The following is a 133,025-nucleotide window of genomic DNA, read 5'->3' as shown; positions in this document are numbered from 1 at the left end:
GTTTTGGGGGGAAACTGAGTGTTCCCCTTAACCCGCATTTGTTTGACTTTGCGCCTCGACTGCAAAGACTTCCTGTTTCTAATCCCACCCCTCACTATCAAATCAATTCAAATCAAATCAATTTTATTTGTATAGCCCAATATCACAAATTACAAATTTGCCACAGTGGGCTTAACAGCAACACAACATCCTGTCCTTATGATGTCCACTATGATGGACAGCTTCTTGCCCCACTTTCAACTTTAGCTCTAGATGTGAATGACTTTGCTGCCCAGCGTGGCTGGACAATGAGTTGTACGAAGTGGGTCATTTGAAGCACGTGGGGCGCTTTATCCCGGCTCGTGCGCTGCCATCCCGCTGTAGTTGACTTTGCATTATCAAATGAGGCTTCAGCACCGGTTCCTCCTCTACAGTAGTCACGCAGAGCGGCACGGTAATATAACATGTCACGTTGACAGGTGCTGAGTGAATTAAAAACATCCTCTCTGCTGAGAGGGAACCCCCGCCAGATGTACAACAACCTCTCCTTACATGCATGATCAAACATCTGGGTGGCGAGGGCTTTTCTCCTCTTCCCCACAGATACCACATTATACTGTTAGCGTTTTAATGCGAGAGACGTTCGTGCACAGTCTTGTGCAATTACCCTTCTATATTTAGCAGAATCCCGTCAGACACAGTTTGATAAGTGATTGCCTTTTGCGTTGGGTGAAATGCAGAGGAGCAGTGTGCACACACAGAGACCAACTCTCTGTCTCTTTTCCTCTCTTTTACACACATGCACGCCATTCATAAATGCTTAGCTCCTAATTATGGAGCTGAGCTGGCTGGAGATACTTCACAGAACACGTTATGAAGCTGGTATGTGTGAACTTCTGGACGTCAGCGTCAGAGGCCCTCTCCTCCGCAGTCACATGCACAGTTGCACCTTAACACACCCCTGGGCAAGTGGAGCATAACTCGGCGACCCTAAAGCGGGCTCATAAACATAACCGAGCCACTTAGATATTCATTTCAGAGTAAGTTTGTATGTGAAGATCTACTGCGTTTTATTTTTCTACATTACAGTCCAATTTCAAGCTTTGATGGCACCGCGGCCACCTAATTAGTGATTAGTAAACAGATGTACTGTTGTAAATGCATCTGTGAGGCTGATCATGTTTCAAGCGCCCGCGCGGGCTTCCTTGCTCAAAGAAGAAGCCTGAGCAAGATCACTTGGGCCACCGTAAGTCCGACAGTCGTTGGACATCTTCAGAATCTGAAGATCCTGGGGCTTAATGAGAGGACCACCTCACCACTCCAACAGATTGGGCTCTAATCAGCATGCTGCTTTTATAACCCCCTGTAGATTAACTGCAGCACAAACACCGGGTCTCCCTTTCCACTCAATGCAGAGTTTAGTGCAATCCATCCATCCACCAGAATCCCTGTAGCGTTTTCATTCAGCTTCTCAGGTTGCTCATAATGTGGTGTTATTTCAAATTGGCAGGCTAACTGAGGTTGGCAGCTCTATGTGCTGGACTAGATGCTGTGGAAGAGCGCCCTCATTTCGAAGGGGATTTCTTTACACTGAAAGGTCACAGTTAATTGAGACACAAATTTGATTGCATGATCTCATGGCTTTGGTGTAAATGTTCATTTACTGAAGACCAAAAAAAGATAAGTCCTAATAATTTGTGAGGACCGGGCCAAGTTGCTTTATAAATCATTTTAATAATCATTAGGGCTCGGGGAGAAGCCTGGGCTTATTATATCTCTGCAATCAGCGCTGCAGTTGGTCAGTCAGAGCTGGCAGCGGTTTTGGCCAGAGGCATCTTTCAGGGAAAGACATTAAATGAGTTTCCTCACCTGTCCTAATAGCTATCGATATATCCCACTTTGACAGATAAATGACATGGCATACTGGTTACATCTTGCAAAATAATTTTAAAAGATCAATTAATTAAATTAACGATTAATAATTAATTAAATTTAATAAATTAGAAAATAAAATGAATAATTTTGTTCTATAATTACTCTGTAAAAAGCAGAAAAAATGGGTCACTTTGTAAAAGTATCTAGCTAAAGATAATTATGTAAAACGCTGTTAATATGTGACTCCAAATAAAGAAAAAAAATGTCAATGAATAAATAAACATTTATACAGAAAATAATACCAAAATGAGGGAGGTTTAAAGCAAGAAGACTGTTAAATGTTCGCAAATGCGTAGCATTTTCATTTGACATAATTGAAATGTAAATGCAGTCACAGCCAGAGTTGGACATAATATTCTGAACGATTTTATTTTTCTTTTAATTCTTTTGCAATCCTAAGTTTTTATAATTTTTATTTACCTCAAAATAAATACATGTTTTGGCTCCTCAACCTAACTAGCTACTTTATTGGGTATACTTTTACACAACTTATCGCATCTGTCATGGATCTATCAAAATTGACTTCTATTTGGGCTCATTGAAGTCAAAAGAAGTCATCAGTGTCCTGATCAAGTGCTTCTGGGTCAAACCCAGTAAGCAAGCCAGAACCAAATACTCACTTCCCAGACAGCCATAAAGGCAGTTAGCATAGAGACAAGCTAGTCCAAAATTATGGGTCCAACTCTGAAACAGCAACAATAGAATAATAGAATTAACTCCTGCACTAACTTCATTTTACCAGCTGATTCATTCATTCATCGTGAGGATGCTTCTTCAGCCGAGGAACACCTCATTCTCCACATAGTCATCACAGAACACCACATTCTCCTCATAATCATCACAGAACACCTCATTCTTCTCATAATCATCACAGAAGGCCTCATTCTCCTCATAATCATCACAGAAGGCCTCATTCTCCTCACAGTCGTCACAGAACACCTCATTCTCCTCATAGTCAACACTGAACACCTCGTTCTCCTTGTAATCATCACAGAACGCCTCATTCTCCTCGTAATCATCACAGAAGGCCTCATTCTCCTCGTAGTCAACACAGAACACCTCATTCTCCTCATAATCATCACAGAACACCTCATTCTCCTCATAATCATCACAGAACACCTCATTCTCCTCATAATCATCACAGAACACCACATTCTCCTCATAGTCATCACAGAACATCTCATTCTCCTCATAGTCAACACAGAACACCTCATTCTCCTCATAGTTATCACAGAACACCTCATTCTCCTTGTAATCATCACAGAACGCCTCATTCTCCTCATAATCATCACAGAACATCACATTCTCCTCTTAATCATCACATAACACCTCATTCTCCTCGTAGTCAACACAGAACACCTCATTCTCCTCATAATAATCACAGAACACCACAATCTCCTCATAATCATCACAGAACACCTCATTCTCCTCATAGTCATCACAGAACACCTCATTCTCCTCATAGTAATCACAGAACACCTCATTCTCCTCATAGTCATCACAGAACACCTCAATCTCCTCACATTCATCATAGAACACCTCATTCTCCTCATAGTCATCACAGAACACCTCAATCTCCTCACATTCATCACAGAACACCACGTTCTCCTCATAATCATCACAGAACACCACATTCTCCTCACATTCATCATAGAACACCTCATTCTCCTCATAATCATCACAGAACACCTCATTCTCCTCACATTCATCACAGAACACCTCATTCTCCTCATAATCATCACAGAACACCTCATTGTCCTCATAGTCATCACTACATCGATGGAAAGAGGACAAACCCACATAGCTAAGTCATTGCACAATTATAAATCAATAGAAATACATACATTCAAAAAAACATTGCAGTGTAAAAAAGCAACTATGGGAGAGGAAAACCCAGAAGTGTGTGTGTGCACTCATCCCTGTTTATTTTCTTCTTGTCGTTCAGCTGCTCTCCACAGGTCTTCTTCATATGGCCTAACACAGTACATGGACACAGTCCTGAGTGGTAGTGGATCTCATGTCACAGTCAGTTGATTATGATTAATGAGTTCCTCCTCATGCTCTTTATGAGTTTCAGCAGAAGCTGGGCTGAGGGACGTTCACATGGAGCCAGATATCAATACATGTATCAATACAAATATCAATACATGGCGCTGACTGGGAGTTGACTCAGCAATGAAAAATAGATGGCACAGAAACAAAAATCTATTTCAAAACCTTCTTTTATCAACAAGGCCAGGAGGTAAAATCTATTTCAGGGGATACACCGTATGATATTGCTGCGGATCCAATATATCATATAACGGGCCCTCAATCTACCACCAGGGCTTTATTTTTACCTCTAAATCCTCACTTTCCCATTTGTGCTCGGAGCTCAACTCGTTGGCTGCTTTGACACAAACACATCCAGCTGTAGGTTGTGTTTTCTTGTCAATACTCAAACAATATGATGTATTTTTCTCTCCTTCTCCCTCTCTCAGCCTCCCTATTCTGCCCTCGACAATCCCTCTTTCGTTCTTTTTTTTTCTTCGTACACACCCAGTCAGCTATAGGCTTATCCCTCCCTGAAGAAGAGAGACAATAAAGGCTGATGGTGTCCCCGTCAACATTACAAACTACACATTTCCTCATCACTGATTACAGGTATACGGGCAACAACAAAAAAATCAACACACAAGCACACTCGTGCACACAGATACATGTGCATGTACACCCTGTGTCAACCAAATGCTATTACATACACACACACACACACACACACACATACATGTGCCATGTTTGAACAACCAGATGTAGGTGTTTGAATAAAGAATAAAGAATTTGATCATAAGGAATATATATATAAATATATATATATATATATACACACACACACACACACATATATGTATTCCTTGTGTTACTTATATTTTATGTGTGTATATATCATATATATACATACATACATATAGACACATATATATGGAACATAATGTGTGTGTGTGTGTATATATATATATATATATATATATATGTGTGTGTGTGTGTGTGTGTGTGTGTGTGTGTGTGTATGTATAAGGAATATAAGGAATAAAGAATTTGAATATAGGGGATTTGCCTGTAACCCATTTGAATGGAAAATCAGTTTTTGTTTGTGTTAAATATGCATTCTTAATAAGGATACGTGATTAACGTGTGCCTTCTCTGAAATCTTTATGGTCACATTTATACGTTTCCCACCGAATCTGAAATTCATGTGCTCTTTTCAGTTTTTTGCTTTACCATAAACGTAACTTTGATGCGATTAATAGAAATCTATCAAATTTGCAATAACAACACCGAGAGAGGGGAAATAAAAACCCAGACTGAGCCTCGGTATTTCAAAATGAATACTTCCAAATATGTGTTAATGCATAGATAATTGACTGGCTCCATTTCGTCCTGTCCACGTTGGGTAAGGCTAATTTGAACTTGAAGAATATGCTGCTTGTGGGGGGAGGGGAAACGTCCACTATATCAAATACGTCACTTATTACTAAGGCCAGATCCCAGCAAAGTTGTACCAGAATCCAGGAGCAATAGTTTGCAAATAGAAAAAAAAAGGAGGAATAGCTGAGCATCAGCGGATGAAGACGATGAAGTCTTTCACCTGGATGCGCTTATAACGCCTCTCCAAGCAGTGATGCGCCGACCAAAGCAACGAAATGTGATCAATTCATTTGATTTGGGGGTTTATGGTTTCCATCTCGCAACTAGAAATGTGCCTTTAAAAAGCTGATAAGGGAGTGTGCCGGGGATGAAAACACAATTCAAGCCTCGCCCTTCCTCCCCGGTCCATCAGAGGGTTCAGCCTTTTGACAAGCGTAAAACATCTCCATGCGGGACACAGGTGACCTCCATCATTCCTCGCGAGTCACTTTGCTCTCTGCCAGTAATCTCTCTAATGGAATAAGTAATGAAGGGGGGAAACGAGCCGGCGGAACTTACCATTCAAGATGCTATAGAAAAAGATAAAAGCCAATATCCACATGCCCCGCTTCGTTCAATCCCCCCAAGCTATGCTCTCTCGTCTTCCTCCGCACGCCTCGGCCGATGCCTCCCGGGATGCTTCTGTGTGCTTGGGGTAAGGTTCAACATTTGCCACTGTCTCTCAGAAACCCAAGTGTTGTGCTCGCTTTACCCTCTCGCTACTTCTCTCCGCCACCCTTCCCCTCTATCTCCCGCCTGTGCTTTGGAGCCTGTATGGGCGTCTGTGGTTGTGCTGGGCACAGCCGTGGCCAGACTCTCCTCTTTGCTCCGTGTTTTGACGCTTAATGTTCTCTGTTATTCAGAGGGATGCTGAGGGGGGGGGGGAGACCGGCGCTCGCGTGAAGCCCAGGTGTGTTGCTGAGTCAGAGCGCCGGAGTACTGGAATGAATCCTAAAAAGGACAGATTTCTTCTTTCTTTCTTTCTTCTTTTTTCTTTTATGGTTGAATTTAAACCCGAAATTTTTTTTTTTTTTTCCCGAAAACGGAGATCGGGGGGGGAAAAAACTTGAGTAACGAATCACGCTTAGGGATAATTTTTTTTTTTTAAAGAAAAAATAGATAAATAAAAACACAAGGAACTAAGATAAGGGAGAAAAGACAGGAGTGCTCGGTGGGAGAACAGATCCGGGCGACACGAGACGGAGGCTTTCTCCCCGCGAATCCAAACTCATATCTTCACACTTCCTCTGTCCGTCCAGCCGCACGTAACCGCGCGCATCTTCCCCTCTGCCGCTCTGATCGGATTCGTCCCCGCGCCAACCCACTCCACTGACTCTGAGCATTACAGAGAGTGACCCTCTCCCCTGCCCCTGCAGATGCTTTCATTCCTCATTGCCTTAAAGGAGCAGAGACGATTGTCAGTCCCGAGTTAAGGCGTTGCTGTAGGTGAGAGCGCGAGACGGGGAGCACGCCGAGGCTGCGTTTGCAATTGAAATGAGCGGCTCCCGCACGCGTCTGGAACCAAAGGGTACGGCTTTTACGCGCGGTGATGCATTGTGGCACAAACGGTAAACCCTGCCTGCGCACGCCTCACTCGTGCAGGCGCAATGGCAGAATAAAAGCCGGCCTGAACCCAGCTGCGGGTGTGTGGCGCATGAAAAGACTTCGCACACTTCGGAAACGCGTCACGGACGCAAAAGAAAGGAAAATTAAAAAAGATGTACGAGCAGATCCAGTGACACTTTGTGCACCATGCTGCGCTGCTGAGCGCAGAGTCCGATAATAACGGTTCTGTTTTTTCAAAGTTATAACACAAGGAAAACGAAAATTTTAATTTAAATTTTTTTTTGGTTAATTGCAGTCATCGAGGATTAAAAAAAAACCCGTTCACATCCCTGACACAGATAACGCACACACACGTACACACACCACACGCACACACACAGACTAGAGATGCCTCCCCCTCAACAACACGGTCTCGTCCTCAGCTCGTCAGCTACGGCGGCTTGGTCAGTGGCCCTACGCGTCAAACCATGACGCGTAGGGGTATATGGAAAGCCCGTCGTGCCCCAATATATGGGGTACCCCGTCACACTATGCCTCTATTTCACGCGATTTTATTAAAACGCCGTCTTTTATGCAGTTTTATCAGTTGCTTTTTCACTGCGCTCCCTGTGAGGGACATCAAAACGCCGTTTTTAGGCCTTAAAAAAACCCCACCAGGTACACCACGTCTTACGGCATTATTCGTAAGGTAATGAGCCCTTCCTCCTGGTTTGCATAGCCGGTAAGCTCAAAGTTTCTGTAACCAATCAGTGAAAAGTAAAGCAGGAACAAATGAATCAACGCATCCATGAATGGTGCCTGCCATCGTTAGGCTTCCACCTGTGTTGGCGATATGAGCTGTACCGTACTCAGATTCAGAGGATCCAATATTGATTTGTGTGAAAATATGATCCTTCATTGTCTTTTAGAATAACGCGTGTTAATCACTGCAGTGTAAATATAACTCTATCGACCCTGTACGTAACTGCAGTCCACTGACTTCCGGTTTCTACCGCAGCGGTCATACCAGTTTCCTGTTTGTCGGCGTGTGCTGTCGACGATGGCATACGACGCGTGCAAGATAAATGTCAACGACATGCACGGAATTGTCGACAAAACCTTCACCGGCACCTACCAGCAAACGGGTGAAACGTTTCTTTTTTCTTTTCAAAATATTTCTATTGAAGTTTTACCAAAAATGGACAGGGTTGGGCACATATATTCCACAATGCTACACGTCAATGTACAGAACAAGAACAACAAACAAAACCCTATGGCAGTGACAGCGGTAACAGTGATATAGTGAAACAGCCCTTCCCTCCTACCCCCCCACGCCCCCCCCACACCCCTGATTATCTGGAATAATTCTAAGGCACAATGTCTAGGAGAAAATAAGTAAATAATGTAGCTATTTCCATGGAGTCAGGTATTGTTTTTCATGTCAGGGGCCGAGTTTAAATGCACATCATGCTAATATTGTTTGGGTGTTACGAAAATATGTTAAAAAGGGTTCCCAGGTTTTATAAAAAATGTTCCTCTGAGCAACTGACTGAGAATCGCAGCATCTCTAATTTGAGACAGGACATTATGTCTCGAAGCCACTGACTAAGCGTGGGCGGGGCAGCATCCTTCCATTTGAGCAAAATTGCGCGTCTGGCCAAGAGCAAAGCGAAGGCCGCCATGCGGCACTCCGCAAATGTCAGATGAGAGTCATTTCCATCAGTAATGCCAAACAGAACAATAAGAAGGTCTGGGTCTAGATTTTGTTTTAAAATTTTAGACGGGGTATGAAAGATATCTTCCCAGACTTTGTGTAAGTGGGGGCACAGCCAGTAGATATGGTTCAAGGTAGCATCACTGTTTTTGCATTTGTCACAAGTGGGGAGATATCAGGGTAGATGCTAGATAATTTAACCTTGGACATGTGGGCCCTATGGACCACTTTCAATTGCACTAGGCAGTGTCTTGCACAGAATGCAGACTTGTGTATTGATGTGAGGATGGAATCCCATTGGTCATCAGATATATGTCCCACATTGTGTTCACAAGCCGTTTTAATCTTGTCCAGAGGTGGACATGTCAGCATGGAGATGTTTCTATACAATGCTGACAATGCACCCCTACATAGTGGGTTAAAGGAAAGAAATTTGTCAGCCGGGTTAGTGCCAGGTTCTGCAGGGAAGCAAGGTAAGATGGACTGCACATAAGGTCTGACCTGTAAATATCGAGAGAAATGTGTTTTTGGTAAGTTGTATTTCTCAGACAGTTGACTGAAAGGGATAAAACAGCTATCTTTGAACATGTCTTTAAACCATCTGATGCCTTTCCTGTGCCATTCCTGGAAAGTTGATTCGTGTCAAGATGGAATGAAAAGATGATTAGAAGCAATAGGGCTCAGTAGAGAAAAATCTCTGTAGACAAAGGACTTCCTAAACTGGGCTCACACTTTAAGGGTATGACACACAACCAGGTTGTCTATTGATTTTGTTAGGGAGTAGTTGAGCGGTGAGCCAAGGAGTGCTGGAAGCGAAATGTCCCGGCATGATCCCAACTACAGAAATGTCCAATCTGGGCTGTTGGGCTGAAGATAAAAGTGGGTCCAGCAAGCAAGACAACGAACGTTAGCAGCCCATTAATAGTGACGGAAATCAGGGAGCCCCATGCCCCCATCCCTTTTGAACCTCTGAAGTAAGGTCTTGCTTATTCGTGGCTTTTTATTTTGCTATATATATGAAGAAATAACCGAATCTAGTGAAACAAAAATGATTTTGCGATGAACACTGGTACACACTGAAATAAATATGTAAATTTTGGTAGTATATTCATTTTTATAGAGTTTATTCACCTGGCAAGGAACAATGTATGAGGGGACCACTGAAATAACGATGTTTTAACCTGATTTAATAGAGTCATGAAATTTTCTTTAAAACGATTTTTGAATTTCTGTGTGACTACTACTCCCATGTAAGTGAATTGTCTCTCTTCAATTTGAAATGGTAAGTCGTTGTAGTCTAGGTCAGTCGCGTCTCTGTTCATTGGGAACAGTTCTCTTTTGTGCATGTTTATCTTGTATTCCGATAATGATCCAAACTGTTTAAGCAGAGAGAGTGCTGCTGGTAGAGAGGTTGTTGGGTCTGAAACATATAGCAGAAGGTCATCTGCATATAATGATACTTTATGTTCCATACCCCCCCAAAAACCAGCGATGTTTCCATTGTTGCAAGCAAAGGGTTTGAGAAACTGTACTATTGGTTTGAACTGTTGCATTGGGAGATGCATATAATAATTTAATCCAAGTTATAAACGAATGTCCTAATTCAAAATTTTCCAGAACTGTAAATAAGCACCTCAACTCGACTCGAAAAGTTTCAAGTTGTACATATCAAGTTATGTCCACAATTATGACATAACTTGATATGTACAACTTGAAACTTTTCACCCGTTTGCTGGTAGGTGCAGGTGAAAGTTTTGTCGACAATTCTGTGCACGTCATTGACATTTATCCATGGTAAATCTTGCAGGCATTGCAAAAAATATGCCATTGTCAATAGCACACACCAACAAACAGGAAACTGGTATGACTGTTGCAGTAGAAACCGGAAGTCAGTGGACTACAGTTATGCACAGAGCTGATTGGGTTGTCTGTCACTTCAAGAGGTGGGGACTTAGGCAGAAGCTGGCCAATTGTCTTATTCATTGCAAGATGATTGTGAGTTGTAGTTTTCAGGATTCAGAGGATTAAATATTGATTTGCCTGAGAATATAACCTTCTTATCTCACCTTCTTTCAAAATGACTTATATTGATTGTTACTAAAGATACATACCAAAAGCCGAATTGCTGGTCTCACAGGTAACTGCTGATAGCCTGATGGTCTGAGAGGTAGCTCATTCCAGCATTGCAGCATCAAACCTTAACCCCACCACCTTCTAAATGTTCCTCGGTGTCAACATTACCGAGGACCTCATTTGGGATGAACACACCAGCCATGTGGTGAAAAAGGCACAGCAACGCCTCTTTCACCTCAGGCGACTGAAGAAGTTCAGCATGGGGTCCAGGATTCTACGGGCCTTCTACAGAGGCACAACTGAGAGCATCCTGACTGGATGCATCACCGCCTGGCATGGGAACTGTGCTGCCCACAACCGCAAAACACTGCAGAGGGTTGTGCAAATGGCCCAGGACATCAGTGGATGCAAGTTTCCCTCCATCCAGGACATATACAATAGACGTTGTGTCAGCAAAGCCCGTAGGATTATCAAGGACCCCAGCTACCCCAACTACGGACTGTTCCAGCTGCTACCGGCAGGTAAGCGGTACCGCAGCCTCAAAGCCTGGACCAGTAGGCTCCGAAACAGCGTTTTCCACCAAGCAACCGGGCTTTTGAACAAAGGACATTAAAAGACACTAAGCCTGGTGCCGGACTAATGGTACTGACCTGTGGTAAATCTTCAGCGGATTTTCAGTTTACACACACACACACACACACACACACACACACGTGTGCACACAGAGGTAGCTTGGCATGCACAGACACGCACGGATATGCAGACAACTACACACACACATGTGCACATTTATTGGGGCTGGGCATACACACACACACACACAGCACCTTACATACATCACACACTATTATTGTTGCTGCTTTTTTGTTCTATTTTGTTGTTGTTCAATTACTATTGTTGCTGCAGTATTGAGGAGCCAAAACTCAAGAATTTTACTCTCTTGTATTTTTATAATGAGACGTAACAAATAAAGAATCTTGAGTCTTGAATATGCCCCCTTGCAGCTCTTGAAACGTCGTTTATCTGTAGCTGTGATTCAAAGGATGCTATTGGCAGTGGTACCAATTGAATCATTTTCAGTATGTATCATGCTTTATCATGTGCAATATTACCTTTCCATTTTAGCTTACTTTCTTATTTTACTTATCTTATTCTTATTGTTATTCTATTACGCACTCCTTTTCTTACATTTACTCATTACACACTTTACATTTACTACCTGTTTTTGACACTTTTGTTGCAATTTTTGAACAATCTCTGGCACGAGAATTTCCTTGGGGATTAATACAGTTCTATCTTATCTTTATATTATGTTGACATTTCTAATCCACCTGTGCCTAGTTCACTACCCATTTTCTGCCAAATCCAGTGCCATTCTGCAGTAGGGGTTTGCCTACTCTCAATAATAACTCTATGTCCAAAATAAACACTAATCATGTATTTAATGCAACCTATTGCAAGAACTGCTACACCTTAATCTTACCCCCTGGCAGGCTACAGCTGTGGGTTCTCCAGTGGTACAAGGTAGTCTTCTGCCTTAACAATCCACAGCAATGAAACAGGAATTTATCGACATGAGAAATTGTCATATTAATCCAGCCCAAACTAGATACAACCATGTTAAACCTACACAACAAAGAAGGTTATTCAACTTATTCAGAATTGTATACAAAGTGGCTTCACAAATGCTTCAGTTTTTTTCTGCTTGCATTTCATCATATATTTCATCATTTCATCATATATTTCACACCAGTAACACATATTTGTAAATGGCCGACATAATCACTATAAAAACGTTTGTTGCACCTGGCTCACGGTATAGCAACATTATAATGGGAGGTCACATGTCAAAGAAATTTTAAGAATTACAAAGAAAAATAGAAAAATACACAAGTGTCTAGGGGCTTGGGGAAGGCTAAGCTGGGCCATAACAAGCCATTGGTCTAATGGATTAATGCAGCATTTGGTACAAATTGTATAAATCTGAAAGCAAGGTGTAATTGTGTAACTACCAAATAAAGTGATACATCTCAATATTGTCATAATGAGAAAGACAGGGCCTGCTTAGAAGGCAGCTGCAGATGGGATGAGGTTGAACACCGGTGAAGGTTGCATTGGAGGGAAATGGATCAGGATCATGTCAAACCTCAGCAAGAGATGGAACAATGAGAACTTGGTTTAACTTGTGCAAGTTCTCTGCAAAGGCACTGTTACAGCTGACAGTCTTGCCATGAACAACAGAGGTCTCCACTTCTTATTACCAAAACAATGGGTACAGTCATTGTTCAATTGCAGCGCCATCTGCGGGTGCCGTGGCAGTGCAGAGGAATTTCACATGTCTAACCAAACCCCTGTCCACAGATGGTGCAGAGAGGTGTAACCCCAACTGTGGTTGGTCCAGCAGATTCAAATGGCAAATGATGATTCAAAAGCAGATGGGCTGCATGGTGGCTGGAGAAGGCTGTAGAGCAACAGTTAAGAGACAGTCAACAATGAAGAATGACTACAACACTAAATGCTGTTTAAAGGACCAATGGGTCTACTACATTTGTACAATATTTTGTTTAAATTGTGTATTTCAGAAAACATTGGACTTGAGTAATATCTGAAAACAACAAATTGGAGTATTATTAGTTCCAAATGAGAAAGTCACTATGAAGCAGGGTGTGATAAGAAGGCAACTGCAGATGGAAGTGGAACGGCAGTGGGAATTGCAGCAGAGGCAAATGTGATGTGGCACATCAACTGAAGATGGAATCTTGGTGGTACTAAAGTTGTAGACTGTGGAGTGGCCAAGTGGAAGAAGGCTGCAGGGTGATAATGTTTAGAGATAACATACAAATGTAAATGTTTGACACAAAATGTTGACTAATTCATTCAACACTTACAATGGGGCCTGAGTACAGTGGTCAGGAGAGTAGAGTGAAAAATTCCAATTCTTATGGGTGTGCCATATCCCTGCAAGGAGGCAAAGGAGGGGTTGCTATATTGCCATCAACAAGCTGATTAGTAGTGCCCCGCAAGTCGCGTTCTAGTTATCATAAAAGAGATTCCCACTACTTCCAAAGCTGTGGCAGCACGGTGGCCCAGTGGTTAGCACTGTTGCCTCACAGCAAGAAGGTCCTGGGTTCAACCCTCAGGCTGTCCCAGGTCCTTTCTGTGTGGAGTTTGCATGTTCTCCCCATGTCTGCATGGGTTTCCTCCAGGTGCTCTGGTTTCCTCCCACCATCAAAAAGACATGTATGCCAGGGTTAATATTCCTGTCTGTGCCCCTGAGCAAAGTAATGGAAAGAAGAACTGGTGTTGGGACCTGGGTGCTGCAACTGCCCACTGATCCTATACAATAGGATGGGTTAAATGCAATTCATTGTTAAACTACAATTAGTTGTAAGAATACAAGGTCGAATAAAGTGGCTTTCTTTCATTCATTTCATTAAAAGTCTATGTAGAATGGAAAACTTCACTTTACGCTACGCTTCTCAACACTGTAATCTGGCCCCACCATTACTTTCATTTAGTAAATACTGAAGAATGAAACTGAATGCCTTATAGAGAAATTATAAGTGTAATGCAGTGTTTCCCAAACCTCTCCTGGAGTACCCCTTGTTCTGCATGTTTTAGGACAAGGGGTACCCCAGGACAGGCTTGGGAAATGCTGGTCTAATGGATAAATATAGCATTAAGTATTCTGGTTCAATTGGGCAATCAATTATGTGGTCAAGTCAAGTCTATTTTAGTTGTATAGCCCAATACCACAGATTACAAATTTGCCTCAGGGGGCTTTACAAAATCACAACAGCCTGTCCTTAGACCCTCGCATCGGACAAGGAACAACTCCCTAAAACAACCTTTAAGAGGGAGGATGAAATAGGATGAAACCTCAGGGAGAGCAACGGAGGAGAGACCTCTCTCCCAAGATGGACATATGTACCATGGAAGTTGTGTGTACAGAATCAAACACAATTTAGAGAATACAACACTGAAAGATGACAACAGAATTACAATGGAATTATAAGATATATGAAGAATATGATGAGGAAGACCCTAAGCGCTGTCCAGATTTGTCCACCGAAACAGCCTAACCGAAACAGTCTAAAACCTGAGCCATGTCACCATCACCATGTAGACCTGGCAGGAGGAAAGACTGCAAATGCACACTGGACAGACTTACATTGTATCACACTCAGGAGAAAAGACAGGAGAAGACATTCGGAGAAAGTGAAAAGACATCTAAGAGAAGAAAAAAAACAGGTGATATAGTCAATAATCTATACTCTATAATCTCATCGGTAGGACATGCTTGGTAAATTCATTGAGACAGAAACCAACCTGCCATGCAGTACAGGTCATGAAGTACTCTATTTAAAGGCAACTAATTTTAGGTTAAGGCATAAAGATACGTTTTAAGCTTGTATTTAAAGGACTTAACAAACTTTTATTGCCTGATGGTAGCATACAGGTTATTCCACAAGAACAGGGCCTGAAAGGAAAAGGCCCTGCCACAGCTGACTTCTTTTTAATTTTGGGTACAAACAGGAGCCCTGTATTTTGAGAGTGAAGAGCTTGAGATGGAATGTATGGTTTAAAGAGACTGCATATAATTTGGCCAAGAGGTGAAATATAAAGAGAGAAAAGTAGACAGCCAAGGAATGAGCCCTGAGGTATGCCATATTTAACATAAGAGAATTTCGACAAGAGTCTGCCTCTACAGTGAAAGGAGCCAAGATCTCTGGCAGCTGCTGGCCAAATGCGGCTACAGTGGATGGACCAATGTGCTGAGGGGCAAATATATCTGGGCCGACATTAATGGGACTGGCAGATAATGCTCTAAATTTAATGAGAAAATTACCTGACAGTGGATGTAGTTGGTAAGACAGTCAGATCAGAAACAGCTATCCCTTTACATAAAACCAAATCAAGGGTGTTACTACTGCAATGAGACGACTCTTGAATGAGTCAGATGATTCAAAATGTTGCAGCTAAAATTTTCGCAGTGCGCGATGCACAAAACAGGAAATAAAATAAAATAATTAATTGAATCATATCTAGCTATTTATCTATATATATATATATATATTATTTATATATATATATATATATATATATATATATATATATACATACACACACACACACACACACACGATTCTTATACAGCTGATTAATGTGCCTGCTATTAGGTTGTGTGTTTTTATCTGCCACCATTCTTTTCTGTCTACCTCTATTTTTTTAACAAGAAAATGACCATGTTTCATCTTTGATGAAAAGATGTATTACATAATCTAGTGGTTGCCATTCAGCTTGCTGAATTGTATATTTATCCTGTTGGAGCCTTTCCATCTCAAGTTTGGGCAGTACCTTACTTCTATTGCTGTTCGAGAATTTAGCCACTAGCTGCTTCTGAGTCAGTGTGGAAGTAGTTCTCCTACTGGTCCACAGTTCCCACAAACGCTTCATATTGCCACTCTTTCGAGGATGAGGATGTGCACATCCTGGATGGGGGGAACGCTGGTTTGAACGGAGAGTCAAAGAGACCATCTATGTTAAGAGGGAATGACCATCCCTGAACCGAGAGAGGGGAGCGGGGGGGGCTAAGAATAAATCTGTCACCATCTTACAATACTGTGATTGGAAACATTCCCAGCCCTCTGTGAATAGTACACATGGCCATCGAAACTCTAGTTAAGGGTCAAACCCATATTTGCACATCAAACTGGTCATTGGTTTCGATCGTTATGCATCTGTTGCCACCTTAAAATGTTGTGATTGCAACATTCACTAATCCTCTGTGAATAGTACACATGGCCTTTGAAACTCTAGTTAATGGTCACACCCATGTTTGCATTTGAAACTGGTCGTTGGTTTCGGTCGTTATGCAATGGGTAGGAATACCTGCAGTCAGTATAGACTGAAGATGTCACTTAGTTGAGTGATGAAACATATCTGTCAATAAATGTTGTATCCAGATGAACTGAGTCAACCTTCTTTGACTCTGGATCATTGCTACATAATATTAAAGGATGCCTATCACTCTGTCCCCCGTGCAGCCCTGGGTCTCTCTGATCATTGTCTGATTCAGCTTATCCCAACCTACAGGCAAGGCCTATGGTTAAAACTGTGAGGAAATGGACCAATGAGTCAAAACGGGAGCTACAGGCCTGCCGCAATTGATTTGAGTATTTCAAGGCTGCATCCACAGACCTGGAAAAACTTACTGACACGATGACATCTTACATCAGCTTTTGTGAGGACATGTGTGTACCCACCAAAACCTTCTGTACCTTTAACAACAATAAGTCCTGGTTCTCAGCTAAACTCAGGTAGCTTCGCCGTGCCAAAGAGGAAGCCTACAGGAGTGGAGATAGGATGTGGTATAGCAAAGCCAGAAATACACTCATAATGGAGATCAGAGTGGCAAAAAGGTGCTACTCTGAAAAGTTGAAAAACAGGTTTTCTGCCAGTGACCCATCATCAGTTTTGAGTGGTAAGAAAGACATTACCAACTACAGGAGACCATCCCCCCACACTGCAGGGAACCTTCAAGGCTGATGTTCTAAATGGGTTTTACTGGAGGTTTGAAAAGCAAGCTTTCACACCCCTCAACCTCTCCAGCCACAAGACAAAACCAACTGCACTCCCTGCCAGCCACTCTCCCCTCCCCACCGAACCCCCATCCACACTCAGGATTTGTGTTGAGGACGTGCACCAGCTCTTCCAGAGACAGAAGACCATGAAGGCACCAGGCCCGGATGGTGTGTCATCCTCCTGTCTTAGCGTCTGTGCTGACCAGCTGGCCCCCATTCTCACACTGGTCTTCAACAGATCACTGGAGCTGTATGAAGTCCCCTCCTGCTTCAAGAGCTCCACTATCATCCTGGTCCCCAAGAAACCCCATATCACGGGATTAAATTACTACAGGCCCATTGCCCTAACATCTGTGGCCATGAAATCCTTCGCAAGAGTGGTGTTGGCCCACCTGAAGGAAATCACAGGCCCCCTGCTCAATCCCCTGCAGTTTGCCTACCAAGCAAACAGGTCAGTGGAGGATGCAGTCAACATGGAATTGCACTACATCTTCCAACACCTTAATTCCCCAGGGACATATGCAAGGGTCCTGTTTATGGACTTCAGCTCAGCGTTCAACACCATCATCCCAGATATCCTCCAATCCAAACTCATCCAGCTCACTGTACCAGCCCCAATCTGCCATTGGATTAAAAACTTCCTGACAGACAGGAGGCAGCTGGTGAAGCTGGGGAAAATCACATCCAGCACCCAGACAATCAGCACTGACAAACCCCAGGGATGTGTGCTCTCCCCTCTACTCCTCTCCCTCTACACAAATGACTGCACCTCAGGTGACTGTTAAACTCCTGACGTTAGTGGATGACGCAACCAACATTGGCCTTATCCGGAAAGGTGACGGGTCTGCATATAGATGGGAGGTCGATGATCTGGGCCCTCTGGTGTAGCCATAACAACCTCGAGCTGAACACGTTCAAAAGAGTGGCAATAACAGTGGACTTCAGGACGAGTCCCCCAACACTGCCCTCCTCATCATACTCAACAGCACGATGTCTACAGTGAAAACCTACAGATTTCTGGGTTCCACAATCTCCCAGGATCTGAAGTGGGCATCCAAACACAATCATCAAAAAGGCCCAGCAGACTTTCTCCGCAAGCTCAAGAAGTTCAATCTGCCTCAGGAACTGTTGATTCAGTTCTACACTGTAATAATCCAGTTTGTCCTCTGCACATCCACCACTATCTGGTTTGGTTCGGCCACCAAACAGGACAGAGATAGACTACAATGGACAATTAGGTCTGCAGAGAAAATCACTGGTGCCAACCTGCCCTCCATTCAGGACTTATACACCTCCAGACTCAGGAAATGGGCAGGTAACATCACTGCAGACCCATCACACCCTGGTGACAGCCTGTTTCAACTCCCCCCCTCTAGTAGGCGGTACAGAGCACTGTACCCCAAAACAACCAGATATAAAAACAGTTCTTTCCGCGGGCTCTCATTCAAATGAATGCTTAACACGGTCAAATAAATCCAACCATTTTGTATGTGCTGTACTGTACATTGTACATATACTGGTATGCTCTGTGATATCCATCTACCCCAGGCATGTATGTAAGTAACCTGCTAACATTCATTTCAGCATCTCTGATATATATATATATATATATATATATATATATATATATATATATATATATATATATATATATATATATATATATATATATATTACATATTCTCTGTACCATTGCACCTTATCACCTCTTATTTTGCCTGTATATTCAATCCTTGTGTATATAGCTGAAGATTGTTGTGCTGTAGTGTTCCATGTTAAGTACACCGAGAGAGCCACGAAACCAGAGCCAAATTTCATGTATGTGCAAACCTACATGGCCAATAAACATGATTCTGATGTTACTTGTTTGTTATATTTTGGGGGAAAGATAAATCATCCAAAGTCTTACATTTCAAATCCATATAAAGTCCCTCCCCACTCAGATTATGAATACTGCTATAGTGATTTCCAGAGAAGCTAGCAGTTTAGTATGGGGGTGGTGAGTGGAACAGAGTGCAGTTCATTTTCACCCCCCAGCATGATGCCTAAACAGCAGTGAATAGATGTGACAATGAAGCCCCCTGGGCCACTGCATACAGTCTTTCCCATGTTGTGTGTGTGTGTGTGTGTGTGTGTGTGTGTGTGTGTGTGTGTGTGTGTGTGTGTGTGTGTGTGTGTGTGTGTTTTTAGAAGGGGGTAGGGGGACAACACTGGAACCAATATGATATAATTCATGAACACTGCACAGTCAAGGTCATGACTTCTCAAGACTGTAATGCTTTACTGGTATTATCTTATTTTGGGGTATCGTCTTGTCAGTTCCATCACGGATATTAAAGTAATGATGACTTTATGGTAGCTGTGGTGGGGGAAGTATTGTTTTATTGATTCTACAGTGGGATAATTACAATTTTGGTGAATAACTGTTAATTAAGATCACCAAATGGTATATCTATATTGGGTAAGTAATGTGATGTATAAGGTGGTGCATAACTGCTTCGTCAGATATAATATAATAATAATATACTATATAAATATATAATTATATAAAATATATAAATATATATACATATTATATATAATTGATTATATTATATATTATCGATAATATATAATAATATATATATAATAATAATAATGTTGCATGATTCCCAAATCATGGGTGAGATACTATGTTTTTTTTTTGTTTTGTTTTTTTGCATAACACGTAACTGCTGTTTGGCACAGAATATTGACGAGACTTGAACTATTTCAAAAGTTATCATTTTGAGTACCAATAAATGCTAAATCATGTGCTCACTCTGATTCTTTTGTCTGATTTCCAAAGAGCGTTGCAGCTTTCTCTGACTGTGATTTATTTTTTAACTCTTGATGATACGGGGAGCCATGGTCAATCTTTTCCAGTCACGTCTCAATTTCTAGGGAGCACCTTCCTCCCTGCAGGGCTCTCACACATATATATATATATGCACACAGTCCCTTCTCCCTCCTCATCCTCTCCCCACGCTGCCCCTGGCCTGTGCAGACAGGCGGGGGTCCCTCAGGATGGGGCCTCTCATTTTGACAGCTCCTGAGAGACCTCATGTCTTTTCAACCTAAAAAAGAGACTGGCTAGTAATCAGCAAAAGCAAAATGTCAGCCTGCTCCTAAATCAACCAAAGCAGGACCAAGTTACCTTGTACTGTTCAACACATCAGGAATCAGGAACCATTTATTGTCGTTTCTTTCATGTACTTGTGTACACAAAGGAAACAAAATTCCGTTTCCCCAGCCCACAGAAGTGCGACACAAAAGACAAAAACACACATCCCAAATTTCCCAAATATAACACCACCAAAACATACAAAAACAGAGAGAATAACAAAAAAAAACCCCAAAAAACCTCACAAACAGTTAACAAAACAGTCCACTCGGTGCAACACAGTTCAAAAAATTCCACTGTCCAGAGAGCGAACGCCAGCCAGGATGACTGTCAGAACTGCTGGTCTGCATGTCTGCATGGGCTAGCAGTTAGCTTAGCCTGCCCCGCTTCCACGTCCTGTCAGACAGCCCTTGGTGTTTCCTCCTCGGGCGCAGCTCCGGCAGGGCCATGGTCCCTGGACCCACTGGACACAGCAGACCAGGCTCCCCCAGCCAATCCAACGCCAGCTCTCCCAGCCAGACACCTTCGACACACCTCCCCGCACTCCACACGATGACACTAAAACACAGTTGAGGCTAGGCGAGGCTGCCGCTAGACCACCCTCGGTGTTATCGGAACTGCTGGTCTGCATGGGCTAGCAGTTAGCTTAGCCTGCCCCGCTTCCGCGTCCTGTCAGACTCCCCTTGGTGTTACCTCTGGGTGCAGCTCTGATCAGGGCCGTGGTCCCTGGGCCCACAGGACGCGGCAGACCAAGCTCTCCCAGCCGATCCAGTGCCAGCTCTCCCAGCCATCAAATGAAGACACAAACTGCAGATGTGAACATAGACACTGCATGGACGGTACTGGGTGAGGCTGCCACAAATGTAAGTTTGCACCGCCATCTTCCCACACCGCTACTGGGTGAGGACGCTGCAAACGTGAAATCGCACCACCATCTTCCCACATTAACTTGGAATAGAAACATCCTCGGTACCAGAATAATGATGCCCTTTGCTTGCTGAGACAGTGATGTTGATGAGAGACAAGCTGCACTTTTGGCTCCTCAGTATGTACAGTATGTATATAAACTCATAGGACAAGAGTGGTGCGAGTCTTCAACACAGTCCAGACACTTTACTTCTCACCTTCTGCTGGTCGTAATGGATTTCAAAAGACACTTGGCTCACTCAGCATGCGCGCTCTCTAATTTAGGGCTACAAAATGAGAGGTGAGGGCACTTTAACTTGGGAATGCGCCAACTGTTTAACGGACAGAAAGATTTATTAAGTGAATGTGTCACAAAAGCTAATAAAGATATGAAGCACGATATCTGTTCCTCTATGGGTCAGTAGGGTCAGGGCAAGACATTTGGTTTCCACTAAAACGCTGTCCCTGACAAGAAACATATGCACTTATGACGCTGGAAGACACTCTGGCTAAAAGCAGCCGCTTAAATGTCATCAGCATCCCGAATCGACTTCACATCATCAGAAATTCAACAGTGCTTGTGTTGATTTACATCCGATTTCCAGACATTTCTGCCAAGTGTACATCACATCCATTCTGGAGAATCAACAAAAGAACACTCCCTAGCAACCTGCCATCTTCTCCTCCCCCTCTCTCCCTCCCCTCCCCTCTCTCGCTCTCATTTCATGATATGAAGCCAACACCATAGTCTACAGAAGCCAGCTTCCCATTGGTTGGCCCTAAGGCACAGGGGAGTGCATCTGTAGCCAACCTTGATGCACCAAACAGGAAGACTGAAGGGGATGGAGTGGAAGGAGAGTGGCACAGAAGGGAGTAAGAAAAAAAGAGGACAGAAAAAAAAATGAAAGCGAGAAGAAGGACTTGCAAAAATAAGAATCGAGAATAGTAGGGTGAGAGAGAAGTTGAAGAGAGGAGGAATGAAGGACACCCTGAGAGTGAAAGCAGCAGTAGATGGGCAGGTTTGGAAATTTACTCTTTAGCTGCACGTAAACACACACACACACACACACATATATATATATATATATATATATATATATATATATATATATATATATATATATATATATATATATATATATATATACCTGCTCTTCCTCTCCTACAAGCTCTTCTTGAAAAGTGAAATGATCAATACGGCCAGAGTCTATTGTACCCCAACACAAACAATATCATTAAACACATATAATCAAACACACAGTTATCATTTCTCACCACTACCATCATCATCCTCGGTCATCATCATCATCACATGTGACAGTAACGCCATGATGACACTGTTACAACTATGAAATTAAACAAACACTGGCCTTCCAGCGACACCTGTGCGTTGGTTAATTGAAACACAAATATGGGCCGCTTGTTAACAAATGAACGCTGCAGACGCGAAGCGGGACTGTTGTAACAAGAGGGTGGAATATCTGACTTTGCAGCTTCACAACTTAATCCAACACAGGGTCACAGTGTTGCCTAGTAACAATGGCACACTACTGACCTTATCTATTCTGTCATAAAAATGTATGAGGAAGCCCCCCCTCCCACCTCACCCCATCCCATCGCTTCTCGTGTTTGTTCAGTCTTTCCTACCACCATACCATCAACCTTACAGCCACTTGCCGATCTCCGAGTGCAATCTCCAGCATCCAGCTAGGGGGCAAGAGCCCGCTGTGCTCTCTTAGCTCAGCAAACACAGCTCCAGGGTTGGCATTTTTCACCAAGGAGCTCACTTTCCTTTTATTACAGAGGGGGCAGGGAAACGTGCATCCAAATCAGCACCAGGAAAAACAAGATGCACCTGTTTGTGTGCACACATACACACACTGCTGCACTCTTATCCACGCATATATATGCACACAAGGATAGGCTAGCAGTGGGCAGGTGGTGGGAGGTTGTGAGGATGCAGATCCTATGCTATGAAACTCGTCGATAGACATACGCACACAGGAACACAGTCAAATCAGAGATTTGAATGAGTTCATGTGGGCATACCTGGGTTATTTAGCATGTAGGAACATATTTGGACACAGTCAAAGGAGACTAAATACCACCCTGCAAGATGAGTCACAAACAGTAGCCTCCATGACCACATGACAAGTCTGCTCTGCTTAGGGAGGAAGGAGAAAGAGATGGTAAACATTGGGGGGAAATTATTCATATTGTTTTAATAAAAAAAATAATAGGAATGATTGAGTTCATCTTTTTATTTTCCGGTGAGTGTTAGTTCTATACTTGTCAAAGCAATTCGATTGTGAAGCACATGGGATGCGTTTTATTTCTATCCAGTAGTCCAGTGTTTCCAAACCCCTATACTGCAGGTTTTCTTTTTAATCCTGTATAGGTAGACCTGCTTGTAGTTACTCAGTCAATCCTATTCTTCTTCTTCTTCTTTCAGCTTGTTCCCCTTTCCCCCAGGGGCCGCCACAGCGGATCTTTCCATCGGTACCCTGTGAGGGCACATCATAGCACCGATGGCGGTCATTGTTAACCCGGGCCTTGACTGATCCGGTATGGGCTTGTCAATCTGCATAATAATTTGGCAAAACTTTATGAAATTTTACTAAAATTGCTCAAATTTCACTCAATCAATCCTATTATAGCACTTAATTATGCCATGTGAGCCCAACCTGGCATAGTTAAGTCCTAAGAACAGGCAGGCCTACCTATGCAGGTTTACAAAGATAGGCAGGAGGGGGGGGTACTTGAAGACTGGGTCAGCCCTTGGAGCCAAGTTCAGCTTTTCTAATTGGCTATCATCTAAGAGATGCCAATCCTAATGAGAAAACAAATGCCAGGTGGTGAATCCTGAGTACCCTAGGCGTCACCAGAAAATGTTAACACCTAGACCACACATATATACATAAACACACACACATAGAGACACACACGCAAACACCTGTGCCACCTGCCTGCTCAAATACCACCTGCTTGCAATTAACACCATGGGGTCAAGTTTATCAAGATTTCCTTTGCGGGGGTCCGCGGTGGTGTAGCGGTCTAAGCATCAGGTTTGTGTGGATGCAGTTGCCCACTGGGGACCGGGGTTCGCTCCTCGGTCTCGTCAGATCCAACTATGGCCGGACTCGATGAAGCAGCAATAATTGGCAATGCTGTCTTCGGGAGGGGGGCGGAGTCGGCTTGTGTTAGTCACATGAATGCGTCTCTGTGTGTGTCAGAAAAAGCAGTGGTTCGGCCTGGAGTCGCCTTGTCAAGGAAGGGGCGAGGCATCTTCTTCGATACTGCCGGCCGGAGAGACGCAGTTGGCGAACGCATGCAGTACGAGGGTGGGTGTTTGAATTAAAATAGGGAGCAATTGGCCACTAAATTGGGAGAAAAAAGGGAAAAACCAGAAATAACTTTAAAAAAATATATTTCCTTTGCGAAGTTGAAGCAAAGGATCCTTGGAGCGCTGTCTTGTAATTGAAAGACAGGGGTATGATGTCAGCCATGGACAATGTGCCCATCTCTGTCAGAAGTGTCTGAGGAAAACACAAATGGATTTTGTCTCTTTACACGAGTCAGACTAAAAAGACAACCAAGACCAAATGCCTATTTGGGTCTCAATGTGAACAAGATATACAGTGGATGTAAAAATCTACACATCCTTGTAAAAATAGCAGGTTTTTGTGATGTAAAAAAAATGAAACCAAGATAAATCATGACAGAAATTTCTCCACCGGGGCGTCCAGGTGGCGTAACGGTCTGTTCTGTTGCCTACCAACATGGGGATCGCTGGATCGAGTCCCCATGCTACCTCCAGCTTGGTCGGGCATCCCTACAGACACAACTGGCCGTGTCTGCGGGCAGGAAGCCAGATGTTGGTATGTGCCCTGGTCGCTTCACTAGCGCCTCCTCTGGTCGGTTGGGGCGCCTGTTCAGCGGGAAGGGGGAACTTGAGGGAATAGCATGATCCTTCCGTGTGCTACGTCCCCTGGTGAAACTCCTCACTGTCAGGTGAAAAGAAGTGGCTGGCGACTCCACATGTATTGGAGGAGGCATGTGGTAGCCTGCAGCCCTCCCCGGATCGGCAGAGGGGATGGCGACCGGGGTGGCTCGGGAGAGGGGGTAATTGGCCGGATACATCTGGGGAGAAAAGGGGGGGGGGATTTCTCCACCTTTAATGTGAAATTGTAATTTATAAATATAAAGCGAAAAATAATCAGAAAAAAAAATTTTGGCGGGGGGGGGGTAACCTGATCGTGTAAGTGTGCACATCATTTTATAATTGGGATGTGGCTGTGTTCAGAATGAACCAATCACAGTCAAACTCATGTTAAATAGTCATTATAACTTCCATCAATTAAAGTGGCTAATTAACCCCAAATAAAGTTCAGCTGTTCCTGTAGGAGTTACTTGATATCTTCTTGGTTGGATCCAACTGCAAAAGCCATGGTCCACAAAGAGCTTAATAATCTTAAAGAGAGACTGACATTCCCTTTCTGAACACATTTTTTAACATTGGGAGTTTGAATCATAACGGAAAATAGGTGTGGTTTTATGAATTCAAAGCTATTGGCTACTGTCTTAGCGTGGGTGGAGCTTGGTACCGTTCGTCACTTGCCGTAGAAACCACAGCATGGTGGTAGGCCTACGGCACAGCAGTGCAATACAACTTGGCGAATATGTTCGATGATACAAATAACTGTTAGATAGATAAGACAGACAGATAGATAGATAGATAGATAGATAGATAGATAGATAGATAGATAGATAGATAGATAGATAGATAGATAGATAGATAGATAGATAGATAGATAGATAGATAGATAGATAGATAGATAGATAGATAGATAGATAGATAGATAGATAGATAGCAATACGTCGTAGCAAGATCGATAATAAAGTCTCAACAAAATAGCACAAACTCAAGCCAAGTAGCTAGGAGGAGGGGGTGAAAGAACGGCTTCTCCATGGTTTTATAGCATCTCGCTATGGACACACCCTATATGCAAACTGACTGGTGTCTACGTATCCACCGGCACAATTCGTCATTGGACACCATCTACAGTCAATCACAGATCTCTCTCGAGTGGCCGCAGATGTGTTGTTTTGGCCACTGAATTTCTCCGTGGTCACATTTCAACGCGGAACATAGCCTATTAATTGGAATTTTCAGATTTTGATGTCAGTATCACTTTAAAAGGTATGGATCAGGGGAAGGGTACAATGGAACACAGTGAAGACAATCATCAACAAGTGGTGAAAATATGACACAACAGTTACATTACCAGGAACAGAACGCCCTCCAAAATTGATGAGACAACAAGGAGAAAACTGGTCAGGAAAATTGAAATTATAATGCCAATAGTGGTAATAAAAAAAAAATATCTGTGCAAGAAGATAGGTAGACACTGGAAGATGTATAGATACCTAGGTAATATGTTCATTTTTACTGTTTGTACTCTTCCTGGTAGGGAGAGTGGCAAGTGACTCCATCTCTGTAAGTTGGCCTTGACTGTGGCCGTGAGGGTAGTCAAGTTTTTTTCCCCCATAATGTGCGGATGGATCATGTGAATTGAATGCCCAGATATTTAAATCCCATTTTAGACAACCCAAAGAGTATACACGAAGATGGTATCTCTGTAGCCAATTGGTTGACAGGGAAACACTCACTTTTGTGGCTATTTAATTTGTATCCTGAAATCACACTGAAAGATATCAAAATGTAAACAATATGAGGAATACTAATTAAAGGGTCACTCACGTACAAAAGGAGATCGTTGGCATATAGCAAGACCCTATGCTCAATTCCCCACCTCTGAATCCCTTTCAGTCTTTTCTCCGCCTTCAGAGCGATCAATAACGATATCAAACAATAATGGAGAGAGTGGGCACCCTTTACGCATCCCACGGGAGAGTGGAAAGAACTCGGACCGCTGAGTATTCGTACATACTGCCGCATGAGGAGATGAATGAGTAGTTCGATCCAAAAGATGAGGCCAGTGCCAAAAGCAAACTGCCGTAGGGAAGAAAATAAATAAGCCCGTCCCCCCCTGTCAAAGGCCATCTCAGCGTCAAGGGACATAGCCAACTCTGGTTTGGTAGAAGATAGAGTATGAATGATACTGAAAAGCCTTCAAATATTTATAAAAGAGTGCCTCCCTTTTATAAATCCGGTCTGTTCCTCTGATATGATTGATTCTATGACTTATTCCAGTCACTGAGCGAAGATCCAATCCAAGACCTATTCAGCTTCCATTGGTCAGAGTTGAATAAATGCATCTCCATTATGTCTGCACTTGTGTTTTTAACATGTGTCAGAATTTTTGTATGTTTAACCGAGGAATTCAACCCACCAGTGTTTAGAGATGAGACTTACCATCTGCCTGCCACCAGCCACCACACCAGTCACGTCTGACATGATATAGCCATGACCTTAGAAGCGTCTGACCTGACTCAGGATGCAAGGAATAAAAACCAGCAGAAGACAATTTGGCAAAATGTAAGCAACATAATCAAAGTGGTATTTTTGAACAATCAAAAAAACAAAGGTCCTACTCCACACACAACCTCAAACAAAGAGGTCGTCCCCCACACACAACCCCAGCTTACCCATAACATTCCACCCCCACCTTCTGGGCCAACTGCCCGCAGGTTGTCAACCCCTTCCCCGTGTCCCACTCTCCTCTGGCCTTTGCCCCCCCCCCCAATACAACCCATAAACGCCAAAGACATTGGGGTGAGCTTCCCTTCCTGTGACGACTTTCCCAAGTGTCTCAGTATCCACCCTTCACAAACTATCACCCCCAAAAAATTATAAGAATACACAATTGAGAACAACATCAAGGTTGTACAATGTGTGACTTCTAGCATCAATGCCATTGAAAAATGAAATAAAAAGTAAAACAAAAACAAAAACAAAATCTATAGGTTAAATACATACATGCATATATACACACATACATAGACATAAGCATACACACACAAATGAAAGAAAAAAATAGATAAACAAATAAATCAATCAAGAAATAAATAAATGAGTAAACAAAACAAAATGCATAAGTATAGAAATTGGCCTTGTAGTCGGCCAGTGCTTTTGCATAAGAATAATGGAAAATAAAATCACATTGGAGATGTGCCGTAACCTAATTATATCAGATAAGCAGTGGCGTAGCTAGGATTGCGTTTTGGGGTGGGCCTGCAGACAATAGGGTGGTCCAAAGTTGACCCGATTTAAATAGACATTTGACTGCCAATGAATAAGAAGTTAGAAGCGCGTTACTTTGTAACGTAATTTACGTAAATTACTTTGCGCTTACATTTTCACTATTTTAACTGCCAAATAAAATAACATTTGACAAAAAAAACGTACAAGCTTAGTTATTACCTACCTATCTATCCAACTAGTTTGCTTAAGTATGCATGGGTTGTCGGACATGCTGTGCTAATTTGCACACAGTATTAATTTTCTGGTAAAAATAAACAAAAACCACACAAACCACAAGGTGTACAATGGTTCTAAAAATGATTTTATTGAAATTTTACACTGACTGACACTGAAAGAAACACAGTTGCTTTTTGACACGAGGCTGTGCGTGTATCCCCATTGTTTGTAAACATGGAAATGGGTCTGCCTCGGATAACCTAGCTGCATACCGAATATGCAGCTACCCACCATACAGTTAAACACACACACACACACACACACACACACACACACACACACACACACACACACACACACACACAGACACACACACACACACACAGCAGTAGCTACGAATATTTCAAGATAGCGGCGTCAAGTTCAACTGACTGCAGTTATACGAGCACACATGAAAAAATAAAAATAAAAATACAAACCATGAGTGACAGCAGGCTACACTATTGATACGCAACGCATAATATAAAAACTCCCCACCACATCTCACTAAATCATAGTGTGCCTGTTGGTTCAGTACAATTGACTGCAATTATATGAGGACACACGAACAGTAAAAATAAAAATAGAAAACCTTGAGTGACAGCCTACACTATTGATACACAACAATGCAGAATATAAAAGCTCCACACCACGTCTTGCTAAATCATACAATGTCTGTTGGATCAGTACAATCTAATCCAAAAAACAAAACAAAAAAATCACAGCAGCATAGCAAAAGAACGTTGCAGTGACTGGTGCGGCGGCCAATGCAAGCTCAAAACTAAATACCGGTACACTAAAACAAAACAGTGACTACAGAAATGAGGCCCAGAAATGTCTGGGGCCCGTGTAGGAGCTGCATGAAGCCCCGGGGCGTCTCGCCATGCTGAGGGAATGGCTATGGTTGTGTCACCAGCTGTGTGTGGCGGAGCTGACACCTTCCGTAGACGACTGGAGTGCCACCGAGTGCCATCGCTGAGGAGGTAAGTGGCTGGGCCCAGCTGACGGGTGACTTGGAGAGGAGAGGACCAGTATGAAGCCATTTTATTGTCCCTGTGGGGCCTGCGGACCCTGACCCAGTCTGACACATTGATGTCTGGCACCCTGGTTCGTTTTGACTGGTCAAACCGTTGCTTCATCCGCGTCTGCTGACGAGTGACTGAGGCTCTGACCCCAGAGGGAGGTGCCTGAGGTGTGGAGGGGCGGAGCCTGTCAAGGGGTATGCACAGTTCCCGGCCTAGCATGAGAGAGGCTGGGGAGACGCCTGTGGTCGAGTGCTGTGTGGCCCGATAGTGCAGCAGAGTGTGACGGATGGCCTGCGTGAAAGAGCACCCTTGGGCCATGTGTGCTCTGAGGCCGTTCTTCAGTGACTGGTGAAAACGTTCAACGCCGCCATTGGCCTGGGGGTGGTAGTACGCAGTGCGTATATGACGGATGCCCTTGCTTTCGAGATAAGCAGTGAACTCAGCAGAGACCAGCTGAGGGCTGTTGTCAGTGGTGATGGCCTTTGGGAGGCCCCAGCGAGAGAAAAGAGAGTCCAGGAAGTCGATGATGATCTGTGAGGTCACAGTGCCGGAAGTGGTGAGTTCAGGCCATTTTGAGTGTAGATCGTAGGCGACCACCATGAAGCGTTGGTGGTGGGGAACTCCATGGATCTCACCACAAATGTCCAACTGCAGGTGTTCCCAGGGCTGAGAGGGCCAGGCGAGAGGTTGCAGGGGTGGGGGAGCCTGGTGGCCAGTCTTGCCACTCACAAGGCAGGCAGAACAGTCCTTCACCAGAGCCTCAATATCTCTGTCTATCCCCGGCCACCACACCAGGTCTCGGCAGCGCTGTTTCAGTTTCACAATGCCCAGGTGGCCTTCATGCGCCGTATTCAAAACACGTGCACGGAGAGCAGCTGGGACCACTGTGCAAAACCCACGTGCCACGCAGGTGTCGTTCCAGCAGGAGAGCTCCTGTCTGACTCGGGCGAACGCAGCCAGCTCCTCTGGGACCTTGTGAGGTCAGCCGTTCTGGATGTAGGTGCGGAGCTGGGAGAGGACAGGGTCCTGTTCGGAGGCTGCCCTCAGCTCCTGCAGAGAGACAGTGGCCTGGAGGGGTGTGTGTAGCATTTGGACAATTTCCTTTTCCACACAATCAGTGTCCGTCTGTGGAGCTGGGGTGGAGACAGAGCGAGAGAGCAGGTCGGCGACAACATTGTCTCTACCTGGGGTGAACTGCAGGCTGAAGTTGTACTGGCGGAGGCGGTCAGACCAGCGGTGCAGCCTCAGGGGTTTGTGGCCTGTCCCAGATGTGGACAGCAGCGCTGTCAGGGCCTGGTGATCTGTCCTGAGGGTGAAGGAGCGGCCATAGAGGTAGAGGTGCCACCTTTCACAAGCCCAGATACAGGCTAACGCCTCACGCTCACCCACGGAGTACCGCTGCTCGGTCAGGTTGAGGGCACGGGAGGCGAAGGCAATGGGCTTCTCCACACCGTTCTGGGTTTGAGACAGCACGGCCCCTATCGCTGTGGCTGATGCGTCACAGGTCACAAAGGTGGAGCTGGAGATGTCGAAGTGAGCCAACACTGGTGGTGAAGTCAGTTGAGTCTTGAGATCACGCACAGCGTCACTGCATGCCTTTGACCACACCCATGGCTCGTCCTTACGCAGCAGCTGGCGCAGGGGGGCTGTGGTCACAGAGTACTGGGGAAGAAACCTCAGGTAGTAACTTGTCATACCCAGGAAGGAGGCGACCTGGGCGGCCGAGCTGGGCTCAGGGATGGCCTGAATGGCGTCCACGTTGGATTGTAGTGGAGTTACACTGCTCGCTGACAGCCGGAACCCCACGAAGTCGATGGCTGGCACAGAGAGGACACATTTCTCAGCATTGAGAGTTAGCTTGTGCTTGGACAGGGCTGCGAAGACCATGTTAAGGCGCTTGTCGTGGATTTCACTGGTGGGCCCGTGTACCACTATATCGTCCAGATAAATGGCCACGCCCAGTATGCCAGCCAGCACGGAGACCATGATTTTCTGGAAGCAGCTAGGGGCGGAGCTGAGACCAAAAGGCATCCTGGTGTAGCGAAACACTCCTGCATGTGTCACAAAGGCTGTGAGGTTTCGGCTGCTGGGGTGGAGGGGCACCTGTAAGTACCCCTGTCTGAGGTCGAGCTTGGAGAACACCTCAGAGCCATAGAATTGAGCAGTGAGTTCTTCTGAGGTGGGCAGTGGATACTTATCAGGGACCACTGCCTTATTTACTGCACGTAGATCGACGCAGACACACAGGCCCCCCGACTTCTTCTTAGCCACCACGAGGTGTGAGACCCAAGGTGACGCGTCCACCGGTTCAATGATGCCAGCTTCCAGCAGTTGTTGCAGCTCGGCGGAGACCCCATCACGGAGAGCCAACGGGATGCGGCGCAGTGGTTGGATGACAGATTTCCCAGCAGGGTTGAGGAGAGGTTGATGGGTGAAGGCGGAGAGGCAGCCCAGCCCCATAAACAGCGATGGCCACTTCTGCTGCCAAGGTGTGGCGACAGTCAGGATTGCTGCCCCCCTTGTGTCTAAGAGGGAGAGCCCCAGAGCGGAGAACAGGTCCAGGCCCATCAGGTTGACCCCACGGCGTGCCACATGAAAAACTGCATTGGGCACCAGCTTGGTTCCATAGCGGACAGTCACTTGGAGAGAGCCAACCAGATCGATTTTGGAGTCACCATACCCACAGAGGACAGCTGAGGGTGCGGACAGTGGCAGTGAACCGAAAAATTGACTGTAGGTATCAACATTCAGGAGAGACACACTTGCACCGGTGTCCAACAGCAGGGGGATGCACACATCATTAATGTTGACTGTGCATGATTTGAATGACACTGGCCCAGAGCTCACCTTGTGAATGATGGCGGTTGAAGACTGGGGGGTGTGGCCCTCTGACCCAGCCGGGGAAGATCGACTGACGTTGGCAAAGTGATTGTGCTTACCGCAGCTACGGCATGTCTGCCCACGGGCAGGGCAGTCCTGAGCCCTTGAAACATGAGACCGAGACCCACAGTTACCACAGGACTGTCGAGGGCGGGGCCGAGAACGCCGTCGTTGCAGTGGCAAGATGTCCCCAGTGGAGTCGGCGCCCGCCTCGCTCTGGTTGGGTTGCGTCCCGAGGGGCAGCCGTGAGTAGAGGGAGGAGTCGTTGGCAGCTTGACTGGAGGTGGCCACTTGCTGTGTATTTAGCATAGCAGCACACTCAGCTGCTACCTCAACCTGTAGTGCGATGGTAATTGCTCTGGACAGCAGCAGATCGTCTTTTTCCAGCAGGAGAGTCTCACGCACCTTTGCGTTGTTGGTGTGTTCGATTAGCTGGTCGCGAACCATCTCGTCCTGAAGCGCGCCAAACTTGCATGAGCTAGCTAGCCCTCGCAAATTAGCTACGTACTGCCGCACAGACTCACCAGGCAGTTGGTGTCGCTGACGGAATATAAATCGCCGAGGAGGGCACTCTGTGGAGCAGCGAAATGGGTGCTCATAAGTCCCACAGCTTCGACAAAGCTTGTGACGTTCCTCAGAGACCCGAGCACACGATGACCCTCTGCTCCCAAGCAGTGTAGCAACAGAGCCGTCTTCCTAGCCTGGCTCACGTCGTCGAGCCCTGAGGCGATGATGTAATTTTCAAAACTATGTAGCCAGCGAGTCCATGGTACCGGAGGCTCGCCAGGTAATGCCAGGAAGGGGGCAGGTGGTGGGAGGGAGATATCAGCCATCCTCGTCGCCAATATTGTATTTTTAAATCACGTCAGGACACAGCGCTGTCGCTCGACACAACCTCTCCGTGGCATTCTTTATTTAGACTGACACAGCATCAAAGGCAGACCCGATCAAACAACCCAGAGCCCGCAGGCATCACCAATCGATCCCAGCACAATAGAACAGCACCAAATCAAATGCAGCACTGTCGATGTGTGCATACATAACACTACCCTCAGCTACCTGTCATTTCAGATGCTGAGTAAAGACAGTCAGTCAGTTCTGCATCTTCAATCACAATTCCATAATGGGCACAGGGGAGCTGTATTGCTGCTGCACCTTGGCCAAATGTGTCTCTGCCAGGCAAAAGGGCAGCGGCAGCCTTCATGAGCCCATACGAGTCGTTGTGAAAGTGACAGTTGAGTTCGGCGATTTGTCTGTCTAAAATGTCATTCCAAAGCATCCTTAAATCAGAATCATTCTTTACAGTGCGTGACTGGCCGGCTGTTGACGTCACATGAGTATCCTCAAACCTAGTGGGCAGTTTTTGTTTGCGCGAATTGCTGAAATCCCAATATTCAATATCATTTTTAGCCATCAGATCTTCTGTCAGTTTAAGAACCTTGATAAAGTCATTCTTAGAGCTGTCCCTAAATGACATAAAAGACTCTTTAAGACCCTCAATTAAGTGAATGCAATCCGTGACTGACAAATTTGGCGATTGTAATCCTTTCGTAACGAAATCACTGCTTTCAAACAATTGAGCAAAAGTGACAAGAAGAAACACAAATTTCTTTGTCTGTGTCTGACGGAGAAGCGATTCAGCATCAACTTTGTTCTGACCTGCGCTTTCAGGGAATTCTGCCAGAGTCTCTAGTATGACGTCAAAGAGGGTCAACACTTTACTGACCGACCCAAACTTACAACTCCCATCTAGTGTCGATTGATCTTTCATGCTCCATGCATCGTCGCTCAGGATGTAACTGTTTTAGTACATCTAAAAGCCTTGCGTGTCGGTGGGACCCCGTCATGAAACCGTGCCATGTGTTAACAATCTCAAAAAAAGTGTCGACGCATGACCACACCTTCGAAACTGTGCAAAGCACAAGATTCAAACGATGAGAATTACAATGTACATATACTGTATGGGGGAATGTTTTTTTTTCAGGATGACGTGAACCCCTCCTTTGTTGCCAGCCATTACAGATGTCCCGCCAAAACTGAACCCCACAAAGAGAGCGGGGTCAAGTTCAAGAACAGCGAGCACCTGCAAAATCTTTTCGGAAATTCTATTTGCGGTCATATCAGCAGTTTCGACGAAACCAATGGCCCTCTCCTTTAGGAGTCCGTTGTGGAGGTACCTCATACTGCCATTTGTTTGTCATGTCTGCACTCGTCAGCCAAAATTGCATAGTAAGTGGTCGGATTCTCATGCATCTCCCGTTTGATTTTGGTTAGGAGCGGTGAAGCTGCAGCCTCAAGGAGCTCGCTCTGTATTTCGGGGCTCATCAATGTTCCATTCTTGGGCAACTGTTCCAGACGTGTTTTCATCTCACTATCATAATGACAGATTAATTTGCATATTTCGAGAGTGTCCTTGGTTTATCGCCTCTTGATCAACGCGATGCGCACGAAGGGCTATGTCCTGTTTTGCACACAAAAAAAGCACTATGTCAATTACAACCTTTATGTGCTCACGGTTTCTTTCAAGGAAGTCAGAGTTAACTGCCTATTGAGCCGATTTAAAATGTTGCCCCTCCCAGATGGATGGCTCTCCTTGAAAGCTGCTGCTTTGCTAACCGCAATAGCGTGTGTTTTGCTCATCTCGTGTTTTCAACAGATTGGGCTGAGATGCTTCCAGTCCTCTGAACGCGTCTTAATAAATGTCTCCTCGCCAGCCATCTCGGGGACATGCCGACAAACTTTGCAAAACACAGCGTCCCTAGTTATGGCATACTCCAGCCACTGAAACTCATACCATTTGCTATTAAAACTGCGGGACTTGCCTGCTATTAAGGTGGCTGGGAAAGTTTTTCATTTTGGTTGTGTAGCTGGTTCATTAATTGATGATAGGTCTTCCGGCGCTTCTTCTGACAAACCTGCGGTGTTTGCTGGGGCTGCTGGAGCAGAGGAGAAGGCACGGTAGCAGCACCTGCGGTAGTAACGTTAGCTTGCTCTGCTGGTGCTAGGCTGTAGTTGTCGAACAACGTTCATCGATGACGGCTTCGGATTTGGAATGCGAAGATTCTGTTAGTTGGGGTCGTTTGAATAAAGTGTTGTAGCGAATTCGGGGGACAACGCAACCACAGGAACTGCCGCGGCCGGGAAGCGAACCTGTATCGCCAGCACCGCAGGAGACATCATTAACCGCTCGACTAAAGGGTCAGACCCGAGTGTCTTCAGCGTGTCTTCTTATCCATGCACGTTACAGTATATAATGAAGTTGTTTTTTTTGCCATTGCTCCCCCCCCTTTTTTTTGGTTTTGGTTTCGCTAGCATTAGCTAGTAATGCATTACATTGCCATTTGCAAGCACAATTTTCGCGCCGGTCACATTGCATGCATGCTGCTCAGAGCGGCCACGTGGAGTGACGTCATGTCCGCTTTCCCAGTAACAGTAAACATGCCTTTTTGTTTGTTTGTGTTTGTTTGTTTTTACAACATTTTAGCTAAATGATATTATTGTTATTTTATTGAGTTACTGTTGACGGCTAAAGTCAGCCAATTTAATTTTAGATTTAACAAAAAAATGAAGCTTGCTGACTGGTCGGGTCAGCGTGTCAAATGGATAGCTACGCTCTATCTAAATAGGAATAAAGATTTACAAACTTCAGAGTAAGAAAATAGAGCAACAATAGTCCCGAGGCACACCTGGTGTCCACCAGTGGCGTAGCCAGGAAATTCATTTGGGGGGGGGGTGAGAAAATATACTAAACATCAACGTGTAACAGATTATAGCCTTTCAGGAGTGGTGAATGTGTGTTTGATGTTATGTGAAAGGATGACAGTAGGTGAAGGTGCAGTTACATGAGACAACAAGCAGCCATATCTGGAATTGGCAAGGTGGTTGGACAACTTTCTGTCATTTGATTAGTAAAGACTTGTTGTACTGTCAACCTGATCAATAACGTAACAAACGCAGAGGCAAAAAAACAACAACTCCCCTTTATGATAGTTCCATTGAAAACTCAATAGGTCTACACTAATAAGTTGTTTGCATATGACGTCACGAAGTACAGATGGGGGGGCAGGAAGTGATTTTCTACATAGGAAGCACTATCACAAACTTTCGAAATGCCTGTGTTTGGCGTCATTAACTGTTAAACCACAAGGTGTTTTTTTTAGTACCAAAAGTTGTTGTTCATGGGGGGGGGGGATGCAAGAAATTGACCGAAAACGCCGGGGAAAATGGCTTGCGAACCGTCGTCTGCGGTCAGGAGGAGCGGAGTCGGATAACGCGCGTGTGTGCAGTGACCACTTCGTCAAAAAAAATCACTCTTCATAACATAAGGATCATGTCCAACATATCTTACTTTATGTTTATACCTTTCTCTCATAATATCGTCTAAACTAGCACAGTTCGGGTAAACTAGCTCCATCTTGTCCATTCTGCTTTTCACTTCCTGCCCTCCATCTGAATCTCGCGCGTCATCAGAATCACGTGACTGCAAACAAGCTATAAAGAAAACAACATCCTACCTTATAACGCCAGGGCTAGCCTTCTTTTCCTACTGTAGGCGTCCAGTACCTCCTCTGCTGTCACCGTGATGTCCCTATGCTCTGAGAGCAAAGCCAGGCCGTTAAGGCGATTTTCAGTCATGGTGCTGCAACATTTGTCCTTTATTCTCCCCAGTCTTGGAAAAACGTCTCTCAGCGTGAGCAGTGTGTTGTGTTGCTAAGGGACCACTCGAAGACACACGTCTGTTAGCATACGCTTCTTTACTTGAACAACTCACGTCACACTCCTTCTCCCCTCTTACAGTCACTTACATCCTATCTTGTCCTCTAGCTCCCCCTACTGTCCTCCAACTGCATCAACTCAATACATCACACAGTGGTCACAGGGAGTGTTGCGAAAATTCGGAGAAGTTTGAATATAGTGGGATAGAAATGTTTACTGCAGGCATTTAATGTGTCAAGTGCATTTTGTGGCACAGGAGTTGCATTGGCCCATTTAGCCCTCCATGACTTGATTTCAGCCTGGACAATCAGGCTCAGATGATCTGTCACTTCGTCAGCATACAGCTGGTAAACTTTCTCAGCCAAACCCTCGTTCAGCGTGTTCACATTGCTTGGAAGTAAGAAGCTGAGATTACTGATTACTTCCCTGTGTTTTGTGAAACACTCCTTCATTTGGGATGTATAAAAGTCCAGTGGTCGAATAAAACGTTGCCAGCGATGGTGGATTTCACAGGCCCTCAAGGGGTCAGTGTCACTCGTATTGCCTCTCATCCGCAGTGGTCGGGAATGTATCTCATACTTGCACAGTAAAATCCTGAGTGTTAGTTTAACTTCCTGAGTGTTACTTTAACTCTGAGAGTGTACAAATGGACCCGAAAGGATCCATGTGTACACTCTCTGAGTTAACTTAACACTCAGGATTTGGTGCATGTCTCCTGGAAGATTTTCGCAAACTCTGTTTCTGAATTGGATCGCATTTCTTCAACCTGTCTGCCGACCTCGTCTGCAGCAGAGATGCAGCTCGCTAGGTCGCAGTTTTCTTTTTGAAGAAACTGGGATAGGTGGAATGTTTTAGCAAGCATCTTCTCACAGACATTCATTGTAAGCATGAATTCGGCTTTATCAATAGCACTGAAAAGCTGGTTAGCTTTAACAGACGCATCACCAGAGAATTTGTCACTAATCTTTATCAGGCTAGATCTCACTGGCTCATATAGCTCATTAAAAGTGAATATGGCTTCGTGATGCTCTACCCATCTTGTTTCACACAGGGAGGAGAGTCAGGCGTAAGCCGCTGTATTTCCTGTCTCAAGCAGGCGGATCGGAGAGCGGATTCATGAAACAAGTGGCAAATTTCAGATACAATGCTAAAGCAATTTCTCACTAACTGAACTGTACAGCATTTGTTCAACACCAGATTTAGACTTTGACTCGCACAGTGCACATACACAGCATGCTTATGCTTTTCTTTCAGTTTTGCATGTGACCTGTTAATACAGCCACTCATGGCAGAGGCCCCATCATAGTCCTGACCACGTAAGAATCGTATTTCAATGCCTGCTTTCGTGATCTGTCCATCAATAGAATTGGCAATGGCTTCTCCAGTCAACGCTTCTGTGTCTCCAAATGACAGAAAGTCCTCTCTGATTGCATATTTGCCATCATCATGCTCATCATGAACACCTCCAGAGATTTCTCCAGGAGAGATCCATTTATGAAGAGGAACTCTTCAAATCCAGAGAGGTAAATACCGCTCTGTCTGTCAAGGAGGCAATGGAGCGAGAAAAGAAGTCGACTGAATTGCAACAGGAGAGGATGAGGATGACAGAGGTGGAAAATCTCTTGAAAGCCATCCTGAACATAACTGTACACCTTCAGAGATCTCTCCAGGAGAGATCTATTTATGAAGAGGAAATCATCTGTCAGAATGAGACCCTCCAGACCAAGAGTCTTCTCAAATCCAAAGAGGCACAGGCTGCTCATTCTGCTAAGGAGGCCATGGAGAGAGAAAAGGAGTCGATCCTCCAAGACAAAGACAAGCTCCTGCAGGAGGTGGAGGCCCTAAAGAGATATGCTGTCCTAAAGAGAGCTGCTGCCTTGAAGGCAGAGAAGTTAAAAACTGCTGCCATGGAGAAAACAAAGGCTCTGGTGGAGCGGGTGGAGCACCTCACTGACGATGCCGAGCTTTGGGAGCAGAGCAAAAAAAAGATGGCTTCTGCCCTCCTCCAGGCAGAGGAGGCATTCAACAGACAACTCCAGCAGTGGCAGGAGGAGAAGCAGCATCTCCTTATTTATCAAAAGGAACTCCTCTGTCAGAATGAGAACCTCCAGAGCAAATGTCTCCTCAAATCCAAAGAGGCAAAGGCCGCTTGCTCTGCCAAGGAGGCCATGGAGCGAGAAAATGAGTCGATCCTCCTGGACAAAGACATGCTCCTGCAGCAGGTGGAGGCCCTGCAGAGATAATGCTGTCCTGCAGAGAGACGCGGCCCCAAAGGGGGAAACATCCTCTCCTGGTGAAGAGGAGATGGAGACCAAGGGAGAACATAAGGTCAAGTCCAAGAAGGGCCATGTCCAGCGCCTCTTTGGGAGGCTGAGGAGAATCTTTTGATGCTGTTGTTCCCCTTTGATGGAGACCTTTGGTGAAAGAGTCCTTCTATCTTCACACCTGCTAACCAATGGCCAACAACGGCTTAGCAAAATAAAAGTACCTGTCTCTGTCATGTTTCGTTGTGTTATTGTTATCAGTCATTTATGATACTTACAACTGAGGATACATTGACATTACAGAGAGATAAACATATCAAGTGTGTCTTGTATACTTGTATGTAACTTGTATGAAGTCTGTGTACATTCATATATACTTTGATTAAATATGTAGTCTACACTTATAATGTTACCGATGGAAATACCCACAAAACAAATGTAGTGGATGTGAGTATCTTCAGGATTGTAGCTTGGATGTTATTTTGTGGTGTTACTCAGCTGTTGTGTTCACTACTAAACGCCTTCCAGAGTATTTTAACACACGGACATTATTATTACTAACAACTCACTTTTTAAACAGTGTGAGTATTGAATGATTGTGTCCCCCGGTACGTATGGTGTAGGCAGAAATCACAGTGCGGGTGTAGGCAGAAATCACAGTGTGGGTGTAGGCAGAAATCACAGTGTGGGTGTAGGCAGAAATCACAATGTGGGTGGGCACAGAGAAAATCAGGTGGGCTCAGCCTGTCCAACACCAACCATAGTAAACAGGTTCATAAACGCATGTTAACCAAAACAGAGCTGAAACTACACTTTCCTGATGCACCATAGTTTAATCATACAAGCTACACACCATCACACTCATGTTACACACCAAGACCAACACTAACACATCTCATAGCCTGACACACACGAACGCACACACACAAACAAGTACACATACACACACATACACACACATATACACACACATACACACGAACACACACACAAACACACACACACACACACACACACAAATACACGAACACACACACATACACACAAACAAACACACAAACACACTAACAGAAAAAATACAGACACATACAAACACGCAAACACACTAATAGAAAAAAATACAGACACGCAAAAGCACACACAACCACAAACACACTAACAGACATAAATACAGACACACACACATAAACACAAACAAACACACAAACACGCACACACGCACACACACATACACACACAAATACACACACAACCACACACAAACGCACACACAAATACACACAAACACTCACAAACACACACAAACACGCACACATACAAACACACAAACACACACACAAAAACACACACATACACACACACAAACACACACAAATACACACTCACAAATACACACAAACACTCACAAACACACAAACACGCACACATACAAACACGCACACACACAAACATACACAAAAACACACACACACACATTCACACACAAACAAACATGTACACACAAACATGCACAAACACACACAAAAACACACACACACACATTCACACACAAACAAACACGCATACACAAACATACACAAACACACACACAAAACACAATACATACACACATAAACAAACAAACAAACACAAACATATACACACAGAAACAAACACACAAGCACATACACACACACACAAACACACACACATGAACACATGAACACACATATAAACAAAAAAGACACACAAACACACACATACAAACACACGTACAAACACACACTCAAACACACACACAAGCACACACAAGCACACACAAACACACAAACATACACAAACACACACACGCACACAAAAACACACAAACATACGCAAACACACACAAACATACACACAAACACACACACAAAATACAAATACACAAAAACATAAACACACAAACATACACACAACACATGAACACACACACAAACACACTAACAGACACAAATAGACACACAAACACACACATACAAACACATAACACAAACATACACATACACACAAACACCCACACTCAAACATACACACAAACAAACACAAATACATACACACATACACACTCACATAAACACACACATACAAGCACGCACACATACACACAAACACACACACACACAAACAAACATACAAACACGCACACATACACAAACACACACTTAAACACACACAAACACACACAAGCACACACAAGCACACATGCACACACAAACATACACAAACACACTCACACAAACACTTACACACACAAAAACACACAAACATACGCAAACACACACGAACACACTCACACAAACACACACTCACACAAACACACAAACACACACACACAAAATACAAATACACAAAAACATAAACACACAAACATACAAACAACACATGAACACACACACAAACAAACTAACAGACACAAATAGACACATAAACACACAAACACACACATACAAACACATAACACAAACATACACATACACACAAACACCCACACTCAAACATACGCACAAACACACACAAATACAGACACACAAACACACAAACACTCACATAAACACACACATACAAACACGCACACATACACACAAACACACACACACAAACAAACAAACATGCACACATACACAAACACACACTCAAACACACACACAAACACACTCACACGAACACACAAAAACACACAAATACACAAACAAAAAATACAGACACAAAAACAAACACACACAAACATAAACACACACAAACAAAACATACGCAAACACAAAAACACACACACAAACACACTAACAGACACAAATACAGACAAACACACACAAATACGCACACACAAATACAAACACACACAAACACACACACACAAACACACAAGCACACAGACACACAAGCAGACACACAAACACACACACAAACACACAAACAATCACACAAACACACACAAACACACACACAAAAGAAAATACATACACACAAACACGCACACGTACAAACACATACACAACCATACACAAACAAACACACACAAACATACACACATACACCCATACTCAAACATACACACAAACACACTTACAGACACAAATACAGACACACATAAACACACACACAAACACAAACATCCACGTAAGGTATATGGCACTGTAGGATTATTGAGGGGAAAACAAGCAACTTTGGGGGCGTCCGGGTGGCGTAGCAGTCTATTCCGTTGCCTACCTACACGGGGAAAGGCTGTAATAGCCTGTCGCTTAGACATAGCCTTGGATATATAATTGGCCGACACGACGCCTCGTTTGCATACGTCAGGGTTATATGGGGATGCTTGCTGTGTGACCTGGACACAAGATGGACACTGCAATAAAGAGTAGTCAAACGTGACATCATCTCCTGTCAATTTCCTATAAGACCACCGTAAGAGTGACTATCGCGAAACCACAAAGTATTACATGGTGTCAGAATAGCGGACTCATCGTCTACCATTCGAAATGGATTCCTCGGGCGTTCCAACACCGAGATTGGACTGGGACGCGACCAACGTACCGGAGTCGTGGAGAAGGTTCTAGTAACATATGCAGTTAATGTTCACTGGACCGTTGAAGGCAAACAGCAAGGGGGACAAGTGCAGCTACCTCCTTCTGTGGGTCGGAGACAAAGGACGGGATATTGTCAATACGTGGACACTGGCAGCGGACCAGGCAAAGGTACTGCAAAGGTACTGTAGCGAATTCGGGGGGCAACCACAGGAACCGCCGCGGCCAGGACGCGAACCCGTATCGCCCGCACCGCAGGAGGCATCGCTAACCGCTCGACTAAAGGGTCAGACCCGTCAGTCAGCGGCCAACGTGTCTTCTTATCCATACACGTTACAGTACTATGATAAATTCGAGGAGTATGTTATCCCGACAGCTAACCCAATCTTTGCTAGATATACATTTCAAGAGAGAATGCAAGGTGCTAGCAAATCATTTGAACAATTCGTGACAGACTTGAAACTGCTAGTCAAAGACAAAGCTAGCTATGCTAACGCAGACGCAAATGGCTAGGGCCCGAATTGTTTTCGCAACAAACTCACGTAAAGCCCCAGAGAAACTGCGGAGCTGTTGACGTTGTCATCTCTGAGGGCAGGAATACCGGTTTTAACTTAGGCCATTTTTCCAGTTTTCCTGCAATAGCAGCTAATTTAATTAACATAAATACCGTTTATACATTTATGAGAAAATGGTTTTGTTTTTGTTCTGTTTAGTATTCCAAGAGCAAAAACTAATTTAGCATTCAATATAAACCCTAAAATGCAATGTTTCTCAGTTTAGTTATGTCATTTCAAAAACATTATTATCATGTTAATGTGCAATTGTTACAGTGGACTCCTTTTTTTATGAAGAGGGCTTATAGCTTTTAAAGAACTCATTTGTCTGGTCAGAAAGGTCTCTGCTTTGCTCCATAGGAATAGGCTTTAATTTTATCAGGTATATACCTTTTTCTTTTCACTCTTATGTGCACATTTTAATGTGTATTTACGTTTTGTTTGATTTAAAATAAACTATAAAGTATCATTATTGCTGATGAAATAATGGCTACATTTAAGGCACATGCCAGTTCCAGTTTGTACCCTTATCTATCTTAGCATTGCCATTATATGAGCAAAGTTCATCGTCAAGAGCAGAATATTGTTCAGTAAAAAGTGTGTTGGGTTCTTAATTCATACCCTCCTTCATTGTTTTAATTTGACGGTGGTGCTTTCGTATGTTTTCCATTATGTCAGCAAAGTCAAAGCAGACAAATCATTCTTAATTCGAACATCATGCATCTGTAAGGAAGGTATGTATCCTTAACATCACATAAAAGAAATAAAGTCAGAAAAAAAACATAACTTGGAACGATCTGTAATAAATCAAGTGTGGAGAAAATATAATCATCTCCTTTCAGTAACAAACATTACATTGTCTTATTGGAAAAGGGAGTCACTTCCAAATTTAAGCACCTACTTAAAAGTCACAAAATACTGTGAAGATCTGTTGTCATTCCATGAATGCAGGTACAAATCTGGCACTTGAAGCATTACATGGCAGATTCTACTTTTTTCCCCACAGAAATAGCACATGTTAGATGTCATGTGGCACTGTTACAAGTGCAGTTTACTTATCAGTATTGGTAAACAGCTATAGAGCTCTACTTTCTTGGACATATAGTTATCAGTTCTAAAAGGTTCTGGGAGCGCAAACATAACTGCGGGTAAACATCATTTTCCATCAAAAATCAAAAATTGAAGGGAGGATCTGATCTCATCCCTCAAATACAGATACAACTCTAATGCTTGATAAGCATCAGCTGGAAGATGCAACTGTGACTCCACCATCGTGATGCTACAAATCTGTGTCACATGGCACCGGTGGTCGAAATGTGCCATAAGCCCGACACAGCTGTAGATCAGGTCTTTCCACTGGGAACAAGTAATCATCAACTCTGTATTGTTCTGGGAACATGTGCATGACCCTAGGACGACCTCTGGGCACTCTGCCATTCTTTGATGGTCTGATTACATGTGAATCCCACACATGGGCAGTCTCATCTAATTCTTCCTGGAATAATAGCAACAGGTAGGAAACATGTTAGCTGATACCATGGATAGAAGTGGGTATTTTCATAGACCTTATAGTTTTTCGTAGCAGAGGTTGGGAAAACATGCAAATGAGTAAGTAGGTTCCACTTCTGGTGTGAGAAGATTGTGGCGGGAATTGACATTTGCAGCGGCCTCACCCAGTACTGGTATGGGAAGATGGCAGCGCGAATTCATGTTTGTGGCGGCCTCACCCAGCACCGTCCATGCAGTGTCTTTTTCCACATCTGCGTCTAAGTTTGTCTTCATTTGATGGCAGGAAATGCTGGCGCTGGATCGGCTGGGAGAGCTTGGTCTGCTGCGTCCTGTGGGTCCAGGGACCACGGCCCCTGCCTGGAGCTGCGCCCGAGGAGAAAGCACCGAGGGTGGTCTGATAGGATGCAGAAGCGGGGCAGGCTAAGCTAACTGCTAGCCCATGCAGACCGGCAGTTCTGACAGTCATCCTGGCTGACGTTCGCTCCCATAGACAGTGATTTTTCTTTTTTTTATTTTTATTTTTATTTTGGTTAAATGTGTTCTTGAAGTTCTTGTAGTTTTCGGATATGTGTTTTGGTCTTTGTGTTACATTGCTTGGTGAAAAGATATTTCGATTCATTTCATGTACGGACGTGCATGAAATGAAATGACAAATAGTGTTCCTGATTCCTGAAATAGAAAGTTTGGTTTTGAAGTATGCGATACATACAACGCAATGTAAAAGACCACATTTACACCTAATTAACAAAATGCACCCCGGTTTGTGCTGCTTCATTTTGGTGTGATGAGCTACAATAGCATGGTGGCACAGTGGTTAGCGCGGTCACCTCACAGCAAGAAGGTCCTGGGTTCAAGCCCAGGGGTAGCCCAACCTTGGGAGTCGTCCTGGGTCGTCCTCTGTGTGGAGTTTGCATGTTCTCCCCGTGTCTGCGTGGGTTTCCTTCGGGGGCTCCGGTTTCCTCCCACAGTCCAAACACATGTAAGTCAGGTGAATCAGCCATGCTAAATTGTCTGGAGGTGTGTGTGTGTGTGTGTGTGTGTGTGTGTGTGTGTGTGTGTGTGTGTGTGTGTGTGTGTGTGGGCCCTGGGTGATGGCCTGGCGGCTTGTCCAGGGTGTCTCCCCGCCTGCCGCCCAGTGACTGCTAGGATAGGCTCCAGCATCCCCTCGACCCTGGGAGCAGGATAAGCGGTTCGGATAATGGATGGCTACAATAGTTAGGAAACATTGGAGATAGTTTTGGCATTGTTTGATTGCTTAGAATAATGACATTTAGGGGCTCTGGGTTATAATTTAATGACGGCGCAAAGACTAGTACAAGCATCTGACCTTGATGCGCTTGGCCTTTTGGTTTGGTATATTTTCATGCCCAGCGCAGTGCGCTTGGCACAGTAGCGGGAGGTGACCCGCAAAATATTGTAGTTCCAAGCAAACGAGGCAGCACAAAGTGAGGTGCATTTGGGTAATTTGGTGAAAATGTGGTCTTTTACATTGCGCTGAGAATAGAAGCCCATATATATCGCATATTATAAAACCACACCTTGTTGGTCTCTGCTTTGAGGAGTGCATCATTCCTTAAGTAAATATTTCATCTTTCCTTAAGAACTTAAGGAAAGATGAGCTCACCATGGTCCAGGGGTGCCTTCTGTGGGGCAACTGGGTGATTGTGCCCCCAAAATTGAGACCACAATTACTGAAAAAGCTGCATGTAGGGCACTCGGGAGTGGTTAAAATTAAAGCCATTGGTCTAGTTACATCTGGTGGCCGGCGATTGACGCTCAGCAGGCCAAATTGTGTCATTCATGTCAACACAACCAGAAGTCTCCCAGTCTCTCCCCACTGCACTCATGGCCATGGCCGGGGATGCCGTGGCAGAGAATACATGTGGATTTTGCTGCTCCTTTGAAGAGATATATGTTTCTGGTTTTGGAGGATGCCCACTCTAAGTGGCTGGAAGTGCAACTAATGGAAACCACTACAACCCCTAAGACCATTCAGGCTCTGAGGACTTTGTTCAGCCGTCATGGTTTGCCTGAAGTGTTAGTCGGTGATAATGATTCAGAATTCACGTCAAATAATTTTGTGGCTTTTCTCAAAGTGAATGGAACGAAATACATGGGTTCTGCACCCTTTCACCCACTCAAGCGTTCGTTGAAAGCTTCCAGGGGGTCGACCACAGTGCAATATAGACTGAATTTGTTCGTGCTCAGCTACAGAAATACTCCTCATGCGACAACTAATGAGTCTCCTGCCATGCTCTTCCTATGCCGCTTTGACTTCCTCAAACCAAGTGTGTTGCGGCTGTGGTGGATCAGATACAGGTAGACCAGCATGGTCGCAGCCAGGATCTCCATTCGCCAAGGAAAAGGCTTTGCAGTTAGGGACTCTGTGTTGATCTGTGATTATAAGCGGGGGGAGGAGAAGAGGATGCCGGGTGTGGTTGTGTCTCAGGCAGTGCCAGTGTCTTCCATCCATCCATCCATCCATTATCCAAGCCGCTTATCTGAAGTCGGGTCGTGGGATGCTGGAGCCTATTCCAGCAGTCATTGGGCTGCAGGTGGGGAGACACCCTGGACAGGCCGCCAGTCCATCAGAGGGCCGACACATTCACACCTAGGGACAATTTAGTACGGCCAGTTCACCTGACCTACATGTCTTTGGACTGTGGGAGGAAACCGGAGCACCCAGAGGAAACCCACGCAGACACGGGGAGAACATGCAAACTCCACACAGAGGACGACCTGGGATGACCCGTTTTGTTTGTTGTTTTTTAAAATGAATGGACCAAGACCTTTTCAAATTCACGCTGAAGCTTTTATTATCCCACATGCCAGACTCCGTGTTCATACCTCCCGACCTATAACCTGAGCACGTCACTAGCCTGCAACATAACATCTAGAATTCTGGGTAACGCAGTTCTTAACAAAGGCATATAACAACACATCTTCCCTTCTTTAAAAAAAAGCAAAACAAACAGTCTTTCCTTAAGCATGAACAGCATGAAAGAGCTTAAAATACAATAAATATGAATAACTTTTTTAACTTATCAGACACGTTCAATTAATCTGTCAGGTTTCTTAATAATCCTCCTCGGTCTGCTGCATGTTTCAGCAGATGTTTTGACCTCAGTACCTCCAGCATCTGTTTGGTTTCGGTAAACCAGAACAAACCTGTTGATTGCTGGCATGTCCCGCTGTGTCGTTAGAGGTGTTTTCAGAGGTGTCACTGTTTTGATTTGGCTCGTGTTTTGAGCAGACTTCGACGATTGCATCTGAATTTCTGTCCTCCCTCTGTCCTCACAGTGAATGACCGTGAAGCTACTTCTTGGCTAACAGTGGCTTTCGTACTCCATCCATCAGGATCCTCAATCCTGACTGTATCATTACTAGACAGTGACGGAAGCTGCTTGGCTGTCTTGTCATAAGATGACTTCTGCTCGCTTCATCTTTTGTTGCTGTAGCTTTTGTTCCAGTTTTGGATGTTTCTTCTGCTTTGAGTAGCTCGGCAGTGTGGTGCGCAGCTTTCGATTCATCAGCAACTCAGTAGGTGACAGTCCACACTCAAATGGTGATGCTCTGTAGCTGAATAGAGCGAGATAGGGATCAGCAGCTTTCTTCAGGGGCTGTTTGAGAATGTCGACACCTTTCTCAGCTTTTCCATTTGATTGTTCACATAGAGGACTAGATGTCACATGCTTGAAGTCATACTGTTCTGCAAATTTCTGCCACTCTGTGCTGTTGAAGCATGGTCCATTGTCACTCACCACTGTGTTTGGTATACCGTATTTGGCAAAAAATTGATTTTGTGTGTGTTATGACACAGGTTGATGATGTGTTTGACAGCAATGCCATTTCAGGAAAGTTTGAATAATAGTCAATGATCACTAGAAAGTCATTACCTTTGAGATGAAACAAGTCCATTCCTACTTTGTGCCATGGTGCTGTTGGCACATCTGCTACTATCATAGGCTCTTTGGTTTGCTTGTTTCTGTGTTGCTGACATGTCTCACACCTGCTTATCAGTCTCTCGGTGTCTTTATTAATTCCAGGCCAGAAGACTGTCTCTCTCACCCTCCTTTTGCACTTCTCGGCACCGAGATGACCTTCATGTAGTCTGTAGTATGTCCTGTCTCAATTCTTGTGGGATGATGATTCTGTTTTGCTTCAGCAACAGTCCATCAATAACATTCAATTCACCTCTGATGTTGTTGAACAGTGGACAGGAACCTGCAGACCATCCATTTTTTTATGTTGTCATTGAAACGTTGCAGCTCTGTGACTTTTTCTGTTTTCTCAGCTATTTGTCTGAACTTTGTGTCTGATACAGGAAGCACAGCAGATACCAAGTTCACATGACCTTGAACATCCTCCGTGGTTGTACTCACACTTTTCCCTGTGGGTGCTTGTGAGATTGTGTCGGCAAGTATCAGGTGCTTTCCTGTCGTGTAGATCAGCTCAAAGTCATATCTCTGCATTTTCATCATATGCTGATTAATTCTTGGTGACATCACATTCAGGTTCTTTTTGATGATGGCAACTAGTGGACGGTGGTCTGTCTCTACAGTGAAGGTGGGTATGCCATATATGTAGCCGTGGAACCTCTTTAGGCCAAACACTAACCCCAGGCATTCTTTTTCTATCTGAGCATATCGACACTCAGTCTCTGTCATGGACCTGGATGCATAGGGCACTGGTTTCCAATGCTCACCTTCAGCCTGTAAGAGTACTGCACCAATTCCATCCTTAGAGGCATCAGTCGATATTTTTAACCTCTTCGTCGGATCAAATAATGTCAGTGGCGTAAGTTTCACTTGAACATTGGGGGGGGGACATTTAGCGGGGGGGGGGTCAGGAGGTCCTCCCCCTGGAAATTTTGAGCATCACACATTTAATTTCCTGCATTCTGGTGAATTTGTATGCACCAATTTGCTCTTTTTCTACATCAATTTATTGTGGAAATGTCTTATTCATGTAAAAGAAAAACAACTTTCTATGTAATTCTCTCATCTTCCTCTCTTTTTTTGCACCAAAAAAGCACCAGATATCTTCTGTTACTTTCCTCTTGCTCATGTTGACTCTGTGAATGAAAGTAGTAGATGCATTTGAACTAATACAATACCCTTGGCACAAACTGGTTTATAGATGTACCTATTATGTTATCTGATGTGCCCGAAATTATCAGTTCAAGTTCATTTAAGCTAACATAAACGTCTAGGGGCTACTGTTAGCAAGCGTTAGCTAGCTAGCTAGCTAGTTCGTGAGGGGGTCTGAACTGATAACCCCAAACACAAGTTATAAACTAGATAAGGCTATAATTCATCCGGAAATACGTAAGAAAATCTAACTCAGAAACCCCAAAGGTAAGAAAAGGTGGTGTACTGGGCTAGACAAGCAAGCTGGTTAGCTACGTTACTTACACTTGCTTACACGATCATGCATGCTCCGGTCTCCTGGTTGTCAGGAGCAACTGCAAGACAGCTACGAGGTCGGCAATCCCAATGGCAAGGTTAAAATGGTATGGTCCAAACATAGGGGTGTATGAAATCGTTGGAAAACAATTATGAATGACATTTTAAGTAGTTCGACTGTCTGTGTTGTTATTTTACCTTTTTGGCGAGGGAGTTAACATTATCATTCATGATATTATATATATTTTTTGGGGGGACAAATTCACCTCTTCTAAATATTGAGGGGGACATGTCCCCCCTGACCCCCCATAAATTACGCCTGTAGTTGTGAGTGTCTCTTTGAGCTTCTGCCCCTCATGCTCATGTTTGGCTGTCCATTTGAACTCAGTGTCTTTGTGCAGGAGCTCATGAATGCAGGATGTTTTTGCAGAGAGGTTAGGAATGAATTTAGCTATAGACTTAACCATCCCTATGATGCGTAGCACATCTGTCTTGTCTGTGGGCCTTGGCATGTCTTGTATGGCATGGATTTTTTCTTGGTCAGGTTGGACACCTTGTGCAGACAGCTTGTCTCCAAGGAAAACAATTTCTTGTGCTCCAAACTGGCATTTGCTCTTGTTGAGTTTGAATCCATATTTTAGTACCCGCTCCAACACTTTTTTCAGTCTTTCGTTGTGTTCATGAAGTGTGGAGCCCCAGATGATGATGTCGTCCACATAGACTCTAACACCTTCCAGCCCCTCAATGATGTGCTCCATTGCTCTGTGAAATATTTCTGATGCTGAAATTATTCCAAAAGGCAGCCTGAGGTAACAATATCTGCTGAAAGGTGTATTAAAAGTACAGTATTTGGTGCTCTTTCATCCAATTTCAACTGCCAGAAGCCTTGTGATGCATCGAGCTTTGTGAAGATTCTGGCACCTGCCATCTCACTGGTGATTTCTTCATGCTTGGGTATCTGGTAGTGTTCACACTTGATGTTTTCATTTAGATCTTTCGGGTCCATATGTAGCACTGTAGATGTTGACAGTGGACTAGGACCAGTTCTAGGTTCGTAGGAGCAGTTTATAACTAGCATTGTGGCAGGAATGAGGAAAAACACATGAGACCAAGGCGAGTTTGATGTTTATTCCTCAACTCCAAAAAATCAACTGCAGCAGGAACAACCCTGCCCCGGCGAGCCTGGGAACGTAAACCACGCCCCCAGCTCACAGTCCTGCTGGGTGAGAGGCATAGCCCCTAGTGTCCGCCACACAGCCCCCCCCCCCCCCCGAACACCCAGAAGGGACTCCTGGAAAGAAACTTAGTGTCTCACTGGAGGCTTAAGCAGCCTGCCATAACGGCTGCGCCGTCCCTCAGCCGAAACAGTAGGTGAAACACAGTCCAAAGCCGGCTGAGAAGCAGAACGCTGAACCCGTGAAGACACTGCCGGGGGCCTGGAAGGAGGACGACCCCGACGGGGAACCTGGGCCGGAAACACAACTTCGCCTGCCACCCTGTGCGCCGGTTTAAGCCTATCAAGCGTGACACGCTCCCTACGCCCACCCATATCTAGCACAAAACCCTTAGGACCCGTCTCAAGAACCCGAAATGGGCCATCGTATGGGGGTTGGAGGGGTGAGCGGTGAGCATCATGCCGTACAAAAACAAAACGAGCCGACATGAGCTCCGCAGGCACGAACGACCGCGGAAAACAGTGGTGAACGGGGCCTGGAACCCGAGTGCTGTCGGACAAAAAAGGATAAACGGCCGGACGGGGTCGAGGAGCGGAACTCCCAGGCAAAAATTCCCCAGGGACGCGGAGTGGCTGACCGAGCACCAGCTCAGCGGGTGACGCGTCGAGGTCCTCCTTAGGAGCCGAACGCAACCCGAGCATAACCCAAGGTAAACGATCCACCCAGTTACCATCCGAGAGCGCAGCGCGCAGCGCTGCCTTGAGCGACCGGTGAAAACGTTCACACAACCCGTTAGCCTGAGCGTGATACGCGGTAGTGCGGTGTACCTGCACACCCAAGGATCGCGCAAGTGCCGACCAGAGCTCTGACACGAACTGGGGGCCCCTGTCTGAGGTGATATCTGACGGAGTGCCGAAACGGGCGACCCAGGAGGAAAGAAAAGCGCGTGCAACATCCGAGGATGTTGTGGAGGATAGAGGGACAGCCTCTGGCCACCTGGTGGTCCGATCTACCATTGTGAGCAGGTGCGTAAAACCCTGTGAAGAAGGTAGAGGGCCCACCAGGTCCACATGCACGTGGTCGAAACGTCTGGCCGGGATCGGAAACGGTTCGAGGGGCGATTTAGTGTGCTGGTGGACCTTAGCGCGCTGGCACGCTACACATGCAGCTGCCCACCCTTTGACGTCCTTGCGGAGGCCAGGCCAGACGAATTTGGAACCGACCAATTTCACCGATGCCCGAACTCCAGGGTGCGAGAGGGAGTGAATCGAATCGAAAACTCGACGGCGCCAGGCCACTGGAACAACGGGGCGGGGACGGCCGGTGGAGACATCGCAGAGGAGGGCAGGACTGCCTTCCTGCATCACAGCGTCCTCTAGCTTGAGACCGGTATGCGTTGACCTAAGCCTTAAGGGCAAGGACGTCCGGGTCACTGGGCTGGTCGGCAGCCATAGCGGAGAAATCCACACCGAGGTGCACAGGACACACAAGCACACGCGACAGACAATCAGCAACAGGGTTGGACTTCCCGGCCACATGCTGAATGTCCGTTGTGAACTCGGAGATCGCCGCTAGGTGGCGCTGTTGACGAGCAGACCACGGCTCAGTCACCTTGGACATGGCAAAAGTCAGCGGCTTATTATGATCCACATAAGCCGTGAATGGGCGACCCTCCAGCAGGAAGCGGAAATGCCGGGTTGCAAGGTGCAGTGCCAGCAACTCCCGGTCAAAAACGCTGTACTTGCGCTCGCTATCCTGCAGTTTGCGGCTAAAAAATGCGAGTGGCTGCTGTAATATTTGCTAGTAATATTTGATTTGCTAATGTCCCTTACGGCTTTCCGTAGCGCCACAACAAAGTCACGTGATGTACGTAACAACGTCAGTCGGAATCCGGTCGGTGAATAAACACCCAGCACGAGAGAAGTCGTCCTTGCTTTATTAATGTTATAAGTTAACATAGCCAGAGGGCACAGATCATTACATGGTGTCAGAGTAGCGGAGTTTAAATACCCAATATGGATTCGTACGGCGTTCCAGCTCCACGGATGGACTGGGAATCGGCGAACTTACCTGAAGCATGGAGACGATTTCGACAAACAACGGAGCTAATGTTCAAGGGCCCCCTGCGCGGGAAGAACGAAGAGGAGAAATGCAGCTACCTCCTGCTCTGGATAGGGGAAAAAGGGCGAGATGTGCACAACACTTGGACACTCAGCGGAGAACAAGCCAAGAAGCTAGAAACGTACTACGATAAGTACACTGAGTACATCACCCCCAAAGCAAACCCGATTTATGCCAGATATAAATTTCATGAAAAGATGCAGGGAGAGAGTGAATCCTTAGAACAATTTATAACTGAGCTAAAGCTCCTAGTCAAAGACTGTGGCTACCCAAATGCCGACGAGATGGTCAGGGACCGCATCGTGTTTGCCACCAACTCACCCAGAGTGAGAGAAAAGCTACTTAGCCAGGGAGCTGAGCTAACGCTAGAAAAGGCCATAGATGTAGCCCGCTCACACGAGCTAGCAAAGCAACAGCTAAAGTCTATGGGCCAGGGCAGCACACATGAAACGGTGCACGCAATAGGCAGAAAGACTTACAAACCGAACGCACCCAAAGCAGCTAACGCTAACTTCAGACAAAGGGAGGGTAACGTTAGCACCGCCGCTAGGGCGTGTAGCTATTGTGGAGGGCTACACGGCGCTAAAGCCACTTGCCCAGCTAAGGGTAAACAATGCATTAAATGCAAGAAGCTCAATCATTTTGCTAAAGTATGCAAGTCTAGCTCCCAGGGACAGACAAAGTACTACCGCGGCACAGTACATGCCGTCGGAGAGAACCCAGAAGAGTACACCACTGACAGAGAGCAGGAAGAACTGTACTTCGACAACATTACAGTGGAGAGCACCGCTGTGGGAGAACAGACAGAGCTGTACATAGACTGCATCTCAATAGAGAACAACGGAAAAAGCAACGAGCAGGCTTACGTAGAGGTTGGAATTGGCACACCTCCACAGAAGGTAAAGTTTAAACTAGACACTGGGGCACAGGCCAATACTATTCCCACCAACCTGTTCCAGGCGCTGTTCAAAAATGTGACACTGAAACCATCAATACACAGACTCACTGAATATGGAGGAGGCGCGCTGAGCGTGAAAGGCACATGCAAACTCAAATGTAAGTACAGAGACAATGCAATGATGCTGGACTTTTACGTCATTGACACAAACGCCCCACCAGTCATGGCAATGAAAACATGCCGTGACCTAAACTTGGTAAAAATAGTGATGGCTGTGAGCGAGGAAAACAATGTCACATCACAGAGCATAATGGATGAGTATGCAGATGTTTTCCAAGGAATAGGAGAGTTCCCAGGCGAGTGCACCTTCCGCGTCACACCAGATGCAACGCCGGTCGTCTGCCCGCCACGCAGAATCCCCATCGCCCTACGCAGCAAACTGAGGGACGAGCTTGACAGCATGGAGAAAGGCGGCATAATCTGTAAGGTAACAGAACCCACAGAATGGGTGAACGCACTCGTCATTGTTGAGAAGCCAAAGACAGGCAAACTTAGAGTGTGTTTAGACCCCAGAGCTCTTAACAAAGTGATACAACGACCTCACTACCCCCTCCCCACGCTGGAGGACGCCACCACAAAGCTTGCTGGAGCTGAGTACTTTAGCGTGTTAGACGCGCGGTCAGGCTATTGGGCCATCAAACTGAGCACTGAATCCTCAATGTTGACGACATTTAACACAGTGTTTGGCAGGTATCGTTTCCTCAGACTGCCATTCGGAATCGTGTCCGCTCAAGACGAGTTCCAGAGACGCGTGGATGAAACATATGAAGGATTGGACGGTGTGACGGCCATAGTGGACGACATACTAGTGTTCGGCAAGACTAAAGAGGAACATGACCAGCGTCTCAGAGCGATGCTGAAGCGCACAAGGGAGCGAGGGGTGCGGCTCAACCCCGACAAGTGTCACATATGCGTGTCCGAGGTAAGCTACTTCGGCCACACGCTCTCACACGAAGGCATCAAACCAGACCCACACAAGGTGAAGGCGGTCAAGGACATGCAACCCCCACAGAACAAAGCAGAGCTGGAGACAGTCCTCGGCATGATCAACTACCTCGCCAGATTTGCTCCACACCTCTCACAGATAAACTCACCCCTCAGACAGCTTCTGAAACAGGACAGTGAGTTTGTGTGGGATGCAGTCCACGACAAGGCGTTCCAAGAGATGAAGAATCTCATTACACAGCACCCAGGTCCAGTACTCTCATATTTCGACCCGCAGAAAGAGCTGCGACTCCAAGTGGATGCATCCAAAAGTGGCCTTGGGGCTGTCATGCTCCAAGATGGCAAACCAATTGCCTATGCGTCCAAGTCACTCAACAGCACTGAAGAAAACTACGCACAGATAGAGAAGGAGCTCTACGCTGTGGTCTTCGGCTGCAAGAGGTTCCACGAGTACATGTATGGACGAAAAGTAATTGTGGAGTCAGACCACAAGCCTCTGGAGGCAATACTAAAAAAGCCACTGGCAGCAGCACCACCCCGGCTGCAACGGATGATCCTGGCGCTCCAAAAATACGACATCCAAATCATCCACCGCCCCGGTAAGGACATACCGGTGGCCGACACACTGTCACGCAAGTCAATAGAACACCACGACAGTGACCTACAGGAAGGGATGGAGGCCCAAGTGCACACAGTCCTCAGCAACATCCCTGTGAGCGACACAAGACTCACAGAAATCAAGCAGGAAACAGCGCAAGATCCACAGCTCACCGCACTCAGACGAGCCACACTCACTGGCTGGCCAGACACAAAGAAAAAGTGCCCGCCCAGCATCCAGGAATACTGGAACCACAGAGCAGAAATCTCAGAAATGGACGGTATCCTGTTCAAAGGTGAGAGAATCATTGTCCCCCAAAAGCTTCGCAAGGACATGATACAGCGCATCCATGCCAGCCACCTTGGCGTGGAAAAAAGCAAATGCCGAGCAAGAGACTTACTGTTCTGGCCTGGCATGGGGAAACAGATCGAGGATGCGGTAGCAGACTGCAGCATATGCCAAGAACGGCGCAGCGCAAATGCAAAGGAACCAATGATGTCACACGCCATACCCGAGCGGCCGTGGCAAGTGATAGGCACAGACCTATTCACATGGAACTCACAGGACTTCATAGTCACTGTGGACTACTACTCCAGATTCTTCGAGCTAGAAAGACTTTACAGCTGCACCTCATCTGCCGTCATCATGAAGCTGAAAGCAGCAATGGCTCGACACGGAATCCCCGAGACTATCATCAGCGACAACGGTCCGTGCTACAGCTCTGGTGAGTTCCGCAACTTCTCACAGACATGGGGTTTCTCACACACCACCACAAGCCCCCACTACCCACAGAGCAACGGCCTCTCCGAGAAGACTGTCCAGACGGCCAAACGCATCCTGGACAAAGCCAAAGCTGAGAACAAAGACCCCTACATGAGCTTACTGGAGTATCGCAACACACCGGTGGACAACCTGAAATCACCGGCACAGCTACTGATGAGTCGGAGGCTGCGGTCCATTCTCCCATCAACAGCAAAACACCTGCAGCCACAGATCGCCAGTCAGGAGGATGTTCACAAAAGGAGAGAGGTATGTCAACAGCGCCAGCAGGCATACTACAACCGAACAGCCAAACCTCTGCCCCACCTGCCCGCAGGCACACCAATCCGCTTCCGGCAGGAGGATGGATCCTGGAGACCTGCAACTGTGGAAAGACCAGCGAACACAGACAGGAGCTACCACATCCAAACCAAAGAAGGTCAGATCTACCAACGCAACCGTCAACACCTGCGACAAAGCAGAGTGAACACTCACACTACGCACACACACACTTCACAGCAGACTGTTACCAGCGCTAACAACAACACACAAGCCCATCAGCAAGAGCATGCTGAACCTCCAGACACGAACAATCAGCGACAACCAGACACACAGCCTGGTTACACCACGAGGTCAGGTCGCACGATCAAACCAAGACAAATCCTTGACTTATGAATGTTAAAAAAAAGAGAGAATTTTACACCAACCTGTACTATACCTGCTATGTTTTGAAAAGAAATATTTACAGCGTTCACTTACCTTGTGTACCTACCTGCTGTTTGCAGTTACCAGTAATGAAATGAAAAAAAAAAGATGAAATGTTATTACGGTGTCACATTTAGACAGTGAAGGAAATGTTTTACACTACTTTGTTGCAGTCCAGTTATATAAGAGTTCCACTTTCATATTCTTTCTTATTAAGATTGTATTCGCTTATAAACGTGCTCAACGTGGTCTGTATCTCTGCAGAGAAAGCAGCACTTTTCAGAAAAAGGGAGATGTAATATTTGCTAGTAATATTTGATTTGCTAATGTCCCTTACGGCTTTCCGTAGCGCCACAACAAAGTCACGTGATGTACGTAACAACGTCAGTCGGAATCCGGTCGGTGAATAAACACCCAGCACGAGAGAAGTCGTCCTTGCTTTATTAATGTTATAAGTTAACATAGCCAGAGGGCACAGATCATTACAGCTGCCATGCATTCGCCACACGCTGTTCAACCACAGCCCCCACGGCTATGTCAGACGCATCGGTTGTTAAAGCTATGGACGCCGTGGGTGTGGGATGGGCGAGGAGGGCAGCGTTAGCCAGGGCGCACTTAGCTCCGTCAAAGGCCTGGACCTGTTCGGGAGTCCAGTCGACAGGGTCGTTAGCCTTCTTAAGCCGCAGGGCTTCGTAAAGTGGCTGAAGGAGGTGGGCAGCGCGAGGGAGGAAACGGTTATAGAAATTCACCATTCCCAAGAATTCCTGCAATGCCTTAACAGAGACCGGGCGGGGAAATTCCGCCACCGCTTGCACCTTAGAAGGCAACGGGACCGCGCCTTGCGGCGAAATGCGGTGACCCAAGAAGTCAATCACCGGCAGTCCAAACTGACACTTGGCCGGGTTGACTATCAGGCCGTGTTCGTCCAGACGACGGAAAACCTGTTTCAGGTGCGCCAGGTGCTCGTCAGCTGACGGACTGGCCACTAATATGTCGTCGAGATAAACGAACACGAAATCAAGGTCACGCAACACCGAGTCCATCAGCCTCTGAAAGGTTTGCGCTGCCCCCTTCAAGCCAAAAGGCATGCGCATGAATTCGAAAAGCCCAAACGGGGTGATCACTGCGGTCTTGGGCACGTCCTCTGCGCGCACGGGAACCTGAATATAGCCGCGCACCAGGTCCACCTTAGAGAAAATAGTGGTACCTGCCAGGCGTATGGAAAAGTCCTGTATGTGTGGGATGGGATAGCGGTCATTGGCGGTGACGTTGTTCAGGCGGCGAAAATCGCCGCAAGGCCGCCACGACCCATCCGCCTTGGGCACCATGTGAAGCGGCGAGGCCCACGGGCTGTTGGAACGCCTCACTATACCCAGACGCTCCATGATGGCAAACTCCTCTTTAGCTATAGCCAATTTTACCGCGTCGAGGCGCCGCGCGCGCGCAAAAACTGGCGGTCCCAGAGTGGGAATGAAATGTTCTACCCCGTGTTTAGTAACCGCGGTGGAAAAGGCAGGCGTAGTCACCGATGGAAAATCCGCCAGCAAGCGCTGAAAAACATCCCCTAATGCTAAAAAGTTAGCGTGTGTTAACGGCCCGGCTCCCCTTGTCTCGCACGGAACAGTGGCGAAAGACACAGCATCAATTAAACGGCGGTTTAAAACATCAACCAGCAGATCATTAGCACACAGAAAATCCGCGCCGATAATAGGAACAGTAATGGCGGCCACTACAAAGTCCCACTCAAAATGGCGCCCGTGGAAGCAAACAGTCACCAACCTTGTGCCAAACGTCGCAATGGACGAACCGTTAGCTGCACTCAACTGTGGGCCGCCGCCTTCGGCCGACCTGTCTGTCTTAGCAGGAGGGAGTAGGCTCTTTTGCGAGCCTGAGTCCACCAGAAACCGTCTTCCTGACATCGTGTCCTTAATGAAGAGCAGCTCACTACGTCCGCCAGCGCCCACAGCTGCTACTGAGCGCTGCCCTGGAGTTTCCCGCCGTCTCAAACGTGCACGGAGGGACGCAGCGCCTCGCCTTGCCGCCGAACCGCTGGTGGAAGAAACAGAGGCCTCTCCCGCGCCGTCTCCGGGCAGTCACTCCAGCCACCACTGCCGGGTCCGCGTCCTCCGACGTCGGCTGCAGAGGCTCCGATGCCACACTCTGCACAGAGAACCGTCTCGTAGCCAGCAGGACCCGATCGGCCTCCTCGGCCAAACCTCGGCAGTCACCAGCGGCCAGACACGGGGAGTTAGCCAAAGCCGCGCGCACAGGAGACGGGAGCTGGCGCAGGAAAACGTGCGGGAAAAGGAACCCACCTTCGTCTGAGCCTAGCAGCGACAGCATATTGTCCATGAGATCCACAGCCGTCCCGTCGCCCAAACCGGATAGGGAAAGGATTCTATCTGCCCTCTCTGCGGTAGATAGGCTGTACCTCCGGAGCAGAAGATGTTTGAGGGCGACGTATTTATCGTGTTGCGGAGGGGCGCGCAACAGCTGCATGGCCCGGCGTGTGGACTGCTGATCCAGCGCAGCGACGACCAGATAGTATCTGGAGTCGTCCGCGGAGATTCCACGCAGGTGGAACAGCGCCTCGACATGCTGGAACCACGAGGCCGGGTCGCTCTGCCAGAACTCTGGGAGCTTCACAGCCGCGGCGAGAACGGCCGGCTGTGAGAGTTGGGGCGGCGTGGCCGAAGTGGATTCACACACATCTTCTGCTCCAAACATGTTCAATTCGGGGTCACCAATGTGGCAGGAATGAGGAAAAACACATGAGACCAAGGCGAGTTTGATGTTTATTCCTCAACTCCAAAAAACCAACTGCAGCAGGAACAACCCTACCCCGGCGAACCACGCCCCCAGCTCACAGTCCTGCTGGGTGAGAGGCATAGCCCCTAGTGTCCGCCACAGCATCAAGTGATTGCAGACCACAGATCAGGGAATAAAGTTTGAACTGCCAGCTTGTTTTTATATAAAGAATTGTAAACATAGACAGAGAAACATACACAATTACACAATAAGAATGGATAAATTCCTTGAAACCTCTTGTTTTAAGATTCAACCCTTATTATACCACGATTTTGAGTTTCAGATATTTTAGATAGATGTTTTAGTTCTAATTCAGGATCCTTTTAATTATAGTTTGAAGTTATCTCTTGTTTGAGTTGACAAATTATGTTAATTTGTTTTATGTTCCATTTTGTTCTATTAGGCTTTTAAGTTTCAGTTCTAATTTCCATTAACCTAAGTTACTTAACCAGTAAATTAGAATGCCAAAAGTAACACACAATTGCATTACCCATGAACAGTACGATTGAGTAATAAACTCAGTCGATACAGCAACTAACAATACAATATCAGATCAACAATCAAAATCAATAATCAATGTAGGCTATAATCAGTCCTTTTTGGAAAGTCCGTTGTTGCTCCACTGAGTCCAACTGCGTTTTGCAGCAACAAACTGGAAATTTCAGTCCTACCACAATCCAGGTGCTCGAATCTGTAGGCTACAGTCCTGAGAATGAGCTGCCTGCAGCCGCAGACAGACCACATGGATCCAGCAGGTCTCCTATGGGTGGCTCGCCATCTTGTTTCCAGTTTGGGGTATGAAACACCAAGCACGATCTTCCCAATCCAAAAAAATACCTGGCCTGCATTATAACAGGCACATCACACATGCAAATATATTAGTTTACATATCAATAAAATAATCGAAAGAAAACAACAGAAGTACCAATTGACATAGTCCATCTACCAACCACTAAAACGTGACGCAGTTTAATCTCCTATGCTAGTGCACGATGCTACTACAGCCTGGCTGCATGTAGCTATCTGTGACGCAGGTCAATTTTCTGTGCTAATACACCAGGCTGCTGCAGCCTAACTGGAAGTAGCTAGCTTATCAATTCGGTTTGCACAAAAGAAAAATACAATCTGAATTCGGTTTACAAAAGAAAAACTTAGCTCCTCAATAATCTTTACACAAAATGTGACCTACAACATAAAACTGAGCTACCTATAGCTTTATCTAGCCTATGCACACAGACATTGAAAACGGAAAAGTTTGGCTAGTTAGCAACTGACTCACCAAGTCCTGGATGATACTCGGACACAATACAAAACCCAGGGTCCGCAGGATGATTAAACCAAACAAAATACTCAATTTGGATAAAGAAAGAAACAATTGTAGCTCACTGCTATTTCTAAGTAGAATCTTTTATCTTCAGCTCCCGTTCTAGTGGCTTCTCTCAAGCGTTTGCCTGGTGTTCTGAAACTTAGCTTGTTCTGGAACTTACGCCCTCTCGAGCAAGGCAGCTGATTGGCTAATCACCACTGCACGTGCTGCGTTTTAAGAAATAGCAATCTGAACCAACAATATGAATATGAATGTATTGATACCATGGATTACTTATCTGTTTACTATTTATTTGCAAAATTAATAATTATGATTATTTATTTATTTTTATTATGATTCAAGTTTAATTATATGTAGGTTATTTTAACCTGGGTTATCTTGACCTGGGTTACACATACATATTTTGATGTCACCGTTCTTTTTCTTTGCGCACACCATGGAGTTGACCCAATCTGTCAGTTCCTCAACCTTCTTTATCATACCAAGCATTGTCATCCTGTCCAGCTCTTTTTTTAGGCAATCTCTTAGTGGTGTTGGAACTCTTCGAGCAGCATGCACGACTGGCTGTGCATGTTCTTCCAGCTTGATTTTGTATGTGACTGACAATACACCATAACCCTTGAAAACTGCAAAGTTTTGTACAATGGAGTCAACAGAGTTACTTGGTGTGCTCACGGCTGTGTTGGCGCAGTACTCTTTTCACCAGCCCCAAATCTTCACAGACTTTATCACCCAGTTGTGACTCAAGACCTTCCGCAATAACAGAGAAGAGTAGGTGGTGTGTTTTATTTTTCACCTTTACTTTTAGCTTTAATGTGCCTAAACACTCGACTGGGCACATGAAGTCCATTGTAGTCTTTCAAGTTTAGGTGTTTTTCCTCTGTATTTTGGGCCTATCTTTCATTTCTTTTATGTCAGACATGCTGATCAGGTTTGCTTTTGCACCAGTGTCCAGTTTCATTGTGACTAAAGTCCCGTTTATTTGCAGATGTACTATCCATTTATCTTCTCTCACAGCATTAATTTCTTTCTCTGGCTCATTTTTACAGTTCACTATGCCAACAAAAATGTCTCCCTTAGATCAGTGTCATCCACAATGTTTACAGATTTTCCTTTATTCCCCTCTTTTCTTTTTGAGAAGCACCGTTTAGCAGAATCATTCTTTCCCTGGCAATAATAGCATTGCTTACCAAAGCCTGGACACTGTCTTGGCTTGTGCTGTGAACCGCAACGTTTGCAGCTTAACATCCCGCCGTCTGTCCACTGTGCAGGTCGGGTCTGTGTGCGTCTCCTTCCTTGGCTTGAGACCACACCAACAGCCGCGCAGTCACTCACGGTCGCTGTGCCCGCCGCCATCTCGCCGAACTTCCTCACATGCATTTGAGACAGCTCACTCGCCTGGCAGATCTTAATCCCCTAATGCTAAAAAGTTAGCGTGTGTTAACGGCCCGGCTCCCCTTGTCTCGCACGGAACAGTGGCGAAAGACACAGCATCAATTAAACGGCGGTTTAAAACATCAACCAGCAGATCATTAGCACACAGAAAATCCGCGCCGATAATAGGAACAGTAATGGCGGCCACTACAAAGTCCCACTCAAAATGGCGCCCGTGGAAGCAAACAGTCACCAACCTTGTGCCAAACGTCGCAATGGACGAACCGTTAGCTGCACTCAACTGTGGGCCGCCGCCTTCGGCCGACCTGTCTGTCTTAGCAGGAGGGAGTAGGCTCTTTTGCGAGCCTGAGTCCACCAGAAACCGTCTTCCTGACATCGTGTCCTTAATGAAGAGCAGCTCACTACGTCCGCCAGCGCCCACAGCTGCTACTGAGCGCTGCCCTGGAGTTTCCCGCCGTCTCAAACGTGCACGGAGGGACGCAGCGCCTCGCCTTGCCGCCGAACCCCTGGTGGAAGAAACAGAGGCCTCTCCCGCGCCGTCTCCGGGCAGTCACTCCAGCCACCACTGCCGGGTCCGCGTCCTCCGACGTCGGCTGCAGAGGCTCCGATGCCACACTCTGCACAGAGAACCGTCTCGTAGCCAGCAGGACCCGATCGGCCTCCTCGGCCAAACCTCGGCAGTCACCAGCGGCCAGACACGGGGAGTTAGCCAAAGCCGCGCGCACAGGAGACGGGAGCTGGCGCAGGAAAACGTGCGGGAAAAGGAACCCACCTTCGTCTGAGCCTAGCAGCGACAGCATATTGTCCATGAGATCCACAGCCGTCCCGTCGCCCAAACCGGATAGGGAAAGGATTCTATCTGCCCTCTCTGCGGTAGATAGGCTGTACCTCCGGAGCAGAAGATGTTTGAGGGCGACGTATTTATCGTGTTGCGGAGGGGCGCGCAACAGCTGCATGGCCCGGCGTGTGGACTGCTGATCCAGCGCAGCGACGACCAAATAGTATCTGGAGTCGTCCGCGGAGATTCCACGCAGGTGGAACAGCGCCTCGACATGCTGGAACCACGAGGCCGGGTCGCTCTGCCAGAACTCTGGGAGCTTCACAGCCGCGGCGAGAACGGCCGGCTGTGAGAGTTGGGGCGGCGTGGCCGAAGTGGATTCACACACATCTTCTGCTCCAAACATGTTCAATTCGGGGTCACCAATGTGGCAGGAATGAGGAAAAACACATGAGACCAAGGCGAGTTTGATGTTTATTCCTCAACTCCAAAAAACCAACTGCAGCAGGAACAACCCTACCCCGGCGAACCACGCCCCCAGCTCACAGTCCTGCTGGGTGAGAGGCATAGCCCCTAGTGTCAGATCTTAATAGCTCCTTCTAACGTTAGCTCCGTTTCCCCCAGTAACCTTTCTCTGACCTTTTTATCCTCCACTCCAAAACTATTTGGTCCCGAATCATGCAGTCTTTCAGTGTAGCAAAGTTGCATGGGCTTTTACCTTCAGGTCAGTCATAAAGCTATCAAAAGGCTCACGTTGTTGCTGCACACGTGAACGAAATACCTATCTCTCGTATGTTTCATGTTTTCTTTGGACAGCAAGGAGCATCAAATTTATCAAACACTACCGCGTTTCTCGTGGTCATCTTCATTTTCATACACCAAAGTATTGTAACGTGCATGGATAAGGAGAAACGTTGGTCCTTGACTAACGGGTCGGACCCCTTAGTCGACTGGTTAACGTTGTCGCTTGCGGTGTGGGAGCCACGGGTTCGCGTCGCGGACTGCCCCCTGAATTCACTACAGTACACTTCAATGGCGTGTGGGTCTGCTAATGTCAGCAGTAACGCTACCTTCCTAGTGTGGCGGGAGGGCTATGACGAAGAAAAGGATCAACGACGCCACCTGGGGAATTGCACCCCAACAAATACTATTTCTCTTTAAAACCAGAATTACGGATTTGGAGTTTAGCCAGGAGAACAGATTCGCAACTGAAGAAGGACAAAATCGTGGTTCAAAAATATAAATACTGTAACGTGCATGGATAAGTAGACACGCTGGCCGCTGGCTCGCGGGTCTGACCCTTTAGTCGAGTGGTTACCGATGCATCCTGCGCTTCCCAAATTCGCTACATTGGTGTCAGAAGTGGGATGGAGCGACCGTAAGGCCATCGGAAGCGTAGGCGCCCTGAGGCGTGAATGAGCTGATATGCTTAAGCGCGGGGACACGCTTCCCGAAGGAGTGGGGTAGTGTAACGTGCATGGATAAGAAGACACGCTGGCCGCTGGCACGCGGGCCCGACCCTTAAGTCGAGCGGTTAGCGATGCCTCCTGCGGTGCGGGCGCAACAGGTTCGCTTCCCGGCCGCGACAGTTCCTGTGGATGCGTTGACCCCCGAATTCGCTACAATACTTTGTTTAATTAATCAAAACAAAAAAGGATCGGAACTGGAGCTACTAAGGAAATCAAGAAAAAAACGATTAAAACCAACATGAAGCAACCAAATCTTTATTACAAATAATTTGTAAAAAGGATTTTTTAATACAATTAAGACAATTTAAAAGAAAAAGCCACTTTAAAATACCAAAAAATGCCCAACCTAGACAAATAATGGTAACCAAACTAGAAAGCTAGGCTGAGGCCAACTGTGGAAGGCAGACTAGCTGAGAAGTGCCCAGGGGTGCTACCAATACTCACCTTCCGTGCAGCACAGCAAACCTCACAGCAGATTGGTGAACTCTCCACACGTGTCCCGGTGCTCCTACTCACACTCACACGTGAAGGGACCTCACCACAAGTGCCTAGCCTCCCACAAGATGACACTCAGATCGCTGAGGGAAATAACTAACAAAGTAAACAAATAGGTCAACAAAAAAAACAAACTAAAGAAGGGCCAACCCAGTTAATAATCAAACTAAAGCAAACAAAAGAAACGAAGGCAAAACAGCAGCAGGTGAACCACCTCTAGCAGGGGACCTTGACACCAGGAAATACTACAGATAACCAGCACAACAGTAGCAACAAAAACTAAGGGCTCCACGCTAGACGCTCAGGAACTGCCGCACCAACTACCAGACACATGAGAGACCGAGGAAGAGAGAAGGCAACAAAAAAGGACTGCACAAGTGGTCACAGGTGGCTTAGATAACCTGGCCCTGATGAGGAGATTGGCTGAGGGAGGAGTCAGGCCTGGAGCTGCGTTCACAACCACTCAACCTACCAGTTTAGCATTCCCCACCACACTAGCATCCGGCTTTGTTTCCAATCCCATGGCCGCGATGTACAGTTGAAACTGCTGCTTGAAAGTGCGCCAGTTGCTGTCGACGTTCCTGATAAATTTCAAACTCTCCGGTGGTTTTAAGGAATCCATATCGCTCGTCACAATTTACACTTCACTGTAGTTTTACTCCTGGTACCATGTTTTGTTTGCTGTTTCCTTTTAAATTAATGGACCGAGACTTTTTTTCATATTCACGCTGAAGCTTTTATTATCCCACATGCCAGACTCCGTGTTCATACCTCCCGACCTGTAACCTGAGCACGTCACTAGCCTGCAACATAATGTAAACTACTAATAAGACACGTTAGCCCCTAGCTAACGGGTCTGACCCTTTAGCCGAGCGGTTAGTGATGTCGCCTTGTGGTGCAGTATCGAATCCCGCACCAGGCAAAAAAATAGCCGGTTACAATAACATGTAGGACTCTGGGTAACGCAGTTCCTAACAAAGGCATATAACGACACAACCCCCAAGGTTGGACAACTCCAGGGCTCGAACCTAGGAACTTATTGCTGTGAGGCAACAACGCTAACCACTGTGCCACCGTGCCGGTGTCTTATACGGTTGATATGGGCTCAGCGCTACACTAGAAACGCCACACAGACCAGATGCGAGCCTGTGACCCGGAAATGCTCGCGTCCAGAACCACCACAACTTGCCCAATTGGGTGAAACGGCTACTGTCCCCATCAAAGACCCGGTTACCATTCCCCCAGCGGATGAGCAGGATCCCCCCCCCCCCCAAAAAAATCACCCAAACGGAGGCAGCCAACCCAGGACCAACAGAATTATCAGTGGAGGCTGATGCTCCCCCAGGGACCGGCAGGAGGTGTCCTTCGCGGGTCATCAACCCCCCCCCCCCGACCACCTTACCTTTTAATGGACCGTTGGTAAGAGGCACTCGCCCCGCCAGTATAGTTTAGTAGGTCTTGTCTCTGTGGCGGGGACTGCAATCTAAATAAGTGGGGAGGAGTTGTGGTGTAGTTGTGGTGTAGGACGGCACGGTGGCGCAGTGGTTAGCGCTGTCACCTCACAGCAAGAAGGTCCTGGGTTCGAGTCCTGGGGTAGTCCACCCTTGGTGGGTCATCCAGGGTCGTCCTCTGTGTGGAGTTTGCATGTTGTCTACGTGGGTTTCCTCCCAAAGACACCTAAATTAGGTGAATCGGCCGTTTACTCAATTGTCCCTAAGTGTGTGTGTGTCTGTCTGTCTCTGTGAGAGAGATGGCCTGGCGGCCTGTCCAAGGTGTCTCCCCGCCTGCCACCCAATGACTGCTGAGATAGTCTCCAGCATCCCCGCGACCCTGAGAGCACTGGATAAGCGGTTCAGATAATGGATGGATGGAGTTGTGGTTTATTGGACTTGATGTTTGTTCTGGGCTAATTCCCCCGGCTGGCGCCGGAAGGCGACAGTGTTATTTTTTTATTGTGCTTTTCGTTGTATTCCGGTTCCTGGCTGCTATTTAAGTGTTCACTGTCAGCACGTTGAAACGTCGCTGCCGTCATTACATTGACGTTACGTTATGGTTGTACAGTAACATCAGTACTGTCACATAGTTAATGTAACAGGGGGATATTAAAATCAATTCAGTGCATAAAACAAGTGGTCGTGTAGCTTACTCGAATAATGCCCATGAAGCAGAATTGAATTAGACTTTTGTTCATAAATCCACTGTCGAACATGTCACGGTCCTTCCTTCGCATCAACCAAAGACAGATGTAGAATTCCATGGATTCCTTCCTTAGAAATCACCAACAACTCTCTATTCTCTGATTCGCTATGCTTGCGCCTTCAATGTAGCTGTGAATAACACAACCGTCATGGATATTGCAACGGAGAAAACGCTCATAATCTTTGACTTTTCCATACCCAGTCTCTCCACTACTTCCATGTTGTAACCCCCGACAATTTAGGGGTCACTGCTTTTTCTGAAAGCATTCAGCCAAATCATTTTCTCAAAAGCTGTACAGTAAAATAACTCCAAATTTCACATGGACATGGTCTGGGCAATCATCAACAGGAATCCATTGAAACTTAAAGCAAACCTCCCAAATAAAATAAAACATAATCGTTCAAATATGAGGAAACCTTAGGCCGAAGATCAATGATAGACTTTGTGGTCGTATCATCAGATCTGCAGCCGTATATTTTGGACACTCAGGTGAAGAGAGGAGCAGAGCTGTCAACTGATCACCACCTGGTGGTGAATTTCATCAGATGGCGGGAAAGGCTGCCGGACAGACCTGGCAAACCCAAACATGTAGTAAGGGTGAACTGTGAACGTCTGGCGGAGGCCCCTGTCTGTGAGGTCTTCAACTCTCACTTCCGGAAGAAGTTCTCGTGTATCCAGAGGGAGGCTGGGGACATAGAGTCTGAGTGGGCCATGTTCAAAGCCTCTATTGTAGATGCGGCAGGCCGGAGCTGTGGTCATAAGGTCACCGGTGCCTGTCGAGGCGGCAACCTAAGAACCTGCTGGTGGACACTGGTGGTGAGGGAAGCCGTCAGGCTAAAGGAGGAGGCCTTTCGGACTTGGTTGGCCCAAGGGTCTCCTGAAGCAGCAGACAGGTACTGGGAGGCCAGAAGAGCTGCTGCTTTGGTGGTCGTGGAAGCAAAAACTTGGGTGTGGGAGGAGTTCGGCGAGGCTATGGAGGAGGACTTTCGGTTGGCCTCAAGGAAGTTCTGGCAAACCATCCAGTGGCTCAGGAAGGGGAAGCAGGGCTTGACTCAGGCTGTGTTCAGCCAGGGAGGGGAACTGTTGACCCGGACTGGGGATGTTGTCAATCGGTGGAAAGAACACTTTGAGGAGTTCCTGAACCCAACTAACACGTCCTCAGTGGAGGAGGTAGAGTCTGAAGACTCAGGGGAAGCCCCACCCATATCCCCGGCAGACGTCTCTGAAGTAGTTAAAAAGCTCCTCGGTGACAAGGCACCGGGTGTGGATGAGATGTTGTGGTCTCACCCTCTCCGTCTCGGACTGCCTCCCCGGCATGCTCCGAGATCTCACCCTCTCCGTCTCGGACCGCCTCCCCGGCGTGCTCTGAGATGCCGGAGACATCCGAGTGCTCGATACGAGCGCTGCACCGCATCAGGTGTTCATCATCACATTCCAGCGCCAGGTGTCTCCAATCGCAATCAAGCACGCCAGCAGCAATCCGGCCACTCCTCGCTCCCCATAAGAAGCCTTCCAGAACGCCTCTCCGTGCTTCGACGTACTGAACCCTGCGACCCTCCTCCGTGACTCCCAGTGAATTCCCCGCTCCAAGCTCAAGCCTCAGCCTCATCTTCCCCGGACTTCACGTTACCCTTCCACAACCCTCTCCTCGGATTTCCTTAAGACCTGCTCTGGACCCGGATCGGACCCTGACTCACCCCTTTGGATCACGGACTGGACTTGCTAGCCAGGTGCACGCACATTATTCAACACCTCCTTGTCATTTATACCGCACCACACATAGGCTAAAAACACTCACACACAGTTATATATCTGTGAATGTTCTCATTCATCCAGGTCATGGTTATCCAAAGGAATTGAATCGAGTACCAAGTCCAGTTGCACTCGATTCAATTCCTTTGGATATACATAGTTATATACACAAACCGTTGGACACCACACATAGTTTATTCACACATCCCACTAACAGAACGTTTTTTTGCACCATACATTCCCCCCACTTTATTCCAGTTATTAATTTAGTGGCAGAATTTATTATCTCCCTTCCTTGTTATTATTCCCCTCCCCCAATAAAACCGCCTTTGGATTTTGAACTGTCATCCTGTGTCTGTCTGCCTTGGGTTTCGCCACAGGGGTCTGGTTCTGGTGCGCAAGCATAACATGAGATTTGCCCTGAGATGCAGAAGGCTCTGGACGTTATTGGGCTGTCTTGGTTGACATGACCCTTCAGTGTCGCGTGGAGGTCGGGGACAGTACCTGTGGAGTGGCAGACTGGTTCCCATATTCAAAAAGGGGGACCAAAGGGTGTGCTCCAATTATCGGGGCATCACATTGCTCAGCCTCCCAGGGAAAGTCTACTCTAGGGTGCTTGAAAGGAGGCTCCGACCGATTGTCGAACCTCGGATCCAGGAGGAACAATGAGGATTCCGTCATGGCCATGGAACAACAGACCAACTCTTTACCCTTGCGGAAGTGCTGAGGGGGCATGGGAGTTTGACCAGCCAGTCTACATGTGTTTCGTGGACTTGGAGAAGGCTTATGACCGTGTACCCCGGGGCACTCTGTGGGGGGTACTGCAGCAGTATGGGGTACCGAGGCAGTCACTACAAGCCATCCGGTCCTTGTATAACCAAAGTGAGAGCTGTGTTTGCATTCTTGGCACAAAGTCAAACACGTTTTCGGTGGGTGTCGGACTCCGCAAAGGTTGTCCCTTGTCCCCGATTCTGTTTGTGATATTCATGGACAGGATCTCAACGCATCTCTGCTCATCGCAAATGATGTAGTTTTGTTGGCTTCATCAGAACGCAACTTCCAGCACACACTGGGGCGGTTTGCAGCTGAGTGTGAAATGGCTGGGATGAGAGTCAGCACCTCCAAGTCTGAGGCCATGGTTCTCTACCGGAAAATGGTGGATTGCGCCCTCCGGGTTGGGGATGAGTTGTTGCCTCAAGTGAAGGAGTTCGATTATCGCGGGGTCTTGTTCACGAGTAAGGGTAGGATGGAGCGGGAGATTGACAGGTGGATTGGTGCAGCATCAGCAGTAATGCGGACGTTGTACCGGACCGTTGTGGTGAAGAAAAAGCTGAGCCGGAAGGCAAAGCTCTCAATTTACCAGTCAATCTTCGTTCCAACCCTCACCTATGGTCATAAGCTTTGGGTAGTGATCAAAAGGGTGAGATCGCGGATACACGCGGCTGAAATGAGTTTCCTCCGTAGGGTGTCTGGGTTCAGCCTTAGAGATAGAGTGAGGAGCTCGGACATCCGGAGGGAGCTTGGATTAGAGCTATTGCTCCTTCGCATCGAAAGGAGCCAGTTGAGATGGTTCGGGCATCTAATTAGGATGCCTCCTGGGCGCCTTCCTTTGGAGGTTTCCGGGGACGGCCAACTGGGAGGAGACCCCGGGATGACCCAGAACTCGCTGGAGGGACTACATGTCCAATCTGGCCTGGGAACGCCTTGGGATCCCTCAGAAGGAACTGGAGGGCATTGCTGGAGAGAAGGGCGTCTGGAGTTGCCTACTTAGCTTGCTGTCACCGCGACCTGACCCCGGAAAAGCGGCTGATGATGATGAATGAATGAATGAATGAATGAATGAATGAATGAATGAATGAATATGAGGAAATTATGTTTCTTATACTGTAATTTGGGCTGAATTTCCCTTTAATTTTCTCCGGAATTGTACATTAATTTAACTCACAATTTCACATGGTTATACTCAGTGTAATCCTGAACAGGATTCCACGGAAATTTTCAGCAGATCGCATGAGGATTTTTTATGACAGTTGAAATGTGAAACTTTTATAAATGTTATAATTAATCAATCAATCAAGTTGTGTTTTATATAGCGCTTTTCTAGCTGCAACATCTAATTTGAGCGGATTTTCCCTTTAATTTTCTAAAAAAAAACTGGACAGTGAAATAACTCCACATTTCTTAGGGGCATAGTCAGAGTGATTATGAACAGGATTCCATTGAAATTTCAGCAAACCTCTTCAGGATTTTTATGACAGCTGAAATATGAGAAAATTATGAATGGTGTAATGTAATTTGAGCTGCTTCCCCTTTAATTTTCTCAAAAACGAGACAATAAAGTAGCTCCAGGGTCGTCCTGAACAGGATTCCATTGAAAATTTCAGCAAACGTCTCAAAGAAAAAAAATATGAGGAAATTATGAATGGTATAATGTAATTTGGGCTGAATTTCCCTTTAATTTTCCATTATGGAAACGGATTTATCAAATAAGGATTTAGTTGGTGACGTCACATACAACTAGAATTCATTGTATCATATTTTGTAATATCATGTGAGAATTAATGTAATGTGGGTTTTTTTGTTTGTTTTGTTTTGTTTTTGGGGCCACTCCAGGCACCGATACCGGAAAGGTGGAAATAGACGCGCATCAAAGTTCAAGCGGCGGCTGGTGGTTTGACCCGGTTTTCGCAAACGACGGCTTACTTGACAGAGACTGCGCAGCTAGTATGGGTATAACAATAAAAACGAAAAGCAAATTGGCGGTTTTGGTTTTTGATTTAATTTCTATTCCAATTTCCGATCTGAAGACGAAAACGGGAAATGAATGTGTATTAAGTCGACACGAAAAATGGAAAAACGAAATAACTCGTTGTTCGTTTGTTTATCATGTCAAGCCAAACAAGCCGAACACAGGGCACTGAGACAGTGAATGGAAAGCGGGGAGAAATGGCCTCCGTGTGAACGTAGCATAAGTTTACCGTGTCCCAACAACGTAAAGGCCTAACGAATGACTGGGTTTGTCAAGCTGCAGAGGTAGACAAACGAAGCGCCGTTTATTAAGTGCTAGATTTTTTGGAGGGGGGGCGGTTCTGATGTTTACAATTAACGTACATAAACATTTTATCAACTTGCCATACTTATCTTTCTCGTCTTGGTTGATCGCATGAAGGCCATTTTTATTTCGATTTAATTCAATTTTTTTTTTGGTAAAACTATACACGGCGCTGTATACAACCGATACGACACGCCCACTGGCGGGCGGAAGCGGTCTCGCCGCTTCGAAGCTCTGCTCCATCGAAGGAACTTTATGATCAGCCCAAGTCATGGTCCCCCCCCCCCACCACCACCACCACCCGTGACCACAGAAGTTGAAAAGAATGTATGCGGCAGTGATGTCGTGAAAGTTCTCGTGGGTTTCTGTATGAAACAGTAGCTTTGTCTGTGCTGCTTTGGCAGACTGTGACGTATTGATCTCTTCCTTCTCTTCCCCCGATATCAGAGGGCAGATATGGAATTATCCTGCCTTTAAAATTACCCTCCCCCAAAAAATAGTTTCAATGTGATAAGGCAATTTGATCTTTTGAATTTTAAACGGTTTGTATAATTATTATTATTATTATTAAACGTTGGGGAAATGTGATTGAAAGCCTCTCGTCGGTAGAAACCCCCAACACCGTCTATACAAGGGGTTTAAACTATCGTAAGAAAATTGTAGCAGAATCGCTACATCAGTCAGTGGTTGGTGGCCGAGTTGGAAAATTGGGCTAATTGGTCATCCAAGACTGTTGGCAAGAACTTTATTTACCGGGGGGGGGGGGGGACTGCTGGTTTGTACGGTAGAGTTGCATGTGTTAAATAAACAAACGACGAAAAAAGAAGAAAAAAACCCCAGAAGCATTGATTTTGGACATTATTCATGCTTTGCTGGGTTTGGCTGTCACTTGGTCAGTGTTAAATGTTTCATTCCATATCAGATTTATTTCGAGGGCACCGCTTTTGCCAATAAAGGCATGAAGATAAAAGACTCCTCGAACACCACCTATTACCAAGCAAGAGGAGATGAAACCCCGGAGCAGCCTGGGATTATCAAGGCTCTGCCCATGTTTGTCTGCTGAGCTCCCGTGGCTGGAAACTGTGGGAAGTTGTCATGCTGGTATTAGTCACTTGGCGTCCAGGAAGTTGTTTCTCGGAGCCGAAGTGGGAGCAGCGAGGGCAGCAGCGATCGAACTCGTTATCTTTCGCAACAATGCCACCGCATTCCGCCTGCTCTTGGCACTGCTCAGGCAGGGCGTTCTTGATAGCGCTTGCCTCCTAATGTTTATCTATGATGGCGAAGTTGAAAAGTAAGGCGCAAACTTTGAGCCAGGAGCTGGACTGTCTCTCAGAGGTTTAACCTGCGCGTTGTTAGTCGTGAAAAGCAACGCTACCATGGCATACAGGACATTTGTGCTGCTCTGGGCTTGTGTTTTCAGCGTCTGCCTCGGGAGGTCCACATGTTACTTCGCAGTTCCACTGAAGATATACACGGGGAAGTTCAATTCTTCTGTGGATCTGGATTTGAGCCCCCTGAAACGAATACAAGCCTTTGGCGGAAATGTGCTCTCCTTGGCCTCTGATCCAGCTGGTATAGTCAACTTTCTGGACATGGTCAACAACTTGCAAGGCGACTCGGGAAGAGGCTACTACATGGAAATGTCACTCGGTACCCCCGGTCAAAAGGTATTGTAGCCTACATGTCATTCATTTGCATAACCTCTTTTTAAGTGAACATTTGCAGTTTTTTTATGTATTTTATAATAGCACGTTAAGGTTGGTGGATTTGCGAAGGCAGATATCTATAACATATTTATGAGTTACATTATATCCTTTACGTTTCATGCATTTTAGTTGGTCTGCTCCTCTCTTTGTTTCTGTTTGTTCCCTTGTTTGTTCGTTGGACTCAAATTTCAGATAGCCATATCTAATCTAGGGATAGAGTTGTTCAAAAAGCTTGCTGTAAATGAAGCAGTTTTGTCATTGTTAAAGGTGGCAGTTCAAATCCCAGGACCGACCTGGCACTCCTGCTTGGTCTGGATTGGACAACCAGGGGGTTGCTTATTTTAAAATCCTTGTAATAACTGCCGTGTCTACAGGCAGAAGCACCTCAGGCAAGTGCTGCTGAACTGGCACTGTGTTGTGTTGCAGTCTGGGCAATGTAGTCAACAAAAATGACAAATGTCCATTGTAACAAATGGATGTCAAGTCTAACCTAACTTAACTAACCTCTCTGTGCAAAGAAGGCCCATTTCCAAGTGATCCAGAGACTGGTGCTATTGAAGGACGCAAGGGGTTTCTTCACAAAGAAGTCTGATTTATACAAGATTTTCTTTGCTTGGCCAAATATCATTCAGAGGTGAAGATAAATGTAGAAGTTTAGTATGAATATTCAAGCCGCTATTTGAACATTATTCAGCAACCAATCAGAGCCAGGTATTTGAGTATTATGACAGAGTTGGGCTGCAGGGTGCAGCAGCTGGCCCAAGCTGATGTAAAAAGGCTGAACAGCCACTCACATGCACTCACATGATGCTGCCTGTGAGGACCACTGTTGCCTTTAATGGCTAGGCAGCTGACAAGGATTATGAGGCACTCAAGGAGGAAAGAACAAAAGTAAAACAAACCGGCATTAGCCCTGCTCCAAACACCACCATTTCTGCTGAGCGCCTCCTGGTGAAAAGAGGACGGTGTCTTTGTGATGACATCTGATCGTTTTATACTGCTGGTTATGTGGAATGCCTCACGAGAACATCTGAATGATTAGTATGCACTAAATGTAGCATAGGGGTTAGAGAACAGATCTTTGAATAAATTTACTCCGTTTTTAAACTAAATGAAGATTTTGGCCATGGTAAGCACTGATTAGTAATTTTAAGGCTAGGCCATATTTGGTTGTAGTGGGAAGGTGTTTCATTTGAAACAAGCTTGAAAACATAGATAAGTGGCGTCCGGGCAGCACAGCGGTCTATTCCGCTGCCTACCAACACGGGGATCGCTGATTTGAGTCCCCGTGTTACCTCCGGCTTGATTGGGCGTCCCTACAGACACAATTGGCTGTCTGCGGGTGGGATGCCAGATGTGGGTATAGTATGTGCTGGTCACTGCACTGGCTCCTCCTCTGGTTGGTCGGGGCGCCTGTTCGGGGTAGAGGGGGAACCGGGGGGACTAGCGTGATCCTCTCACGCGCTACGTCCCCCTGGTGAAACTCCTCACTGTCAGGTGAAAAGAAGCGGCTGGCGACTCCACATGTATCGGAGGAGACGTGGTAGTCTGCAGCCCTCCCCGGATCAGCAGAGGGGGTGGAGCAGAGACCAGGATGGCTCGGAAGAGTGGGGTAATTTGCCAGATACAATTGGGGAGAAAAAAGGGGGAGGGATCAAATTAATTAATTAAACAAAAACATAGGTACACTATTCTTAGATTTCTCATGTTGAAGACTTCAGAACTTTAAAGGCTCCCCTCAATTCCCCACTGTTGTTTGCATCTGAGGGGAAATTGTAACTGTCTTAACGCTAAATACCTGTTTGCCAGTACGCTGTCCTGAGGCTTTATTTATAAAATTGGCTCAAATGTAATTGCTGTGGTGGTGCCCCAATCCAAAATGATCAGCTATAAAAGGAAACCCCAATCAGTGTTTTGAATTGGCTCAATTTTCCTTGTGAACTATTAAAGGTTGTCAAGGTTTTATCTTTTATATCCATAATTACTGGACTCATTGTGATAAGGGAGAGGTAGATCATACAGAATGAGTAGCAGAAATGGTATAATCCTAAACCTTCAAAAACCAAATTTGACTCAAGCCACACTGTGGTGAGTGTCCTGTACTAACCTAAATAATTCCTGTATACTTTGCACACTTAAAGCAAATATAGCGAACATTTAATCCAAGCAGCAGTGCTCAGCCCACTTCAGAGTTATTGAGTTATATTCTCAATGTGTTGCTTAAAGATTATATGATCTCAAGGCCCTGGTGTGAAATGAGGCATTAAACAAATTAGCCACTAATTTCCACATCCACCAGCACATGGTGCAGCTAGGCTGAGGAGTCGGCTGGAGCACTTCACATCTGTTAATTGGTACAAAGAGGTGGCAGATGCACGCTGCCACAGCTGAGCCACTGCCAATTAGGCAGGAAAAGCTTAACTGCAGGTGACCAGACGGCAATGTTTTCTCAGTGACAGCAAGGCATTTGCCCGAGGCTCATCAGTCAAGCTATGGTGGAACAGTGTGATTAGAGACAAAGGAAGGTAAGGGCACAAGCAAATGCCCGTGGTTTCTCCCCAAGCAGCCAGCCCCACTGTAGTCCGGCCTGGCTAGTTTGGCCGGTTCTGGCCCTGTGTGGCGTGATGCCTTCTCAAAGGTAGCAGTGTGGTTTTAGGGCACACCCATAGTGCTGGGATCAGAGCCAGCTCAATGAAGAGGAAATGATAAGCCTGACTCCCATAGAGGGAGCGACTGAACAAGTGTATAACACAGGCTTGATGATTGTTCTCTTGACTCAACATGCTCCAGCTAAGAGATTATGCTAGGTGACAACAGGATGAGCTCTAGAGTAAGTAAACTATGTTGTCTGTTTATGACAGGAGAGGTGTAATAATCGCTGGGCTTTGATTACATCAGCTTGTGGGCTGGCTGAAGGGCTTTGAGGAGGTACATTGCCTCCCTTATGACTGGAATGGATGTCTAGTTTAGTTTCTGTATTTTCACATTGTTTCAGTCTTGGTCCTTTAAAGTTTTTTGTTTTGTTTTTTGGCATTTTCTGCCTTCATTTGACAGCAATGGTAGCGAGAGAGACAGGAAAGGCAGGGGAGAGAAAAGGGATGACATGCAGCAAAGGGCCCGGGCCGGATTTGAACCCAGGGCCCTGCGGTAAGGACTCAAGCCTTGTTTGGTGCCACTCTACCAGGTGAGCCACCGGGCTGCCCCAGTTTCAGTCTTGTTCTTGAGCATTTTAAATACTTGCACATACTTCTGTTTTTGTGCTTGGTTTAAAATCATATATTTCAACGGCCCGTGCTGTTGATTTTGCAGCTCTGTCTGCGAAACTCCTTCACTGTAAGTTACAGACATGGAAGATGGACATGCTTGCTGTGTCTGCTGCACTTACATCACCAAAGCATACAGTGAAGTGCAGCAAACAGACATATTTGAACTCAAAATAAATTGCACAGGCCGTCAAAATCGTTTCACCCCAGCGAAACACTTGACCTCACCGGTGGGACAGTGCAAACATTTGGGCACATGACTATACCTTTAATGATGCAATAACTGACTGAAAACGGGTAAAAGTGTCCTTTTGAGTTATTCTTTTTTGAATTTTTTTCCGACTTTTTCTCTCCAATTGTATCCGGCCAATTATCCCACTCTTCCAAGCCATCCTGGTCGCTGCTCCACTCTCTCTGCCGATCCGGGGAGGGTTGCAGACTACCACATGCCTCCTCAGATACATGTAGAGTCGCCAGCCGCTTCTTTTCACCTGACAGTGAGGAGTTTCACAAGGGGGACGTAGGGCATGGGAGGCTCACGCTACCCCCCCCCCCAAGTTCCCCCTACCCACCGAACAGGTGCCCTGACCGACCAGAGGAAGCGCTAGTGCAGCAACCAGGACACATACCCATATCCGGCTTCCCACCCGCAGACACGGCCAGTTGTGTCTGTAGGGATGTCCAACCAAGTTTGATTTATTCTTCATGCCCGTCTATGCTATGGTAAGCTTATGTGACCCCAGCTCAGATAAATGAAATGTTATGAAAAGATGGGGTTATATGGGGCTTGAGGACGTGGATGTTCATTCAATACGAGAGCTTGAGGAACTGCCGGGTGGCGACATCGGAAACATGTAGCAGGTAGCTAGGCGGCCCAGACAAACCAGTCATAGCTGTGGTGATGTCTGCGTGGCCCCAGTAGCCTTGACATGCTGATATAATTTCAGGAGGCCACTGTGGGCTACAACAGAGCCCAGAGAACTTGTTGCAGCCAACGAGGAGCCCTACGGTGTCGTTGAAGCAGAAAACCTGTAGAAAGTTGTGTGACCTGTGATCCCCCCCCCTCCAAAAAGAAAATACAGTGGTCTAATCTTTTTGGGGGGGGATCGTCTTCAAATCGGTATAATAGTAAATACAGGGGGTTAATTCAGCTGTTTGATAAGACAGACGCCGTGGTCTACACCGATCTACAGGCCAGTGGCCACTATTTCAAGGATGAGGATGAGCACATCCTTGATAGGGAGGAACGCTGGTTTGAACAGAGTCAAAAATGCCATCTATGTTAAGAGGGAATGACCATCCCTGAACGGGGGGGGGGGCGGCTATGAGTCCATCTGTCACCATCTTACAATGTTGTGATTGCAACTATTCCCCAATCCTCTGTGAATAGTACGCATGGCCATTGTAACTCTAATTAATCATCATGGCAATTTCCATATGAAACCAATCACTGGTTTCAGTTGTTAAGCAACTGTGCTGTTTACAAGGTTGGGGGTACCTGCAGTCAGCTGAGACTGACAAAATCACTTAGATGAGTGATGAAACGTTTCCCCCACTAAACATTGCATACAGATGAACTGATTCAACGTTCTGGGATAAGAGAGTTCATAGTATTTGACAGGTCTATGTATCTAAATAGTACAGCTTTCTGTTCCTTGTACAAAGTTCCTAACAAAGAATGCAGGAACACTACACTTTTTACCAATAGGGTTAGTCTTAGCTAAACAGGAAATTACAGTAAATAGCAATTATCAGTAAAATAATTCGTGTGGGAGGGAGAAGCAATCACCAGTAACAGTCAACCAACAATCAAGTATGTGTGTTAGGAGGCAATAAAACCCCAGACGCCGGGATATTTATATTCAGCATTTTTACTGCATAGGATGGCACGGTGGCCCAGTGGTTAGCACTGCTGCCTCACAGGAAGAAGGTCCTGGGTTCGAACCCCAGGTCCTTCCTGTATAGAGTTTGCATGTTCTCCCCGTGTCTGCGTGGGTTTCCTCCAGGTGCTCCAGTTTCCTCCCACCATCGAAAAGACATGCATGTTAGAGTTAATACTCCTGCCTGTGCCCCTGAGCAAGGAAGTGGAAAGAAGAACTGGAGTTGGTCCCCGGGAGCTGCAGCTGCCCACTGCTCCTATACAATAGAATGAGTTACATGCAGAAAACAAATTTCAATGTAACCTACAATGACAAAATAAATAAAGTGGCTTTACTGCATAAAGAATTCAAAGGCAACCACCTTACTCAAATTGTGTCCTGCCTCCCGGCATCGGCATGGCAAAACACAATGCACCCACCTCATGTGAGTAGGACCCGGTGTTGCAGGCCAGATTACCCCCCCCCCGCGCGCCCACCAAACTATACCCGGGTATAGTCTGGCCTAGCCTAAAATATACCCCTGGGTATAAAATAGCCTCAGATGATTTATACCCCAGGGTATAGTTTGAGCTAAACAGGACTATACCCCTCTAGTCCAGATTATACCCCACTACAAAGGTCCTTTAGATTGGTAGATCAAGGTTAGGAAGGTTCCTAGTGAACATATATGTGTTAAAAAGCAAGTTTTTGCTGTCATTTCTGATATTTTTAAGCTACAATATTTACTAGCTTAGCTAAAAGGGCTAAAAACAATTGCTAGTTAGCCAAAAGCTAATAGGCTAGGAAGGTGATAGAGATTTGAAAGTTTACATGTATGTCGTACACCTCCGTTTGATCATGCACCTCAATAATCACGGAACTGCACCACTAGGTGGCGTCACAGTGAATACTTTAATTTTATATTTTTAATAACAAGGCGGCACGGTGGCACAGTGGTTAGCGCGGTCGCCTCACAGCAAGAAGTTGCCCCGGGGTAGTCCAACCTTGGTGGGTCATCCTGGGTCGTCCTCTGGAGTTTGCGCGTTCTCCCCGTGTCTGCGTGGGTTTCCTTCGGGGGCTCCGATTTCCTCCCACAGTCCAAAGACATGTAGGTCACATAAATTGGCCGTACTAAATTGTCCCTAGGAATGAATGTGTGTGTGCGTGTGTGTGTGTCGGCCCTGTGATGGTCTGGTGGCCTGTCCAGGGTGTCTCCCCGCCTGCTGCCCAATGACTGCTGGAATAGGTTCCAGCATCCCCACGACCCTGAGAACATGATAAGCGGTTAAGATAATGGATGGATTTTTAATAACTATAGATGGGAATGGCCATGTGACAATTTGCCCCATAACTGTTATACGTGTAATTACATAATTACAATGATAAAATTTGTTTTTGTAGGAATAACAAACAGAAGGAAGAAAATAAAGAAGGAAGGAAGGACAAGGGGAAGTGTGAAGTTTTGGGTGCATACATGTGTATTATTCAATTTTATTAATTTTTTCTAAACAAAAATCCATCATGGGTGATAACTTGTACAACCAGATTTTGAACTTCTACACCAGCTCTGTCCGAAAGTAACCTCAGCATATCTATGACCTGAATCCTTCCAAGCGCGTGAATGCAAATCCTCAGTTTCGTCAAACAGCAAAGCCATTTTGTGCTGACGGTGGAACTCTCTTCCATGGAGATAAGGAGGCTCTTTTCAAAACCCGTGTGCCCAACATTCTGAAGGCCTGTCGTGACAATCCAGCTACATGATAGCACTTTGGCAAAGATAAAACCTTCAGTAAAATATCTCACCAATATTACTGGAGAGGCATGAAGAATGATGTACAAGAATATGTGAAGGCATGTCTGAAGTGTTTCGTCAGTAATCCCAAGGTCAGCAATGAAGCTCTGTCACTCAACTCCATACTTGTACCTGCCAAGATCTGGAGTCTGGTTGGGATTGACAATATCGGCCCTCTTCAAGAAACTACAAGTGATAACAAGTACATTGTTGCCATAACTGATCATTTCTCCAAGTGCTCTGAAGCTGCCGCTATCCCGGACAAGAGCGCAAAGTCAGTGGTAGTTCCTTTATTCTGTTGTATGTGGACTAGGCTGCATGGACACCCTTATCAGTGACCAGGGTCATGAGTTTATAAACAAAGTTACTGACTTGCTTATGGATTGTTTCCAGACAGATCACCGTATAGCCTCTGCATACCACCCACAGTCAAACAGCCAAAGGGAATGTGACAACAGGATACTCAAGGCTGCATTGCGTAAAATCTTCAGCGACTACGCCAATGATTGGGATAAGTACATTCCAGGCATTTTGTTTGCTTATCATACCATGCCTCAACAAAGTGCATGCCCTTCAAAGTGATGTACGGCCGCACTGCCAAGCTGCCCATTGACCTGAAGTCTGCCAACGAGCGTGATGAAGCATCACTTTCAGACTCAGCCAGCCCTGATGTTCTGCAGACACTTCACGCCATTCATAAAGACCTCTCTTCCACAGTCTCCAGCAACATTGCCAGTGCACAGTGTTGTCAGAAGGAGAATTATGATCGTCGCCATGAGAGCAACAAAGAGATTATTACAGGGTCCATAGACTATATCAAAAACAGTCAATGTATCCACAGGATGGGATACAAGCTGGAGCCTTGCTGGACTGGTCTATGTACTGTTGTTGAGTCACTCAGCAAAGGCCATGTCAAGCTAAAAAATGTAAAAACGACAAGATCCTAAGTAACACCTACCACTCCAGCAACCTCAAGATCTACACAAATGCCACATCATCATCAGATGTTCCCCCATGACCATGTGCACCTAACCATTCCTAACCACCCCTGTGATACCATAGAGCAGTGTTTCTCAACCCAGTCCTCAAGGACCCCCTAACCTGCAGATTTTCATTGTAATCCTGCATAGGTAGCTCTGCTTGTACTTACTCAACCAATCATCTCACAGCACTTAATTATGCAAGGTGTGCAAACTCTTGACATTCACTGCTGAATTACTACAAACCAGTACCTATTCAGGGTTGCAAAGAAAATCTGCAGGATAGGGGGTCCTTGAGGACTGGGTTGAGAAACACTGCCATAGAGGACATACCCCAGCAACCCAAGACACCAGTGGAGGAGCTAGACGAGATCAGTGACACAATGGAATACATTGTATTCATCTTGATAATTAGCATTAGCCTGGGTAATTAATTGGGTATACTCTGGCTTAGAAGAAATAACCTAGCCTAAATGATACCCCGGGGTATAAACTGGACTAGCCCAGAATATACCCGGGGTATAAAACAGGCTAGCCCACTTTAACCCCGGGTCTGAGTGGGGGGCGGGGTATAATCTGGCCAAGGGGGGGTACGAAATAGCCTAGTTTAAATAATACCTCGGGTATAAACTGGACTAGCCCATAATATACCTGGGATATAAAACAGGCTAGCCCACTTTAACCCTGGGTATAGTCTGGCCAGGGGTATATCTTGGGCTGTTACACCAGGGTTAAAGTGTAGGCACATGTAGGCACTCAAAACCTCATACTTCCCCTTGTCCTTTCTTCCTTCTTTATTTTCTTCCTTCTGTTTGTTATTGCTACAAAAACATATTTTATCATTGTAATTATTTAATGACACTATTGACATTATTTAATGACACTGGGGCAAATTGTCATATGGCCATTTCTAGCTATAGTTATTAAAAATATAAAATTAAAGTATTCACTGTAGCGCCACCTAGTGGTGCAGTTCAATGAGTATTGAGGTGCATGATCAAGCGGAGGTGTACTACATTCATGTAAACTTTCAAATCTCTATCACTTTCCTAGCCTATTAGCTTGTGGCTAACTTGCAACTGGTTTTAGCCCTTTTAGCTAAGCTAACACATAGTTTAACTTAAAAACATCAGAAATGACAGCAAAAACTTGCTTTTTAACATATATATGTTCACTGGGAACCTTCCTAACCTTGATCTACCAATCTGAAGGACATTTGTATACATTAACAGTGGGAGGGTACAATCTGGACTAGAGGGGTATAAACCCAGCCTATTTTATACCCCGGGGTATATTTTAGGCTAGGCCAGACTATACCCGGGTATAGTTTGGCGGGGGGAGGGGGGGTTAATCTGGCCTGCTACACCGGCTCCAGCCTGCAGAACGAGGCAGGGATACACATGCTGTATGTGGTGTGGCTAGTGGCTACACATTCGTGAGGTGAGGCTACATAAGTAGCCGCACCCCATCAATGTGTAGCCACGCCCCATACAGCAGGCTGCAGCTGGGTATACTTGCCTCGTGCCATGCCCATACGTAATTCCACACATTTACTGCACACCGCGCCCCTATCTTTCTTACGTTCCATTCGTGTAGCGGAAATGGAGGACTTTTGTTCAGTCATCTTCGTAAAACTGTTGTTGCATGAAAATATTGGCGTTTTTATTGGTACCTCTGGAAATTCTGATGTCTCGTAACCTAGAAATGAGAATGCCGTGTGTCTTTATGCATGCTCAATAATCCAGGTAAGAAAATCAAAGAAAGTTGAATTAGTTCAGTTGGAAACGTTAACTGACAAATGTTTCATCGCTCATCTAAGTGACTTCTATATTCTAAAACTGATTGCAGGTATCACCACCCTTATAAAACAATACAGTTGCATAACGACCGAAACCAACGATCAGTTTCATATGCAAATTGGCGTGAGCATTAACTAGAGTTACAATGGGCTCGTGTACTATTCACAGAGGATTTGGGAATGTTTGCAATCACAGCATTGTAAAATGGTGACAGATGTACTCTTAGTCCCAGCCCCCCAATTCAGGGATGGTCGTTCCCTCTTAACATAGATGGCCTCTTTGACTCCCCATGCAAACCAGCGTTCCTCCTTATCATAGATGTGCACATCCTCATCCTTGAAAGAGTGACCACTGGCCTGTATATGGTGTAGACTACGGAGTCCTGGCCTGACGTGTTGGCGCGCCTTTGTTGTGCCATCCTCTTGACCAGCGTCTGTTTGGTTTCCCCAATGTACAAGTCACGGCAATCTTCCTGGCATCTAACAGCATACACTATATTGCTCTGTTTGTGCAGGGGGACCCGATCCTTGGGGTGGACCAATTTCTGGTGCAGCGTGTTTTGGGGTTTGAAAGCAACTGAGCCACTGTGTTTGGAAAATATGCGTCTCAACTGTCTTGACACTCCCGCCACATAGACTCACCATTGGTTTATGCTTAGGAAGCTGTTGTCCTTCTCCTCTCTCCGATTGGCTGGTACACTGTTTGGGCATCTTCCTGGCTTTAACAAATGCCCAGTTAGGATAACCACACCTAACCAGAGCCTGTTTGATGTGGGATTTCTCCCCTTGCCCGGCCGCTGTGACGGTGGGGACATTGTCAGCTCGGTGGTACAGCGTCCTGATGACTCCTAGTTTGTGCTCCAGTGGATGATGAGAGTCAAACCTTAAGTACTGATCAGTATGTATTGGTTTACAGTAAACATCAACAATCAAATGTCCCCCCATCACCAAATTCAAGTTCACAGTCTAAGAAGGCTAACCTGTCATTTTTCACATCCTCCCTGGTGAACTTGATGTGGTTGTCCAGTTATTGTGGTCAGTGAAATGTGGTAGGCCTGAGATTTAATTTTAACCCAGGTGTCATCCACAAATCTTAACCAGTGGTTAGGTGGTGTCCCTGGCTAGGGCATCAGAGCCTCTTTTCCACTTCCTCCATATACAAGTTGGCCACTACAGATGTGACTGGGGAACCCATAGCACACCCATGCTTCTGCCTATAGTACTGCCCCCTGTAATATGAAGTACGTGGACTGAATGCACAGCTTCTGGAGCAGGCACACTTGATCATTGTTAAGGGTGGTCCTATTGCTAAGGGTGGAGTCGTCCTGTATTTTCATACGGACTACCTCCTCTGCTTCATCAACAGCAACACATGTGAAGAGACTTAACATCATAAGAGACCATTGTTTCATCCCCCTCCATAATGATGTCCTTCACCTTACCCACAAAATCCATAGTGTTCTGAATGTGATGTTCATTACTGCCTACCAACGGGTTAAGAATAGATGCCAGAAACTTAGAGATGTTACAGGTCACTGAGTTAATTTTATCATCGATTTGCTACCACAGAAACCCATGTGAAATTAACAACGGCACAATGCAGTCACTAACCCTGACATGTTGACACAAAATGACATTGGATTGCCACAAAATAGACTTTTTCAACATATTCTGCAGTGTAATACTGCACTCATGAATATATCGCTGACTTGTTGTGGTTCATGTTCCTGAAGAACGGATATCGCTTTAATAATTAAGCGGGTGTGGTTAAATCAGGTTTGCCTGTGGTGCTTGTTAGTTGTACTCAACTGACTACATGTACTATTTATGTACTACATTTTCCATCAGAATGAACTCAAGACACGAGTATATCAACCAGTTTTATTTCAGAATCCTGTAGCACGTTGGCATAATTTACGACAGAAACCACTGTGTGTGTCTTTGAGTGGATTCCCCATAGCGCTCTTCTTCTACCATCTCCAATATAGCAACATACCGGCACGGTTTTACTATGTGGGCGGCACGGTGGCACAGTGGTTAGCGTGGTCGCCTCACAGCAAGAAGGACCTGGGTTTGAGCCCCAGCGTAGTCCAACCTTGGGGGTCGTCCCGGGTCGTCCTCTGTGTGGAGTTTGCATGTTCTCCCCGTGTCTGCGTGGGTTTTCTGTGGGTACTCCGGTTTCCTCCCACAGTCCAAAGACATGCAGGTCAGGTTTGTGTGTGTGTGTGTTGGCCCTGTGTAATGGCCTGGCGGCCTGTCCAGGGTATCTCCCCGCCTGCCACCCAGTGACTGCTGGGATAGGCTCCAGCATCCCCGCAACCCTGAGAGCAGGATAAGCGGTTCGGATAATGGATGGATGGCTATAGTAAAACCTGTAAAACATATAATTACTATGGATTTGAGGGCATTCACCGAAAAGGCTTTATTCCATACACAACGGCTGATGTAAACACCAGTAATTTGGGTAATGTTTCATCATTTACAGTGTAAGTTTTCAGTATAACACATTTTCAATAGCACCGTTACTTACTGCTATAATATCTGTAAAATTAGCCTAAAACAACCCACCAAGGAATGCCCAGAGCAAACTGAACGCTGTGCTTGAGCCATTAGGAGTACCTGCATGGTTTGGGGTTCTTTTGAAAGATGATACTGAAGTTATTCCCCAACATTCACTCTAAGTGCTACTGGCATTGAGTAGTAGAAGTTTGAACACACTGAAGTAGGTTTTATTTCTGACTGATTTTTTTTTTTTTTTGCAAACTGATGCCTGCAGGTGTCTATAACTGGGACTTATTAGCTGGAAACCACAATGAGGCCACAGCATGAAGCCTTAGCATACTAGCCGTACCATAACAATACCACAGAAAACGAATATTTTGTCCATTTGGAGATTCCAAAGGACTCGTAGTAACCATGGGCACATATCTAGTATAAAAATGCTACTAGTCTTGAATGTTTGAACGTACAGTCACAATTTTGGGATCTAATGAGAGGTGACACTGACATACCTGTGGAGGCATGGGGGTGTTTAGGAGAGATGGCAATGGAGTTTTTAACTAGATTGTTTAACACAATCTTGGAAAGTGAGAGGATGTCTGAGGAGTGGAGAAGAAGCATACTGGTACTGAATTTCAAGAACAAGGGTGATGTGCAGAACTGTAACAACTACAGAGGTATAAAGTTGATCAGCCACAGCATGAAGATATGGGAAAGAGTAGTAGAACCTAGGTTAAGAGGAGAGGTGACGATCAGCGAGCAACAGTATGGTTTCATGCCACAGAAGAGCACCACAGATGTGATTTTTGCTTTAAGAATGTTGATGGACTATAGAGAAGGCCATAAGGAGTTACACTGTGTCTTCGTCGATTTAGAGAAAGCATACGACAGGGTGCCGAGAGAGGAGGTGTGGTATTGTATGAGGAAGTCGGGAGTGGCAGAGAAGCATGTAGGAGTGGTGCAGGATATGTATGAGGGAAGTGTGACTGTGGTGAGGTGTGGAGTAGAAATAATGGATGGGTTCAAGGTGGAGGTGGGATTATATCAAGGATCAACTCGGCCTTTCTTGTTTGCAATGGTGATGGACAGGTTGACGGACGAGATTAGGCAGGAGTCTCCATGGACTATGATATTCACGGATGATATTGTGATCTGTAGGGAGAGTAGGGTGCAGGCAGAGGAGACCCTGGAGAGGTGGAGGTATGCACTGGGGAGAAGAGGAATGAAAGTCAATAGGAGCAAGACGGAATACATGTGTGAACGGAGAGGGAGGACAGCAAGGAGTAGAGGTGACGAAGGTGGATGAATTTAAATACTTCGGTTCAACTGTTCAAATTAACGAGGAGTGTGGAAGAGAGGTGAAGAAGAGAGTGCAGGTAGGGTGGAGTGGATGGAGAAGAGTGTCAGCAGTGATATGCGACAGAAGAGTTAAAGGCAAGGTTTACAAGATGGTATTGAGACCAACTATGTTGTATGGTTTGGAGACAGTGGCACTGACGAAAAGACAGGAGGCAGAGTTGAAGATCCTAAGATTTTTGTTGGGAGTGACGAAGAAGAACAGTATTAGGAATGAGTATATTAGAGGGACAGCTCGGGTCGGACGGTTTGGAGACAAAGCAAGAGAGGCAAGATTGAAATGGTTTGGACATGTGTTGAAGAGAGATGCTGGGTATATTGGGAGAAGGATGCTGAATATGGAGCTGCAAAGGAAGAGGGAAAAATTAAGGCCAAAGAGGAGGTTTATGGATGTTGCGAGCGAGGGCATGCAGGTGGCTGGAGGGACAGAGGAAGATGCAGAGGACAGGAAGAGATGGAAACGGATAATCTGCTGTGGCGACCCCTAGCGGGAGCAGAAGATAGTAATAGCAGTAGTGGTAGTAGTAGTAGTAGTAGTAGTAATGAAATGTGACACTGAGGTATCCTACCCCATATCCAGATTCACTATCAGTATTGGTGACACAGACAGAGGAACTGAAGCATAAACACATGCTTTGTTTTGGGGTTTTTCCCCCCCTTCTAGGTGGGTTGGTATAAACCTACCCATTAAATTAACATATCCACGTTTTCGGAATTGTATTGGCTATACGAAGGGCAAGTCATTAGCATAATCGGTTGCAATTGGTTTGGACACGAAAGAAGGAGGGCAGGCGCCTTATCAATGCGGACTTTCGTTGGCTCTTGCAGGCCGTGGACAGGAAATGGAAGATCCTATTGGGTCAAGTGAGGTGTCAGTCGAAAGTTCAGCGTGTGGCCGCCATTTTGATACCCAGATACATCATGCGAACCGGGTTTATGACGGGGAATACGTGGGAGATGAGGCAGATCTGCCGGCTAATTTGAAACGATGCAACAGCTGTCCCTGGGGATTCATTGCTGTAATCATGTGTTTTGGACTAAACAGTTTTACCGGATTGGCTCGTCCGGACCTTTCCCGGTGTAAACAAGACTTGTTGGTCGGGATGTTATCGATCAGTCGAGTACGATGAGACCTCATAGGTGAGTTGCCTCAACTTGTAATTGTTGGTGGTCTGACGGAGGCGGCGGTACCTGCTGTGGTGATGGTGTCGTGAAAATGGTTTGCGCCGATCGAATCGCAAGAACCGCGACTCAGTAAACGAGGTTGCAGGATGTGGCGTCTCCCTGCGCCTCACTATGAGGACACTTTTGGAAGCTGAAGAGTGTATCCGTTTCCGTTTATCAGGCCAAAAAAAAGCTACACAATATCATTCATCTGATTGGCGCTGGTTAATGGTCAGCCTTTGCTGCAGTTTTACTAAACTCTCATAGAGTGAATTTACATCATACCTGCTTCAACTGCGTCATTTTCTAATGTCCCTCCCCTTTCTTCTTCTCGGTTTTTCGCTTTTGTCAAAATCAAAAAAGCAATCCAAAACAGTCAGGCAGTATTCACAAAATTGAAACTGAGCAGCATCTCAAACTACGACATTTGAACAAAGAGAATACCACGAAAAGCCACACACACACTGGAAAAGACAACTCCGAAGTAAAGCCTGCACAGGGGTTGCTTTTCTTCGTATACATTAATTACATTGCACAGCTTTAGGGCACGTTTTGACCCCCATTCCTTCAGATCTGAAAAATAATATCTTGTTCTCGAAAGCAACAAAGGGTGGTGAAGAAGTCTTTAAAAAAAAAACCTACATTTGTGTATGTAATTCTTCGCCAAAATCATAACATTATTACAAACATATTCCAGATTTTTATCTTGCATATGCAATTTTATAAATGTGATGTTACTATACTGCACAACGGGAATCACATGTTTGGACCTCATCCATTATACAACCATCCCAGAACATATTGGTCAACCCACGAGTGTAAAATAAATGTTCTTCAGTCTCAACTTCTGTGCTACAAAAAAACGCAGTAATTCAAATCCAAATATCCAGATCCAAGGGTAGCTATCGTTAATGGTTTTGAAGTGTCCTCCTTGAGCCTTGGAGGGTAGAGGAAATGAGAGAGATTGTCTTCAAGTTTTAACTACATCACTTCTTGTGTATTCCTGCACTATGGCTTTCCCATTAACTGGAATCGGAAAACATTCAGAAGTGAGATTATATGTTAGTACTTGATTATTACACGTGTTATCCAAAAAAATCCAAATCGGTGATATGTAGACTGCTCAACCTCGTTTTTTTTGGGGTTTTTGTTGTTGAGTGATTTGGTGAGGGGGGGGGGCGTCAGGGTCGTTTTTCTGTTTTTTGTTGTTGTAATACTCATTTCGGTCACAAGAGGCTGAAGTGCACCACTAATTTGTTCAGTTGTAGGTTGAAAGAGAGACGATATTGATTAGTGTGAAGGTATTTCTCCAAAGTCATATTACACTGGTAGGCAAAATGTGGTCCGCACAGATGTAATTTCAACGCATTTAATGTTTTATATAAATTGTCAAATATGGAACTATAGGGTGGGTGCTGCCAACAAGAAGCTTCCAGGACATCATAATGGGAGCAGTTCTATACATTAATGTGAAATAATAAGAAAATTAAAACTCATGCATGTGTTTAGTCCTCCCAGTCAGCATTTTTTTCATTGAAAGGGATTTGAAATTGTGAAATTTTTGTTTTTATACCATAAATTATACTTGTGTCTTACTACGTAAAGACAAAAAGTGTGTTCATATGGGAATCGGACCCAGGTCATCCATGGGATAAGGCTTGGACTTAGGGACTGAGCTAATGCACTAGTGAAAGTGATTCCCCATAGAGAGGTTATGGCCTAGTTTTTCTATGAACGCGCACCCTCCAAACAAACGCTCATATCTTTATTAGTTATTTTACATTAATGTATGGAACTGCTCCCATTACAATGTCTTGGAGGCTTCTTCTTTACAGCACCCAGCCTATATAGGTCCATATTTGACATTGTGGGAGTGCAGGAATGAGGAGACGGAGAGATCGAGTTGAGTCAATTCCATTTACTCGCCACACAAAACAACACCGATACAGCTCAATCTCTCGTGGCAACCAGCTAACCGCTAGGCTGCTCTAAACATGGCTCCCCCCGGAAACTCTAAGCAGTGCCTACGTCAGCACTCTGCACGTCTGCCTTAAAGGAGCAGCAGCCCCTGGTGAATCTACCCTCAATTGTGTATCACCACAACATTACATATGAAACAACATGCATCGGCATTACGTCTTCGTGTAGAACACATTTCACCTACTAGTACAAATGACTTTGGAGAAATACCATCACACTAATCAATATTGTCTCTCTTTCAACCTACAACTGAACAAATAATCAAAATAATGGATGGATGGATTAAACAAATTTGTGTTTTGTGACACGTTGACATAGTAACCGCATTTTAGCTGGTTGAAAAGAGGTCTTAGACGTTCAGACCGAATATCACCAAGTTTTTAACTAGATACCAATGTTGAAATCACAGTTGGTGCTCACTGAGCTAGTTAGAACATGGGGTAATGGTGCACTTCAGCCTCTTGTGGCCGAAATGAGTATTACAACAACAAACACTTGAAACTGATCCTGGAAAAAAAAATTCACTTGCTTCTTAGGGCTTCACAAATGAAAAAACAAACTTGTGGCTGAAATGAATATTACAAAACGATCCAGACCAAAAAGAAAAAAAAGTTTTTTTCTTCACTTGCCTCTTAGGGGCTTCTGTACCTTATCCATCTAGTCACCATAACGCATAGTAGATTTTTCTCTTAAACAAAATGCATTGACTGTTCCATATTAGAATGTTGTGCTGTCTGTCCAAAAGTGTGAATGCCGCAGTTTAAGTGACAACTCTTTCCTAAGACTCGAACAGACAACACAGCAGCAGTAAGGTCAAACCTTAAATCTGCTTCAAGGGAGCCACTCTGGCCTTTCCTAAAATAAATGAAAGATATACTTCTTCCTTGTTAGCCAGTCTTAAGTAAGATACAGTTCCATCGCCATGCTCACTGGCATCTGAAAAATGATGCAGTTCAGCATATTCTGGCTGCCCAAAGTTCCTAAGCTCGTCTCTTTTGGCTAAATAGAAATAGCAATCTTTATAAATACTTCACCTGAGTTCACTCATGTGCAAGCTCTAATACTGTCCACTGCCTTGAAGTGACATGAACTCCAGTACATAGGACAACTTTTACAGACATTGATGCTTGGCCCCCATAATTACTGCTTGCATCTATCTGGAATTGTGAATAATTCAGAATTACATTTTAAGGTTGTGAAAGCGTTTTGTTTTTTATGCAGTCAATTGTAAATGTCCCAATAAGCAGCTCAAACTCTTAAGGCTCTCAATACACCCTTTTCATAACTTTTAACTAGGTGGGATTTACGAATAGTTTTTTTCCCAAATATAATTAAATATTAAGAATTAGTAGCTCTAATAATTTTTTGAGGAATAAATAATGTGTGATATAAGTGTAATGTAATGCCAAAAATAGAAACATCTCCTAAAACCTATTAATTTAAGATAACGTCATCGCATCAGTTCTGTTAGACATATTCACATTTCCTCTGACACATTTGTTTTAAGACACTTTAATTCCAAGATAACGACATGGTTAACTCTAATGTCATAAATAAAATTAGATTTACAAACATGGATGGGTAACTGACATACAAGGCTCAGCGTTTTTGGTTTTTATTTTTCAAAGCCATCCAGCATGCCAAATTTCGCCACAAGAGGACACTGTTACATAACCTCACATGAACAGGAACAACTTTTTGATCCATGGAAACATAAAATCCGAGTGAAAATCAGTTTAAACCGATTTGCTCCTTTTAAAAAATCTGGGTTTTTTTCGGTGAAAATCAGTAAAAACCGAGAACGCTGAGCCTTGGTGACATATCAGATGCAATTATTAAACTGAAGCTTTCGCAAAAACATGAATTGGGTTGGTCTCTCCTGGCTCATCCTAATGGTACAATTTTTAAAGGCATGAGCTACCATGGCTGTGTGGATTGCTGCAACAACATGAACGCTTAACAGACAACAAGAGACATGACATGTCCTGCCATCTGGTCAACATTGTGTATTTGTGAAATGAACAATCGGGATAAAATCAATGCAGATAAAATTGCGAGTTATGGGGAAAAAGTGTTTTTTTATAGATTGTTGTCTGTAAGTAGGCATCACGGTGGCACAGTGGTTAGCGTGGTTGCCTCACAGCAAGAAGGTCCTGGGTTCGAGCCCCGGGGTTGTCCAATCTTGGAGGTCGTCCTAGGTTGTCCTCTGTGTGGAGTTTGGATGTTCTCCCCGTGTGTGTGGGTTTCCTCCGGGTGCTCCGGTTTCCTCCCACTAGCTAGCTAGCTAGTGCTTGCTAACAGTAAACCCTAGAGGTTTATGTTGGCTTAAATGAACTTGAACTGATAATTTCGGGCACATGAAATAACATAACAGGTACATCTACAAACCAATTTGTGCCAAGGGTATTGTATTAGTTCAAATGCATCAACTACTTTCATTCACAGAGTCAACATGAGCAAGAGGAAAGTAACAGAAGATATCCGATAGGCTAGCCTATCTGAAAGTTGTTTTTCTTTTACATAAATAAGACATTTCCACAATAAATTGATGTAGTAAAAGAGCAAATTGGTGCATACAAATTCACCAGAATGCAGGAAATTAAATGTGTGATGCTCAAAATTTCCAGGGGGAGGACCTCCTGACCCCCCACTAAATGTGTCCCCCCCCAATGTTCAAGTGAAACTTACTCCACTGTATTCAGGGTCTATTATTTTGTAAGATTGTGCACATTTCAATCTTCAGTGACTGAAAGGGTGAGATCGTGGATACAAGCAGCTGAAATGAGTTTCCTCCGTAAGGTGTCTGGGCTGAGACTTAGAGATAGCATGAGGAGCTTGGACATCCAGAGGGAGCTCAGAGTAGAGCCGCTGCTCCTTCCCGTTAAAAGGACCCAGTTGAGGTGGTTCGAGTATCTGATTAGGATGCCTCCTGGGCGCCTTCTTTTGGAGTTTTCTGGGCATGGCCAACTGGGAGGAAACCCCGGGGTAGACCCAGAACTCACTGGAGAACATGTCCAATCTGGCCTGGGAATGCCTTGGGATCCCCCAGGAGGAGCTGGAGGGCGTTGCTGGGGAGCGGGACATCTGGAGTGTCCTACTTAGCTTTCTGCCACCACGACCCAACCCCGGAGAAGCGACTGAAGATGAATGAATGAATGTGCACATTTCAGCAGTTCTTTTGCAGATTTTAAATTCATACATTTCAAGGATTTACAGTACAGTATAAATTCATTACAAAAAGCATTGAAATGGGTGGGGTTTTCATAAATTTAGATTTCTGTATGTAATGTTTTGCCATTATGAGAATTGTGTTAATCAGCAGATTTTATCTTTTCTCTTTCATCACCAGTCCATACATAACATCCACATGTGGGCTGAGTTCAACAGATACATTCTTTTGTTTAAACCATTCTTCCATTTCTTTCCAAAATAGTTGGGAGTGAAAACATGCATCGAAAATATGCTGCGTGGTTTCAATATCTGAATTGCAAAACGAACAGACATTGTTTTCAAAATTGAATCTTAATCTTAAGAAATTCATTGGAGGGATATATAGCTCATTAATTAATTTAAAATGGATTTCCTTGGGTTTTGGTAGTAGGGGAAAATGTAAGAAATCCGTTTTTAATTTTAGCACTTTTGCAGGGTCCATGTCTCTAAAGTCAAGTACTCTACTGAATTGGTTTGAGTAACATCTGTCTGATCAGACTATTGTTACATTTTTTATCAAGGAAATGGAATTCCCCAATGTACAGATTTGGCAGTGTTGCTATTGAATTTGTGTGTAGGACTACTCTGGCCAAAAGTAAGAATGGTTTTGGGATAGCATTAGTAAGGTTGGCAAACTGTTTAGGATGACAGAAAAAAATCTAACACAAAAATCATTATATGCTAACAAGTCTCCATTCGTATCTAAGAGATCTAAAACAGAACAGATATTTCTGTCCATCCATTCTTTGTAGGACAGGGATTTATTTTCATAAAGAATGTATCTGTTGTTCCGTAGCGGTGCGGAAGGAGGAGTAAAATTATGTTTGTACAACATTTGCCAGTATAATGACTTACTGATAATAGCTGGATAACCTAATAGGCAGCCTCTTGATGTTGTAATCACATTTCAAAAGAAAATCTAAACCTCCAATAGCACTGAATAAACTGTCTGGAAAAATGTGCCATAATCTATCTGGGGATTTTAAATAGGATTTAAGCCATTTCAATTTTATTATTCCATACATATACATTCAAAATCAATGGCTTTTAAACCACCTTCTTCGTCGTTTTTAACTAAGACAGATTATTTTTTTTTAGATGTTGTGTTTTGTTATTCCAAATACAATTAAAAGTTAGTTGAGTCACAGCTTTTACAATGTATTGGTCCAATTCCAGGGAGTATGTAGGGTGTAGGATTCTGGAAATACTTTCAACTTTACTGAGGTAAGCACGACCAAATATAGTGAGGCCTCTTTGCAACCAAGAGTTTAAAATAATTTTTACAATTTGTCAATTTCCCTGTCAAGTTTAAAGAGTTTGTTTCTTCTAGATTTTTGGTTAGATGTATTTCACCCCTGTTTTAATAGGTATGTTATAAATTGTTTTATGGGTACAGTTTTTAATTGGTAGCAGTTCACATTTGTTAATATTGCGAAACAATCCAGCGGCTTTGGAAAAAACACTAATTGTTTGTATAGCAGTAGGGATTTGAAGTTCATTTTTTTAGAAGAACTGTTGTGTCATCCGCATACTGGCTAATGATCAATTCTTTTTCAAAGACCTTGACGGATTCTGACAATTTTTTTAATCAAAATAGACCAGGTCTAATTGGACAGCCTTGAATTATGCCTCTTCTTAAATCAAAAAGGCTTGTAGTGCTGAAAGGCAAGGCAACTGAACTAGTTCTATTATTATAGAAAGTGTGAATTATATCTATAAATTTTGGCCCATACACATAATGCTGTAGTGCTTGGGTTATGAATGGATGTTCTATCACTTCAGATGCTTTCTTGAAGTCAAGAAATAAAATGTAACCATTATCTTCTGTAAAATCTTCATAATCTAGAATATCTAGCATAAGACGTATGTTATCATGTATTGATCTCTCATTCATAGATCCAGATTGAGTGTGCTAACAACTTGGGGTGGAGTTATTTTTAATCTAGCAAAAAGATGAGCCAAGAGTTTATAGTTGTTATTCAGGAGGGTAATAGGCCTAAGTTTGTCAACTAGTCTTGCATCTTTTCCTGTTTTTGAAATAAGGACCATAACTCCTTGTTTCGTGGTTGGTGGGAGATTACGGTTTTCAACAGCTTCTAGGAACACCTATAATAAAAGTTCCCTTAAATCATTCCAAAAATGTTTTTAAAAATTGGCAGTTAGCCCATCTGAGCCTGGAGACTTGTTCAATTTTAATTTACTTATAGCCGTGTCCAATTCTTCTATCAATGTGTCAGACCCACATAGTTCTCTTGATTCATTATCAACCTTTGCAATACTACTTTACACTATATGAAAGAATTCTGAACACTCAGTTGATGAAAAACAGGATTTATACAAACTCTTATAAAAGGGGGAAAATCTTTTATCATACCGAGTTCTGAGTTTTCTGTGTTGTTGATGAGCAGTGTTGTAGTTTCATTCTTTTCTTGTCTTTTTTCTAATTTAGAGAAGTAAGAGGAGTTTTTTCCTCTTCTTCTATGCATTTGGCTTTTGATCTAATAAAGGCTCCTTTTGCTTTAGCCTGGAAGATGCAGTCTAAATTAGACTGCATTATTTTCTGGCCGCCTGTCCAGGGTGTCCCCGCCTGCTGCCCAATGACTGCTGGGATACGCTCCAGCATCCCTCCGACCCTGAGAGCAGGATAAGCGGTTTGGATAATGGATGGATATTATTTTCTGCTTTTCTTCATTTGATGGGTTTGTTTAGTTACAGTATAGTATATTTAATGCTTTAATTATTTTGTTTTCTTCTTTATTTTTTTCATTAGACTTTTTTTTTTTTTGCTGAATGTAACTGAGTATTGTCTTACTTTATATTTGAAAAATTCCCATTTGGAAGAAAACAAAGGGAGATTATCGTCCTTTTTTGTTTGATCTAATATAGATTTAACTGTATTACAGTAGTCATCATGCAATAAAAGAGTTGCGTTAAATTTCCAATATCTTATTTCTCTTGAAAACATCTGGTGTTTTAAGTTCTAAGGAAGGGGCCTTATCAATGGACACTTTTGATACGATGGTGGAAATGCTGTTGCTAACCAGCCAGAAACCGATTCTAGATTTTGAATGACCATTTGGCTTAAACCAAGAAAATTATTGTGTTTCTATTCTTTTCTCTCCAGTCTTCTAACTTAAGTTCACTACAAAAAGCCAGAATAATATCATTATAGTGATGGTTATAATATTTACTTGGGAATTGATCCAGCCAATCGCCTGGTGTAATATTAAAATCACCACCTGTTACAATGTTCTCTGTTGGGTAAAGTCATTTAAGAGCTAATATAATTTAAGATATATTTAAAAGTAATTCCTTATTCTGATTAAATTTATTATAACCATATATGTTAGCTAAGATTACAAAAGAGTTGTCAATAATTATGTCCATGACTATCCAGTGACCAACTTCATCAGATTTGGCTGTAATAACTGACCCTGGGCAGTTATTCATTAAGATAGCCACCCCAGCTGATCTTAACGTACCATGACTGTAATAAATGTTTTTCACCCCACTGGTTAATCCAAAACTTTTCATCAGTAGTAGTTGAATGTGTTTCTTGAAGAAAGTTAATATTATCTTTCTGACCCTTGCAATATAGAAAAACTGCTTTTCTCTTGACCCTAATGATGAGCAACTGAATCCCAGAAAACTGTTCTCCACCGTCAATAAACTGCTAAAGACCCTTAACCCTCCCCTTCCCCTGGCTTAGGCTCCTTGTTTATTGTCAATCCAAAATATATTCCATTCACCAACTCCTACAGCCCTCTGGCACCCCCCCCCCCGTCCTGCTCACCCAATGCATGTTCCTCTACCCCCCTCCCAGACTTCCCCCTCAGCACTTTCATCCCCACTGGCTCTGCCTCCGTTACTGAACTCATCATGAAATCCAAGAACTCCTTCTGTGTGAGACCCCCCCCCCCATGCCCAACACACTGATGATGATGGATTACATATATAGCACTTTATTTAGGCACCCAAAGTGCTTCATAGAGAATGAGGGAAACTCACCTCAACCACCACCAATGTGTAGCACCCACCCAAAATGGCTGATGCATGGCAGCCATTTTGAACCAGAATGCTCACCACACATCAGCTTGAGGTGGGGATGATTAGGTGGCCAGATGGAGAGAGCCAGGTCGGCAATTGCCACAGTGAGTCAGGACCTCGGTTTAACATCTCATCCGAAGGACAGCATCTCCTACAGCACAGTGTCCCCATCACCGCACTGGGGCGTTGGAATTTTTTATTTTTTTTACTATGTGAAGTGCTTTGGGTGTCTAGAAAAGCGCTATATAAATGTAATGATTATCATTATTATTATTATTAGGACCAGAGGGAAGACTGCCCCCTACTGGCCCACCAACACCACTTCCAGCCGCAACCCAGTTTCGCCGGGAGGCGTTCTATCCAAGTATTAGTCAAGCCCATGCCTGCTTAACTTCTGTCATTTGGCAGAGCAGAGCCAGGGTAGAATTAAGAATTTGCAGAATAACAGGGCTAACAGTGGAAAATACCTCCTTGAGCAGCTTAGTGGGGATGATGTCTAAGAAGCAGGAGGAGGAGTTTATATTGGAGACTGTACTCTCTAACACTGAAATTGTAATAGGTTGAAACTAGGTAAAAGAGGCAGAATTAACATGGACAATGGAAAGAACGCTAGGGCCAGGCTTGATTTGGGACCTGATATTCTCCACCTTATTTACAAAATGAGTGAGAAATTTTTTGGACAGCTCCACATCAGGTTAAAAAAAAGAAGTGGAGGGACCACAATCAATTACCTTAAAGGGAACTTTTAGGATTGGGGTTATTTCTAGATATCAATTCAGAGAAGTAAGCTGATCTCGCATCCTTAACTGCTTTCTGGTAAATGAATATTTTTTTAAGGGTGTTATGGGCTAATAATTGATGGATGGATGTGCTAATTCGGACTTGTTGACCTTCCATTGTTGTTCTGAGGGCATGAGCATGTTTTGTTTCCTAGTTTTAAACAGTGCAGTTTGGTCAAGGATGGATAGGCACTGACAATTGAATTAATTTAACAGTGCATCTGGATTGAGAGGGGGGATATAGAAGGGTTAAAGGATGATGAATTAAAAGCATTGCAGAATTTAACTGCAGAACCAGTGTTGAGAATGCGAGAGTGTGTTTTAAAATGGCAACTAGGAATAGAGAGCTGTAGTGGAACTTTGAAAACAACAGCTTTATGGTTAGTTACAAGCAGATCCACCAGATTAAGACACTCGAGAGAAACCAGATGAGAGTACAAGGTCTAAGATGTGACCTTTGGAATGTGTGACCCTTTTAACAGATTGAATGAGGTTAAAAGAGTATAAGATTAAAAAAATGTGAAGTCAGGGAAAGGATAGGACAACACACATGAATATTAAAATCACCAAGAATAAACACCCCGTCATGTTTTGTCATGGCAATAGATGGGTCAGAAAACTCAGAAATAAACTAACTGGTGAAGTTGGGGAAAGGGTAGGACAACATACATGGATATTGAAAGCACTAAGAATAAATACCCCGTAATGTTTTATCATGACAATATAGATAGGTAAGAAAACTCAGAACAAAACTAACTGAATTAGGGGGCCTATAAATTAAGATGCAGAGTAAAAGAGGAGGGCCAGTGATTAAAAAACATAAAACCTCGAAGGAGATCAAATTACCAAAAGTAACAGGATGACACTTAAGACTTAATTTACATTAAAAAAAAAACAGCTAGGCCTCCCCCTCTACCAGAGGGCCTTGGAATATGAAAATATGCAAAATCAATCAGGGGAACAGTGTCCCCTTGGGACAGCCATGTCTCAGTAATCATAAAAAAGTCCAGATTATTAAAAACAATAAAATCATTAATGATAAAGGAATTATTACCGAGAGATCTCACATTCAAGAGGCCAAAATTGTTTGGTGTAAGGGGAACAAAAGCATCATCAAGGACAATTCACACCCCGGCAACCACCTGTTTGAACTATTACCCTCTGGCAGGCACTTCAGGTCCATCAGATCCAAAACCACCAGATTCACCAATAGCTTTTTTCCAAACGCAATAATCGCACTAAACAAACATAAGCCTCTCACAGCCACCTCTCGCACTTAATGCCTGCACTTTATCCCATTGCTGCTCCTTTATTAATCTTGTCTTGCTATTGTGTACTTTATTCCATTGCTGTTTTATCCCATTGCTTTTTTTAATCATTCTTGTCTTTCTAATGTGTGCTTTTTATTTATTTTACTGTTGCACCACAGTGGCGTTGCACTCCCAGTTTCGTTGTATTGAAAAGTACGATGACTATAAAGGCATTCATTCATTCAAGTGTCCTATGCAGATACACTCCCCTAGAAAATCACTCCAATCAGGATACCTCAAAATGGAAGGAATCTCTCTGTATGTGTGTATATGCCTGTCCTTTGAGTTTCTCGACAAGTCGAGTCAATTCTATTTGTATAGCCCATTATCACAAGTTACAAATTTGCCTTGATGAGCGGTTGTCAAGAAAGTCGGAAGGACAGACGCACATACAGAAATGTTCTTCCCTCCAAATTTGGTCAGAAAAAGGACTATTAACCATCTACAATCTGTACGCTAATGGTGTTTTCTCCTCCTTTGCAGAGCTGTCAACAAAATTTAACCTTCCACACACCCACCTGTTCCGCTTCTTCCAAATCAGGCACTTTGTTAAAAACCAGTTCCCACAGTTCCCTGGTCGCCCACCAGAAACACAGTTAGACTAGTTTCTGTGTCCAGACGCTAGTCGTAAGGGTCTCATCTCAATCCTATACAATAACATACTCAGACTAAACCCAACTCACCTAGACACCCTGAGAGCCGCTTGGGACCAGGACCTCGGGACCACTATGACAGATGAGCAATGGTGGCAGGCACTAGACCTTGTACACACTTCTTCTATGTGTGCAAGACACAGTTTATTGCAGTGTGAGGTTTTACAGAGTCCACTATACCAACGCTAGACTAGCTAGGATTTATCCAGACAGAACAGACTCATGTAACAGATGTAAACAGTCTCCAGCTGATTACACACATATGTTCTGGTCATGTCCACGGCTTGCTGAGTTCTGGACAAACATTTTTGATACATTAAGTACCGTCTCGGAGACAGTGATAGACCCTGTCCCTCTCACTGCCCTCCTTGGAGTTGCTGAATCCCAACCTATGTTTCTTAAGGCCACAAACCAAGTTATTGCATTTACTACTCTACTTGCCCGAAGGCTCATACTTCTTAAATGGACCCACTCTTCCCCTCCCACTCACAATAGCTGGATTCAGCAGATACTACACTGCATCAAGCTTGAGAAAATTAGATACTCATTAAAGGGTTCTCTACAGACATTTCGTAAAACCTGGCAACCCCTCTTAGAACACATTGACACCTTAACTATCAATGAAGAAACTGACTGATCAGAGCTGACCCCAACCCCCCCTCTTTTTTATTATTCATGATTCACTCTTTTCATGTTATCCTTATTTTATTCCTTTTAGTTTACCGTCTCTCTTTGTTTACCATGTTTTCTCTCAACTCTCTTTAGTTGGCCTTTTTTTTTTCTCCTCCTTCCCCTCTCCCTTGAAATGAATGTGTGTGTATGAATGTGACCCCAGGGGAACGGGCAGGATAGTGGGCGGGGGGGACTGGAGTGGAGGGTGGGGAAGGGGGTTCATGGGATGGGTGGTGGGGAGGGGGGTTCATGGGATGGGTGATGGGGTGGGGGGGTTCGAGAATTGGGTGGGCTTGCTTTGAGGGATGGGTTTTTGTATCACAAGCAGGACAATTATAACACTGTTGTCTTTATTGTTCCACTGCTAACACAATCATTCTTAATTCTACTGTATAACTGTATAAATGCACTTGCCTTCCTGTGTGAAAAGCAATAAAATTATTTTGGAAAAAAAAGTTCTTCCCGTGGCGACCAGAGGAACAGCGCCACTCTGCTATTTAACCTATATTGTGGTCGAAGAGGGGATTACACCCGAACGGGCACTGCACTGTCCCCCACATAATGAATAATAATAATAATGATAATAAGCTTCATTTATACGGCATCTGGTGAAAATCGCTGTATTTTTTCATATTGCTATATATAATATATATATATATATAATCCAGTGATTCAAGTAAATTCTTTATGAGACAGTGCAAGCCTGTTTCACGACAGCTGATGATTGCTTATGGCATGAAACAGGTTTGTACTGTCTCATAAAGAATTTACCTAAATCACTGGATTATTTTGCCCCTTATTTGTTGAGCACCTTTGCTGTCGTTGAGTGTTTCTTTTAACAAAGCTATAATATCCATCCATCCATCATCCAAACTGCTTATCCTGCTATCGGGGTCACGGGGATGCTGGAGCTTATCCCAGCAGTCATTGGGCGGCAGGCAGGGAGACACCCTGGACAGGCCGCCACAGAAAAAATATCACAATGTGAGTTTTTTCCCCCCCAATATCGTGCAGCCCTACAAAGAGCTCAGTGTTGGGACACAAGCTTAAAATTCTACTGCGCAACTCAAGCACTCATTGCACATCAGAATATACGTCTATGGATTATAAAACCCAAACCTAGTTGTCCATCTTCCTTTTGTCTGTGTACTTGATTTATTTATAATTTATATTTGTGCACATGAATAAACTCAAACCAAGTCCAGTCCAGTTAGGTAACACTGAAGGTCGTAACTCTTTTTGTAAATGTATGAGCTTGTGCTGGGAGCTCCGCCAGTCTGGGTGTGGTTGACATGACCTGAATGACTGATAAAACAAACTTGGCCTTGCCTTTTTCTTTCAGCTTAACATCCTGGTGGACACGGGCAGCAGTACCTTTGCAGTGGGTGCAGCCCCTCACCCATTCATTACACACTACTTCGACCCTGCACTGTGAGTGGCTGAAACTCTTTGAACATAATGGAATACACTGGAAACACCTCACACATACTGAGATGCTCATCCACAATTCATGCCTAACATTTCTAAAGGGTTAAAAATTAGATTTTTAACCCGTCCCCTCCTCCTGCATTAGGCTTTTTCAATTAAATAGTCAAAATATCATGGGGAGTACAGCTTTCACCATGGGTCATTTGGTTTTATTTACAAGGGTTCGACCAAATCTTTTGAGTAACATAATATTACACATTAAAGAGTCATAAACAAAGACTGTCTTTTGGAATTTCATATGATTTATTTGCATGTGTATATCTAAAAAGTTTCCCTCTTTAAACACTGTGAGTGGGGCGTCCGGGTGGCGTAGCGGTCTATTCCGTTGCCTATCAACACAGGGATCACCGGTTCAAATCCCCGTGTTAGCTCCGGCTTGGTCGGGCGTCCCTACAGACACAATTGGCCGTGTCTGCGGGTGGGAAGCCGGATGTGGGTATGTGTCCTGGTCGCTGCACTAGCACTTCCTCTGGTCGGTCGGGGCGCCTATTCCGGGGGCAGGGGGAACTGAGGGCAATAGTGTGATCCTCCCCATGTGCTGCGTCCCCCTGGTGAAACTCTTCACTGTCAGGTGAAAAGTAGCGGCTGGCGACTCCACATGTATTGGAGGAGGCATGTGGTAGTCTGCAGCCCTCCCCGGATCGGCAGAGAGGGTGGAGCAGCGACCGGGATGGCTCGGAAGAGTGGGGTAATTGGCCAAGTACAATCAGGGAGAAAAAGGGCAGAAAAATAATACTGTGAGTACCCTTTTGTTCTGCTTCTCCACCCTGTTTGACTTTAGTCCAGTTGCTGCTCTTATCCTGTTGGCAGCTTCAGCAATACACACTGAAGTGGTATTAAAAGTGAAAATTTGCCTTTGCTAGAGAATATTTAGTCTTTTCCTTTTTCCCTTTTGTTTCAGTTCCACAACCTACAAGTCAACTGGACAGGCGGTGTCTGTCAGGTACACCCAAGGCAATTGGGAGGGCGAATTGGGCACTGACCATGTCTCCATCCCCAGGGGACCTAATGGGACAATCACCATTAACATAGCAACAATTTTAACATCTAATGGCTTCTTCCTCCCTGGGGTCAATTGGCAAGGCATCCTGGGCCTGGCCTACCCCATGCTGGCACGGGTAAGAAAAAAGCAAAACAAAATCCTCCATATAGTAGAAGAAAAAGTGATATTGTTTTGTCTTTAGAATGTGTGTCTGTCATCAGCAATATGTAGTTGTAAGTAGAGATGAGAGGTTTTTGGTCCACTATAGTCAGTATCCATATGTGGTCAATGTGAACAGAAAAATGTGTGTGTGCTAACATGTGTATCTGTATGTTTGTTTGATGTAGCGCTGATCATCTAGCCCTGATGTTCTGCACCACAGGGTAGGTGGTGCAGGACGCTATTTATTTATGTAGCACAAAAATTATTATTCATGGTTTAAATCTGCAATTCCCAAAATTCACTAAGGGATCAATTTGAGGTATTGGGTTTAAATGTAGAGCACATTTGTAGTAAGTAGTGGTCATAATAATGATAATACAACTGCAAGCCGCAATTAAGGAGGCCAAGTACAAATGCCGCCACGTCATGGGTGTAATGTGAACCACCGTACTGGTGCTGATTCTGTAGAAGTGCACAGGCAATTTTGTGGAAACCTCGTTTCGTGCAGTATTTGGCACAGGGTTCCTCCCTGAAATTTGCCAGTCCAAAATGTAATCTGTAATTCTAAGTAGCATACCATGGGGTTTCAGTCAGGGCCTTCAGGAGCAAACTGCACCACACACACACACACACACACACACACACACACACACACACACACACACACACACACACACACACACACACATTTCTCATATAGGTGCCAATACAGCCAACACAACCACATACAAAATACACTTTCAAACACTATATGCACTACTGCATCACCACCCACAAGACAGCTGATCCTCAACAACCACAACAGACATGCACACCACTGTGCACTATAGCAGCTATTGCAACTGCATCAACACAAAGCCGATGCTTAGACCACTACACCACCGCAGACCCCCCCTGGTGAAGCTCCTCACTGTCGGGTGAAGAGAAGCTGCTGGTGACTCCACATGTATCAGAGGAGGCATGTGGTCGCCTGCAGCCCTCCCCGGATCGGCAGAGGGGGAGGAGCAGCGACCGGGATGGCTCGGAATGGTGGGGTGATTGGCCAAGTACAATTGGGGGGGATGGGTAAAAATCTCATGTGAGTGCAGCTCTGTTTTGTTTTGAGAGGGAGATTTTTTCTTTCTGACAGCAATAGGCTATCATGTTATTAAACAGTAGTGTATTTACTTGATCATCATGCTTTGTGGACAAATTGCTATAATCATTCACTTCTGCTTCATGTGGTGTTGCTAAATATTTTACCTCAAGTCAACCGTGAAAATGAGCAATTTGAGGCTCTACAATCCAGATAATGAGATGAAATCATTTTCACCCCCACAGACTGATGGATAACTAAGCTGTTGCAGATTTAATTGCTGAAAGTCAACTATTTTGAACTTTATAGCCAGTCATGTAAGTTAACGGGCAATTAACAATGCAAAACATAATCACCTTCAGATTGGGCTTCATTTGACATACATGCACGTATAGATGACATAACACCATACATGGATAAAACACACACATGGGCTGGATATGTGACATGACATGAAGGTGAAGTCTTTTTCTCTGAGGTGTAAGTGACGCCAGATATCCACCAAGCCCAGTTCACCCATCATTGCAAACAGAGTAGTAGATTTTTTTGGACAAGGAGCCTACTTCTGCTAGGAGCCTATCCATAGTTTGTCTCAAAATGCAATTGAAGTCTCCACCTATCAAAATAGTACCCTCTGATTTGTCTGCTAATAAAGATGCTACGTTTTTAAAGAAATCTGTACAGTCTCCATTTGGGGCATATAAATTGAGCATTGTTATTTTAGTACCTCCAACAGTCCCTATTGCCATCACATATCTACCCTCTTTGTCATCAGTTGTTTTTTCATGGTTGAAGTAAACCGATTTATTGAATAGGATGGCGACTCCCCTTTTCCTCCCATTTTTAAAAGAAGCACTATCCACTTGATCCACCCATTCTCTTTTTAGTTTAAAATGTTACATTTCTGACAAATGGGTCTCCTGGATCATTGCTATAGAGCAATGTAGTTTTTTAAGTTGATTGATTTTTTTTCTCTTAATTGGACTGCTTATACCCTTAACATTATAACTAATACAATTTAGACTATCCATGTATTGTTGATTTACATTTGTTAATATACTCCCCTCTTAGTTTTATCCAAAGGCATATAAAGTCAAGTAAGGCAGAAGTGTAACAGCATGAGAGTGGCCCAATGTAAATCTCAAGGTTGAATAAACAGAACAAATAATATAGAGTAATATAAGTAAAGTAAAACAAACAAAGAGTAAAGTGACACATACCCAACTGGTTTTTCAGTATTACTTGTTGTTCAGTTACTTATAACTTAAGCACAAACCAGTTCCTGGTATAGCCTGGGCAGAGGAGTGTGACTGTTCCTCCATGGGAATCACACACGGTGTCGGTGCTGCTGTCATCCGGCTCGTGGAGTAGTCGCTGATCAGAATCAGAATACTTTATTCATCCCCGAGGGGAAATGCGGGTATTATACTCGTGGCTCATATTTAAGTTCCATCCGTTGCATTAAGACTTGGAGTTGTCGTCCCAATCCTAACGTTGGTTGTTTTGAGTTCCGCAAAATAAAACTGGGCGTGCGCTGAGATCACTCAGCTCCGTTGAAGAAAGCCTTGACGTCCATGCTCGATAGTACTGCTGGGTCTTTCCCCCGTCTCCCTCCTGCATTGCTCCACCTGCTGCGGGATAGCTCCCCTCTCCATCTGAATATTGAACTCCTGAAGTGTCTGGAGAGCATCTGTTAGCGTCGGGTAGGTCTTCTCACCAGACTCCTTGGACATTTTTAGCTGTGCCGGATACATGCATTTGGCTTTGGTATTTTTCTGCTTTAGTTGTTTGATTACATCCTGTACCTGTGCTCTCTTCTTTTGTAACTGGGGAGTAGTTGTGGTCAAAATATATCGTTTTTGCTTTGTAGAGGATGTGCTTTTGACTCCATGCTTGTCTTAGGATCATGTCTTTCACTGAATAGTCCACAAACTTAACAATTATGGACCTCGGGGGAGCTGTGTGGTTTCTTGGTTTGGTTGTTAGAGAACGGTGGGCTCTCTCTATTTGCAGATTCACTTCGGGCATTGGTTCAAGGACTGATTGAATCGGCTCCTTCACAAATACCTTCATATCCTTTCCTTCACCCTCTTCAGGTACTTGGTAAATTCTCAGATTGTTTCGTCTAGACCTGTTCTGCAGGTCTTCACATCTGGCCATCAGATCCATCTCCTGGTGCAGCAGGTATCTGATTGCGCTCTCATATCTCCTCCCGTTCTCCTCTGTGGCACTAATACGACCCTCCGCCTCCGTGGTTCTTTTCTCAAGTTTTGTCATTTCGCCTTTCAATTCTTGCACTGATGATTCCAGCTTTGTCAGCGTTCGCTTGGTCTGGTTGTGTCCTTCAAGGTTTTCTTCCCTTAGTTTCTCCAGCTAGCTTGGTCTGGTTGTGTCCTTCCAGGTTTTCTTCCCTTAGTTTCTCCAGCTAGCTTGGTCTGGTTGTGTCCTTCCAGGTTTTCTTTCCTTAGTTTCTCCAGCTCACCTAATATTTTGGATTCTGAACCGTTTGGGCTAGCATCAGCTTTATCGCTTACAGGAGTTTGAATTTGTTGCTTCAAATTTTTGTTCTTATCCTGTTTACTTGTGTTTTTACCTCTGACAGATGATGCCATGTTGAATGTTTGCGGTTTTGCTACATTTTTAGTAGTTTTGTTAGGAAATTATTAGTTAGATGGACGGAGCTCAACTTTTAGGCTGTTGCCTCAAATATGGCGCCACCGGAAGTCCTTCTTGTAAGTCAGCTATTTTGTTTGCCTAAATATATTGTGTGTGTGTGGGTGCGCGTGCGCGTGTGTGTGTGTGCGCGCGCGTGTGTCTTTGTGTGTGTTTTGGGGGGCAATTAAACCCTTGACACTGCTGTCTATATCACATCTACAAATCCTGCAGAATGCACAGTGGTCCCAGGGTAAATCGATTGTTTCATTGCAGAGAAATGTTATGGCGTATTTTAGTTGTTTTTCTGGTTGTCTATCATTCATTTTTGCTGGCTTCATTCATTTGATACTTGAGATTTACCAGTCTGAATCAACACACAAATGACATAATGGTGTAAGTACTGACAACAATAAACTAAGTATTGTGGTCTTTCGCCTTTGGGGCCCCCTCATATCGCGTCGTCATGGTATCAAAGACTTTTCCATCTAAAATATATAATTGGTTGGGATATCTACAGTGAGGGACCCTGGGTGCAGTCCCTATCCATTATAAATGATTATATTGACCTTATCAATGATGGAGACTGTGCCCACTCTCCATTTTCAAGTGCCCGCTTCAGAGGGCCCTTCATAAAAAAGTGTTTTAAAATTTGGTTGAACGGCAGGGCCATGAACATTTTTTGAAACTAACATTTTATTGACCTAACCTTGGGCTATCTCGAAGTGCCCACCATCCTGGCAACACTGCAAAATTTCATGAGTTTTTGTGCTTGGAAACCTGGTGGAAAAACTAGCTCAAAGTGACAGAAGTGGAATAATGATTTACTACTACGACTACTACTACTTTCGGCTGCTCCCATTAGGGGTCGCCACAGCAAATCATCCGTTTCCATCTCTTCCTGTCCTCTGCATCTTCCTCTGTCACACCGGCCATCTGCATGTCTTTTCTCACCACATCCATAAACCTCCTCTTTGGCCTTCCTCTTTTCCTCTTCCCTGACAGCTCCATATTCAGCATCCTTCTCCCAATATACCCAGCATCTCTCCTCCACACATGTCCAAACCATCTCAATCTTGCCTCTCTTGCTTTGTCTCCAAACCGTCCAACCGGAGCTGTCCCTCTAATATAGTCGTTCCTAATCCTGTCCGTCTTCATTATTCCCAATGAAAATCTTAACATCGGCATCAGGGTGGCATGGTGGGCTATTCCATTGCCTACCAATATGGGGCTTGCCAGTTTGAATCCCCGTGTTACCTTCCGCTTGCTCGGGCATCCCTACAGACGCAATTGACCGTGTTTGCGGGTGAGAAGCTGGATGTGGGTATGTGTCCTGGTTGCTGCACTAGCACCTCTTCTGGTCGGTCGGGGCGCCTGTTCATGGGGGAGGGGGAACTGAGGATAAAAGCGTGATCCTCCCACACGCTACGTCCCCCAGGTGAAACTCCTCACTGTCAGGGGAAAAGAAGCAGCTGGTGGCTCCACATGTATCGGAGGAGGCATGTAGTAGTCTGCAGCCCCTGTCCGGATTGGCAGAAGGGGTGGAGAAGCGGCCACGCCGGCTCCCAAGAGTTGGGTAATTGGCCAAGTACAATTCGGAGAAAAGGGGGGGGGGTTTAAAATTTTAAAAAGCAATACGTTACGTTTCAAGATCAAATGATATGAGAATCCAAATAATCCAAACTTTGACTGGAATATTTTCCTCTCACTGAAATGTATAGTTTTTAACAAATAAGAGTAAAACTAAATGCAGCTACAGAGAAATGTGTGCCTGCAACCTCTTCTGCTTTTAAAACCTTTGGATGACGTTTTTCAGTGAACGTTCTCTTTATCCTGTGTTTTGCACTGAGAGGTATGAATTATATGTTAAATGGGCCATCTTGTGTTGCAAAACAGAAGGAGTACTGCTTGTTATTTAATTTGTCATTTCTAGTTCTAGTTTCTAGTCCCTGATAGTTTTACATGTCCTCGTCAAACCCTGAGAGTGGAGTATCCGTGCCAAGGAAATCACACAAGGAAATCATACAAGGAAATCAATCATACAAGGGAAGAGACTGTTCTTTGATATTATTTAGTGACTACATGGCGATTTACTTTTTATTAAGACCTTTATTTAAACTTGGAGATTTTACTGTGAACCAAGCTATTTTTGCTGTTATTTTCTGTAAAGCATAATCTTTAAAATACAAACTCTCAGAACACAAAAAGAAGAATGAAGCCATGATTAAAATTATATATACCCCCCTCAAGATAAACCTCAAAATTAAAGTGGAACTCTGAAGACACAAAAAAGGTGGACATTTAAAATTCCATGGCTTCGTTTTGTAGTTCTGATGATTTCTATAACTGAAGGTGAAAAAACATCACTAACACAACAGGGGGGGGGGGAAATCAACAGTCGTCACATGGAATACCCACAGCTACATTCACATGTGATCCGACAAAAGCAAGTTGTTGTGGACTTGAAAAGAGATGTGACATAGTAGTGTAACTCATCTAGTTGCAGTAGAAATAGAGCTATAATCTCTCTTTCCTATGCAGGCTTTGTAGCAGACCACTCAAAAATCCTGACTTTAAAAATAATAGCTTTTAACATTCAAAATATCCAGGGTCTTTTCATTAGTTATGTTAAAATATTTTATTTATTCATTCAGGTTTTACTCTTGGCTTTTAGTTTTGAGAAACTCTTTAGTTTCAATGCTATCCTATTTGCTCAGTTTCTATCAGTGACTAGTTAGCGTATGGTCAAAGAAAGAAATTAAGATAGCAAATAGGCAAAACTTGACTTAAACCTTATTTTCCTAACTAAAGCTGCATGTTTCAATTAAACCACTGAATGGCAGATTTTCCCAGTTTGACCATTTTGTGCCGTTTATTTCTCATCTGGGGATCAAGTTCAGCATACTGAGCCGGGGAGTTAGTCATGCATCACATGCATAAGCCTGACTGTCGACTTAAAAGTATTTGACCTCAAGAAAATGGAAGTGAGAATCATTTACTGCTGTCAAGGCTTCATTTAGTCAAAGGCGTAACATCATTTAGTCCAGTCTGGTTTTTTTATACTTAAATGTTTGCATACACTGACACTGACTTTGTTGTCAAGCCTCAGAACTTTGTTTGAGCCTCACTCCTTTTTTATACATGTAGTATACAAACACTGTGACTTGTTCTTAGGACTCAGAGACCTCTTTCTTAATTATCTGCCTTCCTTCTTGTCTTCCTTCTTGCTACATCAAAAAACAAAATCACATTAGCCTCTTAAATGTCAATGGTTTTGCAAATATGGTCTAAGTGAATACATTTATTAAAGGCTTTGGAAACCTCCCTGAAAATCAACAGTATAGCTAACAATTCCAGTTACCCATTGGCAGTTACTTTATATTCCCATAGTTTAAAGTATGGTTAAATCTGCAGACCAACATTCAGTCTGCATGCTGCTTCCCTGGAAAATAGTTTGGCAAAAAGAATACAATCAACACGACTTCACGAAGCCCAATTACTGACCGTTAAAAAAAAACTACTTGCTTTCAATTGAAATAGACAGATAAAAACTCCCTTGTGGTTCTTTTCTATTTACCAGCTGTTGTTTCTTGACTTGTCCATCATATGAGAACAGTTTATGGATACAAAATTATTTGAGGAAGTTTGATCAGAAAATTAGACAAGCACTATGCACAAACACCACACCTTTTTGATCAGAGCGATTGCTTGCAACAAAGTGAAATATATTATGAGCCACATTAGTGGGCCGTCATTTTTAAAGAGATGGAAAATGTAACATTTAGAGAGATGGAAAATGTAACATTTAAAGAGATGGAAAATGTAACCTTTAAAGAGATGGAAAAAGTAACATTTCAAGAGATGGAAAATGTAACCTTTAAAGAGATGGAAAATGTAACCTTTAAAGAGATGGAAAATGTAACGGAAATACATGCATGGGTTGCTAGCTTGTAATATTGAAAGAAAAGTGTGACGTGTTTGACCATTTATGAAAAAGTTGAACAAAATAGACTAACAGCCTCCTTAAGTGCAGGAAAATGGCATAAAAGTGGTTGGTGCAATGGCCTATGATCCCTGTGCTTCACGTCTTACTCACAATGTGCTAAGCCCATGTGACATCAGAGCATTTATACAAGCTAGCCAGGGGATTTTTCTGAGCGGTTCAAAAAAGTTTCAATGGCAGCATTCATGTCAACGATGAGGGAATTGTGTTTCAAAGCTGATTTTCAGAAGTGCATGTTAGTTGCATAACCTCTTTATTTTCAATCCTTTCCATGAATTGTTCATTTATATCATAATTATCTTCATAACTGTGTTTTTACCATGAGTTTACTTTTCCTTTAAACACAAATATGTAAGTTGTTGATATGTTTTTTCAAGATCATCTATGTTCCTGCAACAAAGCCCTTTTTATCCAGAATGGACATAGGGCATGTTGGAATGGAATCCTTTAACTGTTTCATTTAATGTCTGAGCTTTGAAACTTTGACCCCCACCCTCTCTACTCACGAGTGTTTGTACCAGTGATGAGGGAATTTGAAGTGATTCTGCTGCTCTCTTCGTTGCTCGTCTCTATGGCCACGACCGATGGCTAAAAGCTGAAAATGTAAATGTAACCATGTTTTCAACACCTTCCAGTCTTAAAAGGTGAGAACTATTTGTGTGTACCTGTGTCCTGTCTCTCCCTCAGCCTGACTCGTCGGTGGAGCCCTTTTTCAACTCGCTGGTGCGCCAGACGGGGATTCCTGACATCTTTTCCATTCAAATGTGTGGTGCAGGACTCTCAGCCAGCAGCATGGCCGATCCCGCGGGGGGCAGTCTTGTGAGTAGTCAGAGGGGGCCACCCTAAAAGGAGTGTTTAAAAAAAGAGGTTTTTTTAGATTTACTTGAAAACAAAATAGTTTTTTTGTTCTTTAAAACACTGTCACTATTCAAGGTGCTGACAAGTTCTGAAATGTGTTACAAGGAGTCTTCTTAGGTCATTCTTGCTCCCTGTTCACATTAGCCATTTCTTCCTCACAAACAGAGAAATACATTTAGATCTTTGTTTGCTGTCAGAATATATTGTGCTGTAATTTAGACAGTCAATAACATAAATGAGGCTGGGTCCTGGCAAAGTGCCCAGATTTGACAAACCCGTGTCTTACTCATGGATAAGACAGCGTGACTTGGTATGTTTTAGGGACATCAGTGCTAGCAGCTTGCCTCCAGATGTGTTTCCTCATTTGAGATCCTCTGTAGTTACTATGTAGTAGCTAATTAAGCTAAGATAGCACCCTGCCATGAACAGGTCTGCCGCTTCCGTTTGAATGGCCTTGCTTGCTATGTTTCTGGCACATAACATGTTAAAAGAGGCAGATGGGGACCAGGTTTTGAGGGCATCTGTGGGGATGGGTCTGGGTTCGTCCCTGTGGCTGTCTATGGGGTTGGGCTTTGTGGTGTGGTCGCGCTCTCTGCTTTTTCGGTCCGGGTGGTCCTAGGCGTTTGCTGGCCCTGGTGGGTGCCTAGGTCTTTCGTTTAGTTCTGTAAACCACTTGAAGTTTGGCAAAGCCACAGAAGGGCTAAGTACACTGAGAATATTCTGCATGCATTAACCTGATAGTATGTCCATCTCTTGTACTTACAAATTTTAATTTTTGTTTTTTTCATTATGGACAATTTGAGGGGGGGAGGGAGGAATTGATGTTTGATGCAATATAGTCAATATAAACAGTCTTTTTTTTGTATTTTATCTTTTTTGTGGGAGGGGGGAGAAAGGAAAATCTCAATAAATACTTGTTTAAAAAAAAGGCAGATGGATGAGATGGCAGAGTGGGTAGTGTGTGGCTTATAGGCCTTAGTCTGTGTTTTTGCAGGGATACAGTCTAGTGGCTTGCCAAAATGCGCAGAGATAAATCTTAAGGGGAAACAACAGCGGCATACTTTGCCAGGCCGCTATTGTGTCCTAGAAGTGAGTGAAGAAAATAATTTGTTCCTTTCCTAGATCATGGGAGGGGCTGAACCAACTCTGTACCAGGGGTCAATATGGTACACCCCCATAAAGGAGGAATGGTACTATCAAGTGGAGGTCTTGAAACTAGAGGTTGGGAACCAGAATCTGAACCTGGACTGCAGAGAGGTAGTCCAGAAACTGTATTTCCTCGTTTGTATTCAAGTTTACGTAATATATTGTAAATTTATATGTGGGTAAATTGTATTAACTTTTATTTTCTGTATTTAAAGGTCGGGTCTGGTTTGAAAAGGCTTTGCAATTAGTACTGATTAATGGAAATGTGGGTTATAAATAATTCACTGGGGTCATGGATATATTTGTAATATGCGTCTTTCACTCTGGCCTTGTAAGCAAAATGGCTCCTCAATTCTCACCCGATCAAAAACTAGGGATTGCAAGTACCTAGGCAGTGGAAGAAAGGTCGGTTTTATTCCAGTTAGGGTTATATGATGGGAGATGTGTAGATCGTGATGATGTAACATCGCTTACTAGCGAGTGCTCGAATCTACTACAGCCCATCCTAAAATACATATTGCGATATGAGCAAACGAGTGAGTGATTAGCCACTAGACCTGACCTTTAAAATTCTTATCAATGTAATGTCATAGTTTCTTGGTTAATTTCAAGGTTTTTATTTATGTGTGCGCTGTATCTTTTGTTCTTTTATTCTCACAAGGCTAGCTAATCTCACAGTCCTCCTTCTCTCTGTTGCCTTCAGTATAACATGGATAAAGCCATAGTTGACAGTGGGACCACACTGCTGCGACTTCCTGTCAACGTCTTTAATGCAGTGGTGGAGGCCATCACGCAAACCTCTCTGGTACACTACCTATTCTGCACAGATGAGGGTGAAACATTTGTAGAGGAAAGCCATGTGTAAATATATAATTACATATACATACACACTTACATGGTTTGTTTATTTTTTTGGGGGGGGAGCATGTGCTCACCATTTAAGGATAAGACTTTGTGAGGTGGATTTGTGTGTGTGTGGTGTGCACTTTGTTTTAATCTCATTCTCTTCCCTGCTTTCTCTCTCCCCCCATCTCCCTCTGACATCCTGTGTATATCTGCCTTCATCTCACCATGTCTATGTTTTTCTAACTCCCTGGTCCAGATCCAGGACTTCTCCTCAGGTTTCTGGGCTGGAACCAAGCTGGCATGCTGGATGAAGGGAGAGACTCCCTGGAGGTTTTTTCCAAAGCTGTCCATCTACTTAAGAGCAACCAACACCAGCCAGTCCTTCCGCATCACCATCCTTCCCCAGGTACTTAGATAAACAGACAAACACACAAAATTGCAAAACCCTTGAGCACTCTTCTTTAAGATCCATTAACCCAAGGACCGCCTACACCTTGTCCCTCTAAATTGCTCCCTCTTGCATCGTAGGCTTACTCAGACTTTATGATGTGTAACTGTGTATCTTTTGTCCCTCAGCTGTACATCCAGCGAATAACAGACGTGGATGGTACGCTAGACTGCTTCCGCTTTGGTGTTTCATCGTCGGCCAATGGCCTGGTGATAGGGGCTACTGTCATGGAGGGCTTCTACGTTGTGTTCGACCGTGTCCAGCGCAGAGTGGGCTTTGCACTCAGCCGTTGTGCAGGTGAGGATTCATAGATCCATGTGACCCTTTAGGGAAATTGTGGGGAACAGCTAACATTTGACTGATAAATATACTTCAATGCACTCAAGTTCAAGGTTTTTACTGGCATGAGCACAACAAGACAGCATGGAAGCAAGTGTTGTTGTAGGCCCCAGAACCCCAATAAGCAGCCCATGGACCAGGTTTGGCCTGCGAGAGCCAAATGTCTGGCCCGCACTGACCCATCGGCACTAGTGCATCTGTCATAGCGTGAAATAAAGTGCGCAACATGTGAAATAAAGTGCGTGCTGCTCTACTTTATGTTGACCTCACCCCACACCATACACTTGACCTATGCCGTAGAGCGCGTGTAGACGTAAGACGTACTCCATGCTCTCTACCGTCTTTGACTAGACATAGCCACTCACACATAATCAATAACTGTCCTAAACCAAGAACATGGCCTGCAGGAAAAGGTGAAAAGTCGACCAGGAAAACTCTCAGTTCAAATCTGACTGAACTGATCACTTTTGTTTTATATTTTACTGCACCACGCCAATGCCAAAGCGACATGCTTGATATGCATGCAGACCGTAGCTGTCTGCATGCATATCAACGGTTGTGGAGCTATTAAAGCAGCTGCCATTGTCGGCTAATACAGCAACAAGAAGAGTAAAACTTTTAGCGGAGAAGCGTTTTTCTAATTTACTCACCGATTTAAAGAAAGCGGAAGCCATATAACTAGCCATAGACTCGTCCCATGACCGAACCGATATGGAGCAGCTATCTGTGTTCACAAGATGTTTTGATGGGAAGACCTTTTGGGAAGAGCTACTTTGTTTGCTTCCTCTGCCTGGGCGCACAACTGGAGAAATCATCTTTAATGAATTAACACAGTTCTTTGAGAAGATTGGCTTGGATGTGAGCAAATTGTGACCGTTGTCATGACTTTTTATTTGTACATGGTAAAAGTCATGAAGCCATCCCACCACAAAACACCATTTAGTTTTGATTTTCGAAAGTATATATTGAGTGAAGATTAGTGAAAATAAAAGTTTAATTTTTTTTAAAAAAATTTTTTAAATTAACTTTTTAAAAAACCCTTTTAAAAAAAATAGGCCTCTTTTTTTTAATATTTGACATTGGACTTGAATGTATTTTTTTTAACACAAAGGAAAAATTAGAAGTAAGTTTTCTTTAAGGAACAAGAGACTACTTCATTTTGTTTTGAAGGGCAAAGCTGAGCATGGAACTGCTGTGTGAATATAAAACTGGTCTGGGTTTACAGCCATCATCTGCAAGTAAAAATATCATAACTTTTATTGCATGATGAACCCGCTGTCCTGGACCGTCCGTAGCCTGAGGTTCAGACAAGTGAGCTTGTGACTGCAAGTAGCTGCACAGTCCAAGGAGAAATTTATTAGGGGTGCTGTTTTGGAAAAAAGGGCCCTGAGCCTCAAAATAATTTAATCTATGTGTCTAAAAACTCCAGCACCAGAATTAAATGTTCTTTGCATTGTACGTGTGTGTGTGTATGTTTCTTTTTTTATTTATTTTTTTAATTGTATAGGGATTTGCAAAAAAAACAAACATGTCATCAGAGCTTTCACAAAGAGTAAAAAGTACATTCCCTTTACAAAGACACACCACAAAAAAGTGACAATTGACCCATTGCTAAACACCACAACAACCCACAGAAATCAAGAAAACAAACAAAACACAACCATAAACAAACGACAAAAAGAAAAAAAAAGGAAAAACCCCCATCAGTCAACCAACAATAAACCGTGTTAGTAGTAGACACCAATAGTCAGTGCAGCAGCACATCACCCACGTCACAACAAACTCAATGTTAATACCCATCTAAACCATAAGAGCTGCCTCAATCAGGGATAAATTGGAAATTCATTTTCTGAACAAATTGAAAGAATGGACCCCATATTTTCCCAAATTTATTGGAAGAGCCACTTAATGAAAATCTGTTTTTTTCCAATCTAAGAAAGTAGAGGATGTCTCTTATCCAGTGGGTATGAGAGCAAGCTACAGTTGATTTCCACCTGGTCAAGATTAATCTTCAAGCCAGTAGGGTGACAAAAGCCAAAACATCTTTTTTGGATTTAGAGAGGGATGGAGACCCCAAACAAAGCACCAAGGGCATTTGGTTCTATTTTTCCCCAATTATCTCTGACAGGGTATTGGAAATTTCTGTCCAGTGGGTTTGTAGGGATGGGCAAAGCCAAAGCATGTGTATGACGTTTGCAGGGGATTGCTGACACCTATCACTGGCTGGTGATACACCATCATAGACCTTAGCCAACCAAGCCTTAGTGTAGTAAGTACGGTGTACCACTTTACACTGACTAAGACCATGTCTTGCACAAATAGATGATCCATGTACATGTTCTAAAATCTCTGCCCAAACTTCCTCTGGTATTACCTCCCCCTGATCCTCTTCCCGAAGGGTCTTTATAAAGTTTAATGACTCTGGATGTAAAAGATTAAGTTGGTTGTATGTATATAATAGAGAGAGATAGATATAGATACAGATATAGGGCGGCACGGTGGCGTAGTGGTTAGCGCGGTCGCCTCACAGCAAGAAGGCCCTGGGTTCGAGCCCCGGGGTAGTCCAACCTTGGTGGGTTATCCTGGGTTGTCCTCTGTGTGGAGTTTGCATGTTCTCCCCGTGTCTGCATGGGTTTCCTCCGGGGGCTCCAGTTTGCTCCCACAGTCCAAAGACATGTAAGTCAGGTGAATTGGCGGTACTAAATTGTCCCTAGGAATGAATGGGTGTGTGTGTGTGTCTGTCTGTCTGTCTGTCTGTCTGTCTGTCTGTCTGTCTGTCTGTCGGTCGGTGTGTGTCGACCCTGTGATGGCCTGGCGGCCTGTCCAGGGTGTCTCCCCGCCTGCCGTCCAGTGACTGCTGGAATAGGCTCCAGCATCCCCACAACCCTGAGAACAGGATAAACGGTTAAGACAATGAATGGATATATATAAACTTGGCACAAAAACTAAGGAAATTTGTGTTTGGTTCATTATTTCTTTGTTGTAACAATGCTTCTTGCCAATAAATATTATTTTGGGCACCTGATTGTCAGCACCTGGGGTACCAGAAGCTCAAAACAAGAGTCAATAGCAACAGCAAAATAAGCTGTTTGGCATTGGCAGAGATTTGGCAAATTTTTCATGGGCGCAACCCACATACTCAGCTCTGCTGCTCATCCCACAAATGCATGTTCCTTACAAATGTGGCACCATTTAAAACGGAAATAAACAGGCTTTCCAACGGTATAAGATTTATTGCCAAGCAGCATTGTTACAACGAAATAATCTACCAAACACAAATTTCCTTACTTTTTGTGCTAAGTATATATATATATATATATATATATGTATATATATATATATGTGTGTGTGTGTGTGTGTGTGTGTGTGTGTATACGTATATATATATTTGTGTGTGTGTGTATGTATGTATGTATTTATGCATGTATGTATATGTGTGTGTGCATATATATATGTATATATGTATGTATATATATATATATATATATATATATATATATATACACACACACACAAAATTGAGCCTTCCAGGGTTGGGACTGGTGTCAGAAAACCATCTAGCCGCTCTGATGGCCGAGTGGAATAAACCGCCGGTCTTGCAATCCGCTCGTCATGTGGCTGGGAGGTTCGTATCCCAGACTCGCCATAACCGGTCACGGCCAGAGCGTCCACGGGGTAAGGCATTCATTAGGCCACCCTCACCCGAGGGATAGTGGGTGTAGATCGGTGTAGTTTTCGGGGAACTCGTCGTTTTCCAGCGACCCCTCTGGTCCATCCAGGCGCCTGCAGCCAAGCAACCGATAGCATTCTCCCTACATCTCCTTCGCGGCATGAAGGTGACGCGATCCATGCGAGGCTTCAGCGTGTAAAATAGCGAGAGCAGCCGACACGAGTTTGAAGGAAGCTGGTGTTACGACTATCTCCTTCTTGTGGAAACGTGAGCCAAGGGCGTTATACGACAAGAGTTCCGGCCATATGCCATTGGGTTAATCAGGTGGGATAAGGGGAAAAACTAGAAATAAATTTAGAGAAAAAAAAAGAAAACCATCTAGAATGAAATCATTAGGTAGGTGGGGAAACATGGGGAACGTGTTTCGAGCAAAGCTGTGGACCTGTAAATATCTGAAAAAATGTTGCCTAGGAAGTGAAAATCTGTCTGAAAGTTGCTGATAGGATGCAAAAAACTTATCAATATACAAGTCTTTAAAAGTATTGATACCAAGATTTGACTAAATCAAGAAAGCACGGTCTGCCAGGGAAGGAGGGAAAACATGATTAGCAGCTAATGGGGCATAGGTAGAAAATGATTGTAGACCAAAATAGCGCTTAAACTGAACCAAGATCCTAAGAGAGGTTTTAACAATTATGTTTTTAGTATAGAGAGAAGTAGAAGAATGTATAGGAGAGTGTACTAGAGCCTTCAGTGATACCGGTTTGCTGGAGTTTGCCTCCATAACAAGCCGTGTCAGAGGGGGATCAAAGGCCTCATTTTGAAGCCAGTATTTAAAAATTCTAATGTTGGCTGCCCAATAATAGAACCTGAGATTCAGTAAAGCCAGCCCTCCAAGTTGCCTAGGACTTTGCAAATCATGTTTACACAGCCTAGGAACCTTCTTATTCCAGATAAACTCCCAAGATCAGACTATCCACTTTATGGAAGAAGGTCTGAGGAAAGAAAAGTGGTATGCATTGGAACAAGTAGGAGAATCAAGAAAGAATATTAATTTTAATGGAATTGACTCGTGCAACTAAAGAAAGATTGAACACAGACCAACATTCACAGCCTTCTCGGATTCAAGTCAATAAGGGGGCAAAGTTAGCTTTGTAGAGGTCTTCAAATTTGTGTGTAATATGGACTCCAAGATATCGTCACCTTCTTAAAATAATGGCCTAAGTCATATTTTCAAGTTTTTCAAAAAACAGAATAAACTGAAACTGAAACAAAATTTGTCAGTTTATTCTGTTTTTTGAAAAACTTGAAAATATAACTTAGGCCATTATTTTAAGAATGTGACAATATGTAAAGCTATGTTGGGCAGTTTTAAAGGATAAGTTGTGTAGAGGATAATTCTTAGCAGCTGTATTAATAGGAAATATCTCACTCATGTTTTAAGTTCAATTTGTATCCAGATATTTGACCAAATGATTGAAGAGTAGCAAGGGCAGAAGGAACAGAAAAAGACAGATAAAATGAGGTCATCTGTATAAAGAGAGACCTTCAATTCTATTCCATCTCTAAATATGGGGTCCTCCCTATAGTCCCCGGGTCCTATAGTCCCCGGGTCCTATGTTCCCCGCTTTGTATGAGACCGGGGAATATCGGACCTTTTTGTATACAGAGGGCCCTATATTCCCCACTTTTCCCCAAAAGGGTCCTATGTTCCCCGTTTTGTATGTGCAGGGGAACATAGGACTCTATTTATACAGAAACGTCCTATGTTCCTCGGTCAGCAGGGGTGTACGCTGTTTGGCGCAAAAAGTGCATTTTCAATAATACATTATTTAGGGCAGATTATTAAGAAGACAATGAATCATACGATTTCTATTTTTATATCACAAAAACGAATTCACAAAGTCCAGGTTGGCTAAAGTATGTGGAAACTTTCGACACTAAACCAATTTCAACTTATTAGGCTATAGCCTATATTTGGGCGCATAACCCACCCCGCTAGTTCTCTGATATTTATGCGTGAAATGTGTCACTTATCAAGGAAAATGCGCCTCGCCGAGTAGGTGAGCTGGCTCGTCTGTGTCTGAATGTAATATAGTAAGCCTATGTTCCTTGGGCAATTGTACCCGGGCATAGCTCAGTCGGTAGAGCTCTCGCCTATGGATCGCAAGGTCGTGAGCTCGATCCCGGGTGCCGCCAACTCAGCGTATGAGTAGTACATTGTGCGAGAAGTGCTGGGAGCTGAGGATAGGTGTTGTGTTCCGTCCTCCGCAGTCCATCTCCCAGAAGTCTAGCGCATTGTACCAGGGATAGACTCCTGCGAAAGCTGGCTGATATCGACAATAGGCCAATTCCGACCCACTTCTTCTATGTTCCCTAGAAAGCCGTCGTTTCCATCATAACCACACCAGCTTATTGGGAAAAGCATCTGACAGATATTAGATAGAAACCATCTGCTCAGTAAGGCCCTTTAAGCATCATAATTGTAATGATGATAATAATAATAATAGCATAATAATAATAATAATGAGGATGATGATGACGATGATAATAATAATAATAACAATATAGCCTTATATTAGAAATGCTAAAAATTGGATAATTGAAATATTTTTAATTATAAAGTAGGCTAATATAGCATGGTAATAACAAAATAATAACAATATCTGCCTGGTCTCTTAAGATTCTAAGATGCTGTATGCTACAGAAATAACGGGACATAGGCCTAGGCTAATGAATACGCCTTTTTGACAAAATATGAATGAAAGGCTAATCAACAACGCTAAAGCTGAATCACAAAACACATATTGCTCGAAAAATAATGTATAAATAGCCAAATGCACACATGATTTCGAGTTTGGAAATATTTAAAACTTGTCGTGGATGTGTGGTCATCTGCACGCAAGTTTCCTGGCGTTCTAAACCACATGATCAAAATTCACCAATGTCTAAACCGCTCGCCAACTTGCAACAGTTTGCAACAATCGATTGTTATCGGTGATAACTCGTGGACTCACTGTCATGTGCTTACTAGCCTACAAGAAGACAAACAATGGCGATAGTTAAGGATGGTGATCGAGGGGGCAAAGTGTTGGTACATGAGAACTTCAGATATCAGAAGCACCGTACCAATCAAGACACCATTAGATGGAGGTGCTGGAGGTGGAACTGTAGAGTGCCACTGATCACAAATAGATTTGAAGTGGAGGACGTGGATGCTAACATTATTGTGCACAATGTTGGGGAACACGTGCATCCCCCTGACGGAGAAATGGTGCACCGTGCAGAATTCCGACAGGGGGTGATTGCAGAAGTTGCGAGGGAGCCAACAGTCCCAATCAGAAGGATCTATAATGCGCAAAGGGTCCTGCAGCGTTGGCAACGTCAAATCCAGGATTTTAGCCCCTCTTTGTTGAGTAGCCTAATGGACTAGGACTACTCATTTTACTTTTTTGAAGAAGAAAAAAGCTTTAACGTTAGGCTAGTTAGGCCTTGGAGATTTTTGTTTTAGACCATGCCTTTTCTGGGGGGCTTCTGCCATAGACCAACCCTTTTTCAGCCAAGCTTTTACTAGAAGCATTTTGTTATTAATAGCCTATTATCAGTGTTACTATTGATAGTATTATGCCTGTAATTGTTATTTGTTATAAGGCCTCTTTTATAATTAGGCTATTATTATCATTATTATTATTATTATCATTATTATCATTATGATTATTATTAGGCTGTTAGTATTATTGTTATTTATTATTATTTATTATTATTGATATTATTACTATTATTATTATTATTATTATTAAAGAAGAACATCAAAGGATGTAAGGTAGCACTCATCAAATGAAAAAAAAAAAGAGACAATTCTCTATTTTACCATTTCATTGTTTGGCATCGGTCATTAACTTGGCCGGGTGGTCTTCTTCAGAAACCTTAATGACTGATGCCAAACAATACAATGGTGAAATAGAGGACTGCCTCTGTTATTTTTTTACCATTTGGTGAGTGTTACCTTACATCCTTTGATGTTCGTCTTTGATTCATGTTTTTGGTTCAGCACCTCCACAAGCCTTTAGTTTTTTGAGAAGCACATATTATTATTATTAGGCAATTAGCCTATTGTGTAAGGTAGGCGGCCCCCGTTGATGGATACTTTGTGCTGGTCCTAAATTCCAAGTCCTGGTCTAAGTTCTCTGCCTAAAAAGTTCATCATTAAAGTCTTTTTGAAAGAAAGTCTGCCAAGTGATTTAATATGGAAAACGAACTGCAAAGTAACAAGAAAGTGGCTGAAGTGTCCAGTGCTGTGCAAGTTGAACTTTGAGCAAAGGTGGAAATGGCTAGGTTATACTGGTAGGCGGGCCTACTGCAAGACAAACTTGCGTTGATTGCCGACTGTCCATGCTGAGCCGGAGAGCCAACTAACTAGGCCTACTGCAGTAAATATTGGTAAGAAATAACAATAAAGCAAATTACAGCCTCCTCTAGGCCGAATTTGGATACGCACTCAAGGTGGCCTGCGATATACAACAGCCAACAATGGTAATACGGCCTAATTTAATCAGCGGAGGAATAGATTGTCGTAGCCTACAACTCGGCCATGACCCCAGTTTTTATTATTTTGGACCCGTTAAGAAAATAATTTGCAAAAAGGGTTCCAAGTTCCCCGGTTTGTTCCTCGATTGGCAATAGCGGGGAATATAGGACCCTTTATTTGGAAAAAGGTCCTATGTTCCCCTGGAAACAGCGGGGAATATAGGACCCTTTTTCCAAAAGAGGGTTCTATGTTCCCCGGTGTCTATTGCAACTGGTATTATATGACCTTTTTAGGGGAAAACGGGGAATATGGGACACTTTTTTTTCCGAAAGGGTCCTATGTTCCCCAATCGGGGAACATAGGACCCGGGGAATATAGGACCCGGGGACTATAGGCACGGCCCCCTAAATATGCCTGTTATATGGGGGTTAGATCGGAGCATGATCGATGGGGGTTCAATGGCGACTGCAAATAATAATGGACTCAAAGGACAATCTTGTCTTGCAGAGCGATAGAGGCGAAAATAATCCGATTGAATATTATTTGTCCTGACTGAGGCTTGCAGAGCAGAGTAGAGTAGCTTACTCCCAAGAAAGAAAATTTCTCCCCAAAACCAAATCTCACTGAAGTATAAAAAAGGTAATCCCACTCCACTCAATCAAATGCCTTCTCGGCATCTAAAGATAGCAAAGCTTCATGGGTATTAGAGTTCGAGACATTACAGATTGTATTAAACAGTTGACAAAGGTTGGCAAAAGAATGTCTATCTCGAATAAACCCTGTTTGGTCCAAAGAGATAATAGATGGGAGAATAGATTACAGGCGTCATGCCAGCGGTTTTGATGATAATTTAAAGTCAACGTTTAACAAGTTTATTGGGTGGTAGGAGGTGCAGGCTACAGGATCTTTGCCTTTCTTCAAGAGAAGGGAAATTGAGGCTTGAGTAAAAGTTTGAGAAAGTCAACCTAAATCAAACGATTCATTAAAAATATCCATTAGTAAAGAGGCTAGCTTGTGCCAAAATGTCTTATAAAACTCAGGATATCCATCTGGTCCTGGACATTTCCCACTTTGTAGAGACAATGCAGCCATATTGAGTTCTGTGACAGACTGCTCAATGGAGTGAATATCTAATCTATCAAAGAAAAAATCAAAACTTGGAGGTGTAGAAGCCTGCTCAGATGCAAAAAGAGACCTAAAAAATTCCTTAAACGTAATATTAATTTCCCAAGGTTCAGTAGTTATACCTAAAGTTGTTTGGATCTGGGTGATTTGATGGTATGATGATATCTGACGTAACTGGTGTGCCAGTAGCTGGCTGGTCTTGTCACTACGTTTATAAAACCTTGATCTCGTTTGGAGCAGAATTTCTGTAGTACGGTGCGTCATAAGGATGTCAAACTCTGCCTGTAAGGAGAGACGCTCCTTATATATCTCTGGGGATCGGGAGGTAGCATACATGTTATCAAGCTGAGATATGCGTTGTGCCAATTTAGTCATTTTTTCTTTTCTACGTTTATTCTCATATCCTGTATAAGAGATTATCTCTCCCCTGATATATGCCTTCAAAGTTTCCCACAGCACTCAAGCGGAAACATCAGGCGTTTTGCTTAGACTCACAAAGAAATCAATATGCAGTGAAACAAAGTTAACAAAGTCGTCATTAGAAAGCAGGCGTGTATTAAGACGCCATGGTGCACGTGTCCTACTAAAGTTTTTGTAATGGATAGTCATAGAAATTGGAGTGTGATCAGATATAACGATAGCATCATATTTACATGCAGACACAGATGGAAGTAATTGGTTATCAACCAGGAAAAAGTCAATACGGGTAAAAGTATGATGGACATGGGGGGAAAAAAAGAATATTCCCTTTTAGAAGGGTTAAAAAAGCGCCAGGCATCAGAAACAACAAACTCCTTCATGAAAGACTGGATTACCTTGGCAGAGTTTGAAGGTGTGTAGACATTGGAGGAGGAATGATCCAATTGAGGATTAAGCTAGCAGTTGAAGTAGTGTGAAGACATGTCAGGAAAAAACGTTTAAAAAAGCACCATCGTCACAATTGGGAGCATAAACGTTAGCCAAAGCCAAGCGAGTATTATGAATCTGGCCAGCAACTATGATGAATCTACTATTAGGATCAGAGATAACATTTGAATGAACAGATTTGTGCAGCAGAATAGCTGCACCTCTTGATTTACCCAGGAATGAGGAATGGTAAGTCTGACCCATCCAACCTCTCTTCAACTTCAAATGATCTGAGGCTTTGAGATGGGTTCTTGTAGAAAGATTATATGGGCACCCAGGAAGTGGAGATGGTGTAATACTTTGCTTCGTTTTATAGGGATATTGAGCCCTTAAAGCTAGTGAAGTTAACGTCTCTCCCACTGGACAATGCTGGTAAATTAGGTTGGGTCATAGCTAGGTGTTGGGAATGTTATATAATGACAAGAGCGATGGTCCACAGCAATTCTCAAAACAGATGTCTGACTGATGGAAAAAGGAAAAACAAAAACACACATATATGTACTCCCCACCCACCCACCGACACCGACTCTTGCAGAAGCATCCCTCAAACTGGATGCACGCAACCCTCCCCTCAATGATACAAACAAACTGTCACGCCTCATAGTGGCTGTATTATCAGCCTACCTACAACTACTCGGACGTTCCTTACAGAAATATGACACGTTATGGGTCCACGGTGGTGTAGCGGTCTAAGCATCGGCTTTGTGTCGATACAGTTGCCCACTGGGGACTGGGGTTCGCCCCCTGGTCTCGTCAGATCCGACTGTGGCCGGGCTCGATGAAGCAGCAATCATTGGCAACGCTGTCTTCGGGAGGGGGGCGGAGTCGGCTTGTGTTCGTCACGTGAATGCGTCTCTGTGTGTGTCGGAAAAAACAGTGGTTCGGCCTGGAGTCGCCTTGTCACGAAAGTGGGGAGGCGGTCTCCTTCGAGACTGCCGGCCAGAGAGATGCAGTTGGCGAATGCATGCAGTACGAGGGTGGGTGTTTGAATTAAAATAGGGATCGATTGGCCACTAAATTGGGAGAAAAAAGGGAAAAATCAGAAATAAATTTATAAAAAAAAGAAATATGACACGTTATGACCCCGGGAAAAGGTGTCACTATTAAGTGTGCCAGTAACAGGACAAGATATACACAATTCAACATCAAAAGTGCATATAAACAATCTTTTAAACAGTAAAGACACAGTAGCATGAACTTGCAGCATAAAACAATCAACTATGTCATTCAGAAATGGCACCTGCAGGGCTATAGAATTGAAACTAATCATAGATGCATTCAAATAATCAGTCAACAATTTTACTTAGCCTATTAGCATATCCGCTAAACAGTATCTGGAGTGACTACTTTTTTAAGTTTTTCTCAACAAAATCCGCCGCCAATGCCGGATCTTCAAACTTATGAGTTTTTCCACTGAGCAAGGTGATGCGTAATGTTGCCGGGTAGAGAAGTCCAAACTTAATGTTAGGGGAGGAGTGAAGCTCCTTCTTGACTTTGGCAAAGACGGCGGGAGGCCTCCCCGGCTCGGCGCAGGATTTGGTTCTGAACTTAGATTTAATTTACTTGAATAACAAGTGGACGGGGAGGTTCCCCATCCTTGGGTCTGGCACATAGGACACGATGGGCCCGGTCTAGTACGGGTTTTTCATCAAGTCCAAGTAGGTCTTGTAGAAACTGGGCTGCAAACTCGGTGGGGCGAGGGCCCTCCGAACCCTCTGGCAAGCCCACCAGACGAACATTATTCCACCTCGAACGTCCCTCCAGGTCCTCACATATCTTGGAAAGTGAATCAACCAAGGTTGTTAGCATGCTAACATTAGCATGAAGGTCGGTTAGCTTGCCATGGTGGTCATTAGCCGAGTGGTCGAGGTCCGCAATGGTTTCGCCATGTGAGACAATTTTGCTCTCGAAAGACTCAAGAGCCGTTTTTATCTCTCTTTTGACAGTCTTCAAGATGAAGGAATTAAGTTCTCTGACAATATCAGCACGCATTTTGTTCATCATCTGCCTTATATTCAACAACAGAGTCTTGTTAGCATCTAGCTGCTGTTGGGAGACTGACTCAGGCTTGGTGCGGCCTCCTTCATCGGATTTCCCTTGACTTCCCATCATGTATTATCCTCAATTGAAAAATAAATTAACAAAAGTAAACAGCAGCAATATTAAAGCTAACAATAATAAACCAATGATTGTCCAGGTGAAAGATGAGTATTGTGTGATTTCACCTTTAAAACCCCTTGAATGACAGGGGATATCTAACTTTAGAGAGATGTGAGAGTTAGATCAATATCAGAGAGGTGTCTCGAGTACTCCAGGTGTGTTGTATTTTCAATAAAATACCTCTCTTTCACAGAGTAATCTTAAAGTGGGGCGTCTGGGTGGTGTGGCAGTTTATTCCATTGCCTACCAACAACAGGGATCACCGGTCGTATCCCCGTGTTACCTCTGGCTTGGTCGGGCGTCCCTACAGACACAATTGGCCGTGTCTGCGGGTGGGAAGCTGGGTGTGGATATGTGTCCTGGTCGCTGCACTAGTGCTTCCTCTGGTCGGTCGGGGCACCTGTTCGGGGGGAAGGGGGAACTGGGGGTAATAGCATGATCCTCCCCAGCGCTATGCCCCCCTGGTGAAACACCTCCTTGTTAGGTGAAAAGAAGCAGCTGGTGACTCCACATGTATCGGAGGAGGCATGTGGCCCTCCCCGGATCAGCAGAGGGGGTGAAGCAGCGACCGGGACAAATTGGAAAATAGGGTAATTGGCCAAGTATAATTGGGGAGAATAAGGGGGGGAATCCCCCCCAAAAAAATAAAAAAAATCTTAAAGTAATCTTAAAGATTGTTTTTTTGTTCCTTACCTGTTCACCTCCTTTTTTGCATGCATCGTCCGCCTTTATAATTTCCCTTCATTGCTGCCTTTGTTTTTCTTAACCCTGCAGTGAGCAATGGAGTGTCACTGTCGGAGATCGCCGGGCCGTTCTCGGTGGTTGACGTGTCAGCAAACTGTTTCAGTGGGCCGCTGAAGGAGCCGCTCCTCTGGGTTATCTCTTACGCCCTGATGGGGGTCTGTGCCATGGTCCTCCTAACCCTGCTCCTGCTGCTAGTCCTGCCCTGCCGACACCGACGCCACTCTGGGGAGATTACAGACGAATCGTCCCTGGTCCGCCACCGCATCAAGTGACTGAGAAAAGAAAAGCGGGAAAATGGGGGTACTGGCCAGGGGGGCCAGTAGGTGGTGTTGTGCCACCAGAGTATAGCCGGGCAGGTTTGGCCTACACTGATCAATGAGACTAGTCACTGACAAACTGGACATGTCACACATCTCAATCCAGCGAGGTTGATACAGAGGAATTAGAAAAGACAAGAGCTTGGATAAGAACCCCCCACCTTAGCTTTTGTGTCAAACTCTGAAGTGACAACTAGTTTTCGAGGACTCTGAAGCAGATTAACTACTGGTTTCCATTGCACTGAAACTGGCGATATGTTCTTCGTTTGTTTCTGGGGGTGTACAATAGCTTTAAAATCAAAGAAGCTGGAAGAAATCCCTTATAGTGTTAGCTGCTCTCCCAGCGGATTCTCACGTCAACGTAAAATCAGTCTGGAAAAAACTGGCTAATTTGGTGATATGTGTAAGAAGGATTCCAGTGCTTTGTGGTAATTTTGGTAACTTACTGTCTGGGATGTTAAAGTAGGACCAATGTTCACTTAGGGTGTAGGAAAAAGGACTCGACAGGATATATATATATATATATATATATATATATATATATATATATATATATATATATATATTCTGCTGAATTGCACTTTGCTTTAAAGCCAATCAAAAGTGTAATATAGAGATGACAATCATATCAGTATATTTTTACTAATACTGTATACATTTTGATATTTACAACTATTTGAATGGGACCATTGCAAACTTTGCTATTTAGATGGAGTAGGAGCAGTAGATTTAAAGTGCAAACCTTGACGCATAAAGAACGGTGGGTTATGCAAATAAAAAAATCCAAAGGATGTTTCTAGCATTTCAGGACAGTTAACACTGCCCCAGTACTGGAGGGGTGCAGCTAACTCACAAGCAATGCTAATGTGTGGACTTCCACACAGTTATCAAATTCTTGAATTTTACAGCTTTCAAAAGCACTAATGGCCAAATATGGTAAGTCTTTGTGTCTGACATCATTAATTGTAAAGCGCGTTGGGTGGCTGTTGCAGCGAGAACAGCGCTATAAAAATACAACTTGATTGATTGATTATAGTGGATTGATGCCTTGCAACCATGTATTTCCCTCAAAGAAGGTTGACTCAGTTCATCTGCATACGTTTATTGGGAGATGCGTTTCATCACTCAACTGACATCTTCAGTGTCAACTGACTGCAGGTGTCCCCACCCTTATAAACAATACAGTGGCATAACGACCGAAACCAATGACCAGTTTCATGTGCAAATATGGGCGCGTCTGCAGCCCTCCCCAGATCGGCAGAGGGGGTGGAGCAGCGACCGGGATGGCTCGGAACATTGGGGTAAATTGGCTGGATACAGTGGGGGGGGGGGGGACTAGTTACAGTTGTCAGTTAATGTCACATCCATATTTGCATATGAAACTGGTTGTTGGTTTCGGTCATTATGCAGCTGTATTGTACTGTATTGTTGATAATGGGTGGGGACACCTGCAGTCAGTTCAGACTGAAGACGTCCCTTAGTTGAGTGATGAAACGTATCTGTCAATAAACGTTGTGTCCAGATGAACTGATTCAACTTTCTGTGATTTTCTTACCAGGATTAATGAGCGTGCATCAATATATGTTTTTCCCTATTTTGTTCCACATTCTTTGTGTTGCCCTGTGTACATACAGAACCTGTTCTCAGCTGATAGAAGAAATTATGCTGTGCAATCAAACTGGAACTTGATACCAAGTTTTCTCAAATGAGCAGACTTCCTCTTCTGTGATATGATGTTAAACTTTAGTATCTGTGACTGTGTATATGTGCCAAAAATTTAATAGCTGAAAATGAAGTTGAGAGAGGTTTAATAATAAGGTATAACTGAATCTTTAAATGTTCCCTTTTAAAAAATGTTTGTCTTTGCCAAAATGTCGTGTTTACTTTAACTAACAAAGATGATTGAGCTTTAATTAATTGATTCGTTTTTATTAATTTTGTATTTGCCACTAGTGAAAGTTGATGTTTTAAGTTTGGGGAAAAGCGCCTCATGGGAGTCGTTTGGCTTATTCTGGCAATGCTCTGTGGAGGACATCTGGTGGTGACAAATGGTACATACAGTTAAATGTCTCATGAAAAGCAACCCACAGGGATGAATCCATTTTGAATTATATTTAGAGTGTGTGTGTATATCATTTCAAAACATATTTACAAATAGACCCAAAATACAATATACAGAGTAAAAGAACGCGTCTATTCACCCTGATTTTGACCTAATCTATAACAATTTAGTTTGCTCATGGACAGAAAAATTAAAAAAAAATGAATAAAAACAGAGGGCACCAAAGACGCAGTGAGAACATGAAGCAAATGACTTAACGTTGTATGGTGATAGTGATGCAGAGGCAACGACACTCAGAGACAAGAATTTCTCTCAACACTTTTCTAACAAAGCAACAGGAAAGTAAACGCATGACAAAAACACAGTTAAGTGAGATTTATTTAAAATCACAATCCAAATGATTGAAAATCTAGAACTCATAACTAACAAGAATAAAAGAACAAAAAGATATGCAAGTGAGTGAGAAAGTGATAGAAAAAAATAAACGTAAAATTAACAGCTACTAAGCTGGCCAACCATCAAGCTAACTAATGTTGGTTAACACTAACCATGGCTAATTGAGTTATTTTTCATTAAAATTCAAACCAGATACATTTCAAATGCCACGCCCATCGGAAGTAATTTACACCAAATCTTGTATTTTGGATGTTGCTTGGCCCAGTAATGTGTAGCAAATTTCATGATACTTGGTTGATCCATTTTGTCGCCTCCCATTGGAATACATTTGCGCACAGGCTGACTGAATACCCCGGATCATTTGTCTACAGGTTCACAAGAGTCAAGCTAGCTGTTACTGAGTCAGCCATTTTCTTTTACGGTCACAGTTTTTTTATATATATATATCACAGCAAGCTTTTTAGATATCAAAAGTCCCTCAGCAATTTAAAGACAATCACCCCTTGATGACATAGTCCTAAAGGGTTGGTTCTCGAATTAACATCCTAAGAGCACAAGAAAGGCTTTTAAATTTTTCAAAATCCAATACAGCAAACCTCATGGGTTTTGTCAGTAAATTTGTTTGTTATGACTAGAGAATATTTGTAAAAATCTGTAACTTTCAGTCTAATAATATAATAATAAACTTTATATAGCCCTTAATGTTACAAAGTACTTCACAAAAAGATGAAATAATAAAAAAAAAACAATAACAATAATAATGCAATATAAATAAATAAAGTGAAATTAATTAAAATTTTTGAACAGATAAAAGCTTTTTTAAAATGATTTAAGAAGAGTTATCCAAAGGAATTGAATCAAGTGCAACTGGACTTGG

General features: G+C 44.2%; 1 protein-coding gene across 1 annotated transcript; it reads left to right on the top strand.

Moving 5' to 3' along the window:
- The first annotated feature begins 74,326 nt into the window (after window positions 1-74,326).
- Window positions 74,327-131,885, top strand: bace2 (beta-secretase 2). The gene is made up of 9 exons (XM_056283233.1): window positions 74,327-74,840; window positions 103,584-103,672; window positions 104,631-104,847; window positions 113,291-113,422; window positions 114,584-114,718; window positions 115,311-115,412; window positions 115,710-115,859; window positions 116,030-116,198; window positions 129,404-131,885. The coding sequence occupies exons 1-9, from the start codon at window positions 74,550-74,552 to the stop codon at window positions 129,643-129,645; spliced, it is 1,527 nt and encodes a 508-aa protein (XP_056139208.1). The 5' UTR covers window positions 74,327-74,549; the 3' UTR covers window positions 129,646-131,885.
- The last annotated feature ends 1,140 nt before the right edge of the window (window positions 131,886-133,025 follow it).

This window comes from Lampris incognitus, chromosome 7 (assembly GCF_029633865.1).
Source record: "Lampris incognitus isolate fLamInc1 chromosome 7, fLamInc1.hap2, whole genome shotgun sequence".
Taxonomy (NCBI): Eukaryota; Metazoa; Chordata; class Actinopteri; order Lampriformes; family Lampridae; genus Lampris; species Lampris incognitus.
Note: the sequence above shows the minus strand (reverse complement) of the source record. Positions and strands in the feature narration are given on the sequence as shown.

What these genes read in the sequence shown, in the direction of transcription:
- bace2 (XM_056283233.1), top strand. Translation starts at nt 74,550, where the DNA reads ATGGCATACAGGACATTTGTGCTGCTCTGGGCTTGTGTTTTCAGCGTC. An exon ending in CACTACTTCGACCCTGCACT is followed by an intron (nt 103,673 to 104,630) that starts GTGAGTGGCTGA and finishes CTTTTGTTTCAG; the next exon opens with TTCCACAACCTACAAGTCAA. An exon ending in TGAACCTGGACTGCAGAGAG is followed by an intron (nt 114,719 to 115,310) that starts GTAGTCCAGAAA and finishes TGTTGCCTTCAG; the next exon opens with TATAACATGGATAAAGCCAT.